Source organism: Hyperolius riggenbachi, chromosome 6 (assembly GCF_040937935.1).
Source record: "Hyperolius riggenbachi isolate aHypRig1 chromosome 6, aHypRig1.pri, whole genome shotgun sequence".
Classification (NCBI taxonomy): Eukaryota; Metazoa; Chordata; class Amphibia; order Anura; family Hyperoliidae; genus Hyperolius; species Hyperolius riggenbachi.
Window position 1 is genome coordinate 334,186,436 of NC_090651.1, and position 124,681 is coordinate 334,311,116.

The 124,681-nt window shown below is 46.7% G+C and overlaps 1 protein-coding gene across 4 annotated transcripts; it reads right to left on the minus strand.

Annotated features, from left to right (window-relative positions):
- Nucleotides 1–5,138: 5,138 nt before the first annotated feature.
- On the minus strand, nt 5,139–85,227 carry LOC137522925 (cornifelin homolog B-like). 4 transcript variants are annotated; one of them, XM_068243080.1, is made up of 6 exons: nt 85,126–85,227; nt 64,151–64,260; nt 36,178–36,346; nt 25,456–25,614; nt 21,765–21,901; nt 5,139–5,316 (listed from the first exon to the last, which is right to left on the minus strand). In XM_068243080.1, the coding sequence occupies exons 3-6, from the start codon at nt 36,275–36,277 to the stop codon at nt 5,164–5,166; spliced, it is 549 nt and encodes a 182-aa protein (XP_068099181.1). In that variant the 5' UTR covers nt 36,278–36,346; nt 64,151–64,260; nt 85,126–85,227; the 3' UTR covers nt 5,139–5,163. The 4 variants fall into 4 exon arrangements, with proteins under 4 accessions (XP_068099181.1, XP_068099180.1, XP_068099179.1 ...); XM_068243079.1 differs by lacking the exons at nt 64,151–64,260; nt 85,126–85,227 and adding an exon at nt 38,014–38,125 and having other exon boundaries at nt 36,196–36,346; XM_068243078.1 differs by lacking the exons at nt 64,151–64,260; nt 85,126–85,227 and adding an exon at nt 38,014–38,125.
- Between the last annotated feature and the right edge of the window lie 39,454 nt (nt 85,228–124,681).

Below are 124,681 nucleotides of genomic sequence, written 5' to 3' on the forward strand. Positions count from 1 at the left end.
AGGGGAGGTTAGAGACAGGTCTGTAGCTGGTCATTGCATCTGGGTCCAGGGAGGGTTTTTTTGAGGAGAGGCCTGATGATTGCTTCCTTCAGTAAAGCAGGAAATATCTCTGATTTTAAGGAACAATCAAAATTTTTTAGGAATATCGGTACGAACAGGTCGGGGCAGTTCAACATGAACAGTGTTGGGCCAGGATCCAGGTCACAGGTAGTTAGGCGGACGTGAAGGAGGATGCTTGATGTGACTTCTTCATCAATTTCTTTGAAGTTTGACCAAGGTGTTACATTGTCTCTGCTAATGGTCTTCGGTGCTATATTAGGCTCAGATGCTGTAAGTTGGATGGCGGACCTTATAGCGGAGACTTTGTCTGTGAAGAAATGGGCAAATTGGTCACAGAGGTCCTTTGAAGACTCGATATTAAGTTTTTGACATGCCGGGTTGCAGAGTTTTTCCACTGTGCGGAACAGTTGGGCTGGTTTGTTAACTGCATTTGCAATCTCTTGTGATAGAAAGGATGATTTTTTTTCCCGTGATTACCTTTTGGTAGCTCTTCAAGTGGAGGATTAAGGCATGTTTGTCTTCTGGGGACTGATATTTGCGCCACAGTCTCAAGTTTTCAGCCTTGTCTTTTCAGCTCTTTTATAGCGTTATCAAACCACTGTGCATGATGGTGTGGAGTAAGATATTTGGTGCGCAGAGGAGCAATGGTCTCAAAGGTGGAGGACACACATTTGTTGTATTTAAACACCAGAGTATCAGAGTCCAAGCTGGAGTCAGTCAATTCATCAAAGCTAAGGTTATCTCGGATATGTTGAGGTGTTAGCCCTTTTAAGCGGCGATATTTTATTTGATTCTTGACCTGGTGTTTGACAGCTGGTATTGAGAGGGAGAAGTGTGTCCTTAATGCCCGGGGTCAAAGCCATCTTTTTCCCTGTTCTGGAGTTTTCCCCCTTTTTGAGGTGCGATATTTCTTCCTCGGAAGAATCTTCTTGGTGTTAGCTTTGTATGTTTGTCTGGGAACTTTTTTTCCATGGTCTCAGGGGCGTACCAATAGGGGGTGCAGAGGTAGCCACAGCATTGGAGCCCCGAAGGGCCCTCCCTCAACTACAGTATTAGCTCTCTATTGGTGCTGTGCTTGTAGTAATCACTTCTATAGATACTTTAAATAATGGTAATTAACAAACTGTTCCCCATCCCCTTCTTGCACCTCTGACGCTGTAGTTGTCATTGGCAGGTTTTGGTGTGCCATATCAATTGTTATGTATAGAGTGCTTAGGGGGCCCCATTGTAAAACTTGCATCGGGGCCCACAGCTCCTTAGCTACGCCACTGCATGGTCTGTATATCTAGACAGGATATTTCCTGTACTTTTCCAAAAAGCAAGTTCCCCTCGAATTCCATTGCGCATAACCGGTGGTGTTTCACATTTATACACTGGACTTAGGGCCTTTTTCCACTGCACACCTGAATAGCAAATCACTAGTGACTTTTAAATCGCTAGGGTAGTTATAAGAAGTATTTTCCACTATAGTGATTCAATTTGAAAATTGCAATCGCTTTATGGATCATTTTAAAAAGGACACATCCAAGCTACAAAAAAAAAAAAAAAAAAAAAAAAAAAAAAATCCCATACCTGGGACTTCCTCCAGCCCGTGGCAGCCGTCCTGTGCCCTCGCTGCAGCTCCCAGTCTTCTCCGCTGGCGCAGCCGACCTCGCCAGGTCGGGTTCCGGGTCGGCTTCTTCTGCGCTACACCACGCGGGTCACATGGTCTCTCTGAAGTCATCAGGACGGTACTGCGCAGGCACTGAACTAGTGCTCAGTACTGTCCTGATGACGTCGGAGGGACCACGTGACCCGCGCGGTGTAGCGCAGAAGTAGCCGACCCGGAACCAGACCTGCCGAGGTCAGCTGCGCCAGCAGAGAAGACCGGGAGCTTAGAGTCTGCAGCCTCCAGAAAACACATTTTCCAATGCTGTTAAGCATGAATGCCCCCTCTGAAACGCCGCATCCCCGCGGCTGAAATCTCAATGAATCCTCACGAAATTCTCTGGCAAAAATTAGGGGAGCGCTTCCTTGTAGAGGCAGAGCTTTGGACTGTAGCTCTGCCTCCATTCCAATCTGCGCTGATCTCCGCCTCTCCCCGCCCCTCTGTCTTCTTTCACTGAGAAGGGCGGGGGAGAGGCAGCGATCAGCGCAGATTGATTGGAATGGAGGCAGAGCTACGGCCCAAAGCTCTGCCTCCCTGGGCAGCAAAATCCACAACCTGGAAAGTCGTGGATTTTTGTCCCGAGGTTTTGGGTTGATTGAGTGTTCAGCCACAGAGATGCAGCATTTCCGAGGGGACATTCATGCTTAACAGCATTGTAAAATAAAAATAGTGTTTTCTGGAGGCTTCAGAGTCTCTGTAAGGCCCAATTCACACCAAAAACCGCAAAACGCCAGCAATTACCGCTAACTATTTGCGGGAGGGATTTTTCTGTGATTAATGTGCCAGCAAAACGCTCCATGTTGGGCATTTGTGGTAACTGCAAACGTGGCAGTGACAACACTGCCATAGGCTTACATGGGCTAGCGGTTTTTACAAACCGTGTGATTCCTGCTCAAGTGTGAATGGGCCCTAAGAGGGATAATACAATGCAAATGGGGAAAAAAAAAATTCCGCAATCACTGGCATTTGTGACTGCTAGTGGAAAAGGGCGCTAAATGCACATAATGTATATTAACACAGTAGCAGCCACGAGTGAAGTATCGCGGTAGCAGGCAGCGCAGATTGATAAATCAAGGCCCTAGAGACAAGTTGAGAAAATGTTGGGTCTTCAAAAAAAATAAATAGTCTCCCAGGCCCTTTTAGGACAATTTTTTTTAATCAAACGTATCCTTTAACACACCTGTGTCCTCAAAGGATAGATCAGAGTCTGAAATATTGACACAATGCTGCGTCAAGTTTTGGGTATTTGTCCCACTTTTCAATCTCTGAGTCATGGAAAGAGAATACTTCTGAAGGATTTTGAAATTACAAATCTTTCCTCTGGATTTTTTCTATAACTATTGCTCCCCTCCTGCCTGGCTGCTGCTCTTTTAGGCCTGGAACCCACTAGCAGTACATTACTAAGCTCTTGTGATTTGAAAAGCTCTTGCTAATATAATGCTATGGGTGTGATAACACGTGACGTGAGGAATGTGATTTTATAAGAATCCCCCATAGAATTGCATTAGCAAGAGCTTTACAAATCACAAGTGTGATTGCTAGTGGGTTCCAGGCCTTGAGCTGCTCCAGAAAGCTCAGATTTCTACACCTTCAGACCTATTTGTGCTGAAACCGGACCCAAAATACAGAGGAATCTAATCCACCACTACTATGTCCATCCAGGCATCATTATGGGGCTCTCCATTGGATTGCAACAGGCAAATCTCCCAGGGAGGATTCTCATTGGTCTACCACTCAGTGAACCAATGAGAATCCTCCCTGGGAGAGGGAGAATGCCTAGTGTGTAGGCAACACACTGACCTCACACCTTAGGCAGGTCTGTAGCTCTAGACCCGGAAGTCGGTGCCAACTTCTGCAGGTACACCACTCCTGCATTGAACTAAAAAAAAAAAAAAAAAAAAAAAAAAAAAAAAAGACGGCACACAGAAGGCTTCAAGTAAGCTGTATTAAGATCATACAGTTAGGGCCTTTTGCCACTAGCCTGCGATTTGCTTCTGATCGCAAAGTACATTAAACTAATAGAAACTGCAGCAGCAATTTCCATTAGTGCGATCTGATTGCGATGCGATTTTGGTCAAAGCGCAATCGTCGTCCTGCCGCATTTTGTATGCGATTGAGCTGGACTATAATGAGTATAGTAGCACAATCGCATGGTGGAAATTGAAACGCGATTGCGATCGGAATCGCGATCGCATTTCATAGTGGAAAAGAGCCCTTACAGATCAGCACACAACATGTTTCGGGCAACGTGAGGAAGGGTGTTGCCTGAAACATTTTGTGTCCTGATACTCTAACTGTATGATCTTAATACAGCTTACTTGAAGAAGCTGTCTGTGTGCAGTCTTCTATTTTGTTTGACTTAATGCCAATTGGTCTGTTGCAATGCAATCCAGTGGGTAGCCCCATAATGCTTTTGCTGTGGCCTGGCTGTATAGCAGACCTTGCACCCTGCAGCAGACCCAAGCGGTGGTGGTGGCAGCAGCAGAGGACCAGATGCACAACGGGGTGTATGAATACGGAGCAGTGCTTTTCAGCGCTGCTAGATTTGGGCGCAGACAGAGCCGCCATAGACTGTAATGGGAATCAGTCTATAGCGGCGCTCAGTGAGTAACGTCGGCTGAAGTTGCTTAAAAAAAATAAATAAATAAAAACAAAACCACAATAATTCGACCTGCAGCATTTGCTGGAAGCCGAATTATTTCATTCCCCCACTATCCATGGCGGCCTGCAGGGGGAATAGTAATTAATACGGCCGGGACTTGTGCAGAAGCAGGCTCAGCTATATACCGGCTGTATCCTGCGCCCAAGTCTACCGGCGCCGATTTCAAATGTACGCTGTGAATAATAGATGGACACTGACTATCATGTGCATCCGGTTCATTATAAATCCATGTGGATGCTACATTCACAGTAGTGCATAGCGATGTGGCATAATGGCCACTTTGTATTGCGGCTTGCCACACTATAATGCACCACCTATGCAACATTTAGAGTGCTTGTGGTGCTTTGGGCTACAACCACATGTGGCATTGTTAATTAAAAGTATGCTTCACTGTTAACAAGCGCACTTTGTGTTGACTATGCTTCACTGTATGTGACCATGTATGTTTTGTTCCTTCCATTTCAGACAGAAAAGGATTAAGATGAAATGGGGCCCTAGGCAAGATAGTGTTTGGTTTGCCCACCGCTGAGGGTCACCTGGCGTTTTAGTAAAAATTTGGTGAGGGCTAGCATCCACCAGGGCCCTAGGCAACTGCCTAGGATTGCCTTGTGGATGATCTGGCTCTGGTTTCAGGCAACAGCCACTGTCAACCTAGCCTTAGTCTCACTCCATAAGTTGGATACAGGTTCACTTTATTAAAGGTGGAAGATGGACAAACAAGACCAGGTGCATAAAGGTATAAATAAGCATTTATTATAAATATCTTAATACACGTAATAATAAAGTGAAGAGTCTATGTGTTCCACCTCCTTTGCTGTTGGTTCCAGAGGGGCGGGACAGGAAACCTGCAGTCATGCCATTGTCTTGCCTTTACCTCCCGCGCCATCTGGCAGAGGGCACATGTTGTACAGCAGCAGATGGCGCAATAGTCGTTCAGGAGACTACCCTGCAGAGAGACAGGAAGAATGTAAGAGGATACACATGGCTTTAACAGAGACCTCCAACCACAACTAGCCCCCCAATCAAAGAGGTGCAAAACATTACAAACTGACAAGTAGGTTGTATGCAGTTTGGAACTAAGCCAATCAAAATCAGTAAAGCCCGGTTCACATTAGCATTAGCTAACAGATGCGAATGGAGCCAATGTTAACCTTTGGATCCGTTCACTTTGGTCTGTTAGAACAGATCTGTTCCGCACGATCCATTAAACAGACGGCAAGTTTCCTCCTGCAGCAACTTTTACGGACTGCTGAGCCCAGCAGAACAGAAATGAAAGCTGAAGCGCTGCATTGGGGGCATTGAGAAAACAGAACGTATCTTCACACCGTTCTAGCCAGCAAAATCCACTTTGGTGATGGGGTCGGGGCGGAATTGTGTTGGTGTGGGGAAACGAACAGAAGCAGCTGAGCGGCAAACGGATCTGATCGCCCGGTAATCAGATCCATTTGCCACAAATTTCCAGTGCAAACCAGGCACAAGTGCATAAAATTGGCCCAGTTGCAAGCTGTACACAATTTACATGCCAGTCAGAATTTGCATCTCATTTCTATTTAGATGCCAATACATCCAACAATTTTGCGTCCCGATTTTTCAGCGTCACCCTGCACCCAAACTTCCCAGCACCTTAATTACATGCACATTTTTTTTTTTTTGGGGGGGGGGATCCTCCTAGGGAAGGGAGGCTGCATGGTTTGTTACACCCCTGGATGTGTGCTACCGATTGACTCTGCTGGGCTCAGTACCACTTTCCTGCCAAATAAAACGTGGGTCACTTCATCAGTGTATCATCTTCTCCACACCTAACCCTTACACCTCCCCCACCACCACCTAAGGGCATCCCATTCCTGACACCTTCCCTTAATCTTCTACCCATCATAAGCCCCTTGCCGATCCCAGACCCCAGTGTCTAACCTAGCCTCCCCCAACTTACCCCCTAAACCTCTTACAGGGCTCCTAACCAGTTTTCCTTTTGTCTTTTAGTTTCAAAAAAAAAAAAAAAAAACCTTTAGGGCCCATTCACACTAGAAGATCCTTTCTGAGCGTTATGCGATTGATAAGCTTTTTTTTTTTAAATCACTCCCATTCACTCATTAAAATCATGGTAAAAATCGTGAAAAAATTGCCATGATTTTGCGATAGTGTACGCGAAAATCTTGGTGATTTTTCCCCGCAATTTTAACGAATGTGAGCGATTTTAAAAAATGCTAATCAATTGCAAAATGCTCAGAGAAGCGCTTCTAGTGTGAATGGGCCCTCTGACATTTGTAAGTAGGGGGGAAAAAAAAAAAAAAAAAAAACTAAAACTGCCTGAATACCCACTCAGGGGTTGTAATATCCAGTAGTATCAACATATACGGTATAAACTAGGACATAGCAGAAAGAGGTCATCAAGGTTTGCTCATAGTTATCACACATAATTTCGAACATGGAATGAAACTATAGACAGAAGAAAGGCAGGGTCCGGGCACCAGATTTGTTGCAAATATTCCACAATTTATTTCATCCCACCAAACCGATACATATACAAGGCTGGTCTGACAGCTGTTTCGCAAGCGACGATGGAGAAACAGCTGTCAGACCAGCCTTGTATATGTATCGTTTTGTGGGATGAAATAAATTGTGGAATATTTGCAATGTGGCGCCTGGACCCTGCCTTTCTTCTGTCTACTGTTGCATACTGTATCCGGAGGCACAGTGAGTTGTCCACCTAGACCCCACCATAGGCTGCCAGTGTCTAGTGCTGATTACATTGATTTTTACCCTGCAACAATGGAATGAAACTAGGTTCAAGTAGCAGTTCGAATTTATGCAGTATGTGAGACCGTCCCGAACACTCAAGCCATGCAATTCATGGGGTGTTCCTTTTGTCTTCACTTGGCACCAAGCTCAACCAACCAGGAACAAGGTCTTGCAACTGGCTCCACCAAACATACGGTATTATGCACAGACCAGGGTCCCTCCCAGCCAGCTATATCAGCTTTACTATAACTGATCATCTGTGCCCACACTATTATTAAAGCATGCTACTATTTATTAAAGCATGCTACTTTTAAAGACTCCCTCTTGACAATGAACACCCTGGCTACAAGCATGGGCTGAGCTAGTTGGGGCACTGGTGCTAGACTACAACTGCTTGTACATGGCCTACTGACGGTCAACTTCTTTGAAGACGCCGCTCCGTGTGATGTCACACACATTGCTCCGTTGTCACTCCACAGAACAAGTCATCAAATTCATAGCCGACAGGTGTCTCTACAGGCCGGTCCAGCAATGTTGCCCAAGGGGAAATGGGTCCTGATCCCCAACATCAGTTATTAGGTGTGTACGCATCTTAACAGATCCTGGATCAGATGGAATTCAAAGTCCCGCAAATCATACCTGGGCCACGGTGAACCATAGTGAGGTTGATGTTCTAACCGTTTTAGAATTGCTCTCACTTAGGGGGCATTTGGCAATTTTTCAAACGCAGGCGATTTTTTAAATTGCCCACAAAACGCTTGTGCAATGAATCCCTATGAGAAGGTTTATATCAGCACGGTTCATGCACTGTGCGTTCAGCAAAGTGCTGCCTGGACCATTTTTTAGGCATTTTTTGCCTCAATGGAAGGTATTGGAAAACCGCAAACTCTCACAAAAATGCTTTGTGCAACAATTGCATTTGCGTTTAAGAATACATTGTATTTATTATTTTCCGGGTCAAAGAGTTCACTTCCTGACTTGTGTCAAGGAGTGAATTACAAAACCGCTCTGGAAAAGCACTTTTCTAAGCGCTTTACCAGAAAAGTGCAAAAAACCGCTTGCGTTTTCAGGTGTAAATTATAGGGAGTCTGTTTTGCATTTATTAACATGGGCTTAAATCCAAGGACTGAACTCTTGCATAGACCATTACAAGGGAGCAAACTGTGTTATCCAACTTTTATTCTATCAATTTCCTTACCTTTAACAATTGGACCAAAAAAAAAAAAAAAAAAAAAAATCTCATTATATAATTATTTGAATGAATAGATGGTAAAGGATAAACTGTCATGCAGAGGAAGAGCAAAAAGCAGCAGACAGCTCCAGCCAAACGGCAGATCCCATCAGCAGAGTAAGGACGCTCTTCTGAGTTGCTAAGACTCTAGTAGCTACTTGGATTCGAAATGTTAAACGGCTGTGACCGTGGGAGACGGGAATGGGGGGGGGGGGGGGGGTTGCTGCGGCTTGTGGGAAACGTGTCCCATTCACGTTGCTTTCCAGGACAAAAAAAAAACATGTCAGAAGGAGGAAGTGGAGGAAGGACGTAAATGCAACATGTGACGCGAATGGAACGCAACTGGGCAAGTTAACTCCCTGTCTCAGCTGTTTGAATCAGGAGTAGCTGCTCGAAAGAGCATCCCTGCAGCAGAGACCAGCTCCAGAACCAGCCAGACCTGCAGCAGAGCCCTCCAATGCAAGGACATCTCTGCTCTATTTATAGAAAGAAGGAAAAAAAAAACATTAACATGGGGATTTTACAAAGGAAACCTTGAAACCAGTGAAACAAAGAAGGCAAGCCATGATGCAGAGAAGTCCCACACAGCTGGCAGGGGGTCTGACACCTCAGAGAGAAGCTACTCTCCTGCTAATAAAAGCAATCAAAGAGCTCAAGGAAAGAAAAAAAAATTGCCTAAGTTCTTAAAAAACAAAACAAAAACAGAAGGTATTTTTGATTATTCACAGTTTGGAGTGAGCATATGAGGAGTCCCACAATGCATCACTGTTGAATATGCAAATCATCTCTTTGTTGTCCCTGATAGCTAAACACACCTCCAGAATCGCTGGAATGCAATGATTAAAAAAAAAAAAAAAAAAAAACACGGAGGGGTGGGGCGGCGGGTGTAGCTGGGGAGTTGAAGGCTCTGGGTCCTATTGAGCCTTTCTGTTCCCCTCACTGCCGCCCATTCAAAAGTTGTCACCCCTGCAAGAGCTTATTGGTCGAGTACCACTTGGAGTATCCTCTGAAAGCTTCAGGAGCCAGGGAGCTCCTGAAGACGGCTGCTCCGTACTGCGCATGCGTGAGCACGCCATTTGCACACTCCCGCACGTGCAGTACAGAGCCTCCCGTCTTCAAGCGCACTGGGGCTCCCGAAGCCTCCCGTGGCAGCAGATTTGAATGGGGGCGATAGCGATGGAACAAGGGGACTGAGAGGAACAGGGAGGCTTTATAGAACCCAGAACCTTCCTTCTCCATAGGCAAGTATCTGACTTTTAATTTCAGTTTACATTTGCTTTAATTTTGCAGACACACACTAATCCAACATGCATACAGACTAGCTTGAATGAAAGGGGGGAGTGGGGGGGAGAACAGAGAGCCCGATATGGTGTAGTATGTTAATGAGGTGATGTCTGATGCAAACACACACAATGGTTATACTCACAAGGACAGGTCGCCTCCAAGGCAACCACTGGATAAGCAGGCGGGGAGAATTGTAACCTGACCCCGCTCAGGGTTAAGAAGTCGCTCTCTGTAGGTAGAAGGAAATGGGGATACACCCCTCCATCAAGGGTGGACTAAACAATTATGTGGTATAACAACAGAGGCGCCAAGTAGAGTAAAATTAGTTAAAATTGTTAAAAAGGGGGAAGTGGGTGGACTCACCTCCCTTCTGAAAAAATGGCCAGACAACGGGCAGGTTACTTCAAGTTTAAAGTAACATTTATTATGAGCTCCAAAAGTGCAACGCGTTTCATGGGCAACAGTCCCGCTTCTTCAGGCAAACAATTTTTGGAGGGAGCAAAGTCGGGTAAAGAGCCAGATATAGCGCCTCTGTCAGAGCATTACATTAGCAAGAGATTGTAAGATCACAAGTGCTTAAAAGGCTCTTGCGGTGTGAGCCAGCACCGGTACAAAGGACCAAAAAAAAACAAAACACATAAGCCGACATTGCATTCCAGCAGTTCTGGAGGTGTTTGGCTTTCAGGGTCAACAAAGGGACGTTTTGCATATTTAGCAGGGATGCATTGTGGGACACCTCAAAGCACACCCCAACCTGAATAATCACAAACACCTGGTTTAAGAAGGCCCATTTCTGCTCTGCATAGCATTTTTGTAAGCTGGCTTTTGGGTCCTTTTTAGCCCCTTACGTTGGTCATAGACGGTACGTTTCTTCTTATCAATCGAGCCGCTGATGGCTCGATTGATAATCTGACAGGTCTGAGAACCGCGCGGATCGATTCCCCGCTCGATACCCCCGGGCGGACAATAGCGGAAATCAAGCGGAAGATAAGGAAGCGCCCGCGGGGATGAGCGGGAATCGATCCAGGCAGGCGCGGGGACGCATCGGGAGTCGAACCGGTGGCTAATCGAGCCGCCGGATCTAACCCGTCTATGCCCAGCATTACACACTCCTAGGAGTTCTGTGTCACCATAAAACTTGCTGGGCAATCTGTACCTCAAGGAAAGCAACTAACTCAAAACAATCCAGAGACAGTTTGCCGACTCTTCCTAGCCCTTGAACAAAAAGGCATATTCTACTATGTAGTCCTGGCATTCTGCAGTTTACCAGCAACTCAAATCAGCCATATTCTGTTGACATCAATAGTGGTCATGATCTTCATGCAGAGACAATCCCCAGAGAAGAAGAGTCTGCACCATGTCTGATGACATCCCACCCTTCACCAGACATCCCCAGAGAAAGCTTATCTATTCAGAAAGACACTTCTGCCTTTTCAAAGAGCAACTCAGAAACCTGATGAAAGAAGAGGCGAAATCACTCAAAAGCACAATAAACAAAACAAAAAATTCCACTCAGCCAAATGGCAACTCTATAAACAACCTCAGCTAGAGGTGGCACTGGCACCATAAAGCTGACCAGAGAAAACACCAACAGCTAATCAAAAGGAATTCTGTGTAACAAAGCTAAAATAACAGCGTCTCAAAATGCAACAAATCAGGTGGGAAAGCCCATCACACCACAAAGCTCAAAAGGTTCCAAATCCAACAACACCTCTACAAAAAGACTACAAAGAATCTTCAACACAGGCATCCGATTAGAGCAGGGGTTCTAATCTACACAATCTAAGCTCTCTACACGGGCCTTCCAAAAAAGGTCTTGCACCGCCTACAGCTGATACAGAATACTGCTGCCAGACTGCTAACCAACCAACCCCGTCACTGCCACATAGCGCCAGACCTGCACTCCCTTCACTGGCTACCTATAGAATGGAGGGTCCTATTCAAAGATCGGCCTACTGAGATTTAAATCCCTGAATAATCTGGGCCCTGGATACAAGAAAGATATGTTGCAGCTACGTAGCAATCCCCGCATTCTCAGATCCACAGGTTCTAATAATCTAGTCATACCCGGAGTCCACTTGGAATCTTTTGGTCCCAGAGCCTTCTGTCATGCTGCCCCTACGTTTTGGAACTCCTTACCTCAACAGATCAGGACAGCTCCATTCCTGGACGTGTTTAAATCCAGACTGAAAACCCACCTGTTCAGTTTGGCATTTGCAGAAATATAACTTGTGTGAATACTTCATCCAACTACCAATTACTGAATCTGAGAGAGCCTAAGCGCTTTGAGTCCTATGGGAGAAAAGCGCTATAGAAATGTTATTGTATTGTTCTCAAACTGGGTGCCGCGGCATGCATCCCCATCCTTTGTACAATGCCATCAGGTAATGCAACCAGCTGCATTACCTGCCAGTTAACCTTTAATCCCATTACTTACTGCAGTCCCCATGTGGGGAAATGTCTTTGTGGTCTACAGGGTTGACTCTTTATCCTTTTGTGCTTTCGGGGGGCTGCATAATGGGGGGGGGGGGGTCACTGACTAGTTAGAGGCGGATGCTGCCTAATAGGCATCACTAGCTACTTGGAGAGGGTGCTACTTATTAAGGGTCATAATGGTATTTTGGTAGTTTTTGCCGAGGGGTGCCTTGAAAAAATTTCAAAGCCATCAAGGGCGCCCTCACCCAAAAAAAGTTGAAGAACCGCTGGATTAGAGTGAGATCTGTCAGCTGCCCATACACCGCAGGCTGATTCCCAATCAATTTCATGTTGAAATAAAAAATTAAAACAAAAAATGCTGCAGGACCCGCGTTTGCGTAAAAAAAAATAAATCGGGGCGCATGCGCGGCGCTCACGAGGCAGGATGTGTCCTGTGTGAGCTCCGCTGACAGCCGGGAACAAAAGAGCCTTTACTTCAGCTAACACGGACACTTTGACCCCCGGATCATAGCCAAGCCTGCATGATATGACACAGAAGGGGAACCGAACAGCAAAAAGCAAGAGAACACGCTCAAAGGGAACTTTACCTCCTTCTACTCCCTCCCGGGCCTCTACGAGAAGCGCTCTCAAGATGGCGGATGACTCGGCCTCACGCACTAACTCCCCGCCCTCCACCAAAACGAAGCAATGCCAGACCGATGGCTCCCTAAGAACACCCCCACGGGATGCCCAGCAGTCCCCCTCCTGGGATAAGCAGGAGTTACTAGCTGATATAGGCAAGATGCTCAAATCGGAGCTAGCGGTAGCTGTGAAAGACATCTCAGCCCAATTGCATGAAGTCGGCCAAAGGGTGGGAGTCCTCAAGAACCGCATGGACTCGGCGGCAGACGCACTAACCGACGACAAGAGGCGTATCACACAACTTGAATCCCGGGTAGAGGCCGCAGAATCTCGGCTCGAGGAATACGAAAACCGGGCCAGGCGATCAAACCTGCGTATTCGCGGCCTCCCCGAAACTTTTGAAGCACTTAAAGAGGTGGCTACCAACCTGTTCTCAGCACTGCTCCTGCAAGTGGATCCGGAGATGTGGCGGTTTGATCGCATACACCGAGCCCTGGGTAAACCAAAAACCCCAAATACTCCGCGAGACGTCATTTTAAAACTGCACTATGGAGAAATGAAAGAACAAATTATGACGGCAGCCAGGGATCTTGAGGACTTACCTGGAGTTCCATCTTCCGTCCACATCTACGCGGATCTATCCCCGGTCACCTTGCAAAAGAGAAGGCTACTCAGACCGATAACCCTCTCACTCACCCGCGAAAGAGTACGCTACAGGTGGAACTTTCCATTCGCCTTGAACTTCACCCTGGGGAACCACTTTCACTCTATCAAGTCCCTGGAGGAGGGTAAGTCCGTTCTTGAAGAGGCCGGCATCCGAATTGAGGTACCCGAAGCCCCCCACAACCACAGCGAGGCCCCAGACCCCGTAGAGAATGGTCAGAAGTACCTCGTCGCTCCTCCAGCCCACGATCTGATTAGCTTTCCCATTATCTCTTAATGTTATGCCTGTATTACGGATTACGGATTTCTCCCATATCATCCCTGTGATTAACTTTGCCTGGGTTCCTGGGTCTCGCCCTGGCGGCCTACTGCCGGCCCCGCTTTATGCCATATTAAGTATGCAATTCCTCACGAACTTGGAGCTCTAAATCATGCGGCCCAAGACTTTTCCGCAAAACTTCTTTGAAACCTCTCTCCAAAGGCATACTTATGTGACACTGACTTTGACCGTTGTAAGAAGGCCTGCATGGCCGCTCCTTCCCACTACAATCCTGGAGGTTGACGCTGGCCGCACGCTCATTGCTCCTCAATGCCGAAGGTGACTTTCATTGCGAGAGATGGTTTGGGGGCACCGGGGCATGCCCGGGCCCGGGGGGCGGCGGGGGTCGGGGGGACGGGCCCCGCTTACGGGCGGGGTGTGTCCCCCCATCGCCGCCGCACCCTTTGGGCCCCTGGGCCCGGGCCTGCTCCGGGGGGCTCTGGGCTGGACTACGGGGTGCCATGCTACCACCCTGGGGAGAGAACCGCACCCTATGCTTTAATGTGCTTTTTTCTTCTCTTTATTTTCTATTTTTTTATTTTTTATTTTATTGTTCTCTCTGTGTGTTATCTAAAATGCTGTTCAATGTTTAGAAAAATCAGTTATATGGGGGTCAATGGGCCCCAAAAGTTTATGTTATCTAGGGCTCTGTTCCTGGCTGGCAGGCTATGCTGTCCCTCTGAAGAGGCCTTAAGGAGGATTATGTACCTCCTCTGGCTTTACTTCCTGTCACTAAGTGACATCCTAGTGCAGCATGTTCTTTTACAGGCTGCCCTAGAACCTTCATACTTTCGATTCCAGGGTAACCTCTTATGCTTTACTCCAAACAGGGTTAATTGTTATAACTTACAAATGGTCTCATATCTTCACCAATAGCTTAGTATCGCTCTCTTATCACATCAATGGTACTAACAATCTTATCACATAATGTTAGGGGTTTTAACGTCCCGCAGAAGAGGAAGAAAGCGTTTTTAGACTATCAAAAACATAAACCTGACATCATTTGTTTGCAGGAGACTCACTTCTCAACTTCCTCCTTCCCACAATTCCTATCTCGCCACTATTCAAAATATTACCTATCAAATGCCCAAACTAAACGTCGAGGTGTGGCTGTCCTGATCCACAACTCCCTCCCACTCGAAATTCTAGATGCAACTATAGACAGTGACGGTAGATACATTATCTTAAAAGCTTCTCTTCAAGGACAACAAATATACATTATCAATAGCTATTCCCCTCCAGAACTAGCCTTCAAAACTTTCCAATTAATTTTTAATAAAATCGACCTGTCCTTTGGTTCACGAATAGTTTGGTGCGGAGACTTTAATCTAACTCTGAACGATTCTCTCGACAAGTCCAACAAATCCCCTGACAAACTCTCGAAATCACAGAGAGCCTCCCTGAACTCATCTCTTCATACAGCCTCTCTCGCTGATTCGTGGAGAGAACTCTATGCTAGTAAACGAAGCTATACTTATTTCTCCCCACCACACGGTTCCTACTCTAAGATAGACCATTTCATTGTCTCAACTACCCTAATCAGAGCCCTTCTATTTCTCAGACATATCCCCTCCGCTTGGTCTGACCATGACATTCTAATCCTTGGGCTTGACGTGAATTCCTCCCTGAAACTCCAACGCACTTGGAGACTGGATGAATCCCTTCTACTAGACCCTACAATTGTAGCAGATATTAATGAAAAAATGCAATACTATTTCTCTGAAAATGACTCAGAGGAAGTATCCCCTCTCACATGCTGGCTAGCCCACAAAGCTGTAACCAGAGGCCATTTAATCTCTGCAGCTAAAAGAAGGCACCGCAAAAATACCGAATCTCAAGCTAACCTGGAGCACAGGATCCATAGACTTATACTGGTAAACCAACAGTCCCCCAGCAGATACCTATCAACTTACGGCTTCAACTAGACATCATCCTGTCCAGACACGTAGAGAAAGCCCTTACCTGGACCAAAGCACGCTGTTACAAATACATAAATAAGCCGGATGCCTGGTTAGCCAGAAAACTAAGGCAACAGGAAAAAATTAACACTATCCATAAGATTCAATTAAGCAATGGACAAATTACTAGTGACCCTGTCAAAATCTACCAAGCATTCCATTCCTTTTACTCCAAACTGTATAATCAGCCCGACAGTGATAAGTCATTAGAAACTACAAAATATTTACGACAAAGTGCCCTCCCTAGACTAACCACAACAGCCATTAAATCCCTCAACGCTAAAATCTCTGAGGAGGAAGTCCTCAAAACTATCAAATCCCTCAAGAAGGGGAAAGCCCCAGGACCGGACGGCTACACCTCGACCTATTATAAAAAATTTAAGGATCTACTAGTACCTCCGCTGACTAAAACACTGAACTTCTTAGCTAAATCACCCCTCAAGCCCCCAGGGTTATGACCTAGGCAAGTTGCAGCCCAAATTTAGCATGTTTGCTGATGATATCCTAATGACAATCCAGAATCCCTCCACAACCATCCCAAATTTATTACAAGCTCTCAAGAAATTTGAGGAGATCTCAGGTCTAAAAGTCAATGTAGACAAGACAGAAATGATCTCATGTAATATACCCCACTCTGAGATCACACAAATCGCTTCCTCCTTTAAATTCCAGCATCACCCACATTTCCTTAGATATCTGGGTGTTAACATATGCAATTCTAATGCTAAGCTTTATGAGTGGAACTATGCACGGGTCATACCTGGTCTGCTTAGGGACCTTGACATCTGGCACACATATAAACTCTCCTGGACAGGGCGTATAGCAGCGGTCAAAATGACCCTCCTTCCCAAGCTAACCTATTATTTTAGAGTACTTCCCATTCCTCTCATGCCAAGAGATATACTTTTACTTCAAAAAAAGATCTTCACTTTTATCTGGAATCACAAAAAGCCCCGCATCCCTAAGTCATGTATGCATTTACATAAAACTGATGGTGGTCTGTCTGTCCCTCACCTTAAAAAATAATTTTATTGCCTCTCAACTAGCTCAACTACCTTTAATTTATGGAGGGGATCAGATGCCTGCTTGGGTTGAAATCGAGAACGAAATGATACATCCATATTCCTGGAAAGGTTCTCTATAGGCCTCAAATTCTGGCCACAAAAAAAATTGAGGAACATCTTCCCACTAACACTAACATACCATACCCTTCTCATATGGAGCAAAGCTCGTTACCTCATCAAGCTACAAACACCATGCCCTCCACTCCTCTCTATCCTACATAACCCTGACTTTCCTAGTGGAACTAATTCACAGGCTTTTTCCTGGTGGTCATCGCACCACATCCAGACTTTACAAGACTTCCTGATTGGGGGAAGAATACCCACCAGCGGGCAGCTGATCTCCAAATACAATATCCCATCCTCAGAACATTTCAGGCTCTACCAGATATTACATTACATGCGTACTTTATTAACCAATACGCTAGATAACCCCTTTACACACTTTGAAGTCACATGTAGATCTAACCCCTTTCAAAAAGGTGTAATTTCCCTACTTTACTCACTTCAAAACCAACCTAACCGGGGGGTAAAACCTTCTTACATTCTAAGATGGGAATCTGACTTGGAGTTTGAACTGAGTAACGAGGAATGGGAGGAATCTTTTACGACCCTAGCTAAGGGTAGCCTCCATAGCACTCATATAGAGGTCTCGCTAAGGGTCCTCCATAGGACATACTTTACCCCCCTTCGCCTCCACCAAATTGACTCTAGCAACTCGAGGGCCTGCTTCAGAGGCTGTACCGCTGATGGCTCTATGTCACATATATTCTGGACGTGCCCTAAAGTTAATAGAATCTGGTCTAAAACTAACTCCCTCCTTACAAGGGTGTTTGGCAGACCTATCACTAAGGACTCCCGAACTCTCTTACTAGGGCACAAACCCCCACATATGACCCAACCGGAACATAGACTTACGCAACATATTGCAAATGCTACAAAGGTCCATATTGCTGCATCCTGGAGGACCCCCCTCTTATCTTTTCAGACCATCATGAAAAACATCGAATCAACTATGATCTCTGAACGGATCAATGCCAGAATAGACGATAAACTAGATAACTTTGAAAACACCTGGCAACCATGGTTAACCTTTAGGGGCATAAACACCTAGATTCTTCCCAAATAACTAACCATATTTCGCTACTCACGGGACTCCTCACCCCTACAATCTGAACGACCCATTGTTACTGCTGTCAGTTAACCATAAATCAGTATGAGACCAAATTGTTACTCAACCCTAACTGTTTTACATTATCTATACATAGCTTAGGAATAAACCCAAACACAAGAACCCTGGAATCAGTACCGTATGCTAATGTAACCATATATTATAGTGTTAATTACTCCATATCTTGCTATGGAGTTTATTTCAGCTGTTGATATGTTATCTGTTTTATTTGTTTCTGGTTTAAGCTTATCCACTAGGACCTGTGTGTCCTATAAGGTGTTATGATTATGCAAATGATACCTGTTTTAACTTGCGCTAAATAAAGAGATTTTTGACACCTAAAAAAAAATAAATCACATCGCTCTGGTGTGAACAAGCCCAAAGACAGACATTAGCAAAGCAGTTTTTGACACACTAGCGTTTTTAAACGGTTATTCTCAGGATCTCTGCTCAGGCTTTTTTAAATTGCTAACGTTTTTAAAAGCGCTCTAAAAGGGCTTGTGTAATGAAATCCAATGTGAGTGTTTTCTTTCCAATCGTGCATCCTGCACTATTTTCTGAGAGTTTGGTTCTCTTTAAAGCAATTTTGCTTTGAAAAAAATGCAGAGGTGGATCTTCGGGGGGCAGATAGGACACGGACGGGTTCTCTGTCTAATGACATGGCTCTGTGTTCCCCAACTGCCGCTCATCGGCCCCACCGCTGCGCTTTAGCCCCCCCCCCCCCTCCCCGAGTTTAGCGACAAGATTTGTTGCTAGCCCATATTGCATAATCAGGTGTTTTGTACAATTTGCCTTATATGACTGTTCTATGTTGTATAACCTTGTTACGTCTGTCATCCTTGTATCATTGTATATATTTATTGTCCAGCGCTGCATAATATGTTGGCGCTTTATAAATACAACAAACAACAACAACTCTGAGGCAAAATACAGAGGATTTCCCAGGTTTAAAACGCCCACCAGGGTCGTTCCTGCAGGATTTCCTGAGTACACAGTATCTCAGCGCAGCATCATGACCCAGAGGTCATGAAAGCGCGCCATTGCGGCCCACGAGAGCAGCGTTTTTTGCGGCTACCTGATCCACTCAGCCCCGCGGATCAGGTAGCCCATTTTGTTTTTCTTTTTTTGAGCCCACCTCGGGGGGGGGGGGGGGGGAGGGGGGGGGGGGTAATTACAAAATAAACGCATATAGAGGGGAAAAAAATGCTTAGCGGTTGCGATTTGTAGTGTGAACTGAGCCCAAGAAAAGACTAAAAACCCACCTCTTTTCCGAAGCCTTTGATAGTGCAGAACACATGGTCACAGCGTGTTGAGTCCCCAGGCAGGCTGGATCCACGCTATAAGCGCTTTTGTGAGCACTTGCGTTTGATTAGCGCTTGTAGAGAGAGAGCAAGAGGGGGGGGGGGGGAGGGGGGAGCCATGATCGCCTACATTTTTAATTTTTAATATTTTTTAACAAGCGCTAATCAAACGTAGGCACTCACAAAAGCGCTTATAGTGTGGATCCAGCCATAGAGTGAGGAAGACTATTAAGGCTGATGAAATTGATGCTGGGGCAAGGTGGAGAGAGGGACTTACTAGGGGTCAGGTGGGAGAGGCGTGCGAGTGAGCACTATTGGAGGTACTTGACACTACTATACAACCCATGGCTCATCACCTGTTTGTCTGGGGTGGGGCCTTTCTGGAGCAGGCATCTGACACATCTTCCTCCTCTCCCTGCTGCTCTGGCCAAGGCTGTGGAGGGGGCAGAGAAAAGCATCAAGCTGCCCACAGGAATGTTCCTGTGAGGGATGTAACTAAGCGTTGCGATGACAGACATGCGATTTGGGGGCATAGTAATATATGTGGGCAGAGTCATGTGACCAGCACAGAGGCACTTGGGACAGAAGAAAATGCAGAGAGCATAGGCCTGGTATGGGTCCCTACAAGAGCACAGGCCCAACCACCATTGCTACCACTGCTCCTCTGGGTTGCGTTTTACACCCAGTTCAAAAAGGTTCCCCATCCTCCCCTGCATCAGCGAGTAGTTGGGTAGCTAGGTAAACTGGGGTGCATAGTGAAGCTGTGCTGTGGTGTAGGCAGTTAGAGGGTGCACCAGAGGGAGCAGTACTGTGTTTCAGGAATGGGCATCCCCAAGTTTCTGAAGAGTAGAATTAGAATGAATTTCTTAAACTGAGCTACCCATCTGCTTCTCTACAACACTGCAATTGAAGGAGCCAACTCTTTTCACTCTTAAAGAGAAACTCTGACCAAGAATTGAACTTTATCCCAATCAGTAGCTGATGCCCCCTTTTCCATGAGAAATCTATTCCTTTGCACAAACAGATCAGGGGGCGCTGTATGGCTGATGTGGTGAAACCCCTCCCACAAGAAACTGAGGACTGTGGTACTCCTGGCAGTTTCCTGTCTGAACTCTGTTGCATTGTGGGAAATAGCTGTTTACAGCTGTTTCCATCTGCCAAAAAAAGAATGCAGCAGCTACATCACCTGCCAACAGTAAAAAGGTCTCCATGTAATAAATGTCAGAATATAAATCAGGGATTTAAAAGATTTTACAATGGGCAAACACTGACTAAATCATTTATACATAACTGTTGCAAAAATGAAGCACTTTTTATTACATTATTTTCACTGGAGTTCCTCTAAGTTCTTAAAGAGAAACTCCGACCAAAAATTGAACTTTATCCCAATCAGTAGCTGATACCCCCTTTTACATGAGAAATCTATTCCTTTTCAAAAACAGACCATCAGGGGGGCACTGTATGACTGATATTGTGGTGGAACCCCTCCCACAAGTAAAGTTCGAACTTTTGGCAGTTTCCTGTCTGTGAACCTTGTTGCATTGTGAGAAATAGCTGTTTACAGCTGTTTCCAACTGCCAAAAACTACATCACCTGCCAACAGTAAAATATTTACTGGAGTTCCTCTTTAACTGAACAAGAAACAGTTACAGGAGAATTCCATGACAGGCCATTGGATTGAGCAATAAAAAAAAAAAAAAAAAAAAAAAAAAAAAAAACCTTCAGCCACACAGCAGAGTCCCTGATCTGGAGTATCAGAGGACGGGTAGGTTAGTACCGTAGTTGGCTTCCACACACCTCAGGGCAGGGGCTGCGTGTCCCTGTAGTTAAGCCCCTGGTAGAATGGCTTTTTTGTTTGTTTTTTAATATCACATCCCTCGAGTGGGAATCACACCCATATCATCCACAAGGCAATTCTAGGCAGCTGGATGCTACCCCCCGAATCTAACTAAAAAAGCCAGGTGACCATCAGCAGTGGACAAAAACTGCTATCTTGCCTAGGGCTCCATTTGATTTTAATCCTTTTCTGTCCATAGCATTACTTAAGCAGGAGCATTTCAAATCACAAATGCTTCGAAAAGCACTGCTAGAGGGTCACAGGTAACACAGATTTCTGACAATCAAGAAGGCAGCTTTTCTGGGGATGAAATGCACTCATGTCAAGACACATCTTAGGGCCCGTTTCCACTATTGCGGTGCGGAATCGCCGCATATCTCCGCTGACAAAAATCGCATGCGGATGTGATTCAGCATGCGTTTTTTGCCGTGATTTCGCATAGGCAGGGTATATGCGATTTTAACAATGTCACTGCCTGTGTTAATTTACATTACTTTCAATGCGAAATCGCACGCGAAAACGCATGCGATTTCCTTATTAAATACATTGCCTGCGACTCGCCTGCATTCCACACGCAGGCGAATTCTGCAGGGTCTACCGTGCAGAAAAATCCTGCACAGAAAAACGCACATGAAAACTGACAAGTGGAAACAGTCCCATCCACTTGTATTGCTTATGCAAATCCGCATGCGTTGTCTGCATGCGGATTCGCGCTAGTGGAAACAGGCCCTTACATGGCATACATTTTATTGGTCCTTTTGAGGTTGGCTCACCGGTATTCTGTAGCGCTCTCTAACTCCTGTCCGCAATGCAAACATGGCGCCGGGCAGCAAACCGAGGCAGCATAGCTCACCAAACAGAGCAGACACGTAGCAGGGTAACAAACAGGGGCACACACAACCAATCAAACCTGAGGGGAAAGAAAAGACGCAAGTTCTGCTAAGAAAACCAAAGATTCACAGATATATACAGGCAAGATTTGTACAGTAAACCAACTTTCGTTAAACAGGAGATTGCATATCACATTCATACTCAAGCTATTTAAAATTTGTAATTCCAAATTTCCTTTCCTGCCCGTTTTTGAGACCCACTGAGTGCTTCCCAGAAACCATGGTGACAGGTCACTGCTTGTGCCCACCACTGGAAGCCATGTTGACTACTTGTGCACATCAATAGAAACCATGGCGACAGGCCACTGGTTGTGCACACTAAAGGAAGGAAAATAAATAGGGCAGCCTCAATATTCCTCTTAGTTCAGCAGTACTTTAATCACGCTTTCTAAACAAGTGGCAAGCTATCCTTTTGCCTACTCCTATCCTTTGGGCAGGCCTAGGGATAAACTGCTTATTGCTCAAGAGCTTACATTTCTCTCAGGTGTACAAGAAAACCCCCCCTCCCAGCTGTGATAGTTGATTCCTTGCTCCTCCTCTCCCAGTTTCAAATTACTTGTACCAACAAGTGTCCCCATTCTTGGACTACAGGTTGTAAGAAAACTGTCCCAAGAACTATATCCTTTGGGTTGAGGCTTGTCGTGTTACCTCAATAACCAGGCTCGGGGTGGAAAAAAGAAGCCAGGAGCAGTTATCCCAGAGCCTGACTTTTTCCCCCCTGCTTTTAAACCCTAAAAATCTAGAAATAATCATATCACCAGGGCAGGGGAGGACTGGGACCTTTTGGCCTGGAGGGAAAACACAAACTAGAGGCCATTTTCAGGGCAGCCCAGACATCACACACGTGCTATATGCCAGTAGTCATGTGGGAAATACAGCAAGAACACTCAGATAGGGTGACAGGTAAAGTATAAATGCACTGGCACCAGGGGGCATGTAATACATTTTGAGTTACAACGGCCAGGGTTTCCATTGCAGTCATCGTTCCTCTACCAGCAGCCCATCAGGAGTCTAGGGACTGTCAAAAAGTTAGGGATGGTCGTAGTCAGCCAACTTCGCTACGCTGGAACTACGCGTAGTTCTACGCAATTAAGCTTCGCAAACTACAGCTACAAAACCAGAAACTTCGCTACGTTTGCATTTCGTAGACTACGCGTTAAAATATGGAAGCTTCGCGTAGTGCAAAGCGTAATTTATGCGGACACTTATGCCGAAAAATTTCCGCAATAATCCGCTAACTATGTGCATAGGTGAACTAATATATGCGCACATTCCACCTCCCGATGTGGAATTGTATACGTATAGAAAGGCAATGATATTTCTGCGCATGCATCTGTATAGACGCAGTTACCGCACGCGTAGTTGACTTCGCAATACATACGCCAACTATGCGTAGCGGGCGAAGCTTCGCATAGCGGCACTACAACTACGCGAAAATACGTATGCAAAGTTTTTAAACTTTGTCTATGAACTACGTTGCGTAGTTGTGGACTACGACGCGTAGATTCGCACTGGCGTAGTTCACGAGCAACCCTGTCGAAAGCTTTTCAACCTAGGCAATACCTTATGTAGCTGTGCACATGCAGTCATTTTAACAATGGTGAGAGACCATACAGATTTTTTCCCATGAACCCTGCAGGCAAGCCTCTGTTCTGCATCAAGCTGTGTATATTTACCAGCTTGCCCACCCTCTAATTGCTCAGTAATTGGGGGTTTATTTCCCTCAGCCTGCCTAGTGGTTCACCTTATACAAAAATATGAATGCACCAGGCAATGTACCAGCCCTAAATCAATAAATGAGAGGCGGGGGAGGGGGGGGGGGCAGTCCTCCCATGCACCAGGTAGGTTAATGACTTTACTGATGCCATAATTGCCCAGTTTTTATAGTCTCTGCACCTCGTCTGGAACTTCATTATTAACCATTGCTGGTCAGACATTTAACAACTACATGTTGTATGGCAGCTTCAAGAAAGAGTATATCAAGTATTCAGGAGGTCTCATCCGCCATGATTTAGGATTGCTGTACATTACAGCTCCACAGGAAGTCCTAAATCTATTGTAGAGGTGGCCTCACCAGGACACATGTCATTCTAAAGTGATAGATTCTATAGATAGATACTGGGAGTGATCTTTGCCCACCAACAGAGAGAGTTCTGTTGGTGGGCAGAAAAGGAGGGGGGGGGGGGGGGAAATAAAAATCACTTGTGTGCTGACTTGTATGGCCCTGCAGCGAGCCCATAAAAGGAGTCAGGGAAAATGTAATAAAATAAGTGCTACTTACCGGGGTCTTCCTCCAGCCCCAAGCTCCCAGCATGTCCCTCGCGGCAGCTCTTCCCGCAGCTCCGTCCCGGTCCCCGGCGATGACGTCAGGGCGACCTCCAGGTCAGCCTGTACTGCGCCTGTGCGAGCGGCGCTGTCAATCACCGCCACGTGGGTCAGAGCGGACTGCGCAGTAGTTCTGCACCTGCGCAGTCCGCCCTGACGTCTTCGCCGGGGACCGGGACGGAGCTGCAGGGAGAGCTTTGGGCTGGAGGAAGCCCCCAGTAAGTAGCACTTTATTTTATTACATTTTCCCTGATGACTCTTTTAAGGTTGCAGTGGCCTAATTAGTGAAAAATGGCCTGGTCTTTAGGGGTGGGGGTAAAGCCTGTGGTCCTGAAGAGGTTAAAGTCAGCTGAGGAAGCCAACAGCCACCGCCTCAGCCGATAATTGGGCGTGTGTACGACAACCGCAGACGAGTGACCATTGCTTGGCGGATCAACTCAGCCGAGCAAAACAAAACAGTTTCTTTGTGCACAGCAGTCACCCCGCCCACTGCATCACACCACATCTGCACTTCCCGGTTAGCCCTCTGCCTCCCTGCATAGCGACAGAGCACGGCTGTACTGCATGGCCCAGCAATGCCACCCGAGAGCAGTGATGAGTGAAAATGCCGATATTCTTTTTGCATTGATTTTCACGAAAATGTAAAATTCGACTTTTGAGCAAAAAAATGCTTTAAAATAATTTTTTCTAATAAGTTTGTGATTTTTTTTAAATTAATTTTCACGCTAAAAAGATTTTTTTGACTCTCCGTGGTAAAAAAGTTTTTTCCGCAAAAGGTTTGCCTCAGAAAGAAAAATTTGTTCTTTGACCATATTGTGAACATACAATGTATTTTTGCGAATATTTTCTCTAAATCAAAAATTAGTATTTTTGATGTGAAAAAAGGACTTTGGCGAAGATCCGCAAGCAACACTGCCCAAGAGAACGGGTCCCGATACCCGACATCAGCCAGCCCGGGTGTCTTATGAGAATGAGGGCTGCAGCGTCAGAGGACAGAATGGCAATTTTAACTGCCCAGATTCCTCCCCCATACTTGGCTTTGACCCAGTTTAGGACATTGTTAAAAACAGGCCCCATAGAGGGTTAACTTTTGCAGCTGGCAGGAGCGTAACTACCATGTATGGGGACCCCCTCCCTGCAAAAATATTGCATGAGGCCCCTCAAGTCCAAGCGCCCTGACCCTCCCCTCCCTCCAAGGGACCAGACAGGCAGCGGGTAAACAAACAGCCCTGCCACCCCCTTTACTTACACATCGGCAGGTCTTCAAAGCACTGGCAGAGGCCGCTGCTCCATGAAATGGGGCCACAGGCCATAGGCCCTCCTCTGGGTCCCATAGCCATCGGGTCATGGGAGCCTCCCTGCATATTCAGCACAATGGAAGTGTGTGGCTGTGGCTGTGTAACAATCGCTAGAAGAGAAAGAAGAAAAAAAAACAAAATAAAAAAATGGCAATACACTGTCCTATAAGCTATATGAGGCGTTTCGTGTCAGCCTGAGTTGTCCCCTGAAGCAGGTGGAAGTTATTGCTTGAAAATGATTTGCATAGCTTGTCTCACTACTGGTTTTGTTGAGTAATTTTTTTATCTTCATGGGAAGCTGAAGTCAGTGAATTCACTTCCTGTCAACTGCACCAGCCAGGCACTTGCCATGAGTGTTAGAGAAGCAGAGAAAACTCTGATCCATAAGATCACAGTCACACTACTGGCTGGCATTCACATCACTTCACTTGGTCTGCACTAGGAATGGCAGAACTGTACACCTCACAAACCGTACGTGCCGTTTGCATCCACCCGCCCTATACTTTCCCATAGGGTCATTTTTTTTTTACCCTCCACCCTGAATTCAGGTGGGACAGGAGGACGGCCAATCGGACCTGACCATCCCGTTCCCCACTGGGACACTCTGCATTCCCCCATAAAAGGCTCGCGCCCATTGGCCATTTTTACAGTCTGCTGTAGTCAGTGTAGGGGACAAAAGCTGCTGCTGATACAGGGAGAGTGTTAGAGAGACGCATACCTCCCAACTTTTTGAGATGAGAAAGAGGGACACTTAAGCCACACCCCTGATCACGCCCCATCACACCCCTAGTCACGCATATCAAAGATTTCATGAGAAAAATAGGTTTTATAATTCAAACCCCGCTGGTCCTTTTTATCCTGGTTCATTTTCCTTCATATATTACTAATTTTAAAATGTTCATATGAATTTAAAGGATGGGAATAAAGTTTACAATCAAACATTTTTTTAGTAGAGAGAGATAGATAGATATTTACATAGAAAGAGGGACAAAGTCCTGAAAGAGGGACAAATGAGGAGGAAATAGAGACAGAGGGAAAGGGCTCCCAAAGAGGGACTGCCCCTCCAAAAGAGGGACAGTTGGGGCTAGTGTTGGGCGAACATCTAGATGTTCGGGTTCGGGCCGAACAGGCCGAACATGGCCGCGATGTTCGGGTGTTCGACCCGAACTCCGAACATAATGGAAGTCAATGGGGACCCGAACTTTTGTGCTTTGTAAAGCCTCCTTACATGCTACATACCCCAAATTTACAGGGTATGTGCACCTTGGGAGTGGGTACAAGAGGAAAATTTTTTTTAGCAAAAAGAGGTTATAGTTTTTGAGAAAATCGATTTTAAAGTTTCAAAGGGAAAACTGTCTTTTAAATGCGGGAAATGTCTGTTTTCTTTGCACAGGTAACATGCTTTTTGTCGGCATGCAGTCATAAATGTAATACATATAAGAGGTTCCAGGAAAAAGGACCGGTAACGCTAACCCAGCAGCAGCACACGTGATGGAACAGGAGGAGGGTGGCGCAGGAGGAGAAGGCCACGCTTTGTGAGACACAACAACCCAGGCCTTGCATGAGGACAAGAAGCGTGCGGATAGCATGCTTTGTACCGCCATGCAGTCATAAATGTAATAAAGATAAGTGGTTCAATAAACAGGGACCACGCGGCAACGCTAACCCAGCAGCAGCAGACGTGATGGAACAGGAGGAGGCGCAGGAGGAGAAGGCCACGCTTTGTGAGACACAACAACCCAGGCCTTGCATGAGGACAAGAAGGGGCGGATAGCATGCTTTGTACCGCCATGCAGTCATAAATGTAATAAAGATAAGTGGTTCAATAAACAGGGACCACGCGGCAACGCTAACCCAGCAGCAGCAGACGTGATGGAACAGGAGGAGGCGCAGGAGGAGAAGGCCACGCTTTGTGAGACACAACAACCCAGGCCTTGCATGAGGACAAGAAGCGTGCGGATAGCATGCTTTGTACCGCCATGCAGTCATAAATTTAATAAAGATAAGTGGTTCAATAAACAGGGACCACGCGGCAACGCTAACCCAGCAGCAGCAGACGTGATGGAACAGGAGGAGGCGCAGGAGGAGAAGGCCACGCTTTGTGAGACACAACAACCCAGGCCTTGCATGAGGTACCGCCATGCAGTCATAAATGTAATAAAGATAAGTGGTTCAATAAACAGGGACCGGCAACGCTAACCCAGCAGCAGCAGCAGCACACGTGATGGAACAGGAGCAGGCGCAGGAGGAGAAGGCCACGCTTTGTGAGACACAACAACCCAGGCCTTGCATGAGGACAAAAAGCGTGCGGATATAGCAGCAATGCTTTTTGCCGCCATGCAGTCATAAATGTAATACAGATGAGAGGTTCAATAAACAGGGACCGGTAACGCTACACCATCCCAGATGTTCATTGGTCATGTTACTTGGTTGGGGTCCTGGAGTGTTGCGTAGTCGTTTCCAATCCAGGATTGATTCATTTTAATTTGAGTCAGACGGTCTGCATTTTCTGTGGAGAGGCGGATACGCCGATCTGTGACGATGCCTCCGGCAGCACTGAAACAGCGTTCCGACATAACGCTGGCTGCCGGGCAAGCCAGCACCTCTATTGCGTACATTGCCAGTTCGTGCCAGGTGTCTAGCTTCGATACCCAATAGTTGAAGGGTGCAGATGGATTGTTCGACACAGCTACGTCATCTGACATGTAGTCCTTGACCATCTTCTCCAGGCGATCGGTGTTGGAGGTGGATCTGCACGCTTCCTGTTCAGTGGGCTGCTGCTGCATGGGTGTCAGAAAATTTTCCCACTCCAAGGACACTGCCGATACCGTTCCCTTTTGGGCACTAGCTGCAGCTTGCGTTGTTTGCTGCCCTCCTGGTCGTCCTGGGTTTGCGGAAGTCAGTCTGTCGGCGTACAACTGGCTAGAGGAGGGGGAGGATGTCAATCTCCTCTCTAAAGTCTCCACAAGGGCCTGCTGGTATTCTTCCATTTTGACCTGTCTGACTATTTCTTCAAGCAGTTTTGGAACATTGTGTTTGTACCGTGGATCCAGAAGGGTATAAACCCAGTAATTGGTGTTGTCCAGAATGCGCACAATGCGTGGGTCGCGTTCAATGCAGTCTAGCATGAATTGAGCCATGTGTGCAAGAGTCCTACCAGAATCCTCATCATCCTCTTGTGAGCGTTGTGATAGTTGTTGTGATGCATCATAGTCGTCACCTTCCTCCTGGTCTGCTTCTGCTGACCATTCGCGCTGAATTGTGGAAGTCCAACGTGCACCGCTCTGGCCCTCGTCAGTGGTGGCATGAAATTCCTGCTCCAACTCCAGCTGTTCCTCCTCCTCCTCTTCGTCATAGCTGCTGGGGCCAGCGTTCCCTGAGGCGGATGGCCTGATGTTGATACCATCACGCTGATCGTTTTCTCCTTCAGATTCCCCCAGTTGCATCATGACAGCTGTTTCCTTGATTTTCAACATTGACCTCTTCAGTAAACACAGCAGTGGTATGGTAATGCTGACTGAAGAGTTGTCACTGCTCACAAGCAACGTGGATTGCTCAAAATTTTGGAGGACTTGGCAGAGGTCCAACATGTTGGCCCAATCGGATCCACAGAAGCTTGGCAGCTGGCCGGATGCGCCTTGGTACTGCGCCGTCATGTACTGGACCACTGCACTCTTCTGCTCACAAAAGCGTGCTAGCATGTGCAGCGTAGAATTCCAGCGCGTAGGGACATCACACAGCAAGCGACGGTGGGGGAGATTGAAGCGCTCCTGCATCTTGGCGAGTGCCCCCGAAGCAGTACTGGAATTTCTACAATGTTTGGCCACTCGACGCACCTTCAACAGAAGATCGGCCACGCCTGGGTTTGTCCTCAGGAACCGCTGAACTACTAGGTTCATCACGTGCGCCAGGCAAGGGATGTGTGTCAGCTTAGCCAACCTTAAAGCGCGAATGAGATTACTCCCATTATCACACACAACCATGCCCGGTTTCAAGTCCAGCGGTGCCAGCCACAAATCCGTCTGTTCCTTTATTCCCTTCCAAATTTCCTCCCCTGTGTGCTGCTTATCCCCAAGGCAGATCAGCTTCAGCAACGCTTGCTGACGCATGCCAACAGCTGTGCTGCACTGCTTCCACGATCCTACTGCTGCTGGGTTAGCGTTTCCGGATGAGGTACAGCTTTGAGATGCGTTGGAGGAGAAGGAGTCAGAGAGGTAGGTGCTGCTGTTGTTATCCAGTGGGAGGGACGGCGGTGCAGCTGTTTGCGGCGTGGGCAACACCCGCGCCGTAGCAGGTGAGGAATCGCTGCCAGGCTCCACAAGGTTCACCCAGTGCGCGGTAAGGGAGATGTATCGACCCTGGCCGAACGCACTCGTCCAAGTGTCAGTGGTGAGGTGAACCTTGCAGGCAACGGCATTCTTCAAGCTTCGGGTTATTTTGCTGACCACGTGCTCATGCAACTCAGGCACTGCAGAGCGCGCAAAGTGGTAGCGGCTGGGAACCACGTAACGTGGGATGGCCACTGACATCATGCCCTTGAAGCTGTTTGTCTCCACCACTCGATATGGCAGCATTTCGCAGACCAGAAGCTTGGCTATGCTGGCTGTTACTGCCACGGCCCGGGGGTCATTTGCTGGCAATTTCCTCTTGCGCTCAAACATCTCCGACACAGACAACTGAACCGTAGCGCTGCACACGGAAGGGCTGTTGGTTGTTGTGTTTGATGAACACTGGGAGACCTCAAGAGCACTACTCCGGAAAGTGACAGTGTCAGCGTCGTCTGATGTTTGTGAATGTTGTGAACCACGCAATTGCTGGGCTACTGCTGCTGCTGAGGCGGGTCTGGTGGTGAGTCTGGTGAACCCAAGGGAGGCAGTGTTGCTGGTACCCTGTCCTGCCGCGTTTGCCCACAGAGTGGGATGTTTGGATAGCATGTGGCGGCTCATGCTGGTGGTGGAGAGGTTGTTAATACTTTTCCCCCTGCTCAGGCGAGTCTTGCACACCTTGCAAATCGCCATGGTAACATACTCAGTGCAGTCTTCAAAGAAAGCCCAGACTTTGGAGCACCTGCCTCCTTGCTGGCGATTTCTGTTTCCTCCTCTTTTGCCTCTCACTCTAACTTCCACGCTTGTGGTGCCTGAAATTGCGCGCCGCCTACCTTGTGGCACAAGGCGAACTCGTGCAGCAGTGGGTTCTTCAACAGACTCATCTGTGCTGCTGCTACGACGGCGATGTTCTCGTTCACAAATAAAATCTGGGTCTCTGTCCACATTGTCCATACCCTCCTCTTCCATCTCCTCAAACTCGTCATATGTCATTGTGGGGGGCCGCCGCCGTGGAGTAGAGCTCCCCAGAACAACCTCTGCGCAGCTCACTCCAACGTCGTCTTCCAGATCTTGTCGGCCGACCTCCTGCAATTGCAACCCCTCCTGCTCAACTTGCTCTGGGATTTGGGTTTCCGAGTCCTCCTCGGACTCGCCTTGTATTTCAGTGCGCGGTGCATTTCCCACAGTTAATGGTTGTGAATCCGGGCACAACATTTCTGGCTGTTCCTCCATTGACCTTTCATAGGTGGAAGTTTGTTGGGCTGGGAATAGCTCCTGCGAATACCCCATTGTGTCCTGAGGTAATTCATAGGACTGGTTATCTGGCAGTTGTGTGCGTGGTGTCGCTGCCGGTTGTGTCAGCTTTGTGCCCACTGGCTCCTTGTAACTGGCTGAGGACTCGGACCTCGTGCGTGATGTGCTGGTGCTGCTTAACCCACTGCTGGACGCTTGAGAGGTCATCCAAGTAATTATCTGGTCCTGTTCTTTTGGATTTGTGAGGGTTGTTGTCCTGGACAACATGGGCGGTATTGAGTGGGTTTTCTTGGGTGCTCCCCTGTGGCCTGTACGTGAACCGTCAGGGGAAACACCTCTTCCCTTGCCCCTTCCTCTTTCACCGGATTTCTTCCTCATTTCACTTATCCTTACAGTACACGCTGACTGGCAGCAGTACAGTGGCAGTACAGAAATGCTATACAGTACCACTATTCCCAGCAGCGACACAGAGCACAATGCTATACAGTGGCGGGTGAGCGGTGTACTACTGTTCCCAGGCCCAGCAGACACAGAGTGGAAGTAAACACAATGCTATATAGTCTGGCTGAGCGGTGTACACAGAGTGGCAGTACACACAATGCTATATAGTCTGGCTAAGCCGTGTACACAGAGTGTCATTAAACACAATGCTATATATAGCGTGGCTGAGCGAGGTGCACAGTGGCAGTACACACAATGCTTTATAGTCAGGCTGAGCCGTGTACACAGAGTGTCAGTAAACAACGGTATATAGTCTGGCTGAGCGGTGTACACAGAGTGGCAGTAAGCACAATGCTATATATAGCGTGGCTGAGCGAGGTGCACAGTGGCAGTACACACAATGCTATATATAGCGTGGCTGAGCGAGGTGCACAGTGGCAGTACACACAATGCTATATATAGCGTGGCTGAGCGAGGTGCACAGTGGCAGTACACACAATGCTATATTAGTCAGGCTAGCCTAAGCCGTGTACACAGAGTGTCAGAAAACACAATGCTATATATATAGCGTGGCTGAGCGAGGTGCACAGTGGCAGTACACACAATGCTATATATAGCGTGGCTGAGCGAGGTGCACAGTGGCAGTACACACAATGCTATATATAGCGTGGCTGAGCGAGGTGCACAGTGGCAGTACACACAATGCTATATATAGCGTGGCTGAGCGAGGTGCACAGTGGCAGTACACACAATGCTATATATAGCGTGGCTGAGCGAGGTGCACAGTGGCAGTACACACAATGCTATATATAGCGTGGCTGAGCGAGGTGCACAGTGGCAGTACACACAATGCTATATATAGCGTGGCTGAGCGAGGTGCACAGTGGCAGTACACACAATGCTATATATAGCGTGGCTGAGCGAGGTGCACAGTGGCAGTACACACAATGCTATATATAGCGTGGCTGAGCGAGGTGCACAGTGGCAGTACACACAATGCTATATATAGCGTGGCTGAGCGAGGTGCACAGTGGCAGTACACACAATGCTATATATAGCGTGGCTGAGCGAGGTGCACAGTGGCAGTACACACAATGCTATATATAGCGTGGCTGAGCGAGGTGCACAGTGGCAGTACACACAATGCTATATATAGCGTGGCTGAGCGAGGTGCACAGTGGCAGTACACACAATGCTATATATAGCGTGGCTGAGCGAGGTGCACAGTGGCAGTACACACAATGCTATATATAGCGTGGCTGAGCGAGGTGCACAGTGGCAGTACACACAATGCTATATATAGCGTGGCTGAGCGAGGTGCACAGTGGCAGTACACACAATGCTATATATAGCGTGGCTGAGCGAGGTGCACAGTGGCAGTACACACAATGCTATATTAGTCAGGCTAGCCTAAGCCGTGTACACAGAGTGTCAGAAAACACAATGCTATATATATATAGCGTGGCTGAGCGAGGTGCACAGTGGCAGTACACACAATGCTATATATAGCGTGGCTGAGCGAGGTGCACAGTGGCAGTACACACAATGCTATATATAGCGTGGCTGAGCGAGGTGCACAGTGGCAGTACACACAATGCTATATTAGTCAGGCTAGCCTAAGCCGTGTACACAGAGTGTCAGAAAACACAATGCTATATATATAGCGTGGCTGAGCGAGGTGCACAGTGGCAGTACACACAATGCTATATATAGCGTGGCTGAACGAGGTGCACAGTGGCAGTACACACAATGCTATATATAGCGTGGCTGAGCGAGGTGCACAGTGGCAGTACACACAATGCTATATATAGCGTGGCTGAGCGAGGTGCACAGTGGCAGTACACACAATGCTATATTAGTCAGACTAGCCTAAGCCGTGTACACAGAGTGTCAGAAAACACAATGCTATATATATATATAGCGTGGCTGAGCGAGGTACACAGTGGCAGTAAACAATGCTATATATATAGTGTGGCTGAGCGAGCGGTGTACTACTGTTCCCAGCAGCGACACACAATGACTGGGGGGGGACCCTGGCTAGCGTGGCTGGAGAGCGAACTACCCTGCCTGCCTACCCAAAGCTAAACCCACAGACAAATGGCGGAGATATGACGTGGTTCGGGTATTTATTTACCCGAACCACGTGACCGTTCGGCCAATCAGAGCGCGTTCGGGCCCGAACCACGTGACCCGTTCGGCCAATCACAGCGCTAGCCGAACGTTCGGGGAACGTTCGGCCATGCGCTCTTAGTTCGGCCATGTGGCCGAACGGTTTGGCCGAACACCGTCAGGTGTTCGGCCGAACTCGAACATCACCCGAACAGGGTGATGTTCTGCAGAACCCGAACAGTGGCGAACACTGTTCGCCCAACACTAGTTGGGGCTATGCACTCCGCACCCTCCCATAAAAAGGCCAGCTCCCATCGGCCATTTAAGAGTCTTCCATAGTCAGTGTAGGGAGAAGTGCTGCTGCTGATACAGGGAGAGTGTTAGGGAGGCTGTATTGCCTCTATTGTGCTGTGTAGCTGCTCTGCTACTCCTGGTGCACCAGATAGGGAACTTCCAAAGTCCTTCTCAGGACTCTGGCTGTACATTGTGCTGCTGTGTAGTTGCTGCTACTTAGGTGGTGTGATCCTTGTAGTGAAATGTTTTTGCACTGACATTGACCTTGCTGTGCCGTACTGACATTTTTTTGCATTGCGGCCGGTGTGTGTTGGAGCAGCACAACACCTGTATACACTTACACAGTGTAGTGGGTGGGTGGCTGCATCACTGTACTAGCCTGCTGCCACTGCATAAGCATTTGAATCTCCAGGTGCAGGAACACATTCTTCCCCCAAGCAGTTCTGCTGAACTCCAGCCCCCACCCGACATATCCACCCACACGCCTCAGATCTCTTATTCAGCATAACTCCCAGCCGCCCACTCTGATCCTCATAGCACCGCCACTGGGAGGTGCACCCCACACCCTGGCCTGTAATTTCTCTAAATGGTTGAACATATAGGTTTCACATGCTTGTCTCAAATGTATATTTCATGTAAGTGTCATATGTACTAAGGTATATCTATAAATGTCTGCCATAATTACTTTTGCCCATGCCAGGTGAGCCACAAACAATGCTGAGCACAACATCTGTCATATTTGGCCACTTCCTGTTTCGCCGTCACCGCCCAACAGGCATGGGAACCATGCCTCCTATGCTGCTATTGCGGCCTCCCGGAAGTGGTCGCTGGCAAGGACGGGAGGATCTCCGAGACACGGCGAGGGCACCGATCGGCTGCAGGGGGCTGAGGGAAGCCCCAGGTGAGTAAAAGTCTTTTTTTTTTTTTGCGAGACTTAAGGTTACCTTTAATCACGTCTGGAGTTTGTAAAATAGATCAAATGCAGAAGTTGTTACCCTTGTTTGGCCCATTTCCAAGCTTCACAGATTTACATAAAAAATTAGCATAGACTTTGGATCAGCTCTGAATTGTTGATGGCAGTTACAGTAGATCAACGAGATATTCCTTTATCCAGGTGGTCAGCTACTACATTTGAAGAATCCTGAATTAAGCTGCACATAGATTGCAACAAAAATAGGAATCAAGTTGGGAAGAGGATCATGTCATTTATGGATCACCTCTGCTGCCAACGTGTACCTACAACCATGGCCTAGGTGCAACTATCATGTATGGGGCCCCCTTATAGCCCCCCTCCCCAAGGGACCAGGCAGCCAATAAACATTCCCGCCCCCAGAGATGGCCTTATGCGGGGCCTGGGGCGAGTGTCATATGCAGGTCCTAGAGACAACACACGCACACACTGTTTAGGTTAGATTAGATAGGTGCCCCGCAGTATAGATTAGATAGGTAGGTGCCCCGCAGTACATGTTAGATGGGAAGAGCGGGCATAGTTGTTAAAAACTCATGTTTCTTTCTCTGATGCTCACAGCTTCCATCTCTTTCCTGTCCCAGCATCTGTATATTGGTAACAGCGCCCCCTGGGATGACGTGACAGCATGTCACCACAGAGGGCGCTTTTACCAATACACAGATGCCGGCAAAGGAAAGAGAATGAAGCTGTGAGCATCGGAGGAAGGAACGTGAATTTTTAACTACTTTGCCCGCTCTACACACCGCTGCAGAGAGTGCGGGGCCTCTTCAGGCGCGGGCCTTGGGCGATTGCCCCACTTGCCACCCCCAAAGGCCGGTTCTGCCGCCCCCCATGCAGAATAGCGTGTGTAAGATTACATGCTTCCAGTTCTGTGGGTATCCTCCATGCTTCACAACTCTCTCTCTGCTGCCACTCACCAGCTCCCTATCACATGACCAATGCAAGTCATGTGATCAGGAGCTTGGCGAAGGGCAGAAGAGAGTGCTACTGCTTTAATGTATGGAGATTCACAGCTCTGGAAGCAGTTAAATATAACGCACTCTGTTCTACTCTGCATGTCGATGGGAGGAGGAGGGCCCCCCCTGCTATCACAGAGGTTGCAGGGGCCATTGTTACGCCCATGCCTAGCAGCTATTCACTTTCCATGCTTCAAAAGCCCGTTCCTTCGGATTACCTATATATATATATCATCCACAGATCAGTAGTAAATTTACTATACACACAAACAAAATAAATTGTTGGAATGCAGGACACAGAAAGGCGGACACACATCCACCTACCAGAGGATGATGCTTTACCGTGCATGCCAGCAACTGGCGTCATTGCTATGGGTATGGGCACAGCCATTGGCACTTGCATAGGTACCGTGGCTGGCACCATGTGGATTGGTGTAGTAGGAGGCACATGTATCACCGGTAACTGCAGGTTGTTCTTCTCTTCACTACCCACCTGGCAGAGAGGAAAAAAATGTAAAAAGCAGAAATGTTTTGATGAATTTCTCCATAACTGAAAGAAGCCATCATTCCAAGTGTGATGTGAAACACACAGCATGTAGAAACATGCTTGACTGCAACTGGAAACGCGTGCCCCCTCTCCCCATGTTCACACCCCTCCCCCTTGCCTTCCTTCACAGCCTAAGTGCCCATTTCCACTTGTGCGGTGGGAATCGCCACGGAAAAAATTTGCACGTGGTTGTATGCGAATTTTCATGCAAATTCGCATACAATTTCACATGGATGACTATGTATGCGAATTTAACCATGGCAGTGCCTGTGTGCTTTTCCCATTGTTTCTATGCGAACGCGTATGCAAATTCACATACCAAAACCACATACGAATTTCCTATTAAATACATTGTATGCGATTCGCATAGCGGTATGTGAATTCTGATGACTTTGCCATGCAGATTGTTACTGCAAAGAAACCGCTCAGAAATCCTGACAGTGGAAACAGTCCCATTCACTTGTATTGCCCATGCGAATTCTACCCAAGTCCGTTCAGCAGACCTTAATGGAACAGACCATAAAGGATTTGAACAGATACTATGTTAATCAATAGGATCCGTTCACATTGCTCCGTTCAAACGTCTCCACTATACAGGCTGCAAGTTTGGGTCTGCAGTTATTTTTGCGGACCAATGGGGCGCATCACAGTGACTGCCCGCTAATAGAACAAGAGGAGCACGGATGGAACAGATGTCTTTAAAAACTGATCCGTTGCACAGATCAGGTTTTCCATCCGTGCTAGTGTGAACCAGGCCAGAGGGCTCAGCATGCAGAGGTCATAGACAAGCATGGCCATCATGACCTTCACACCCAAACAAGTGTAGCCACAAAAACAGCTGATCTGGACGATAGACCCGTGTATCGGAGGAAGGGAAGGTTAGTAGCTGGGGGCCCCCACAACAATCGCACGGGCTACTCTTCTATAGTTAGGCCCCTGCAGGTTTCTTTTTTTAGTCCATGTTCACAGTGGGGCGCTGCGCTGACACATTCACAGCCACACTGGAACACGCAATGCAACACCGTCCTAGGCTATGTTCACAGTGCAGCCTAACAGCATGCCGCTTCCCAACACACAAGGGTGTATTCAGCCAGTTGGTTGAATACATGCAGGGGTGACAGAGGTGGAACAAGGGGACCAGAAAGCGTACGAGAGGTATTGGCACAGGAGACTTGGGCGCAGGTCACAGCCGGTATATGGCTGATCCTGCTGCTGCACAAGTTCCCCGCGGCGTTAGATACTATTCCCCCTCCAGGCCACCATGGATGGTGGGGAATGAAACAATTCGGCTTCCAGCAATTGCTGGAAGCCAAAATATTGAGTTTTAAAAGTAACTTCAGCTCAGTCTTCTGACGGCGCCGGAGCTACTCCCTGTGCCTGCTATAGCCGTAATTCCTATTATGGCCTCTGGCTGCACCCAAATCTCCTGCACTGGATTCACAGTGTTCAGCCAGAAAGGCTCTATAGAATCTAGAACCTCCCCTCCATAGGGGAGTATGTGATTTTATTTATTTTTAATTTCACTTCAGTTTTACTTTAAGGAACAGCACCTTTCTACTGTTCTCACTTCCTTCATATGCTACTCAAACATGAAAAGTGCATAAAATACTTACAACCATTATTGCTTACAGAGTCCTTCCCAAGCCAGAAACTGATCTCCAGCAGTTACACCCCCAGAGCTTGTAGCTGGATTACAACTTGCAAGTTTCTTCTGCTCTATAATGAGCCTCAACTCCTCTGGGATCAATCAAAACTTTGCATGCGACTAATCAGGTATGGAAGGCTAATAATGAATACCTGACAGCTGATTAATGGATCAGTTAGGCCTCTTTTCCATGAACTGTTCAGCTGTGTGCTCAGCAAGCAGTTACCAGGCAGCGACAAGCAGTTACCAGGCAGCGACAAGCAGTTACCAGGCAGCGACAAGCAGTTACCAGGCAGTGGTGAGCAGTTACCAGGCAGCGATAAGCAGTTACCAGGCAGGAACAAGCAGTTCCCAGGCAGCGGCAAGCAGTTACCAGGCAGCGACAAGCAGTTACCAGGCAGCGACAAGCAGTTACCAGGCAGCGACGAGCAGTTACCAGGCAGCGGTGAGCAGTTACAGACAATCATCTGCAGATCAGATCCACCAGGATGGATTTTCAGATCTGCAGATGATTGCCAGATATGCAGATGAAGTCTGTTAAACCAAGTGTGTATGATGATCTGCAGATCTCATAGACTATGAATGCATTTTGCAGGAATGGATATTTTGCAGGAATGGATATTTTGCAGGAACAGATCTTTTGCAGATAATGATCTTTTGAATGTCTACAGCATCTTTGTGTGCAGCATCTTGCAAAGATTTTATCTGATGGGGAGTGCAGCCCCATAGAATAGACTGTGTAGAGTATGGCTCTCATACTACATGGAATGGGGTAAAATTGGTCTGTGATCTTGCCTTTTCCAAAGACTTTTATCTCAAGTGTGTATGCAGCAATAGTCTATGAGATCTGCAGATCATCATACACACCTTGTTTAACAGACTTCATCTGCAGATCTGAAAATCCATCCTGGTGGATCTGATTTGCAGATGATCTACAGATGATTGCCTGTTAAACAAGGTGTGTATGATGATCTGCAGATCTCATAGACTATGAATGCATTTTGAAGGAATGGATCTATTGCAGGAAGAGATCTTTTGCAGATAATGATCTTTTGAATGTGTACGGGCATCTGTGTGTGCAGCATCTTGGAAAGATTTTATCTGATGGGGAGTGCAGCTCCATAGAATAGACTGTGTAGAGTATGGCTCTCATACTACATGGAATGGGATAAAATTGGTCTGTGATCTTGCCTTTTCCAAAGACTTTTATCTCAAGTGTGTATGCAGCATAAAGGATGATCAATGAGATGCAAATATGAGTATATGCAAAGTTTTATGCAAATATATGCAGTTTGAAAACGCAGGTTTACATTGATTGGTCCATTTTGAAGCTGCAAATATTTGCATAAACTGGGAAATATTTGCATGTCATTGATCATCCCCAGCCACAGCAGGCCTGCCCTGTACAGAATACATCCTTTGCATTTTGCAGCATGATTTTGCATTGCGTGAAATCGCCTGCAATTCCCCAAGTGTGACCCCGCCTCAGGCAATGGTATGCAATCTCCATGCAGGATTACACCAAATGCAAGGGCTGGTGCACACCAGAGCGGTTCTGAAGCAGTTTTTAAAACGCTTGCAGCGGGAAACCGCTTGGCTAATGAAAGTGAATGGGCCGGTGCACACCAGAGCGGCTCGTTTTTTCCCACAAACACAAACTCCTATCCTGGAGCATTTTTTAGATTTCTGAGGCGTTTCTGCCTCAATGTTAAAGTATAGGAAAGTGGAAAACCACTCTGAAAAACACTAGATCAGAGCGGTTTTCCAGGAGTTTTTGTTACAGAAGCTATTCAGTAACAGATTTACTGTAACAATATTTGAAATGTGCTGAGGGAAATCCTGCTGAGGTAAAACTCAACTGGTCCATTTTCAAGCTGCATAAATGTTCACAAAATTTGCATAATTCTGCATCAACAGTTATGTGCGTCTCATCCCTTAGGCCTCTTTTCCATGGACTGTTGAACTGTGTGCTCAGCAAGCAGTTGGCAGGCAGCAGTGAGCAGCTACCAGTCAGAAATAACCAGTTGCCAGGCAGCAGTTGTGAGAGTCTGAGAGGCTTTTCACTGCCTATCAACAGTCTGTGGAAAAGAGGCCTTACTGTTACATCTGGTGTGATCACTAGTGACAGTCCATGGCCTCAATTCACCAGAGGTTACCAACCTATTTATCTCATGGGAGGTAATTTACCTCCTGTGATATCTCCAAATAGCAATTCTGGAGAAGTATAGGGGAAAATATCGACAGAGAGAAATGCAAGAGATAAATGTGAGATAAGTATGAGATAAATAAGTGATAGTTAGTAGTTAGTTTTTCTCCAAATCACAATTCACCAGGGAAGAAAGGGGGTGTGGCCATTCGTTATTTTTTCATCTCTTTATCCCCTGAATGAACCTGGAGATATCGTGGTTTTCACACAGCAGCTGCTGCTGTGGAAGATGGAGCCTTTTGAGCTTACTCTGTTAGGCCTGGTGCACACCAAAACCCGCTAGCAGATCCGCAAAATGCTAGCAGATTTTGGAACGCTTTTTCTTATTTTTCTGTAGCGTTTCAGCTAGCATTTTGCGGTTTTGTGAAGCGTTTTTGGTGTAGTAGATTTCATGTATTGTTACAGTAAAGCTGTTACTGAACAGCTTCTGTAACAAAAACGCCTGCAAAACCGCTCTGAACTGCCGTTTTTCAGAGCGGTTTGCGTTTGCGTTTTTCCTATACTTAACATTGAGGCAGAAACGCATCCGCAATCCAAAATCTGCAGCAGCCCGGGAGTATGCGTTTCTGCAAAACGCCTCCCGCTCTGGTGTGAACCACCCCATTGAGATACATTGACCAAGCGGATCCGCAGCCGCAAGAGGCTGCAGAAACGCTGAAAAAGCCGCTCGGTGTGCCCCAGCCCTTACAGCTTATTCTGTACATATTTCAGGCACCAGCGAGCAGCCCATTTACAATATTAAAGGATACCACAGCCCACAGGCTGTGGTAAAATAAATGCAGCATGTGTAGGGGAAAAAAAAGGACATACTCACCGCTCCCCTCGCTCCCAGCCGCCGGGTCCCGCTCGTCTGCTACAGCTCCCGGTACCGGCCGACTCATCTGACCCCTGACCCGGACATACTGCACTGCGCATGCGCAGTATGTCCAATCATCTTCCCTTCTGCCGTCGCATCATGACGGCAGAAGATCGGACACTCCCCCGCCTCCTTCCTGCCCAGCGTGTGCGCTCCACTAATAAAGCTAGCGTGACATGCTAGCTGGAGTCACGCTGGGAGCGGCGATTTGGAGAGAGAGTGGAGGGGGAGTGAGTTGGGATGGACGGGAAGCGGGCACTTATTATGAAAGTGCCCGCTTCCCGTCCATCCCAACTCACTCCCCCTCCACTCTCTCTCCAAATCGCCGCTCCCAGCGTGACTCCAGCTAGCATGTCACGCTAGCTTTATTAGTGGAGCGCACACGCTGGGCAGGAAGGAGGCGGGGGAGTGTCCGATCTTCTGCCGTCATGATGCGACGGCAGAAGGGAAGATGATTGGACATACTGCGCATGCGCAGTGCAGTATGTCCGGGTCAGGGGTCAGATGAGTCGGCCGGTACCGGGAGCTGTAGCAGACGAGCGGGACCCGGCGGCTGGGAGCGAGGGGAGCGGTGAGTATGTCCTTTTTTTTCCCCTACACATGCTGCATTTATTTTACCACAGCCTGTGGGCTGTGGTATCCTTTAAGCAATATTAAGCATTTACAATATTAAGCGGATGGGCAAAACGAAGGAGGAATTTAGATACATTTTTCATCGGGAGGGAGTGTGAAAATGTATCCAAATACCTCCTCCGTTTCACCCATCCACTTAATATTGTAAATGCTTAATATTGCTTAATATGCTTAATATGCAGAACGAAGGGAGGGATTTGTAATGGAAGGAGAGGGTCAAAAGACAGGGAGGCAAACCGCTCTATTATCGCACCATTATCGCCTGCTACCGAACACTTCTCTCTCTATCCTCTCACAGTGGTGAATTGCAAACAAAGTGTTAAAATACCGCATGAGATAAGATACTAACCTTTTATCTCTTACTAACTCTCCTGTGGTGAATTGAGGCCATACAGTTTTTTTTATAACATAGCATCATTCTCTAATATTTGCCGTTTCTCCACTACTCAGCATTCTAAATGATTTTTACAGAACAGGCAGTGAACTTTTGACCTGTCCCTAACTGTTCTCTGCAGAAGAAAAAGCCTGACAGCTGAGATAATAAACTTCATATAACAGAGCTCTCTGCGACTTTGAAAGTCGTGGAGCTGAATAGCTGGTTTTGCATAGATAACAACTGGAGTTTCTTAGCTCTTCCTGTACTGGAAATAATATTAGACTTATGTCTCTGTGCCTAATGTTTTATTTCTTAGCTGTACTACACATACAAATCATTATATCATAATTTTTTTTTGTCTCTTTAATGTAAGGTGAGCCACCAACAAATTTAACGGTTAATAGCAAAGCTCCCTTACATACTAGAAACACAACAATTTGGAGTGGATGTGGACAGAAACAGTGGGAACAAGAGGAAAAAAAATCAAAAAGACCTCATAGTTTTTGAGAAAATCGATTTTATTGTTTCAAGGGAAAAAAGTATATATTTAAATGCGGTAAATGACAGATAATGAAGCAAACCTAACGCTTGTGTAAATTTACATATATCAAAAGAAAGAGCAATGAATTTCCTGACGGGGTTTCCAGGGGGTCCGTACACAGTGCATACGCCACAACGCTTTGGCCAGGGATCGCTATACAACCATAATATGGCTGTATAAAGATCCCTGTCATCTTTTCCTATTTTTTTTTTTACTTTTTTTAATGTTGAGGGTGGGAATTTTTTTTTTAAACCACGTGAGGTCCCCCTACCAAGCATTTTTAATACCTTGTCCCCATGCAGGCTGGGATAGCCAGAATGCGGAGCCCTGGCTGAGTTGGGCTTCACACCCTGAGCTATACCACACTGCATGGTCCATGGTATGAGGTGGGGCTTCAGTGGAGAGGGGCGGCAAAGCCTTCCCCTCCCCCCGGAGCCCTCGTCCAATCCATGGACAAGGGGCTCTTCCCCACCTCTGGTGCTCCAGGAGGAGGTGAGGGTCTCTGACTCATGGTCCATGGTGGCATCTGGGAGTCCACTTTAAGAAGGGAACCCCCAGATGCCCACTCCCCTCCCAGGAGAAATGAGTATAGGGATACAAAGTACCCCTTACCCATTTCCATGAAGGGTTAAATTAAATAAAAACACAACAAGTAAAGTCTTTTATTTATCTTAATTAACCAAAAATACTTATCTGTGCCTTTATTTAAAAAAAATGTTCCCACGCCAGTTTACTCAGAAATGTCCCACGCCAATATCCTCTATCTTGCGATCTTGTTAGATTGATTGACGATCTCTGTGCACCCGACGCCACACACTGCCACACAGCTTTGCTATGCTACATTATCTGTCATTTACCGCATTTAAATGTACACTTTTTTTTTCCTTTGAAACTTTGAAAATGATTTTCTCAAAAACTTTAAGGTATTTTTGAAAAAAATAAAATTTCTCTTGTACCCACTGTCCCTGTCCACATCACCTCCAAATTTGTTTTCTTCTAGCATGTAAGGGGGTTTGCTATTAACCGTTAAAAGTCAGCAGCTGTTCACCCGCGGCGTCCCTCATGGCGTGTCGGCTGGTACTCGTTCGTGCACGCAGTCTGTTGTTTCACCGCCATCTAGCGTTCCTGCAGCCGAGCTCCGTCCTCCACGCATCCGCGGCGCGACTGAATGGTCGTGCATGAGACCAGGATGACTTTACAGACTCAGGAGGCGGGTGCATAGGTGTCAGCAGTGAGGTCATCAGCCACACCTCCCGGGAGGCTGCTCGCTGGAATCATCTGCACAGTATATAAGGCCAGGAGCTTCAGTTGCTCACTGGCCTTGATACTAATCAGTTCGCTGGTTCTTGGCCCTAGTTAGCTTCCTTAGAGCTACATTATATATTGTGGTATACACCATATATATGTACTCCAGTTAGTCTGTTTTGGATTATTATTGATAGCTGTAATTTGTAATTTCTTTGTAATATCCTCCTGATATTATTGAAGTATATTGTGTGATTATCTGTGTACCAACTTCTTGCCTGCCTTCTGACCTTGCTCTTGTCTTATCCTTGTACGATAGCCATCTGACTCCTTTTATTGGCTCGGCCTGACTTTGACAACGTTATTGGGATATCCCTGCAAACTGACAGTCATCTGATACCCGTTACTGACCCTGCTGTTTACCTACTACAATTACGCCTAACGATTTTGTACCTCGACTTGATACTTGTGCACAAGTACCGACTGGTCTAGACCTCATTCTGTATTGTATTATCTGTACCTGTTAAGCCTGCAGCTTCTAAAAACCTGGGGAATCCAGCCGATGTTCAGACCTCCACATCCAATCGCTCATCCCAAATCCTGCAAGATTACTAATGACTGGCGTAAACCTAACATCAAGTGAGGTGGGTGCTCTACTGCTTACTATTTTTTTTTTCATTTTCATATATTCTTATCCTTGGACCTCCATGCATGAACTGTCGAGTTCTCTCCCCCAACTACTTTTGGGGGTCTGTTACTCCTTCCCCCCCACGTATGATGAGGACATCTCATACCTACGCTCAACTAGAGTGTCTCACTGTTTTGTTCTATATTCTGTATCTGCCTCTCCTTAACCAATATACCACCTATTACTTGAATCTCTATCAAGCTAGACCAGGCATGGGCAAACTTGGCCCTCCAGCTGTTAAGGAACTACAAGTCCCACAATGCATTGCAGGAGTCTGACAGCCACAGTCATGACTCCTGCAATCAGGCAAATGCATTGTGGGACTTGTAGTTCCATAACAGCTGGAGGGCCGAGTTTGCCCATGCCTGGTCTAGACCTTACAGTGCTTCTAATCATCAGAACCTAATCCTACTAATTACTCTTCTCATCACGACCAAACATGATGCTTAAATCATTGTGTATCAATGCCCAAGGTCTTACTATTCCATACAAACATTGTGCTCTATGGAAAGAAGTACAGTAACAAGGGAAAAAGTTGATGTACTATTTATACAGGAAACCCATTTCTGCGAGAGAAAAGCCCCCCTTTGTCACCATGCTGCATACCCAACTCAAATCATCTGTAACTATGCCAAGAAACAAAGAGGAGTCCTCATCGTCTTTCGCTCATCTCTAGCAGTAAACATCTTGGATACGGTCAAAGAGAAGCAAGGACGCTACATCATAGTAACCTGCGTTCTTAAAGGGACTCAGAGCTGAACTAATTAAAAAGTTTTATACATACCTGGGGCTTCTTCCAGACCCATCCGCCTGGATCACTCGCACACCACCGTCCTCCGCTGCCCGCAGCTTCGGGAACCGGGTCCCGTCACTTCCGTCAGCTGGAGCCACTCTGACATAAAAGAGTACTGCGCTGATTGTGTATCTGTCCAGCAGTCACTGGAGAGTATGGAGTACTGGGGAAAAAACACAAAGACAACGGGAGCCCAAATGGTGCAGTATGTCATAAAAAGATGAAAATTTGAAAGTGGGGGGGGGGGGGGGGGGTTCGACAAAGGAATACTCACAAAGGTGGGTTGCACAAGGGGCAATCGACCACTTTAGGCAGGTGGAGTATCTTAACCTGACTCCACTCAGGTATACCAGCAGTCCTGGAGGCGGTCGCTCTCTTGGAAAAATCCCATACACTGTAGACCTATGAGGTGGTGGAATTCCACCTATCAAGCCACGCCCCAAACGCGGCTTGATAGACAGAGCGGTACTTTATTTGGCCTGAGGAAGTGGGCTGGATCCCACGAAACGCGTTGCCAGTGCTTAATTACTATTAAAATTATTTTTCTAAAGTGATTTGTCGTCTATGAGGTAAGCCACCACTTCTTTTTGAATTTTATTGTTTTTAAAGTGTTTTATATACCTATTGGGCACCTCTTCACCTCCTGTAGTCACTGGAGAGATACATAGAGGGCTCACTTCTCCTGCGTAGACTTGCTCTGCCTGACGTAAGTAATGGGACCCGGTTCCGTAAGCTGCGGGCAGTGGAGCACGGCGGGCGTGGGAGCGATCCAGGCGGATGGGTCTGGAGTAAGCCCCAGGTATGTATAAAACTTTTTCATTATTTCAGCTCTGGTACACTTTAATAACGCCACATTTACCTTAGTCAACCTCTACGCCCCTAATAAATACCAGAAATCATTACTTAAATGATTTAAATCCCTCCTTATAAATGTACACCACCTCAAGAAAAGCGCCCTCATCATAGGAGGAGACTTTCGTGCCTGCCCATCAGAATTTCTAGATACCTCACATAAGAACATTAAAAAGTCCAACATTATTCAACCCCTTCTGTTCGAAGAGGACCTGCGTGAAGATCATTACATGGCAATGAAAAAAACGTTTCTTTTACCAGGATTGTCTATTTCCTCGCTGATCGCTACACTCTCCAATCTGTCACCAAAGCAAGCATTGGTCTTATAACATGGTCTGACCAAGCCCTTATGTTTATCCGTATCTCCTTAGACTCTCTGTCTCCAGATAGACCATTATGGTGACTAAATCATTTTCTGCTTATGTCTCCTACCACTCTGGGTCAAATATGCAATACCTTACAGCAGTGGTGCCCAACCTTTTTTGGCCCGAGGGCCGAACTTTAAATCAAGAAAAATCTCGAGGGCCGGAACACATGCATACAAATTTTTGATGTAAAACTTTAAACGTTTTTCTAGTAACAGTTAACATGGTGTTGGAAATGGAAAGAAAACGACAATATAAGAATTGTTGTACTCACCATTTGATGCAAATTTTCTTAATGAGAAGTTTGCGGCTGTTTTTCAGAAACCAATTTCTGGATATTTGGCTCCAAATTTGTAACATTTATTCTTAACACAGAATGAAGATGATCATCTGTGATGCGAGAACGTGAGCCAGTTTCTGTGTGGGGCTGCCCGCTCTGTGTGGGGCTGAGGGGGCTGTCTGCTCTGTGTGGGGCTGAGGAGGCTGCCCTGTCTGTGTGGGGCTAAGGAGGCTGCCCTGTCTGTGTGGGGCTGAGGAGGCTGCCCTGTCTGTGTGGGGCTGAGTGGGCTGCCCTGTCTGTGTGGGGCTGAGGAGGCTGCCCTGTCTGTGTGGGGCTGAGGAGGCTGCCCTGTCTGTGTGGGGCTGAGGGGGCTGCCCTGTCTGTGTGGGGCTGAGGGGGCTGCCCTGTCTGTGTGGGGCTGAGAGGGCTGCCCTGTCTGTGTGGGGCTGAGGGGGCTGCCCTGTCTGTGTGGGGCTGAGGGGGCTGCCCTGTCTGTGTGGGGCTGAGGGGGCTGCCCTGTCTGTGTGGGGCTGAGGGGGCTGCCCTGTCTGTGTGGGGCTGAGGGGGCTGCCCTGTCTGTGTGGGGCTGAGTGGGCTGCCCGCTCTGTGTGGGGCTGAGGAGGCTGCCCTGTCTGTGTGGGGCTGAGGGGGCTGCCCTGTCTGTGTGGGGCTGAGGAGGCTGCCCTGTCTGTGTGGGGCTGAGGAGGCTGCCCTGTCTGTGTGGGGCTGAGTGGGCTGCTCTGTCTGTGTGGGGCTGAGTGGGCTGCCCTGTCTGTGTGGGGCTGAGGAGGCTGACCTGTCTGTGTGGGGCTGAGTGGGCTGCCCTGTCTGTGTGGGGCTGAGGGGGCTGCCCTGTCTGTGTGGGGCTGAGGAGGCTGCCCTGTCTGTGTGGGGCTGAGGAGGCTGCCCTGTCTGTGTGGGGCTGAGTGGGCTGCTCTGTCTGTGTGGGGCTGAGTGGGCTGCCCTGTCTGTGTGGGGCTGAGGAGGCTGACCTGTCTGTGTGGGGCTGAGTGGGCTGCCCTGTCTGTGTGGGGCTGAGGAGGCTGCCCTGTCTGTGTGGGGCTGAGGAGGCTGCCCTGTCTGTGTGGGGCTGAGGGGGCTGCCCTGTCTGTGTGGGGCTGAGAGGGCTGCCCTGTCTGTGTGGGGCTGAGGGGGCTGTCCTGTCTGTGTGGGGCTGAGGGGGCTGCCCTGTCTGTGTGGGGCTGAGGGGGCTGCCCTGTCTGTGTGGGGCTGAGGGGGCTGCCCTGTCTGTGTGGGGCTGAGGGGGCTGCCCTGTCTGTGTGGGGCTGAGGGGGCTGCCCTGTCTGTGTGGGGCTGAGTGGGCTGCCCTGTCTGTGTGGGGCTGAGTGGGCTGCCCGCTCTGTGTGGGGCTGAGGAGGCTGCCCTGTCTGTGTGGGGCTGAGGGGGCTGCCCTGTCTGTGTGGGGCTGAGGGGGCTGCCCTGTCTGTGTGGGGCTGAGGGGGCTGCCCTGTCTGTGTGGGGCTGAGGGGGCTGCCCTGTCTGTGTGGGGCTGAGGGGGCTGCCCTGTCTGTGTGGGGCTGAGGGGGCTGCCCTGTCTGTGTGGGGCTGAGGGGGCTGCCCTGTCTGTGTGGGGCTGAGGGGGCTGCCCTGTCTGTGTGGGGCTGAAGAGGCTGCCCGAGGAGGAGAGGATTGGGTGGTATTGCGTAGTAAAGTATCGGCGTAGTCCCGCGCATACTTGAGAATGTGCTGGTATTCAGCCCCGGGTAGCGCTGGGATAGTTAGAAAGCCTCGCTCATTGGTTAGTGCAGGAACCTTCCTCCAATAGGAATCAGCCTAATTCCTATTAGAGGAAGGTTCCTGCACTAACCAATGAGCGAGGCTTTCTAACTATCCCAGCGCTACCCGGGGCTGAATACCAGCGTGTATGTGCGGGACTATGCCGATACTTTTCTACGCAATACCACCCGATCCTCTACCCCTCCGCGGGAAGCCTCCTCAGTCTCCCCAGCCTCCCCCTCCGCAGGACACCGCCACGCGGGCCACAGAAACTGGCCTCGCGGGCCACAAATGGCCTGCGGGCCGTAGGTTGGGCACAACTGCCTTACAGGAATACGTTACAATTAATGAGAGAGATCGGGCTGATGTTGGTAAAGCTACTATTTGGTCAGCTCATGAAGCTGTAATAAGAGGCACATACATAAAACTAAGTTAATTCCAAAAGAAACAGAAAAGTGCTAAATGTAATACCCTCTTAGATAAAATAAAAACCTTAAAGATGCTACATAAAAACCGAACTCCTCCACCCAACTCAAAAACGAACTCTTCTCACTTCGTCAGGAACTGAAAACCCATTTATGCTCAGACTATGAATACCGTCTTAAACGATATAAACTAACCTATTACTCCCAAAATAATAGAGCTAGCAAATTTTTAGCGAGACTTCGCAAACACAACAAGCTAAGCAAAGAATTGCCAGCCTGATGCATCCGCACATTAAGACAAATCTCTCTTAGGGCTAGAACCCACAAGGGCGTTTTTAGTCGCATTTAGGGAGCGATTGAAAGCACTAACGTTTTTCCAAAACGCTAAGCTAATGTGATTCTATGTGTTTAATTCCACAGGAGCGTTTGCGCTTCCCAAAATCGCAAACGCAGGACATGCAGCATTTTCGGAGCGTTTGCGCTTCAATATAAAGTATACAAGCGCTGTGTAAACGCTGTGAAATCGCTATGCATAGCGCTTTTTTTGCGTTTTTATAGTGCGGAAACTACCCAGAAGGCTTAGTTATTCCCACAATTCTCACAGCCAAGTTTCCTGTTGATGTCTTGCTGGCTCAACGGAAGTGTCACAGAGCTGCAGGCTGTGTGTAGAGAGCATTACATGCCACAATGCCAAGGAAGAAGTGGTTTTCCACCGAGGATGTCATATCTAAAGTGTAGCCGCATGATGTTTTGTATACCAAGACAAACAAAGACCACAAACTGGACCAGCTAGCTAACCAAATATGGTCCAACATTACCAAAGAACTGTTTGAGGAGGCTGGTTTTACTTGGAATAATCTTTCACCCAAGCTTCAGGATACTAAAAGTGAGTACCTTTTTTGTTAGTAGATAGATCAAACTGTGTATATGTATGTATATATGTATATATATATATCCTACTAATATAATAAATGGGAAAGTTCGGATGTTTGGATGTTTGGATATTTGGATGTTTGGATGTTTGTTACTCGATCACGCAAAAATGGCTGAACGGATTTGAATGAAATTTTGCACACACATAGTACATTACCTGGAATAAAGTATAGGATACTTTTTATTCCCATAACCAAAAAGGGGGTGGAGAAAAATACACATTTCACTGTAAAATGTAAACTGCAGCCATTCTTACACTGTTAATGGCAGGGTTCTCAAACTTTGCACAGTTGGTCATTGGGTGACTGGGATTAATATTCAGGAAAGTGGGTGGAGCCTACAAAAGCCAATCAGAATTCACCTATTGATTTTCAAGGGGAATATTTACTTTGCTGCCATTCTTGGACTGCTAATGGCACAAGCCTCAAACCTGGTACAGTTGATCATTGGGTGACTGGGGTTCAATTTCAGAAAGGGGTGGAGCCACAAACAGCCAATTAGATTTGCTTAATTCCAGTGCAAATTATTGATGCCAAATACTGCAAATCTCACAAACTTGGTAATTGAGTAATTTATTAATTGGGTGTTAGGGTTAGAAAAGTGGGCACAGCCAACACCAGCCAAATACATAAACGGGCAACGTGGGTTCATAAGTGGGCGGAGACAAATACAAAATTTTACTGGGAAAATGTAAACAGCAGCCATTCTTACACTGTTAACGGTAGGGTTCTCAAACTTTGCAGAGTTGGTTACTGGGTGACTGGGATTAATATTCAGAAAAGTGGCCGGAGCCTACAAAAGCCAATCAAAAATCACCTATTGATTTTTCAGGGGAATATTTTATTGCTGCCATTCTTGCACTGTTAATGGCACAAGTCTCAAACCTGGTACAGCTGATTATTGGGTGACGGGTTTAAATTTATAAAAGGGGGTGGAGCCACACACAGCCAATCTGATTTTTTTTCATTTTAATGCAGGCTATTGATGCAAAAAAAGACCACAAAGCTCACAAACTTAGTCATTAAGTAATTGATTAATTGTGTGTTAGAGTTAGGAAAAGTGGACACAGCCAACACCAGCCAAATACATAATCTGGCAATGCCGGGTCATTAGTAGGCGCAGACAAATACAAATTTCACTGAGAAAATGTAAACTGCATCAATTCTTACACTGTTAATGGTAGGGTTCTCAAACTTTGCACAATTGGCCACTGGGTGACAGGGATTAATAATCAGAAAAGTGGGTGGAGCCTACAAAAGCCAATCAAAATTCACCTATTGATTTTCAAGGGGAATATGTAATTGCTATCATTCTTGCACTGTTAATGGCACAAGTTAAGGGCTCTGCCTCTGACACAGGAGACCAGGGTTCGAATCTCGGCTCTGCCTGTTCAGTAAGCCAGCACTAATTCAGTAGGAGACCTTTGGCAAGTCTCCCTTACACTGCTACTGCCAATAGAGCGCGCCCTAGTGGCTGCTGCTCTGCTCTGGCGCTTTGAGTCCGCAAGGAGAAAAGCGCAATATAAATGTTATTTGTCTTGTCTTGTCTTGTCTTGTCACAAGCCTTAAACCTGGTACAGTTGATAATTGCGTGACTGAGGTTCAAATTCAGAAAAAGGGGGTAAAGCCACAAACAGCCAATCAGATTTGTTTAATCTCAATGCAAATTATTGATGCCAAAGACCGCAACGCTCACAAACTTGGTCATTGGGTAATTGTGTGTTAGGGTTAGAAAAAGTAGGCGGAGCCAACACCAGCCAAATACATACCTGAACAATGTCAGGAAATCAGTGGGTGGATAAAAGTACAAATTTTATTGTGAAAATGTAAACTGCAGCCATTCTTACACTGTTAATGGTAGGGTTCTCAAACTTTGCACAGTTGGTCACTGGGTGACTGGGATTCATATTCAGAAAAGTGGGTGGAGCCTACAAAAGCCAATCAAAATTCACCTATTGATTTTTAAGGGGAATATTTAATTGCTGCCATTCTTGCACTGTTAATGGTACAAGCCTCTTGCACTGTCAATCCCCTGTACCTGTTACAGTTAGCCATTGGGTGATTGGGGTTCAAATTCAATCCAATCAGATTTCTTTTATTTCAATGCAAATTATTGATGTCAAAGACCGCAAAGCTCACAAACGTGGTCATTAAGTAATTGAGTAATTGTGTGTTAGGGTTAGGAAAAGTGGGCGGAGCCAACACCAGCCAAATACATACCCGGGCAACACCGGGTGTCCAGCTAGTATATATATATATATATATATATATATATATATATATATATATATATATATATATATATATATATATATATATATATATATATATATATATATATATATATATATATACACACAGGATCTTCTCAAAAAATTAGCATATTGTGATAAAGTTCATTATTTTCTGTAATGTACTGATAAACATTAGACTTTCGTATATTTTGGATTCATTACACTACAACTGAAGTAGTTCAAGCCTTTTATTGTTTTAATATTGATGATTTTGGGATACAGCTCATGAAAACTCAAAATTCCTATCTCAAAAAATAAGCATATTTCATCCGACCAATAAAAGAAAAGTGTTTTTAAAACAAAAAAAGTCAACCTTCAAATAATTATGTTCAGTTATGCACTCAATACTTGGTCGGGAATCCTTTTGCAGAAATGACTGTTTCAGTGCGGTGTGGCATGGAGGCAATCAGCCTGTGGCACTGCTCAGGTGTTATGGAGGCCCAGGATGCTTCGATAGCAGCCTTAAGCTCATCCAGAGTGTTGGGTCTTGCGTCTCTCAACTTTGGAGATGAAGATTTCATTTTTCAGCACGACCTGGCACCTGCTCACAGTGCCAAAAGCACTGGTAAATGGTTTACTGACCATGCTATTACTGTGCTTAATTGGCCTGCCAACTCTCCTGACCTGAACCCCATAGAGAATCTGTGGGATATTGTGAACAGAGAGTTGAGAGACGCAAGACCCAACACTCTGGATGAGCTTAAGGCCGCTATCGAAGCATCCTGAGCCTCCATAATACCTGAGCAGTGCCACAGGCTGATTGCCTCCATGCCACGCCGCATTGAAGCAGTCATTTCTGCAAAAGGATTCCTGACCAAGTATTGAGTGCACAACTGACCATAATTATTTGAAGGTTGACTTTTTTTGTTTTAAAAACACTTTTCTTTTATTGGTCGGATGAAATATGCTAATTTTTTGAGATAAGAATTTTGAGTTTTCATGAGCTGTATGCCAAAATCATCAATATTAAAACAATAAAAGGCTTGAACTACTTCAGTTGTGTGTAATGAATCTAAAATATATGAAAGTCTAATGTTTATCAGTACATTACAGAAAATAATGAACTTTATCACAATATGCTAATTTTTTGAGAAGATCCTGTGTGTATATATATATATATATATATATATATATATATATATATATATATATATATATATATATATATATATATATATATACAGAGAGAGAGAGACATACATACATACATACATTACATACATACATACATACATACATACATACATGCAATCGATTGATGATGTTTCATTGTCTGAAACCCTGGAGGATGTATATAGTATGTAACATCATACATCGATACTGCTTGTGACATACATGTTTCCATGTCTGCATATGTCCAGAACAAACCAAAAGGCTGTGTAACGTAGTAAAAAAAAGTTTAATAACAAACAATGAAATTAATATTAAGCGACAAAATTATAATGTTTGCACACAGCTCTCAGGCGAATTTAAATATAAAGTTAGCTGTTCACGGAGGGTGGTAGCAGATATTGTGCCTCTTCTAGTGGATGCTGTTAGTGCTTCCAGTGGAGGTGGTGGCACATCTTCATCCACATTGATGCCCTCTTTGTCCCTGACGAAGTTATGTAGGACACATGCAGCCTTGACAATTGTTACAGCATTTGCAGTGTCCATCATCATGCTGGTGTGGAAGATACGCCACTTATTAGCCATTATGCCAAAGGCACACTCCACCACTTTTCTTGCCTTACTCAGGCGAACATTAAAAACAGTCCTTTCAGGGTTCAAAGTGCGCTGTGGGAAAGGCCTCATCATGTGGTTAGACAGGGCAAAAGCCTCATCGCCAATGAAGACCAGTGGCCTATCTGGTCCATTTGTGTGTGGCCAGGGCCGAGGAGGAGGGAGATTGATGTTGCCTTCTTGTAATTTTACACCAAAACGGCTGTGCTGGAATATACCGGAGTCACTGCTGCTTCCTTGCGCACCCACATCCACATAGCTGAATCGGTAGTTGGCATCAGCTACTGCTAGCAGCACAATCGAGAAGTATTTCTTGTAATTAAAATACTTACTGCCAGTATTTGGAGGCATCACAATTCGGATGTGTTTGCCATCCACAGCACCCACACAATTAGGGAAATTGGTTTTCACCCAAAAGTCCTGACAAATCTTTTCCCAATCAGCCATATCAGGGAACTTCAGAAATTCCGGTTGCAAATTCTCCCAAATTATGCTGCATGTGTCCAAAACAATTTGTCGAATAGTTGTCCTTCCAAAACGAAACTGATAGTGTAATGACACATATGTATGGCCAGTAGCAAGAAACCTGTGAAAACAAAACATATAATAATAGTGTGTGTGTTTCTTTGCCCCTAGTACAACAAGTGAAAACAAGATGGAAGTCCATTAAGGACAACTTTAGAAGGGAGCTCCTAGAAGAAAAGAAAGAGAGCAGAAGTGGTTCCGCTGCATCAAATCGAACAAAATACAGCTACACTAATGAACTTGCATTCTTAAGACCAACTATGGATTTGGAGGAGTAAGTAACCTATCGTTTGTGTACAATAGTAGTCGCCTACATTAGCTATCTCTATATCCCAACACACACATATCTGAACACATGTAATGTTGACATTTCAAATCCTTATCTAACTTTGTCCTTCCATAGGGCACAAGATAACATTCCTGCAGAACCTGTGGTCCGAATAGAGGATGATGATGCAGAAGAAGGACTTGATAATAGTACTTTATCGTTATTAAGCACATCTGACACACCCAGTGATGACACGTCGAATACTAGTAGTGTTCATGTATTGTCTCCGGTGCAGCCAACTACCTCCACAACCAAAACTACAACTACGAAAGTAACTGCAAGAGGAAGGCGCCAAGGTGTCAGAGGGAGATCACAAACTTCTTTTGAAAGTGGTGTGTTAAATTCGATGCAAGAAGCTGTAGGTGTCTTACATCATGTTAGCTGTGACCACTACAATTTTGCTGTAAGTCTGGTTCCATATATGAAAAAAGTACCAGAGGAGCGAATTTTAGATCTAAGACAGGCTATCATTAATCTAGTAAAAAAGCCATTAAAAATACACCATCTAGTTCGGTAGAACAATTACAAAGCTCATCCTCATCTTCAACACCATCACCATCACCTCCAGTGTCCAATCCACCATATCATAGACAGCAACCTTATTCCAATTTACATTACCACCACAGCTATTATCAGCATGAGAATGAGTATGGGTACCCCAATTATCCATGTAGACCACCAAGCAATATGGGCTATGTGCACCCTTACCAAGGCCAAACTAGTAATATGGAGCAAATACAAGATCAAGTGTTCTATACAGATATTGGTCAGACAAGGCCTCAGCAACCAAGTGAGAATGCTGCAGCCAAGCCAACCTCTTTTCTGGAAATGATGAGACGAGAGGACAATTAGTTATCTGGAATGATTGCTAACAAATCGCTAGATAGTTCTCCATTTATGTTGCATGTGTCGGGCGCAAATACTACACCCATAGGTTTATTTCAGTTCATATGAAAGCCGAAATCTAACATTACTGAACAAATTTACTCTAACAATGCGTGCACAATTTCAAACATAGGTCCTGTACAAATTCTGTTGACAAAAGATTTGTCATGTATGTGTATGTCCCCTTACATACTTATGGTTTCACTACATTAACATGATATTATATTTTATATAATATATATGCAGCCTTTCTGTTATTACTCGTCACTGTACTAAATGGTTAACATCTGTACTGTATCGGATAGAAGCACACAAATCCCCCCACCAGCAAGTACAGAAATGGTGCCATAATCACCATGAGGTCATTGGCACAATCACTAAAATATTACTACCCACCTTTTACTGGCGACACAACTCGACAGAATCTGCTTGTTCAGCCACAAACTTGATTTTACTGCAATGTCTGTCAGGCCTAGATAATTATGTAGTGCTTATTTTTGAGCTACTCAAGATGTGCATTGCAACATTACACTGTGAACTTGGCCACGGTCCTGGAACCCCTTCAGGAAAATTAATCCTTGAACTGCCGGTGCTACGCCTCACTCAGGTCACCCACCTGAGGGTAGAATCATGCAAACAGTGAAGAGGCGGCACACAAAAGGCTTGCTATTTAAAGCATATATTGATGCAGCAACACTACATGTTACGAACCATCACGGTTCTTCATCAGGTGTAAAAAGACCTGATGAAGAACCGTGATGGTTCGTAACATGTAGTGTTGCTCCATCAATATATGCTTTAAATAGCAAGCCTTTTGTGTGCCGCCTCTTCACTGTTTGCATTGCAACATTAGTATGCTGGGTCATGGCCTGATTTATGTGTTTCTTCCGATACACTACATCTGTTACATCTGGAGCCACACTCTTTACACATCTGCCCCCCCCCCCCCTGGGCCTGTCTATCAGTGCATCTAGTGTCAAAAAAACAACTGCTACTCCTTTAGCCCATCTGTACAGTACTCAATTATTTGGCTGCAGTAGTGTCTCATCTACAAATATAGATGTGGAGTTGTGCACACATTCTTAGAGTAGTCATGGGAAGTATTACAAAGATAATTGTTTAGAGTACATTAGTTAACTATCGTTTGTTTAACATTATAGGATGCATATGTTAGTGTCAAAAATAGTTACCTCAAAGTAAGCAGTAAGCGCTCAGTAGGAGAAATAGATTTGCGCATCTGGGTGTCCTGGTGCCGCAAACTATCTCTCAATTTGGCCAGAAGGAAGTCAAAGCTAGAATAGCAACAAAAATATACATTATGTTCAAGAAACTATTGCATATTTGTTTACATCACCAAAAACACTCTATATTACTACTGTAGGATTCTGTCTGAAATATGTGGGTGAAAGCACTTTATGTGAATTGTAATTCTCATAGTTGGCCAAAAAACACAATGTGGGCTGTACTACCATGACATAAAACATCCTTGTTCTAATTTTGACACATACACAACCCTATTTTGTTGACCAGTTAAAAATTAAAAAAAAAAACATTGATGTTCCTAGGGGGAGTCATGTTTGTGGGATTGCTAACCTTTACATTTCCATAATAAAAACAATCCTAACATCTTGGTGTGCTTCATTTTGTGTGTGTATGTTCTCCATAATTTGGAGATATATTGATGACATTTATTTAGTAAATTTTAAACATAACTCTGAGGTTACACATATTATGTAGTACTTTTACACATACTACAGTGTTAGACATTTGAACGCATTTATACTTAAATCATGTTGATGATGGCCATCACTATCAAATCACAACAAATAACAACTTAACACATGGTAAACATACAAATAAGGGTATATAATTGTAACATAAACAGCCTTCTTACCTGGAAATGGACATCCTGGTATATCCAAAAAACTTCTCAGCATCTGCACGCAGGTCATTGTAGAGAGTTCTAAACTGGCCCTTTCTCTCCCTTTCCTGAAGCATGGGGTGCACCCAGTACCTATGTGCCGTTCTCCTGCGTCTGGCCACCAAAGCAGCTCCAGTCATCAGGATGGTCAAAGCACATACCTCCATGATGAAGCAACACAAAACACACAACCAATCTCTCTCTCTCTCTCTGTCTCTCTCTCTCTATATATATATATCTGTCTCTCTCTCTCTCTGTCTCTCTCTCTCTCTCTCTCTCTCTCTCTCTGTGTCTCTCTCTGTCTGTCTGTCTCTCTCTCTCTCTCTATCTATCTGTCTCTCTCTCTGTCTCTCTCTCTCTCTGTCACTCTCTCTCTCTCTCTCTCTCTCTGTCTCTCTCTCTCTGTCTCTCTCTGTCTCTCTCTGTCTCTGTCTCAAATTACTCCTCTACAAAACCCACACAGGATGTTGGGTCAATCTACTTTTTATAGACCACATGATGCCATTAGCACAATCAGGTGTGTATAGCTATTAACATCATCAATGATCAGCTGATAGTGCCTTAATTGTTGGCTCAACAGTCAAATTTTGAAAGAACCAATGAAAATGGAAAACGCTGGCACAAAAACGCTAATCGCTAACGCTTAGAAAACGCTACTCATTTCTAAAAAACGCTCACAAAACGCCGGAAAACGCGTCATTAATCGCTACAAAAACGCGCATACAAAACGCTAGCGTTGGCGATTAGCGATTGCGCTTTACAGTGGGTTCCAGGCCTAAGGGCTGGTTCACACTTGGCGCTTTTCCAACTCTTTGCTAAGCGCTTTGCTGATCCAGTTGATTTATAATAGCCATTTTAAACTAGAACCTCAACTTGCACTTCTACACGTCTTCTCATGGGGGGTTTTCAGAGTATTCTTTATTTTTAACTATTTGACATTCCTGGACGTGAAACTCACGTCCAGGAAGCCATGTGCGCTCCTGCGCGGTCCCGCGGCCGATCGCGCGCGTGCACGCGCTCTCCCGGCCCGCGGTTTGGTAGCCAGCGAACCAGTGAATCGGGCAACGGTGCCCGATCACTGATTCCTCTCCCCCGCAGAAAAAGCGACAGCTTCTCTCGGAAGCCTAGCTTTTTCTGCTTCCTATTTCCCCTACATCGCTCTAAGCGTACTTGTTACGCTTAGAGTGACGTCACTGTAAACAAACTCATAGCTGCCATCTTGTGGCCAAAAAGTAAACTACAGCTAAATGTTAAATAAAAATAAAAATACACATATTTACTAAAACAAATACAATTTAAATCCCACCCTCCCCAAAATACCCACATAAAATGTTTAATTGAAAAAAAAACAAAAAAACATTACAATTAAAAAAAAAAAAAAAAAACAAATATTTACCTAAGGGTCTAAACTTTTTAAATATCTATGTAAAGATGAAATATTTCAATTTTTTTTTAAATTATAAGCTTGTAAATAGTGATGAATGCAAAACGGAAAAAATGCACTTTTATTTCCAAATAAAATATTGTCGCCATACATTATGATAGGGACATAATTTAAACGGTGTAATAACCGGGACAAATGGGCATATACAATACGTGAGTTTTAATTATGGAGGCATGTTTTATTTTAAAACTATAATTGCCGAAAAGTGAGAAATAATGATTTTTTGCAGTTTTTTTCTTATTCTTCCTTTTAAAATGCATTTACAGTAAAGTGGCTCTTAGTAAAATGTACCCCCCAAAGAAAGTCTAATTGGTGGCGGAAAAAACAAGATATAGATCAGTTCATTGTGATAAGTAGTAATAAAGTTATAGGCTAATGAATGGGAGGTGAACATAGCTCGGATGCATAAAGTGAAAAACGACTGAATGCGAACTGGTTAAAAGCACTTAGTGAATAGCAGTTGCTCCGTCCAACTGCCAAAGATGTGTACAGTGAGCAGGGAGGCTGGCCAGCATCAGTGTATAAATCTTTTTCAGGGAACGTCTTTATAAAGAATAAAGGCCATGCTGAGAATCCCCATGAAGAGATGGACTAGCCCAAAACCTGTCTGTAATGCCAGATTTCTACTACCTACTGTAAGTGCCAGCAACATAGGAGAGAAGTGATCTATGGCTAATTTTACTCAGGTAAGAAACATACTTCTTATTTGTATGTGTTTTACATTTTAAGATTTTTGTGGCAGTTCATCTTTAAACGGGCAAGAACAAAATCATGGTTCCACATTCTAGGCCAATTATTTTTTATCTATTTGTTCACATATAACATAAAATCTGATGGAAAGTGCCGGAAAGTCCCATCTGCTTCCACCACGCCCCTCTGGTGATGTCATAATAGCAGCCTGTATACTTCTGGTGATGTCAGGGAAGTGATGTCATAATGGCAGCCTGTGTATATAAGCAGGCGCATTGCACTCAGAGGCTCACTTTTGTCTCCATTTGAAGACAATTGCTTTTGCTCTCGAGCGATTTACTCATTAGTGAGATTCTCATTAGTGAATTATGTTGCGCTGCTGTAAAAGGCGACGCAAACTGAACCTCAGGCTTGAGGTTCAACAGCCCACAGCACAGACTGCGAATGCTGCCCCAGAGCCCACACCACCAGCTACTAGGAGCAGAGCCCACGCAGCTGTGCGTTCCATCAGGGCTTTCTTGGGCAGACTTTTCTGCTGCTGTAGACCTGCCCCTTCCACCGGGCATTCTGCAGGAGCAGTGAAATATCTGGTATCGGATGATTTCGGTCATGTGGAGGAGGGAGTAGCTGGGGAGCCAGCGCCGGAATATCAGATATCGGTTATTTCACCTTATGTGGTGGAAGCAGAAGTAGCTGGTAAGTACTACATCATTATATGTTATTACGCATCCCAAATATATAGGTTAATATTGAGGAATCTATAGCAATGATTGTACAGCAGGCAGAACAATAATGAAAGCTGATTTTAAATTTTCTCATTGACTTTAATAAGAAAATGTAATAAGCTGTCTTTCTCACAGTATTGAAGCCAGACTCCCCAAACTTGACGCGGCCAGTCATTGGGTGACTGGGGTTAAAATTCAGGAAAGTGGGTGGCGCCTAAAACAGTTTACCAAATTTTAGCCATTCATTTTAAATAGGAAATTTTAAACTGAAGCCATTCTTAGACTGCTAATGGTAGGGTCCTCATATGACACAGTCGGTCATAGGGTGACTGAGCTCACAATTGGACAAAATCAGATTGGACCAATCAAATTGCCCAATTGGTCTAATGGTGGCCACTAATGATCCAATCTTTTTCATCCAGTCTGAACATTTCTGTGTGATATAAGGGACTGCCTGAAGTATCCATTCAATATATTCACACTCAGTTTACCCTTCTACTACATAGATTTGGTAAGATTGGACAAAAAAGATTGGATCATTAGTGGCCACCATTAAGGTGACTAGTCCAGTCTGATTGGTCCAATTGTGCAATGTGATTGGTCTGATCTGATTGGACTAATTGTGTAATTTGATTGGTCCAACAGTGCAATTTGATTAGTTCAATCTGATTGGTGCAATCATGCAATGTGGTTGGTTTAAATTGATTGGTCTAACCTTGCAATGTGATTGGTCCAATCTGACTGGTCATATCATGCAGTCCCATTGGTCCAATCTTATTAGCACAATCATGCAGTTTGATTAGTATAATCTTAAGGTCTCTATTTTAGCAACAGATGCGCTTTTTCAACACACTTTTTATGATCACAATGTACAGAAAACTGCACAGTGTGTGGCGAAAATTGATGTGGAACCATTCTTTGGTTGATTGGACAAGAAAATGTAATTTTTGATCTGAAAGTTGGATTTTATGATCACATCTGAAGAGAGAAAAAAGCCTTACTGAACAATCAATAATTAACTTCCAATTACTTGTGGTCATAAAATGCGTTAAAAGATGGCATCTGATAAAAAAAAAATGGCAGTTAGACTTAGCAACTGCCATTAAGGAAATGCTTTTGGAAAATAAATATCACCCTGCGAATCCCACATGAGGACTAGTTCAAAAGCTGTCGGTTCTGGCAGATTTTACCTGCTTTATTTTTTTTGCTTTAGTGGTCCTTCAATTTGGGTTCTACATGTACAAAATCATGGTTCCACATTCTAGGCCAATTATTTTTTTATCTGTTTGTTCACATATAACATACAATCTGATGCAAAATGCCGGAAAGTCCCATCTTTGAAAGTGTGTACCCGGCTTTAGTGAATTGAAAGCAATGTAGAGGTCAAAAAGAACCTTATCATGGAGTGTAAAGAAGGGTTAAATCACTTAGGTTATCACCTCCATTCTGATGAGGCCGCCACCAATCTTAAGATGCCTATTACTTTTGACACACTTTGTATGATCAGATTGTAAAGAAATCTGTGCAGTTTGTGGTGAAAATTGATGTGGAACAATTGTTTGGTTGATTGGAACAGAATATGCAATCGATCTGAAAAATGGATTTTACGATTGTATCTGAAGAGAGAAAATGCCCTTATTGAACAATCGATTATTAACTTTCAAATACTTGTGGTAATATAACTATGTAACTATTCAAATAGCTATGTAACTATTTGAAAGACATCCACAGCTACAATTACTAGGTAATGCCCAATAATGTTGATCCAAGGATTTTATCTGATTGGCATCTGCAGTCGGGAAGTAATTTTTTCCCTTTGGGGCTAATTGGACCATGCCTTGTAAGGTTTTTTTTTACCTTCCTCTGGATCAACAGGGATATGTGAGGGAGTAGGCTGGTGTTGTACTTTGTTCTCTGGTTGAACTCGATGGACGTATGTCTTTTTTCAACCTAAATAACTATGTAACTATCAAACGATTGCATCAGATGATATAATTGTACCGTTACAAACACTGAATGACCAAGTTTGTGATCTTTGAGGTCCTTTGCATAAATAATTTGTATTTTCCCAGTAAAATGAAACAAATCTGATTGGCTGTCTGTGGCTCCGCACCCTTTTCTGAATTTAAACCCCAGTGACCCAATGGCTAGCTGTACCAGGTTTGAGGCTTGTGCCATTAACAGTGCAAGAATGGCATCAATTTTAATAGTCCCCTTAACAGGTGAATTTTCATTGGCTTTTTTAGGCTCCACCCACTTTTCTGAATATTAATCCTAGTCACCCAGTGACCAACTGTACAAAGTTTGAGAACCCTGTCAGTGAAGAAGGGCTACAGTTTACATTTTCCCAAGGAAATCTGTGTTGACTCCACCCACTTTTTGTAATCTTGACACACAGTTACTCAATGACCAAGTTTGTGAACTTTCGGGTTCCTGGCATCAAAATTGTGTGAATAGAAGCAGTTTTTCCAGCAAAGAAATTTGATTGGCTGTTTTTGGCTCCACCCCTTCAGTGAATTTGAACCCCAGTCACTTAAAGGGGTACTATGGAGAAAAATGTTAACATTTAAAATATGTGCAAACATATACAAATAAGAAGTATGTTTTTTCCAGAGTAAAATGAGCAATAAATTACTTTTCTCCACTAGTACTGCCATTTACAGTGACTGTACCAGATTTGAGGCACCTGCTATTAACAGTGTAAGAAAGGCAGCAATTTAAATATTCCCATTGAATTTTGATTGGCTATTGTAGGCTGCATCCATTTTTCTGAATATTAATTCCAGTCACCCAGTGACCAACTGTGCAAAGTTTGAGAACCCTGCCATTAACAGTGTAAGAATGGCTGCAGTTTATATTTTGCTAGTGAAATTAGTTTTGGCTCTGCCCACTTGTAACCTTGACACACAGTCACTCAATGACCAAGTCTGTGAGCTTTCAGGTTCCTGGTATCAAAAATGTGTGAAAGTAAGCAGTTTATTCACCAAGGAAATCTGATTGGCTGAGTGTACCAAGTATGAAAAACCTGTGATTAACAGTGTAACAATGGCTGCTGTTTACATTTTCCAATTTAAAATGGATGGCTGAAATGTGATTGGCTGTTTTATGCTCCACCTACCTTTTCTGAATTTTTAACCTCGGTCACCAAATGACCAACTGTGCCAAGTGTGGGGACTCTGTCTTGATTTCTGTGAGCAAGGCAGCCTTGTACATTTTTTCCATTTACATTAATGGATGAAATCTGATTTGTAGCTCTGCCCAGGTGTGCAGGGGGGACGCGAGACCCCCAGGAAATATAATCCCAGGTAGTAAGGGCTCTGTCTACTAAGTTTTGTTCAAATCGGACAAAGCTTTTTCGAGTGATCACGGCACATATATACATACACACATACATATGAATATATATATATATATATATATATATATATATATATATATATATATATATATATATATATATATATATATATATATATATATAGTCCAGCGCTGCATAATATGTTGCATTTTGCTGCTTGTACAAAGTCATGATTCTAGGCTAATCATTTTTTTTTATCTTTGTGTTCACAGGTGATTCTGGTCATGTGGTGGAGGTAGTAGCTGGGGATCCAGCGCCAGGATACCAGTTGTCGGACGCTTCACCTCGTGTGGATGTGGAGGAGCAGGAAGTAGCTGATGTTTCTGGTTATGTGGTGGAGGAAGTAGCTGGGGCTCCAGCGCCAGGAAATCAGCTGTCTGATGCTTCTCCTCATCTGGATGTGGAGGAGAAGGAAGAAGCTGGTAAGTACTAGATCATTATTGGTTATTACACATCTCAACTATATAGGTTAATACTGAGGAATCTATAGCAATGAGTGTACAGTAGGCACACCAATAATGAGTGCTGACTCGTTGCTATTATCAAGGCGCATTACATAATGTTTCTACACTTTCCAATGCAACAATAGTTGTTCCCTTTGCTCCCCACACCCCAGATAGTGTTGTTTCCCAGGGCCCTGAGCCAGCTGATTGCCCCTCCCAAGGTATCCCCTCCTAGCTAATAGTGGTTCTCCAGGGCCCTGGAGCGCACCGAGAGTGAGGTGGCGGCCTAGGTGAGTTAAAGGACAACTGTAGGGAGAGGTATATGAAGGCTGCCATATTTATTTCCTTTTAGCCATACCAGTTGCCTGGCTGTCCTTCTGATCTCTGTCTCTAATACTTTTAGCCATAGACCCTGAACAAGCATGCAGCAGATAAGGTGTTTCTGACATTATTGTCAGATCTGACAAGATTACCTGCATGCTTGTTTCTGGTGTGTGATTTAGACACTACTGCAGCCATATATACCAGCAGGGCTGCCAGGCAACTGGTATTGTTTAAAAGGAAATAACTATTGCAGTCTCCATATCCCGCTCCCTACAGTTGTTCTTTAACCCCCGCTAACAGGTTAACCTTGTTATTAAAGGGAACCTTAACTGAGAGGGATATAAATATTTCCTTTTAAACAATACCAGTTGCCTGGCAGTCCTGCTGATCTCTGACTGCAGTAGTGGCTGAATTACAGACCTGAAACAAGCATGCAGCTAATCCAGTCTGACTTCAGTCAGAGCACCTGATCTGCATGCTTGTTCAGGGGCTGTGGCTGAAAGTATTAGAGACACAGGGTCAGCAGGAGAGTCAGGCAACTAGTATTATTTTAAAAGGAAAAATCCATGTTCTTCTCAGTTTAGGTTCCCTTTAAGGGGAAATAACCTGTGGTAGGGAAGTGGTTTTAATGTGTTCTACATGTACAAAGCCATGATTCTAGGCTAATCATTTTTTTTATCTTTGTGTTCACAGATGTTTCTGTTCATGTGGTGGAGGAAGTAGCTGGGGATCCAGCGCCAGGAAATCAGTTGTCGGATATCTCCTCTGATGTTGGCGAAGCGGAAGAAGCTGGTAAGTACTACATCATGATATGTTACTAGACCTTAGGCCCGTTACAATAATGGGCGCTAGGCCTCTGTTGCTACACCCTTCAAAAAAACCCTCCCGCCCCTTGTCACCACCGCTGCCACGGCATCTGCCGCAGTTCAGCATGCAACACGTGTGCATACGCCTGCCCTGTCCTCCTGTACTGCCCAACATCCACCCGTGTGCCACACATGCACGCTGGCCAAAACGCATGGTACACAGGGACAGAGGAGGATGCAGGGACACAGGGGTTTTATGATACTGTATGTTATTATGCATACCAAATATATAGGTTAATATTGAGGAATCTATAGCAATAAGTGTACAGCAGGCAAAGCAATAATGAGCAGAGATGGGTATAAGTATTCGCCAGGCGATTTATTTGCTGCGAAGATTGCATATACGCATTCGTCTTCTGGAGAATACATAGTGGATTCGACTTGCCCCCTATACATCATCATTGAGCTAAACTTTGACCCCTTACCTCACAGTCAGCAGACACATGGTAGCCAATCAGTTCACACCCCCTCCTGGACCGCCATCCCCTATAAAAATGCCAGGACGACAGCCATCTTAGACTCTTTCTGTGGCTGCAGTGTTAGTGAGAGCATGGGCAGCATGTAGCTGACAGGGATAGAGTTAGGTAGGCCTGAGTTCTGTGTCCTCTCAATGCAGATTTTTGCTGCCACCACATTGTCCTGAACAGCTAAGCCCTTCTTAGGGCTGATACATTGTATTTCTAGCTATTGTATTGCTCTTCTGTGGCCAGTGCACAAGTTAGCTGTTGGAAACAGGTTTGCTGGTCCTAGTAGTGCACCTACCATAACCCAATAATCCTTCACACCACTACTGGCATCTAGTATCCACTGGCCCCTGTGTAAAACCTCAGTGCTGTGGGAGACAGGTCTGCTGGTCCTAGTAGTGCCCCGAGCATAACCCATTAAACCTTCACACCACTACTGGGATCTAATATCTACTACTGTCCCCTGTATAAGGCCTTAGTGCAGAATCAGTGTTTTTTTTGGTCACTTAACTGTCATTAAACTACCTCAGCCTGATCATAGAGGCTTGAAAACCACGATTGTCTTCATCCCACAATTGTGCGCACAAGCACAGAGGCCACTACACACCACTACACAAAAATTGCCACCAAGAGGACTAACCTTTATGTAGTGATGCGAAAGGTGGAATTTCGTCTGTCAGTGTGAACTGGGCATAACCCTTACACTACCTTATCGCTGTGTACACACGCCGTTTGTTTTAAAGCTTTTTATGCCACAAATTAAGGAATTTAATGTGATTTCTGTCCTGTAGCAATTAAAGCACAACTGTGCGCCAACTCTGTAATTTTTGTTGGGACTTTTGCCATGGATCCCCCTCCGGCATGCCCCCATCCCGGTGTTAGGCCCCTTGAAACAACTGCTCCATCCCATTTGTGGCCTGTGGTAAAGATGAATCCGGCACCATCCGGCATATGTGCCAATAAAAGAGCATATATACTTACGTTGATGGTGCCGGATTCATCTTTACCACTTGACTAGTGAGCCTATGTGCAGCAGGCTCAACCATGGCACATCACTGTTTCATCTGAGGAAGTGCTCCACTACCACTACTACGAATCACATTTGTGGCCTGAAACTTTGTAGGTTTTAAAATTCTCCTGCTCATTGAAGTCTATAGAGATTCGCCGGATTCGCATATTGTCAAATTTTTTCTTAAATTTGCAAACCTAAAAATTGATATTCAGCCCATCACTAAATGGGCTTGATTCACTAAACCATGATAACTGATATCACGGTCGAGCTAACGTTTTGCACGCGTTGCAACGCGCGTAACGTTTTGCGCACGCTAATGCGAATTTTCACACGCAAAACACAAATTTTCTCATGAAAACGGCTGTGTTTAAACCGTGATATCAGTTATTACGGTTTAGTTAATCAAGCCCAATGATTGCTAATTTGTTGATATTATTAAGACACATTACACAATGTTACTACACTTTCCAATGCAGCTATAGTTGTTCCCTTTGCTCCCCACACCCCAGATAGTGTTGTCCCCCAGGCCCATGAGCCAGCTGATTGCCCCTCCCTAGGTATCCCCTCCAAGCTATTAGTGGTTCTCCAGGGCCATGTAATGATGCAGAATTCTCGTGGCAGCAGTGCACTCACCTGTCCAGCCACCAGGCACCCTCCTGTGTCCTTCTGTCACCATCCCCTAACATTGGAGCCTGTTCTCTCTGACCTGGCAGCATGCTATGTGAGTATGTACATGCTGCCGGGTCACATAGGACAGGCGCCGGTGTTCAGGGATGGAGACGGCAGAACATAGGAAGGGGACGTGTCGGCTGGAAAGGTGAGTGTGCTCCACTGTGGGTACTGCATCAATACAGGACCCAGAGGGAGCGGGCACTATTATCTTTGGGATAGACCTGGAAGGGGACATCAGCCTGTTCTAGGGCCCTGAGAAATTGCCTTGTTTGCCCCTCTGGAAGCACTGGCCGTGTGCTCAGTATAGCGTGTTATTTCCTTGAGACACTTGCAATTTGATTGGTCCACTCTGATTGGTCTAATTGTCCAATGTGTTTGGTCCTATCTGATTGGTTTAATCATGCAATATGATTGGTCCAATCATGCAATGTGATTAGTCCAATCGATTTCACTAAAAAGTAATTATCCTGGAGTGTGTGGGGATGTAAGCAATGGCTAACCCACCTAGTCCGGCACCTCACTTCTTATGCGCTCCATGTCGCTCTCCATCTTCTGACACTTCCGCCTTTACAGCGGGACTTCCAGTTTAGAAGATGAAAGTGTCAGAAGATGAAGAGTGGCATGGAGCGCACCGAGAATGAGGCAGCGGCCTAGGTGACTTCACCCAGCTAAAAGGTTAAGGCCTAAAGGCCACTAGAAAGCGTGAACCGCTATCGCAATCCATTAGAATTTGTGATCGCAATTTGCTAGCGTTTCTGGGAGCGATTTCCCTGCTCCTATACAATTAATTAAAATGGAAACGTTCCCAAAATGCTGCATGTCCTGCCATTGCGATAGTGGAATCTGTGCCATCCATTTACATTGGTAGAGCATTTAGGGAAATCGCTAGTGATTGAAAGCGATCCCTAAACGCTCAAAAAAACGCTCTAGTGGGTTCCAGGCCTGACCTTGTTGTTAATGGGAAATGACCTGTGGTAGGGAAGTGGTTTTAATCTGTTCTACATGTACAAAGTTATGATTCTAGGCTAATCATTTTTTTTATCTATGTGTTCACAGATGATTCCGGTCATGTGGTGGAGGTAGTAGCTGGAGCTCCAGCGCCGGGATATCAGCTATATGATGCTTCACCTCGTGTGGATGTGAAGGAGGAAGAAGCTGGTAAGTACTACATCATTTTATGCTAATACGCATCCCAAACATATAGGCATACCTCCTAACTTTTTGGTATGAGAAAGAGGGACACTTAAGCCACTCCCCTGATAATGCCCCTTTCACACCCCTAGTCCCTCATACCATAAAGATTTCATAAGAAAAATATGTTGTTTTATAATTCAAGCCACACTGGTCCTTTCTATGCTGGTTCATTTTCCTTCATATTAACATTTTAAAATTACAGGTAGTCCTCGGTTAACAAACGAGATAGGGACTGCCCGCTCATTCTTAACCTGAATCTGTCCTTAAGTCGGGACAGCCACTTTTGCCCCCGTTTAAAAGGCAGAATATGGGCAGCGGAAGGTCCTCTCGGTCCCTCCACTGTTCCCCGGCGGCTTCTGGCTTCACATGCGGCGCATAATGACGTAATCAGGAAGAGCCCCTTAGTGGTGGCGGGCGTGACATCATGCGACGGGGCGGAGCTATGGTCACGGCGTTCGTATTGGCGGGTCGTTCGTAAGTCGGGCGTTCGTAACCCGGGGACTACCTGTAGTAATATATCAAATTAAAGGATGGGAATAAAGTTTAAAAGTCAAACACGTTTTTTAGTAGAGAAGTATATATAGATACATAGAAAGAGCAACACAGACCTGAAAGAGGGAAAAATGAGGAGGAAAGAGGGACAGGGCTCCCAAAGAGGGACTGTCCCTCTAAAAGAGGAACAGTTGGGAGCTATGATATAGGTTAATATTCTGAAAATCTATGGCAATGAGTGTACAGCAGGCAGAACAATAATGAGTGCTGACTTTAATTGCTGTTGCTTTAATTTTGGGCATAGGCCTATGAGGCTCATCTGCCTGCTCTGGGGCCCTGGACAATTGACCAGTTTGCCCCTCTGGATCGCTGGCCCATTGCTCAGTATAGAGTGTTATTTTCTTGAGACAAGTATTTCCCAACTGAATTGAGCACAGCCTGCTCTTATTGGTTGTAGTGCAGGGGCCAGGTGAAGGTCCTACACTGTAAATCTTTCAAAAGGGGTTCATCATGTCATAATAACTTCCACGCCAGCCTCTGTGTGTCTGTGTGTGCTTTGCACACGCCTCATGGACTTTGATGCAGAAAATTTGACATTTATTTGGGATACCCAAAAGTGGGCGGAGCTAAAAACCCAGCCAGTAAAAATGTAGCTATTTTCTACACTCTTTTCCTCCTACAGTTTTAGAAGGATAGTTGTGAAACTTTGCACATCTTTGGCCTTTAGCGGTTTAGGTTTACTTGCACTTTTATTTAGTGGTTCCACCCTCCAGGCCCCTGGGCCAGCCCACCAAAGACCCCACTTTGTCCCATAGATTTTAATTGGAGAATTTCAAATCTGCCGCCACCTGTGCAGCCCAAAAGTTTATTGGTCCACTGTGCAATGTGGTTAGTCCAATCGTGCAATGTAATTGGTCCAATCATGCAATTTGGTTGGTCCAATTTGATATATCCAGTTGTGAAAATTGATTGGTCCACTCTGATTGGTCCAATAGTGCAAAATGAGTGGTCCTATCTGATTGGTCTGATTATGTAATGTGATTGGTCCCATCTGATTGGTCCAATAATGCAATGTGCCTGGTCCAATCTGATTGGTCCAATTGTGCAATGTTATTAGTCCAATCTGGCCCTATAATGCAATTTGATTGGTCCAAACTGATTGATCCAATTTTGCAATTTGATTGGTTCTATCTGATTGGTCTAATTGTGCTATGCAGACTTGCTCAAATCTGAATTCGGGAGATACCCGGATAGTTGCTATCCGGATATAGCAAGCCTGGTGCTATGTGACTGGTCAAATTGCGCAATGTGATGAGCCCAATCAGGCAGTATGATTGGTCCAATTGATTTCACACAATAAAATAACTGTCCCGGAGTGAGTGTGGCAGTGTAAGCAAGGGCTAACTCACCTATCCTGCCACCTCCCTTCTGATGTTCTTCACCTCGCTCTCCATCCTCTGACACTTCCTTTACAGAAGGACTTCCAGTTTAGAAGGTGGAAGTGCCGGAAGATGAAGAGCGGCATGGTGAGCTTTAGAATGGAGGTGGCGGCCTAGGTAAGTTAACCCTGGGTAACACAGCCCGCGCCCCAGTGCACTATGGGACAATATCACCCATCCTTAGTAATGAGTATTTGTGAAATGATTGTTCCATACTAGAGATGGTAAATTCATCCTATGTCTTCCTTTTTCTATAGGAGAGATCATAGACAATATGTGAATGCTCTGATGATATGATAGATTTGTAGGACTTTTGATTGGCAAGTCACGGTCACATTAATCACATCTCACTTCTGCTTCTTTTGCATAATAAAAAGTGATACAGGATCAATAGGATCCTTATTAGCGGATCAAAAGGTTCCTGCACTGTGATCACATGACCAGCCCATCACATTTCTCCATAATCTCTCCTTTAGGGGAAATTCTAGGGTAGAAGGTTCACTATTTCACAGAGGTCACATGCGGGAGAATGCTGGCTGACATATAGAGGAGTAGAGATAAGTGTGAGAAGGTCCCGGCAGGAAAGATGTGGATGAGCACAAGCAGATCTCTTACTACCTATTAATCTCAGCGAGACATCTGCCAGTGTAAGGCTACTTTTACAACCATGTATTTGCTTTGATCATGTATAAGCTTTGGCTTATGGGAAATCTCAGTAGAAGATGATATTAATGCGATTTCTCTTTCTTTTCCAAGGCCCGAGTGGAATCCAGACCATCAGGATGCCACTCACTGTGGACAGCTTCAAGTTCCATCAATTACTTGGAGAGGGATCATTTGGCAAGGTAAGTAATTTGACAGATTTCCCTGGGGGGAGGGGGATGTCAGACCAGATATGGCTTTAGAAAGCCATCTTTATTGGTCTCAGTGGAACTAGATATAGACAGGCAGCCCCTGGCCTGCAGCATTGTTGTATTGTGACAGTCCATCTTATCTATCTGTTACTAAGTTTTCTCCTCTGACATTTCCAGGTTTACTTTGCTTCCCATCCAGCCAGTGACCAACAACTGGCCATCAAAATGGTCAAAAAGAAAAACCCCAAACTCATCTTCAGGGAATGTCAAGTCTTGAAGACCCTTAGGAAGGGTCCCTTCATCACCCAGCTATTTGGTACATTCCAGTCAGAGGTAAGTATTATTCCGTTCTACTATCAGCTTTCTCATCAGATCCTGTACCCATGCATCCCTTCCATTCCCCAAGAGCTTATAGAGATAAATGTATAAAGACAGCACTCTGTGAAACAGATGATTATCCAGCATAAATGCCCAGCTGGCTCTTACATACCTGTCATGAGGTGTGCCAGCTTTGCACATGCCCTCCTTGTGTAGTAGGAGACCCCTTTACCCTGGTGCTGCAATGGTATAACCAAGTCCAGATTTATACTTTTTCCAGTGCTAGACCAGCTTTCTTATAGCCCCTCTATGATCAGCAGCCCCTCTCTTTCTTGTACAGCCACCTAAGACGGCATCTTCCCTCTTCCACTTGTTGCTGCCCACATGCAGCCTCCTTATTCTATTTGCAGCCTCCTCTACCATATGCAGAAAACTCTCTTCCATGTCCAGCCATGCCACCTCGGGCAGGACCCACCCAAGGCCCGGGCCTATGTGGCCTTTACAGAAATCTGAGGAATTCCAAAAGCTCCGCACACTCCGTCAGCTCAAACAAAGCTGTTTATTAAATTAATTAGGTGCCAAATGTCCATTCAATAAACCAACGTGATGTTTCGGGGCCACAGCAGGTCCCCTTTATGAAGGAATATACAGCACTACAATCAAACGGTTACCATTCTGTACATGCCTTGATAAAGGGGACCCGCTGTGGCCCCGAAAACTAGTGTTGGGCGAACATCTAGATGTTCGGGTTCGGGCCGAACAGGCCGAACATGGCCGCGATGTTCGGGTGTTCGACCCGAACTCCGAACATAATGGAAGTCAATGGGGACCCGAACTTTTGTGCTTTGTAAAGCCTCCTTATATGCTACATACCCCAAATTTACAGGGTATGTGCACCTTGGGAGTGGGTACAAGAGGAAAAAAAAATTTAGCAAAAAGAGCTTATAGTTTTTGAGAAAATCGATTTTAAAGTTTCAAAGGGAAAACTGTCTTTTAAATGCGGGAAATGTCTGTTTTCTTTGCACAGGTAACATGCTTTTTGTCGGCATGCAGTCATAAATGTAATACATATAAGAGGTTCCAGGAAAAGGGACCGGTAATGCTAACCCAGCAGCAGCACACGTGATGGAACAGGAGGAGGGTGGCGCAGGAGGAGAAGGCCACGCTTTGAGACACAACAACCCAGGCCTTGCATGAGGACAAGAAGCGTGCGGATAGCATGCTTTGTACCACCATGCAGTCATAAATGTAATAAAGATAAGTGGTTCAATAAACAGGGACCACGCGGCAACGCTAACCCAGCAGCAGCACACGTGATGGAACAGGAGGAGGCGCAGGAGGAGAAGGCCACGCTTTGTGAGACACAACAACCCAGGCCTTGCATGAGGACAAAAAGCGTGCGGATAGCATGCTTTGTACCGCCATGTAGTCATAAATGTAATAAAGATAAGAGGTTCAATAAACAGGGACCACGCGGCAACGCTAACCCAGCAGCAGCAGCAGCAGCAGCACACGTGATGGAACAGGAGGAGGCGCAGGAGGAGAAGGCCACGCTTTGTGAGACACAACAACCCAGGCCTTGCATGAGGACAAAAAGCGTGCGGATAGCATGCTTTGTACCGCCATGTAGTCATAAATGTAATAAAGATAAGAGGTTCAATAAACAGTGACCACGCGGCAACGGTAACCCAGCAGCAGCAGCAGCACACGTGATGGAACAGGAGGAGGCGCAGGAGGAGAAGGCCACGCTTTGTGAGACACAACAACCCAGGCCTTGCATGAGGACAAAAAGCGTGCGGATAGCATGCTTTGTACCGCCATGTAGTCATAAATGTAATAAAGATAAGAGGTTCAATAAACAGGGACCACGCGGCAACGGTAACCCAGCAGCAGCAGCAGCAGCAGCAGCACACGTGATGGAACAGGAGGAGGCGCAGGAGGAGAAGGCCACGCTTTGTGAGACACAACAACCCAGGCCTTGCATGAGGACAAAAAGCGTGCGGATAGCATGCTTTGTACCGCCATGTAGTCATAAATGTAATAAAGATAAGAGGTTCAATAAACAGGGACCACGCGGCAACGGTAACCCAGCAGCAGCAGCAGCAGCACACGTGATGGAACAGGAGGAGGCGCAGGAGGAGAAGGCCACGCTTTGTGAGACACAACAACCCAGGCCTTGCATGAGGACAAAAAGCGTGCGGATAGCATGCTTTGTACCGCCATGTAGTCATAAATGTAATAAAGATAAGAGGTTCAATAAACAGGGACCACGCGGCAACGGTAACCCAGCAGCAGCAGCAGCACACGTGATGGAACAGGAGGAGGCGCAGGAGGAGAAGGCCACGCTTTGTGAGACACAACAACCCAGGCCTTGCATGAGGACAAAAAGCGTGCGGATATAGCAGCAATGCTTTTTGCCGCCATGCAGTCATAAATGTAATACAGATGAGAGGTTCAATAAACAGGGACCGGAAACGCTAAACCATCCCAGATGTTCATCGGTCATGTTACTTGGTTGGGGTCCAGGAGTGTTGCGTAGTCGTTTCCAATCCAGGATTGATTCATTTTAATTTGAGTCAGACGGTCTGCATTTTCTGTGGAGAGGCGGATACGCCGATCTGTGATGATGCCTCCGGCAGCACTGAAACAGCGTTCCGACATAACGCTGGCTGCCGGGCAAGCCAGCACCTCTATTGCGTACATTGCCAGTTCGTGCCAGGTGTCTAGCTTCATGCCCGGTTTCAGGTCCAGCGGTGCCAGCCACAAATCCGTCTGTTCCTTTATTCCCCTCCAAATTTCCTCCCCTGTGTGCTGCTTATCCCCAAGGCAGATCAGCTTCAGCAACGCTTGCTGACGCATGCCAACAGCTGTGCTGCACTGCTTCCACGATCCTACTGCTGCTGGTGCTGGGTTAGCATTTCCGGATGAGGTACAGCTTTGAGATGCGTTGGAGGAGAAGGAGTCAGAGAGGTAGGTGCTGCTGTTGTTATCCAGCTGTTTGCGGCGTGGGCAACACCCGCGCCGTAGCAGGTGAGGAATCGCTGCCAGGCTCCACAAGGTTCACCCAGTGCGCGGTAAGGGAGATGTATCGACCCTGGCCGAACGCACTCGTCCAGGTGTCAGTGGTGAGGTGAACCTTGCAGGCAACGGCATTCTTCAAGCTTCGGGTTATTTAGCTGACCACGTGCTCATGCAACTCAGGCACTGCAGAGCGCGCAAAGTGGTAGCGGCTGGGAACCACGTAACGTGGGATGGCCACTGACATCATGCCCTTGAAGCTGTTTGTCTCCACCACTCGATATGGCAGCATTTCGCAGGCCAGAAGCTTGGCTATGCTGGCTGGCTGTTACTGCCACGGCCCGGGGGTCATTTGCTGGCAATTTCCTCTTGTGCTCAAACATCTCAGAAACAGACAACTCAACCGTAGCGCTGCACACCGAAGGGCTGTTGGTTGTTGTGTTTGATGAACACTGGGAGACCTCAAGAGCACTAGTCCGGAAAGTGACAGTGTCAGCATCGTCTGATGTTTGTGAATGTTGTGAACCACGCAATGGCTGGGCTACTGCTGCTGCTGAGGCGGGTCTGGTGGTGAGTCTGGTGAACCCAAGGGAGGCAGTGTTGCTGGTGGTACCCTGTCCTGCCGCGTTTGCCCACAGAGTGGGATGTTTGGATAGAATGTGGCGGCTCATGCTGGTGGTGGAGAGGTTGTTAATACTTTTCCCCCTGCTCAGGCGGGTCTTGCACACCTTGCAAATCGCCATGGTAACATCCTCAGTGCAGTCTTCAAAGAAAGCCCAGACTTTAACTGGCTGAGGACTCGGACCTCGTGCGTGATGTGCTGGTGCTGCTTAACCCACTGCTGGACGCTTGAGAGGTCATCCAAGTAATTATCTGGTCCTGTTCTTTTGGATCTGTGAGGGTTGTTGTCCTGGACAACATGGGCAGTATTGAGTGGGTTTTCTTGGGTGCTCCCCTGTGGCCTGTACGTGAACCGTCAGGGGAAACACCTCTTCCCTTGCCCCTCCCTCTTTCACCGGATTTCTTCCTCATTTCACTTATCCTTAAAGTACACGCTGACTGGCAGCAGTACAGTGGCAGTACAGAAATGCTATACAGTGGTGGGTGAGCGGTGTACCACTATTGTCAGCAGTGACACAGAGCACAATGCTATACAGTGGCGGGTGAGCGGTGTACTACTGTTCCCAGCAGACACAGAGTGGAAGTAAACACAATGCTATATAGTGTGGCTGAGCCGTGTACACAGAGTGGCATTAAACACAATGCTATATAGTCTGCTATATAGTCACCCCGAACAGGGTGATGTTCTGCAGAACCCGAACAGTGGCAAACACTGTTCGCCCAACACTACTGGGAGGGAACGCAGATTTTAGTACCTAAACACACGATACAACATGTTTTCCGGGGTCGGACTCTGAGGCACATACAGATGGTCCCGATCATCATCCTCATCATACAACTCTTCTCCTGAGTCTGACCCACCCACCACCTCTGCCACCCCAACATCCCCAGACACAGACCCCTCATCGTCCTCAACATTAACTTGGGATGCTGGCCTGAGCCAGACCTCCTCCTCCACATCAGGCCCCATCATCTCCTCAATGGCAGCCCTCATTAATCGCTCTGGCGACGGACTGATGGACACAACGTTCTCCTCCGGGGAGGGCTGCTGCTGACCACTGGCTGCTGGGGTGGATGTTATAGCTTGCGTGGGGCGTTGGCTGTTGCTGTTGTTGGGAGTGCTGCTCACAGCGGAGGTCTCTGGGGAACTCATGTTGAGCTCATATAGTGGTTGACGGTGAGTGGAGTATTACTGATCCCAGCAATATACACACTGACTGGCAGAGTACGCAATGCTATATAGTGTGGCTGAGCGGTGTACACAGAGTGGCAGTAAACACAATGCTATATAGTCTGGCTGAGCGAGCGGTGTACTACTGTTCCCAGCAGAATCAGAGTGGCAGTAAACAATGGTATATAGTCTGGCTGAGCGGTGTACATAGAGTGTCAGTAAACAATGGTATATAGTCTGGCTGAGCGAGCGGTGTACTACTGTTCCCAGCAGAATCAGAGTGGCAGTAAACAATGGTATATAGTCTGGCTGAGCGGTGTACACAGAGTGTCAGTAAACAATGGTATATAGTCTGGCTGAGCGGTGTACACACAATGCTATATAGTCTGCTATATAGTGTCAGTAAACAATGGTATATAGTCTGGCTGAGCGGTGTACACAGAGTGTCAGTAAACAATGGTATATAGTCTGGCTGAGCGAGCGGTGTACTACTGTTCCCAGCAGAATCAGAGTGGCAGTAAACAATGGTATATAGTCTGGCTGAGCGGTGTACACAGAGTGTCAGTAAACAATGGTATATAGTCTGGCTGAGCGGTGTACACACAATGCTATATAGTCTGCTATATAGTGTCAGTAAACAATGGTATATAGTCTGGCTGAGCGAGCGGTGTACTACTGTTCCCAGCAGAATCAGAGTGGCAGTAAACAATGGTATATAGTCTGGCTGAGCGGTGTACACAGAGTGTCAGTAAACAATGGTATATAGTGTGGCTGAGTGGTGTACACAGAGTGTCAGTAAACAATGGTATATAGTCTGGCTGAGCGGTGTACACAGAGTGTCAGTAAACAATGGTATATAGTCTGGCTGAGCGAGCGGTGTACTACTGTTCCCAGCAGAATCAGAGTGGCAGTAAACAATGGTATATAGTCTGGCTGAGCGGTGTACACAGAGTGTCAGTAAACAATGGTATATAGTGTGGCTGAGTGGTGTACACAGAGTGTCAGTAAACAATGGTATATAGTCTGGCTGAGCGGTGTACACAGAGTGGCAGTAAACACAATGCTATATACTCTGGCTGAGCGAGCGGTGTACTACTGTTCCCAGCAGACACAGAACAGTAAACAGAATGCTATATAGTGTGGCTGAGCGAGCGGTGTACCACTATTCCCAGCAGACACAGAACAGTGAACAGAATGCTATATAGTGTGGCTGAGCGAGCGGTGTACCACTATTCCCAGCAGACACAGAACAGTAAACAGAATGCTATATAGTGTGGCTGAGCGAGCGGTGTACCACTATTCCAAGCAGACACAGAACAGTGAACAGAATGCTATATAGTGTGGCTGAGCGAGCGGTGTACCACTATTCCCAGCAGACACAGAGTGGCAGTAAACAGAATGCTATATAGTGTGGCTGAGCGAGGTACACAGAGTGGCAGTAAACAGAATGCTATATAGTGTGGCTGAGCGAGCGGTGTACCACTATTCCCAGCAGACACAGAACAGTGAACAGAATGCTATATAGTGTGGCTGAGCGAGCGGTGTACCACTATTCCCAGCAGACACAGAACAGTGAACAGAATGCTATATAGTGTGGATGAGCGAGCGGTGTACCACTATTCCCAGCAGACACAGAACAGTAAACAGAATGCTATATAGTGTGGCTGAGCGAGCGGTGTACCACTATTCCCAGCAGACACAGAACAGTGAACAGAATGCTATATAGTGTGGCTGAGCGAGCGGTGTACCACTATTCCCAGCAGACACAGAACAGTGAACAGAATGCTATATAGTGTGGCTGAGCGAGCGGTGTACTACTGTTCCCAGCAGACACAGAACAGTACACAGAATGCTATATAGTGTGGCTGAACGAGCGGTGTACTACTGTTCCCAGCAGACACAGAACAGTACACAGAATGCTATATAGTGTGGCTGAACGAGCGGTGTACCACTATTCCAAGCAGACACAGAACAGTGAACAGAATGCTATATAGTGTGGCTGAGCGAGCGGTGTACCACTATTCCCAGCAGACACAGAGTGGCAGTAAACAGAATGCTATATAGTGTGGCTGAGCGAGGTACACAGAGTGGCAGTAAACAGAATGCTATATAGTGTGGCTGTGCAAGCGGTGTACTACTATTCCCAGCAGACACAGAGTGGCAGTAAACAGAATGCTATATAGTGTGGCTGAGCGAGGTACACAGAGTGGCAGTAAACAGAATGCTGAGCGAGCGGTGTACTACTATTCCCAGCAGCGACACACAATGACTGGGGGGGACCCTGGCTAGCGTGGCTGGAGCGCGAACTACCCTGCCTGCCTACCCAAAGCTAAACCCACAGACAAATGGCGGAGATATGACGTGGTTCGGGTATTTATTTACCCGAACCACGTGACAGTTCGGCCAATCAGAGCGCGTTCGGGTCCGAACCACGTGACCCGTTCGGCCAATCACAGCGCTAGCCGAACGTTCGGGGAACGTTCGGCCATGCGCTCTTAGTTCGGCCATATGGCCGAACGGTTTGGCCGAGCACCGTCAGGTGTTCGGCCGAACTCGAACATCACCCGAACAGGGTGATGTTCTGCAGAACCCGAACAGTGGCGAACACTGTTCGCCCAACACTACCGAAAACCTCCTGTCAGTTCATTTGGAACCTGATGGTTAATAAACAGCTTTATTTGTGCTGACTGAGTGTGCGGACCTTTTGAAATTTCTTGGACTTTGGCTACGGTCTTACACCTCACAATCCCGCATGGTTTGCATCTCCTCGTATAAATTTGCTTTACAGAAATCTGGACTTGGTTATAATTTTTTATAAGATGGCGCCGTAAGAGGGTTGCCTGGCACACAGGGCTCCGGCCTTTCTACTCTTTTATCCCCTTTCCCCCCCAACAGCACCATCTCCTTTTCACGGGATGGTTCCCCCTGCCTCTGGGGATCCAGGGATGCAGTGCTGGGCTTCCTGGACATCCAGGGCGCACTGTGAATCAGCGCTGCAGGAGCTGAATCAGCTGAACCCTGGCTACGGGATGGTCTTAGAGTCAGCTGCAGAACCGGATCAGCTGAGCAAGATCAACGCAGAGGTACACGCAGAGGGACCAACGAAAAGCCCGCAGCAGCACCTCCTCAGCTCCAGCATCAAGGACAGAGTCGACCATCCGCTACACCAGGCACCCAGCGCAAGCACGGGACGCCAGAGCAAACACCGCTCATTGCAACCATGCGGTCGCACCACATGCCTGCCAGGACGCAAACTGGGGATGTCGGAGACTCGCTTGGGGAACATCACTGAACCAGCTGAGCGGCCGCCACCCACGTGGTGGCCCAGGAACCTCACTGCCTCAATCTGGCCACCCACGTGCCCGGATCTCCGCATCGGAACTCCGTTGCCACTGCTGCCGTGTAGGTAAGACTCCACCTGAGCACACGCAGGCCACCACTCCCCCCTGTCCAGGCTGCAGCCACATTAGGATGATTACTGCATGTGTAATGCTTTTGCCATGAGGCTCTCAGATGCCTTCAGCCCTCACTGCTGCCAATACATCACTGCTGCCAAAAACATCACTGCTGCCCTGGCGAGTTCGAGATCCCTCAGGGAGCCAGACCACCATCTCTGCCCCCTGGAATCCAGGCCCTCCACCGCTGAACTTACTGGGACCCTCCTGGCCCCTTGGTTGCTAGGCCCTGCTCCACCTGCATCTCACGCTGACACACTGTCCTACTACTAAGTTGTCGCTGGACCGGCAGTCGCGGATCCACCACAGCTGCAAGCCAGCCAAAAAGAACACAAACTGACCACAACCGCAATCCCAAGGGGTCAAACTCTTACTTTTGCTATCTTTTTCAATTTTTCTATCTTCTTTTCTCCCTTTCTTCTACTCTCTCTCTTTCTCTCTCACTATTGCTTTGCTTGCTCGTATATGCATTGTACCACTTTTGCATCACTACTCTTTGCTTCGCTTGCTTGTATATGCATTGTACCACTGTTGCATCACTGTACGTTATCTGTATGCTGTATGTTTTAGTGTGCATCTGTGTACTATTGCTACTGTACCACCACCGACCCTGTTGTGCCAAGACCAATTCCGGGTACAACTCATGTTGTACTGGGCGAAATAAATCTGATTCTGATAATAATTGCACATGTGACACCTGCTCAGACATATTATTCGGTGCAGTGCTGCATCTCACCACTAGAGGGAGAAGTCTCCATCAAGATTTGCTGACAGACAACGTTGTCAATGTTTGTATGAATTGTTGAACTCAATGTAAAATTACAACTATTAAGCTGTTTTTCGAAAAATTTTAAGGAAATCACCTCTGCTCCATTCCTTTATGTGCTGGTGCTGCCTTTGTTATAACCCCTCAGAAAGAAAAAATAGCCGTATAATATGCTTAACCTGTCTTCTGTTCTGCCATTTTTTTACAGGATTACCTCTACATTGCCATGGAGTACCTGAGCGGGGGAGAACTGATGCAACTGCTAGAAACTGCTGACAAGCCCTTTGACATCACAACTCTGAGGTAAGATTACTCCGCTATTTTATAAAGCTAACAACTGCCCCTCTGGGGGGTTAATAAAAGCCCCTGTAGACCATGGGGGCCCACCTCCCTATCCCCAATATGCAGAGCAGTGCAGGGAGCAGAGTATGTTACCTGTTCTTGTGCCATTAAGCTCCCCTCCTCACATCAGCTGTGCAGTATGCTGCATACCTGTCACATGACATGTTAGAGGAGCCAGTAGCCATGTGGGGGTGTGCAGCACAGAGCCCACCCACTGTGGAGAGGATATCAGAGCAACATGGCGCTGCAAGCTGGCAGCATACACATCTTCCTGCACTGCTCTGCATACTAGTGTGTGTATGTGTGTGTGTGTGTGTGTGTGGGGGGTAAATTACCCTTATTAGAAAAGGTTGTGGTAAAATGCTTTATTTACATCACGTCACTGTGGGGAAGTCATTTTACACACACTGAAATTTGTATTAGATCTTTTTAGAATGAGTCAGGCTGGGTGCACACATAGCATAACATGAAAAGGCTGCATTTTATGTCATGTTTTCATTTTAAGTTGTGTGCATTTTTTGTGCGTTTTAATGCGTTTGCGGCTTGCATGTACAAAACGCATATGAGATTTGTATGCATTTTTTATGCATTTTAATATTTCCATTTACAGGATGCAAATTACTAAGAAGACAACAGGAAGCGGAAATACATCAGATATCTTTATTTAAAAAAAAAAAAACATAAAAAAAAGCATCAAAAACGCATACAAAACGTAATACATTGCGTTTCCATTCACTTTCATTATGTGCGTTTTTGATGCGTTCATGCATAATATGCAACAAAACTAGCGATTTTAAAAACGCTAAAGTGCAAACGCACACCCATGCAATGTTTTATGCGGCCCATGGAGTAACATTGGTGCATAAAACGCAGCGGTTTGCGCAAGGCTAGCGTTTTTGCTATGTGTGCACCTAGCCACATGGATACATCTTTCTGCTTTATTTGTGTATTGAACATGTGGTGCTAATAATTATTTTATTTCTCTTCCATCAGACTATTTGCTGCACAGATGGTCATCGGCATGGAGTACATCCACTCCAAGGGTATAATCCACCGAGACATCAAGCCGGAAAACATCCTTCTGGACGGAGTCGGGAATATTAAGATCGCTGACTTCGGCCTGGCAGCACAAAATGTGTTTGAGGACGACACGATTGAAGGATGTTGCAGGACCTTGTTCTATATGGCCCCGGAGGTGTTCCTAGAGATGGACTACGGCCACACCGTAGATTACTTCTCTATGGGAGTCATGCTTTTTGAGATGGCATGCAACAAACACCCATTCATCGAAGATTATTATGATGATGAAGTTGAAATTCAATACTCCATTTGTTACAATTCACCAGATTACCCAGGGCAGATGGACCCCACGCTGAAAGACTTCCTAGAGAAGCTCCTGTGCAAAGACCAGGACGAGTGTAAAGATCTGGTGAATAACCTGAGGGAAGAGCCACTCTTCATCCCCATAGACTGGAAAGCTGTGGAGTCCGGAGAGGCGCGGCCCCCATTCCATGTGGAACCACCACAGGAAAAACCGAGCGAGACTGTGCTTAATATCACAAATTCTGAGGCGCAGAAATCCCGCCGGATAGAAGCTGAGCAGCACACTGCTGTGATTACGGCATGCTTGTGATTTCCGACGATCGCAAACGTGCTGCATGTAGCATTTTCCTAGTGATTGTGTTGTGATTCTCATTCACTCAAATGAGAATCACAAAATGTATTTACCAAAAAATTGCAGAATACTGCAATGCAAAATCGCAATCGGTAAGCAGGCTAGGAAGTTTACTAACAGCACCAAGCAAATCGATAGTGCAATAGATCTGTCTGTATAGCATGCAGGGATGTAGCAATAGGGGGTGCAGAGGTTGCAACCGCATCGCGGCCCTTGGGCCAGAGGGGCCCCAAGGGGCCCTCCCTCAACTGCAGTATTTGCCTTCTAATGGTCCTGTGCTCATAACAATCACTTCTATAGATACTTTTTATAGTGGTAATCATTAGCAAACTGTTCCCCATCCCCTTCTTGCACCTCTGACACTGTAGTTGCCATTGGCAGGTTTTGGTGCGCCGTATCAACTGTTATGTATAGAGTGCTTGGGGGGCCCTAATGTAAAACTTGCATCGGGGCCCACAGCTCCTTAACTATGCCAGTGATAGCATGTGCCATTGATCTATTTTGGGGTGCCCTGGATGTCCCCCCCCCCTTTCCTGCAGAGTTGTACAGCAGGCTGCAGTACTCAGCTGTTCCGGCCGCTTGGTCCCCGGAGTCTGTAGACATCTTTTCTTGCAGGCCTCTCCCTCTAGTGTCAGAGAATGAATCAGACACTAGAAATCCTATAATTCTCAGATGCTAGGGGGAGAAGCCTGGAAGAGAAGATGTTTCCGGACTTGGAGAGTGGACGCTGGAGATTGGAGAGTAATGCTGCCTGCTGCGCTACTCTGCCGTGGTGGGTCTGGGGAGACATCCGGAGCTACTCTGCTGATCCTTTGTGCCTGAGCACCCACATCTCTGCACCACGCACCAATCCAGTATTAATGCGTATGCATGACAGGGAATTGCATAGGACTTTTTAATAAATGACTTGCATTTGGACTGTGCTTGGGGAATGTTGTTCATGTATGCTTCACTGTCCACCTGGATCTCTTTGTAGCTGTGAGCACGTCCTGGAGAGCTGGTTTTGGATCCATGTCTCACACGCTGGAGCAGTGAGCGCACATTCTGTTTGCTGTAGTACCAAAGACAAGGCAGGCACAAGATGGATAAAAAGACACCTCTTTACTTGTGATTCTTCAAAAGACCCTATTCCATATACTGTGAACACATTCAGGTATATCGCAAAGCATGCTGACATGGAGTGGTGCTGTGCGGTGCAAGCCTCCACTCATACCTCCCAACTTTTTGAGATGAGAAAGAGGGACATTTAAGCCACACCCCTGCCACACCCCTGATCACGCCCCCATCACACCCCTAGTCACGCATACCATAAATATTTTAATAGAAAAATATTTTGTTTTATAATCAAACCACACTGGTCCTTTCTATCCTGGTTCATTTTCCTTCATGTTAACATTTTAAAATTAGTAATATATCAATTTAAAGGATGGGAATAAAGGTTAGAGTCAATCAAACGCATTTTTTTAGTAGAGAAAAATATATATTTACATAGAAAGAGGGACAAAGTCCTGAAAGAGGGACAAATGAGGAGGAAAGAGGGACAGAGGGACAGGGCTCCCAAAGAGGGACTGTCCCTCCGAAAGAGGGACAGTTGGGAGCTATGTGCACTATACTTGCATGCCTTAGATGTGGATTGGCGGTGTGTAAGGATGGCATCTACTTAGTCCGTGCCAGGGGCGGAGAAACCTTACAGCCATTTCGTCCAAGGGAGTGAAGTGCTCACTTGCTGTGTTATTATTATTATTTATATAGCGCCAACATATTCCGCAGCGCTTTATAAAGCACAATAAGACCACAAGGGGAACATAGGTACAACCCAAAAAAAATGTACAGCAGAGTCTCAAGCCGCACAAATATTGCAACAAAAACAGTAAACATTAGGAGGATGACCCTACCCTTGCAAGCTTACAATCTAAAGGGTTGTGGGGGACACACTAGGTGGGGGGGGGGATAGGATAGATGAGGCAGTGAGCCTTTGCCTCTGATTACATTGTGAACAGTAAGTAAATAGGGGCTATAAAATGTTATAAGCTTGTCTGAAAAGGTGTGTTTTAAGAGTGCATTTGAAGATGTCCAGGTTTGGAGCGTGACGAATAGGCTGCGGAAGAGAGTTGCAGATGAGGGCCCCCATACCAGTGTGTCATTGTATTCCAGTGTGGCGTGGGCTGGCGACTTCTGTCTTTTTTGGCGTATCCTCGCCTCCCTGCCCACTCCCAACGTGCTGTGCTTCAGGCCTCTGTCTCACGTGGTGGTTGCCAAGCAACAATGTGCAGCAAAACTTTCTTATCTTGGCCTGCATGTTGGTTTGCACCATTGCATCTTGTGGCCAAATAAGGGTATTGGCTTGGTATACAGAGAAGTGGGCTCCTTCGATTTACTATAAACTAAATCAAGGGATTGAGAAAGGAGGAGAGAGAGAGACCATGTGAGTCCAAAAATATCTGAACACCCTTCTTTCAAAGGGGGAACTATACAAATAAGGTAAATTGCGACAAGTCTAATATCTTTTTTAACCCATATGAGCAAACAAAAAAACAACAGTGAAGCACTTCACGCATTTTCTCTTTCAATTTATTTATTGTATTTATAAAGCGCCAGCATATTACGCAGCACTGGATATTGGTTAAGGTTACAGACAATATTTAGGGGTGACATACAGCAATAAGACAATACAGGAATACATGCAAACCAGATCATGCAGCACAGTATGAGTACAAGGTAATGCTTAATCAGTCACTGGATGGGAGCCTGGAGATTAGGCAAGTTGAGTTCACTTAAGAATTTACTCAGATCCATAGGAAGGGTGTACAGTAATGGAGGTACATGAACAGGTAGGAGACTAAAGAGGAGGACCCTGACGAAGGCTTACAATCTAGAGGGAGAGGTAGGGACACGAAAGATAGGGGACCAGAGTTCAGCTGCGGGTTTAGGATGAGTATAGGCAGAACAGTAGGGGGCCAAGGACCGAGCCTTGGGGGACTCCCTCCGAGAGGTGGTTGGGGGTGGATGAGGACTCATTGAAGGAGGTCGTGAAGGCGCGGTTGGAGAGGTAAGATGAAAGCCAGGCCATGGAGAAGTCATTAATGCCCATGGACTGGAGAGACTGGAGGTCCACTGTGTCAAAAGCTACTGAAAAGTCAAGCAGCAGGAGAATGGATTAACTAATTACCTAATATTGTAACTAATTAACTAATTACATTAGCTTCTGTGATAAACGTGCATGTTTTCACACATACAGACACACATGGTGTGCAGAAAACGAATACAGAAAAATGCACACAAAAAACTGATTTATCTCTCTGTATCTGTTTTTAACTGAAGAATGCGCACTGCACTACTGGGATACACCAAGGTGGATGGAGCTAAAAACAGCCAATGTAGCTATTTTCTATTCTACTAGCTATGAAGCTAAATTCACCAAACTTGGGTCACATATTTATGGGGTCAACCTGAAAAATGTGGTCACATTTTAGGGATCTAAAACAGTGGGCGGAGCCAAAAACTGCCAGTCAGATTTCACTCATTGACTTCACTGACAACATTTAAAAAACGATCTTTCTCAAAGTATTAATGCCAGAGTATCCAAACTTGGCACGGTCGGTCATTGGGTATCACGCTGGTGCATGACGAGAAAACGTACAGATAAATACACGGTGATTGTACAATAAGTATACCAGTCTGGTCAGAACTTGTGCACAAGTTTTATAAAGTCGAGGTACAAAATCGTTTAGCAAAATCAGCGTCAAATTCGAGCAGCGTCATACACGTGTATCAGAGGTCAGTCAGTTTGTAGGGATATCCCAGAGGCGAAGTCTAAGTCAGGCAGAGTCAGTAACAGGAAACAGATGGCTATCGTACAGAAGGATGAGGCTAAAGTGAAGTCTGGAACTAGCAAAAGGTCGGTACACGATAAATCAACAATCAAGAATATATGTGAAAAATAACAAATGACTGACTAACTGGAGTACATATATATTGTGAATCTACACCAGGGGTGCCCACACTTTTTCGGTTCGCGAGCTACTTTAAAATTCGTCGAGGCCAGGAGATCTACAGATGTTTCAAATGCACCCATCCCCCCCCCCCCCCCCCCGGGAAATGTAGTTAGGTATAGGTCCTTTCAGTATAGGTTAGCCGGGTATAGGTCCCTTCAGTATAGGTTAGCTGGGTATAGGTCCCTTCAGTATAAGTTAGCTGGGTATAGGTCCCTTCAGTATAGGTTAGCTGGGTATAGGTACCTTCAGTATAAGTTAGCTGGGTATAGGTCCCTTCAGTATAGGTTAGCTGGGTATAGGTCCCTTCAGTATAGGTTAGCCGGGTATAGGTCCCTTCAGTATAGGTTAGCTGGGTATAGGTCCCTTCAGTATAAGTTAGCTGGGTATAGGTCCCTTCAGTATAGGTTAGCTGGATATAGGTCCCTTCAGTATAAGTTAGCTGGGTATAGGTCCCTTCAGTATAGGTTAGCTGGGTATAGGTCCCTTCAGTATAGGTTAGCTGGGTATAGGTCCCTTCAGTATAAGTTAGCTGGGTATAGGTCCCTTCAGTATAGGTTAGCTGGGTATAGGTCCCTTCAGTATAGGTTAGCTGGGTATAGGTCCCTTCAGTATAGGTTAGCAGGGTATAGGTCCCTTCAGTATAGGTTAGCTGGCTATTGGTCCCTTCAGTATAGGTTAGCCGGGTATAGGTCCCTTCAGTATAGGTTACGTGGGTATAGGGCCGGTGTCTTCCCCGGGTGTCTTCCCGCGGTGGCGTCCAGGTCTTCACTCCCTCAGCCGCAGCTGAGGGAGGCTCCGGTGGGCAGCGTGAGTGGTGTCGGTACTCGGAAGTTTTCCGCCTCTCCTCCCGATTGGCTGTGCGCCTCTCCTCCCGATTGGCTGCGCGCCTCTCCAGCCCTTATTGGCTGTGCTCCTCTCCTCCCCTGATTGGCTGTGCGCCTCTCCTCCCCTGATTGGCTGCGCGCCTCTCCTCCCCTGATTGGCTGCGTGCCTCTCCTCCCCTCCCCTGATTGGCCAAGCTCTCTCCTCCAGATAGGCTTTACAATCAGCGGCCAGCAGCAGAAACTGCATTATACAGCTGCTGGCTGCTAAATTCAATGGGACGCGGCCAAGAGGCCGCGATCTACCGATCAGGCGGTCGCGATCTACCGGTAGATCGCGATCGACCTATTGGGCACCCCTGGTCTACACAATATATTAATGTAGCTCAGAGAGGCTCTCTAGCTAGACCTGAAACCAGTGAACTGATTAGTATCAAGGCCAGCGAGCAAGTGCAGCTCCTGGCCTTATATACAAAGGTCCCCGATCGTAGCCACTCCCATTTGGTGAGGTCCTTCATGACCTCATCTGCTGATCCTCCTCCTGAGCCTATAAGGCTCTGCAGAGTTCGCGTGTGCGCGATGCGACCTTCGGGTTGCATGCGAGCCGTAAGACACCGCCGAAGGGATGCTGGGGATGCCGCTCCGAAGTTCCCTGCGCGGCGGTCCCGCCACTTGCCCGGACCACTCCGGAGACGCCGCGGGACCTGCCGCTGGAAGGTAAGATCGCTACATTACCCCCCCACCCCTTAGAAGTGGTCTCCGAACACTCATTACTGCAACATTATTAATTTTTTCCTCAATGGGGTAAGGACCAATGTATCTAGGTCCCAATTTATGAGACGGTTGACGCCGAGGAATATTTTGAGTGAAAACCCATACCAAGTCCCCAGGACAAAACTCAAATTCAGTTAATCGTTTCTTATCAGCATATGTTTTTTCTGCGATCTACAGCCTGTTGTAAGCTAGCCTGTACTTGTGACCACACTCGCTCTACCTGAGCCCCCCAATCCTCCAAGTCCAGGAAAGGAGATGACGAGGATCTAAAACAGGTAAAGCGAGGAATCTGACCAGATACAATAAAAAATTGAGACATTTTGTTAGAAGCACTGAATAAATTGTTAAATGCAAATTCTGTAAAGGGTAGAAACTCCAGCCAAGATTCTTGACAGCCAGGCACAAAGCACCTCAGATATTGCTCCAGTGTCTGATTGGTCCTTTCAGTTTGACCATTGGTTTCAGGGTGGAACCCTGATGAAAACGACAGCTTGAACCCCAATAAAGAACTACAAGCACGCCAGAATTTGGAGACAAACTGTACCCCTCGGTCAGATACAATATTTTCTGGTATTCCATGTAATCTGAAGACATTACTGATAAATAATTTTGCCAACTCTTTGGCAGATGGTAAGCCAGTCAAAGGAATGAAGTGTGCCATCTTGCTAAATCGATCGATAACTACCCATATAACCTTCTTTCCCCCTGACGGAGGTAGATCCACAATAAAATCCATGGCTATGTGAGTCCAAGGCTTAGAAGGTACAGGGAGAGGCACCAGATAACCTCAGGGGGCAGCCCGAGAAGCCTTACTTCTGGCACAGGTGGCACAAGCTGCCACAAAAGCTTTACAATCTTTCACCAATGATGGCCACCATACATGGCGAGACAAAAGCTCCATGGTCTTTGTCTCACCCGGGTGTCCAGCTAACTTAGATGCATGGAATAACAGTAGAGTCTGAAGATGGAGGTGCAAAGGTACATAGTACACACCAGAGGGTTTACTAGCTGGACTTTCTACCTGGAAAGGTTGCAACTCGACACTCAAATCTGGAAACTCTTGAGTGTCGAGCGCTGCCAACACACATCGGGATGGGAAAACGGTTTCTAGAGACACTGGTGGATACACTTCTGTTTCAAAGCTTCTGGATAGAGCGTCAGCTTTCACGTTTTTTGACCCTGGTTTATATGTCAGTATGAAATTGAAACAAGAAAAGAACATTGCCCAGCGTGCCTGCCTGGGATTGAGTCTTTTAGCCTTTTCCACATACTCTAAGTTTTTATGATCAGGGTATACAGTGACAGGGCGTTCAGCTCCTTCCAGCCAGTGTCTCCCTTCCTCAAACGCCATTTTCACCGCAAGTAATTCCCTATTGCCAATATCATAGTTGCGTTCTGCTGGTGAGAATTTTTTTGAAAAGAACGCACACGGGTGGAGACGCTCAGGTTTACCAGAAAACTGTGATAAAACTGCCCTGACTCCAACCTCAGAGGCATCCACCTCAATCAAAAATGGCAAAGATATGTCAGGGTGAGTAAGAATTGGCGCAGAACAGAATGCTGATTTGCGGTCAGAAAATGCTTTACAAGCTTGTGGAGACCAATGAACAGGATCTGCTTCCTTTTTTGTCAGATCAGTAATAGGGGCTACAAGAGTCGAGAAACCCCTAATAAATTTGCGATAATAGTTGGCGAAACCCAAGAACCTTTGAATTGCTTTTAGTCCCTTGGGTTGCGGCCATTCTAATACTGCGGATAGTTTGTGTTGGTCCATAGAAAGACCGGCATCAGAAATTATATAACCCAGAAAAGGCACTTGACTGACCTCAAACAGACATTTTTCCAGTTTCGCATACAAAGAATTTTCTCTCAAAATCTGTAGTACACGTTTCACATGACTATGGTGCTCAGTCAGATTACTGGAGTAAATCAAAATGTCATCTAAATAGACAACCACAAATTTTCCTAATACATCTCTGAATAGATCATTAACAAAGTCCTGGAAGACGGCAGGGGCATTACAAAGACCAAATGGCATTACTAGGTATTCATAATGCCCGTCTTGTGTGTTAAAGGCCGTCTCCCATTCGTCACCTTGTCGTATTCTTATCAGGTTGTATGCTCCCTTCAAGTCCAGCTTGGTGAAGATTTTTGCTCCCGAAACTTGAGCAAAAAGATCATCAATCAGGGACAAGGGGTAACAGTTCTTCACAGTTATTTTGTTCAACCCTCGATAGTCAATGCAAGGGTGCAAACCCCGTCTTTTTTTTCTACAAAGAAAAATCCTGCCCCTGCTGGAGAGGTGGAAGATCGAATGAAACCTTTCTCCAGGTTTTCTTTAACCACTTTGTCCTCCTTGACGTATAAAAACGTCAAGGAGGACAGGCGCGCCTCTGCGCGCTCCCGCAGCCGATCGCGCACGAGCACGCGCACTCCCGGCCGAGGATTCGGTAGCCCAGGAATCAATGTATCGGGCTATGGTGCCCGATCACTGATTCCTCTCCCCCGCTGAAAAAGCGACAGCTTCTCTCGGAAGCTACGCTTTTTCTGAGACTATGTCCCTCTAAGCCAGCAGTGGCGAACCTATGGCACGCGTGCCGATCCCCGGCACGCGTAGCCTAATCTGCTGGGACGCCACCGCTGCTTATGAACTGGCCGCAGCGTCTACTAGACGCCGCCGCACCAGTTCATATCCCGCAGCCCCGCAGTCTCCCGGGAGGCAGACCAGGGCTACGGCAAGATGGCTGCTGAAGCCCTGTACTGGAGACTATTTGTGTCTCCAGTACAGGGCTTCGGGCGCCATCTTCCCGTAGCCCTGCACTCTGCCTGTCAGCGGCAGCGCGGGAGACTGCAGGAGGAACGTCCGGGGGAGATGCGCGCCAGAGCCCAGCCGAGAGAGAAGACTTCTGTCAGGTGAGTACATTACTTTTTTTTTTCAGGTAAAATGCGGCCCACTGTGTTATTTTCTGGTAAAATGTTTTGTCACATTGTGTTTATGTCCTGTGACATGCTGCCCACTGTGTTTGTTTTCTGGTGAAATGTGGCCCACTGCGTTTGTTTTCTGGTGGAATGCTGCCCACTGCATTTGTTTTCTGCTGAAAAGCTGCCCACTGTGTTTGTTTTCTGGTGAAATGTGGCCCACTGTGTTTGTTTTCTGGTGAAATGCTGCCCACTGTGTTTGTTTTCTGGTGAAATGTGGCCCACTGTGTTTGTTTTCTGGTGAAATGCTGCCCGCTGCGTTTGTTTTCTGGTGAAATGTTGCCCGCTGCGTTTGTTTTCTGGTGAAATGTGGCCCACTGCGTTTGTTTTCTGGTGAAATGTGGCCCACTGTGTTTGTTTTCTGGTGAAATGTGGCCCACTGTGTTTGTTTTCTGGTGAAATGTGGCCCACTGTGTTTGTTTTCTGGTGAAATGCTGCCCGCTGCGTTTGTTTTCTGGTGAAATGTTGCCCGCTGCGTTTGTTTTCTGGTGAAATGTGGCCCACTGCGTTTGTTTTCTGGTGAAATGTGGCCCACTGTGTTTGTTTTCTGGTGAAATGTGGCCCACTGCGTTTGTTTGCTGGTGAAATGTGGCCCACTGCGTTTGTTTGCTGGTGAAATGTGGCCCACTGCGTTTGTTTGCTGGTGAAATGTGGCCCACTGCGTTTGTTTGCTGGTGAAATGCTACCCTCTGCGTTTGTTTGCTGGTGAAATGTGGCCCACTGCGTTTGTTTGCTGGTGAAATGCTACCCTCTGCGTTTGTTTTCTGGTGAAATGTGTCCCACTGCATTTGTTTGCTGGTGAAATGTGGCCCACTGTTTGTTTTCTAGTGAAATGCTGCCCGCTGTTTGTTTTCTGGCGAAATGCTGCCCACTGCGTTTATTTTCTGGTGCAATGTGGCCCACTGCGTTTGTTTTCTGGTGCAATGTGGCCCACATTGCATTATTTTCTGCTGAAATGTTGCACACATTGCGTTTATTTTCTGGTGTCTGGGGTAACTTGCTGCATTTATTATTAAGGGCTCATTCACACTACAGAACGTATGCACGAATGCGATTTCATGCATGCGCTGCCAACGCACAGTGATCGCACGGAATGCACGTTGTGGTGCGCTAAAGCGTGGACGTCGGCAGCTGCACCCATCGGGGAAACATATGCGTTGTGCGTTAAAATGTTCCCAGATGCGTTACAACGTAACGCATGGGAACGCACACCTGTAGTGTGAATGGTAACATGGAAGTCTATTGACTTTCATGTTACCATATGAATCTTACATTATGTGCGTTGCGCCAACACTGACAGAGCAGCAAATAGTGTGAATGAGCCCTTAATGGTCATAGTTGGCTATATTTGCTGCTTTGGGGTTACGGCGGGTATAAATAGCATCATAGTTTCTGCACACCCATGAAGCCAATCCTCGTTTCACCACATCATGGCGGAAAACACTGCTTTCTTATGCCTCGCTGTTACATCATTATGTTAGCTCCGCCCATACAATATCATGGCCACGCCCATTTTTCGGCGACGTCATGTACACAAACTCGAGGTTGCCATCTTGTGGCCAAAGAGTAAAACTACATCTAAAAGTAAAAAAAAATTACATTACACACACTTTTCCCTAAATAAAACACTATTTACTTCCCTACCTCCCAAAAATACCCACATAAAATGTTTAATAAAAAAAAACATTACAATTAAAAAAACAACACATAAATATTTACCTAAGCGTTTAAACTATTTAAATATCTATGTAAAGATGAAATATTTCTATATATTTTTTTTTATAAGCTTGTAAATAGTGATGGATGCAAAATGGGAAAAATGCTCTTTTATTTCCAAATAAAATATTGTCGCGATACATTGTGATAGGGACATAATTTAAACGGTGAAATAACCGTGACAAATCGGCAATTACAATACGTGGGTTTTAATTATGGAGGCATGTATTATTTTAAAACTATAATGGCGGAAAACTGAGAAATATTGAATTGTTTCCGTTTTTTTCTTATTCTTACTGTCAAAATGCATTTACAGTAAGGTAGCTCTTAGCAAAATGTACCCCCCAAAGAAAGCCTAATTGGTGGCGGAAAAAACAAGATATAGATCAGTTCATTGTGATAAGTAGTGATAAAGTTATAGGCGAATGAATGGGAGGTGAACATTGCTAGGATGCATAAAGTGAAAACGACTGAGAGCTTAAGTGGTTAATATACAGTATACCAAAGGAGATTTGCCTATATACACTAAGGCCTCTTTCACAGTGGGACGTTAAAGTCACACGTTATAAAAAATTATAACGCAGACTAACGCACAGCAATACAAAGTCTGTGCGACATTCACAGTGCACACGTTGTGTTGTGTGTAACGTGTAGCAATATTTAAAAAAGTGCTGCATGCTGTGCGTTTAGCAATACATTTGCTGCGTTATGTGTGTTGCACATGCTCAGTAAGTTTTTTTTTTAAATGTAACGCATGCGCCGTTTTCGTTCCATCAGTATGTGACGAAAATGGCGCACCAAGAGACACATAACGCAGTGCAAAATAACGTCCAATGTCATAACCTACATGCACTGCGTTAGGGGCACGTTGTGCGACTTTAACGTCGCATCAAACGCAACGTCCCTCTGTGAAAGAGGCCTAAAGGGGAATCTTGCACATGGAGCATGAATGGGGGGGGGGGGGGGGGGGGGAGGGCACCAAAATCTGGTTACGCTCAGAACGCTGTGAAACCTAACGCCGGCCCTGGGCAGCAGTTACCAGGCAGCAGCAAGTAGTTGTGAGAGTTTGAGAGGCATTTCACTGCCTATCAACTGTCCATGGAAAAGAAGCCCACATTTTCTGACTTGCAAGAATGCAGCTGGGAACTGGTCTGATTCAAACCAGCAGCAGCTGCATGTGATTATTTCAGTTTCATGCTGCATACACATTAACAAAAATATTAGCATTAGGCTGGAGAATTGTGCCGTTCATTAACCACCTGTATCTCACAACCAGCAGAGATGAGCCCAACATTTATCATATGCAAATTCTGGTCTAACTGGAACTGTATTTGCATCAGTGAAACTGGAACTGTGCCAGCAGGTTTGGGAACTAATGAGGCTGCTGGTTAATGAAACTTAATTTCCCAAATCTGATTAGCCTCAGGCAAAATTCTTGCTCTGTTTTAGTGTTATCGGATTCCAGTAAAACCTGAATTTGCGTATCTGATGAATTATGAGGTCAGCATGGAAAACAAGTCAGGATCTTATGAATAATAATAATTCCAGTATTTGTATAGCACTTTTCTCCTGTGCTTGCGAGGCAGCCACTAGAGTGCACTCGGTAGCAGTGTTAGGCCCCTTTCTGACGGGCGGCTGAACTGTGCGTTTGCCGAGCAGTTCAGCCTCCCGTCTTCCGCCCACCAGTGCAATTCGGGTGCAATTTAAATGCCGCCGAGTAGCAGCGGTTGTAACACCACGAGTGTCAAGCGTTGGCATGCGGTGGTGTTACTGGACAGCGGAGGAAAGCAACATATTGAGCCTGAGTGCGGCAGCGGCAGCATCTTGCCTGGTGCGGAATAGGTATAAATCCGGCCTTTAGGTATGTTTCCATCTCTGCGTTGTATTGGATCACACATGGGGCACTCTGTGAGGACTTGTTCACACTAAGGGCATTTTCGGTATTTAAGCGCCGGCGATTTTCAAAATCGCCCTAAAAGCACTTGTGCAATGATTCCCTATGAGAGTATTCACCTCTGAGTTGTTCGATTACGATCCGCTCACCAAATCGCTGCCTGTACCATTTTTGGGGCGATTTGCCTTAATGGAAGGTATAGGGAAATTGCAAAACTCTTGAAAAAGCGCTTTGTATAGTAATTTCCCCAGCACTTTTAAGAATAAATACATTGTATCTATTTTATTCATGGGTCAAAGAGTTCACTTCCTGACTTTCATCAGGAAGTGAAAAAACAAATCGCTCTGCAAAAGCGCTTAGAAAAGCAATGTACAAAAAATCGCAATGCGCAGGTAAGCACCGGCAGGCACTAAATATAATCGCGCACAAAATCGCAAACCGCTGGCGTCAGAGATTGTGATTTTAGATGTGCACAAGGCCTGAGAGGGGCAGCAAAGCCTCCTCCTCTCCTATAGAGTGCTTGTCCATATCATAGACTTCCCCACCTCCTGTGCCCAGGAGGAAGGAGGGGTAGGTCTTGGGAAGGCCTATGTTGGAATCTGGGAGCCCCCTTTAAACGGAAGTGTCTCAGGTACCAAACTTACCTGGGGCTTCCTTAAGCCCCCTTAATGCTGCTCGTCCCTCGCCATTTCCCCGGATGGCTCCGGTCCCCGGCAGTTAAGCCTGAAAGCCTGGCCGAGTCGTGCTTCATTGTGCATGCAAGACTGTCCAGGAGCGCTCCCCCATTGTGCTTCCGCAGCTGGGAGCATTCTGCGCCTGCACAGTAGTATTACGCAAGCGCAGAATCTCCCAGCCTCAGAAGAGCAAAGGGGAAAGTGCACCTGGTCAATCTGCACATGCGCGATGAAGCACGACTCAGCCAGGCTTTCAGGCTGAATTGCCGGGGACTGGAGCCAGATGGCGAGGGACGAGCGGCCTTAAGGAAGACTCAGGTAAGTATGGTACCTGAGATGCTTCTCGTCTCAGGTACACTTTAATAAGGAGACCCCCAGATGTTCAGTCCTTTCCAGGTAAATGTAGGTATAGAGGGTCACTTTTGATCGGGTGTTATGCTGGGAATACACGGTACGTTTCTGAGCCATTAAGTTGGCTAGATTGATAATTTCCGACATGTCCCATCACCCACCCGATCGATTCCTCCCGCGATACCGCAGGCGGGACAATGGAAAAAGATAAGGAACACAAGCAGAAGATAAGAGAATCGCCCGTGGTATCGAACGGGGAATCGATCGGGTGGCCACGGAAACATACCGTGTATTCCCAGCGTTAAAGTGGATCTGAACTCTTGCACAGGACAGAAGGAAAACAGAGAAATGCACCCTGTATGTGTTTAGATTTTAGCTTTTCTAATTTCCCCTCATCTGTGTCTAATCACAAGTTGTAATTTGATCTCTCCCCTGTTTCAGCTAACCGCCATGGCAGATAAGCTCATTTAAAAGCACAGAATGCTAACAATATGTCTGCTTCCATGAAAGCAGGAAGTAGACACACTGCAGATTTATTGCAGTATTTGTATCAGCTGTGACAAAGAAATCTTTTTCTTTAAAGGTTATTATGCTGTTGAGTATCTTTTAGAGCAGAGAGGACATTCAGGTCCGCTTTAAGAATACAATAATAAGCTTCATTGGGGAAAAAATACTTTCTTTCTCTTTTTTTTATTTGTCATTTCTTTCTTTTTTTTTTTTTTATTGTAGCTCATGCATACATGTTAGAATGTGCACCTTTTTTCATTGGCAGGGTACGGCTCTGCCGTGTTGTTTTGCTGTTCTCCGACCTTAGGAAATGATCCCCACTTTCGGAGCATCTGCCGTGTATAATCCAGAACGGCGGCATTCTCTCCTGTGCCGTGAAAGCGCAGTACTGCTATCAGGCCTGCAGGCGCTACTGTTACAAGCCGTAAAATAGACAGCTTTGTAATAGAGAGCGAAGCAGCAGATGGAATAGGATTGTAAAACCTTTATAGCTTATCTGGAAGGGTTATTGGTGTAGCGCCAACTTATGCAATTCTCTGTTTAATCATCACCACTCCCTACTTTTATAGGACCGTGCAATTAAATGTTCATATCCAGTCTCTGCTCTGATAGTTCACAGAGATAAGGCATGCTGGGAGGGTGTCTGCCTTCACACCTGTTGGAATTGCATATTGGCGGTCACGTATTCCTGTGGGCATCCCCGCAATAAATGATTGTTCCTACATTGTGATTATTCCCCACATCCTGCACTATTTTTTCGCATATGAATCACTCTCAAAGCATTACAGCGGCAAAACGTACATAGTGCAATTTTTTTAGGTGTTTTGTAAAAAAATAAAAATAAAAATAAGAGTTTCACTTACCTGGGGCTTCTACCAGCCCCCTGCAGCCGACCTGTGCCCACGCAGGCACTCACCGATGCTCCGGTCCCACGCTGCAGCTCACCCTGGCCACGCGTCTCCTCGTTCATGTATTGCGCAGGCGCAGTAGAGATTTTCTCATACTGCGCCTGCAAAGAGCGCTCCTGGCTACAGTAACGCATACTAGGATACGCGTGGTCAGGGCGCAATGGAGGTCAACTTACAAGTAGATCTCCATTACGAGAAAAAAAGGAGCCGTGACGGGGAACTGAGGATTGGTCCACGACGGTGAGGGCACAGGTCGGCTGCAAGGGGCTGGCAGAAGCCCCAGGTAAGTGAAACACTTATTTTTTCAGCACTTTACAGTTCAGCTTTAAATGTAAATTCCTCCTGATGATGTGTTTCCTGTTCCTGTATCCTGTCTTCTGGCTGTCGATGAAAAAACAGATACGTCAAAACTGCAGGGAGGAAAAAAAAATCAGTTAACATACTGGTGAAATGAATAAAATCTGCACAAACACATCTATCTATATATATAATAGAGTAAGTGCCTCAACCTTCAAGCAAGAAGAAGAAGTACTTTGCATGAGAAAATGTATGCGTGCTCAAACACCAAGTTTAAGGCCTCTTTTCCACGGACTGTTGAGCTGTGTGCTCAGCAAGCAGTTACCAGAGAGCAGTGAGCAGTTACCAGGCAGCAAAGCAACAAGCAGTTACCAGGCAGCAACAAGCAGATACCAGGCAGCAACAAGCAGTTACCAGGCAGCAGTGAGCAGTTGTGAGAGTTTGAGAGGCATTTCACTGCCTATCAACAGTCCATGGAAAAGAGGCCTTACCCTAGCAAGTCTGGCTTTGCAAATCTGGCCTAATTGGCTATTCATGAGGCAATGCTCATGCAAATGCATGCACAAACCAATACCACAAAGCAGTCACCCTGCTACATTAGCGCTATCCAGGAGTGCCAAGGGGAGGATTCCTAATGCCCCCTTTTTATACAACCGGGAACCACAGCGGCACGCCGGAAGGGGAGGCTGTGTGGCGCAGACGACCCCTCCAAGTGTGGCCAGCGCCGGGGAGAGCCGTCCGCACCCACCTCCCAATATTAAAAACAGGCACTTACCTTAACGTCCATTGCGTTCTGCTACATGCGCATTAACTTGGGGGCACCACATGAGAAAGGAGAGAAGCATGGGTTACCCCGAGCTTTAGAGCTCAGGGCTGGCTCACACACAGCACTCCAGAGGCGGGGGGAAGGACAGGCGCAGACAACTCACTCCAGGGTTCACACCACCGAGCAAGCCATCCACCACCTGCCTCCAAAGGATGCAAACTGCACAAAATGCTTTCCATGAGAAAATGAATGCACATGTAGCAGAACGCAATGGACGTTAAGGTAAGTGCCTGTTTTTAATATTAGGAGGTGGGTGCGGACGGCTCTCCCCGGTGCTGGCCACACTTGGGGGGGGGTTGCCTGCGCTACCCAGCCTCCCCCTCCGGGGTGCCGCTGTAGTTCCCAGGCAGCGAGAGAGCCTGGGACCCGCGGTCCCCCCCGGTTGTATAAAAAGGGAGCATTGGGAATCCTCCCCGTGGCGCTCCTGGATAGTGCTAATATAGCATGAACTAATTCCCGCAGGGCCACCGAGTTGCGGTATTGGTTTTTTGACCCTGCATAGTTTGGCATGCGAAAGCAAATGCATATTTGCATGAGCATTGCCTCATGAATAGAGATGTGGCGAACGGTTCCCGAATCGTTCGCCGGCGAACATCTCCAAATCCCTGGGGCTCTTACTACTTCCGGGTCGCACTGACCCGGAGTAGTACGCCTGCGCTGCCCGGCGGAGCACGTCCTAGATCGCACTCCTGTTGCCGGGCACTTTCTGCGCATAAATGACGTCACGCTCATGCGCAGAGAGTGCCCGGCAACAGGAGCGTGATCTAGGACGCGCTCAGCCGGGCAGCGCAGGCGTACTACTCCGGGTTAGTGCGACCCGGAAGTAGTAAGAGCTCCAGAGATGTTCGCCGGGCGAACAGTTCGCCACATCTCTACTCATGAATAGCCAGTTAGGCCAGATTTGGAAAGCCAGACTTGCTAGGGTTAAACTTGGTATTTGAGCACGCATTATTTTTCTCATGGAAAGCATTTATTGCAGTTGTATCCTTTGGAGGCAGGTGGTGGATGGCTTGCTCTGGTGGTGTGAGCCCTGGAGTGAGTTGTCTGCGCCTGTCCTTCACATCCCCCCCCCCCGCCCACCTCTGGAGTGTTGTATGTATGTGAGCCGGCCCTGAGCTCTAAAGCTTGGGGTGACCCATGCTTCACTCCTTTCTAATGTCGTGCCCCCAAGTTACTGTGCATGTAGCAGAATGCAATGGACGTTAAGGTAAGTGCCTGTTTTTAATATTGGGAGGTGGGTGCGGACGGCTCTCCCCGGCGCTGACCACACTTGGGAGGGGGGGGGGGGGGCGGCTGCGCCACCTAGCCTCCCCTTCCGGGGTGCCGCTGTGGTTCCCAGGCAGTGAGAGAGCCTGGGACCCCGCGGTCCCCCCGGTTGTATGGGGGCATTGGGAAGCCTCCCCGTGGCGCTCTAGTATAGTGATAATGTAGCATGAACTAATTCCCGCAGGGCGATCGCTTTGCGGTATTGGTTTTTGGACCCTGCATAGTTTGGCATGCGAAAGCAAATGCATATTTGCATGAGCATTTCCTCATGAATAGCCAATTAGGCCGGATTTGCAAAGCCAGACTTGCTAGGGTTAAACTGTTTAAAGGTTTAAAGGTGTTAAGCATGCATACATTTTCTCATGGAAAGCCTATTTCTTCTTCTTGCTTCAAGGTTGAGGCACGTACTCTATTAGATAGATAGAAGATGCGGCGTATGCTACGACGCGGGTTGGCTAGTTTGTAATAAACCACATGTATCTTCTCAGATGTTGGGGTTCAGGCTTGGGGCTGGATAACACTTGTTAAAATTGTAGATGTTTTGCCACAAGGCAAAAACGCAATTAATGCTTTCCTTTGCGCCTGTTGCGTTTTCAGGAAACAGGAAATGTATGTACAGCGGTTGCTGTGTCACTTTGCATCTTTTAGGGCTGGGACCCACTAGGGCATTTTTGGCAGCGTTTTGGGTTCGCCAACAATCACCGGCAATTCCCAAAAACGCTTTACCAACGTATTTGACTGGGACTGACTGCGTTTAGGGGTAATCACAATTGCAGGACATACAGCATTTTAAGTGCTGAATGCGAAGTATAGAAGCGAAAAGCGATTTTGCAGGGATTTGGGGGGCCGGGTGATTAGAATTTTAAATAAACGTTATTATACTCACCAGGTTTCCGATGACCGATGTGGTGAAGATTTTTTGCAACTTTATAATATTTTGCAACCGGTTGCAATAATTTATACTTATAGCTATCAGAAAGTGCATTCTAACCATTGATTTCAATGTATTTGTATCAGAAAATGCAACCAACCTAACCCTATCCTCACACAGAACCCTCCTCTACTGGGCAACTAATAACCCCCCCTGGAGGAGAGAAGTAATTCCCCCCCCCCCTTCCGACCTTGGTGGGCAACTAATAACCCCCCTGTAGCAAACTAAACAACGGCAGTTGCAAATAATAACAGCCGGGAAATGTGAAAGAAGGCGGGGCATGCTTCCATCCTTAGCCCCGGCCCTTAAAGAGGTCACCGGCGCTTCTCTGATTGGTCCAAGAGAAGCACCTACTGTATGACCTCTTCCTTTAGGGGGCAGGGCTACAGATGGAAGCTGGACATTCAGACACCTAGTAAGTGTAATAAAGTTTATTTAAAAAACAAAAACCTGAATTGCAATTTGGAAGTGCTGTACCGTTTACTGTACAGCGCTTCTAATTTCCAGGAAATGCGAGCGATACCAACCTAGGGATCAATGCACACAGCGCTGCAGCAATTCCTAGCGGGTCTCAGCCCTTAGGCCACATTCACAATGCGACGTGGTGTTTCCCTATATAGCAGGAACGCAATGAAATGAAATTGTTGTACCGCATGTTACAAACGCCTTGCGACGCAGACAGTAAAACATACAGTCAATGAAAAGTATGCTTCGCTGTACCTGTTAACGCGTGCAACTAGCGGTAACGCACTGCATGCACTGCATTACAATACCTCAACCCATTATACCGCAATGCCTTCTGCCGCACTGTGACCATGGCATAGGTGGTGCATTGCAGTGCTGCATTACAAAGCGGCCATGACACAGCACAGTACCGCAGCGCACCACCGGGCTAACATCAAAATTGTGAACCTGCTGTTATAAAGACGAGATAAGTGAAGAATTCATCAAGCATGCAAATCTCCCTCCCTAAGCGCTCGTTCACACTATGGGCTCGATTCACAAAGCGGTGCTAACCCAGTTAGAGACTTTAGGCGTGATAACCATTGCACCACGCTGGTGAAAAGCCAGTTTAGGCGTGATAAGTTTAGGTGTGATAAGTTTAGGTGTGATAAGTTTAGGCATGCTAAGTTTAGATAAGTGTAGATAGCGTGCAAAGTCCCGCACGCAAAGCAGCGCCATTAAACTCTATGCAAAGTGCACCAGACTTTGCTAGCGCAAAACTTTTGTGCACTGCGGTGCTAACGCAGTTGGTGCTTAAACTTATCATGCCTAAACTTATCACACCTAAACTTATCACACCTAAACTTATCATGCCTAAACTGAGTTTAGGTGTGATAAAGGGCTTTTCAACAGCGTGCTAACTGTTAGTACCGCTTTGTGAATCAGGCCCTATGTTTTTTTAAAGCACTGGCGATTTTAGAAATCGCCCCCAAAAGCACTTGTGCAATAATTTCCTATGACGGTGTTCACATGTGCATGTTTTGATTTACTAAAATCGCAAACGCGCTACATGTGCCATTTTCTGAGAGCTTTGGTTCAATGGAAGGTATAGGAAAAATCGCAAAGCGCTTGAAAAGGCGCTTTGTATAGCGATTTCCTGAGTGCTTCTTTGAATAAATACATTGTATTTATTCATTTCTGGGTGAGAGAGTTCACTTCCTGACTGACATCAGGAAGTGAAAAAAAACATCGCTGAGCAAAAGCGCATAGAAAAGCGCTTTTCTAAGCACAAAGTGCAGGGAAAAGCTCTTTTAGAAAACTCCCAATAAATCGCTCAGCGCTTGCGATAGCGCTTGCGATAGCGCTGGCGATTTATAATGTGAACATAGCCTAAGGACCTTGCCCTTGCCAAAGCCGAAGGTAAATACTCCATCCTGCTCCTCCTGAACCTCTCCTCGGCATTTGACACTGTCGACCACTCCCTTCTCCTCCACTCCTTGCAGTCAATGGGCATTCAGGACCTAGACTTAGCCTGAATCTCCTCCTACTTCTCCAACCTGCTCCTTCCCAACATTTTTTAATTGCTCCTCATCTACTCCAACACCCCTCTCAGTTGGTGTTCCTCAAGGTTCTGTCTTCGGACCACTACTGTTCTCATTCTATACTGCCTCAATTGGCAAAATCATCTCCTCCATGGGCTTCAACTACCACCTGTATATCAATGACACCCAGATACACCTCCACACCCCAGATCTCTCCTCCTCTACTATGGACAAAGTCTCCGAGTGCCTCACATCCATTTCCTCCTGGATGGTTGCCAGGTACTTGAAGCTTAATTTGGACAAGACTGAGCTTCTAATATTCCCACCCCGCACTGCTGCAGACCTCCCAGATCTGCACATCACTATCGAAAAGACTACCATCTGCCCTACCTCCCAAGCAGGGCCGGCCCGCTCATGAGGCGGGGTGAAACTTTTGCCTCAGGCGGCAAATTTCCAGGGGCGGCACCCGCCCGTCCGTGGGTGCGGGGAGCTGGCCCGCCGAGCTGGAGGGGTAGCTTGCAGGACGGGGGTATTGGGCCAGCGGCGGGGAGGGGGGTCGGACCCCCCCCTCCCTCGCCTGGGTCCCCCGTCCTCCGCTCCCCTCCAGCCTAAATAGAAGCAGCCGTATGTGTAAGAGGCACGAGCGGGGAGACACTCACCTCCTCCTCGCTCCAGCGTGCGTTCCACTGACATCACTTCCTGCAGGACGCTGCAGGAAGTGACGTCAGTGGAGCGCACGCTGGGAAGAGATGAGTGTCCTCCCCGCCCGTGCCTCTTACACATACGGCTGCTTCTATTTAGGCTGGAGGGGAGCGGAGGACGGGGGACCCAGGCGAGGGAGGGGGGGTCCGACCCCCCTCCCCGCCGCTGGCCCAATACCCCCGTCCTGCCAGCTACCCCTCCAGCTCGGCGGCCCCCCAGAGCGGTCCCCCCCCTAGGGGGGGGGGAGGGGCGGCGGTGGCCCTGCTCCCAAGCCCACTGTCTAGGTGTTACCCTGGACTCTGAACTTTCCTTTACATCCCACATCCGTATTGCTCGATCAAGCAAATTCCACCTCTGCAACATCTCCAAGATCAGCTCCTACCTGTCCCCTGACACCACTAAACTCCTCATCCACGCCCTTGTCATCTCCCGCCTAGACTACTGCAATTTTCTTTTGTCTGGCCTCCCCTCTAACCGTATTGCCCCACTTCAATCAGTAATGAATGCGGCAGCCAGACTGATACATGCTTCTCATCGCATCGGCTCTACGACTCCGCTTTGTAAAGCCCTACACTGGCTCCCCATCAGCTTTAGGATCAATTTAAAAATCCTGTGCTTGGCCTACAAATCAGTGCACAAGACCTGCCCGACCTACATCTCTGATATGGTCCACAGGCACATATGAGCCCGCCCCCTCCGATCCACCAATGACCTGCGCCTAGTCGCACCACGCATATCTCATTGCATGCACGATTGCAGGACTTCACTAGGGCTGCTCCCACTCTCTGGAACTCGCTCCCACCAGCCATCAGACCCGCCCCCCCTTTAATACCTTCAAAACAATATCTAAAGACTCACCTTTTCATGCTCGCATACCCCCCTATACCAGCACCACAATACATTTTGTTAGATACCCTCTCAACAGGTGCACCTATTGTCTCCACTCCCACCCTTTAGATTGTAAGCCTCTGGCAGGGCCCTCCTCCCTGTTTCCAGCTTGATTATGCAATCTTACTGTCAATCACCCCTTTTGTGGACTAGAACAATCTCTATTTTGACCTATGACACTGTACTGTTATCAAGTCATTTGAATGATCTTGTTTTGTTGTGATGCAGTAGGAGAACAGAGGCGCCAGCAGGATAAAAGTGGATAAAAACGTTAAAATTTGCTGGGAGGAAGGGGTGGACTTACCTCCATAAAGCAGACACGAAAGACTGTCTGAATAGTAGTCACATTTATTAATTAGTACCCCAAAACAGTGCAACGCGTTTCGCAGGCCCAGCCCGCTTCATCAAGCAATAAACATGGGGACAAGACAGAATTTCAGCAATAGCCAGTGTAGCGCCTCACTTTTATCCTGCTGGCGCCTCTGTTCTCCTACTGCTATACCGTGTCCACCCCTGGTGGAGGGGTGATCTACCCCCTTTCGCATCTACAGAGAGCGACTTCTTATCCCTGAGTGAGGACTGGTCTAATCTCCTCACCTGCCTATACAGTGGTTGCCTTTGTGGTAACCCACGTTTGTGAGTATAATTTTCTCACGATAACCTTTACTTCATTTATGCTTAACATACTACACTATATTGGGCTCTCGGTTTCTCTACACTTTGTTTTGTTGTGAGTTTCCTGTATGTCCTACCTTGTATGTTAACCCATTTATCTATTGTGCAGCGCTGCGTAATATGTTGGCGCTTTATAATTACAATAATTAATAATAATAATAAGGAAGTGGGTAGGGTGGCTAGTACATGAAACCTGCTAGTCAATTAGTTGGCACTGGCAGCTGTGTTAATTAACTAGCTGCCAGCTGATTGATCTGCAGTTAGTGATTTTTAGCAGGGCTGTGGAGTCAGTACAAAAATAATCAGACTACAACTCCGACTCCTCAGTTTATGAAACCACTGACTCTGACTCCAGGCACCCAAAATAGGTCTGTCTCCTCGACTCCGACTCCTTAGTCTAATACTTACCAAGGCTGTGGATTTGGTACAAAAGTCACCCGACTCTGACTCCTCAGTTTACGAAACCACCAACTCCAACTCCAAAATTGCTCCGACTCCTCAACTCCGACTCCACTGCCCTGATTTTTAATGTTGTGCACTACGAGTACGTAGCTACTAGTAATTGAAATTTAAATTACACAGTGCTACCCATGGCGGGGGGAGGTTAACTTAGCCACCTTAGCCGATGGACTCCACTCACATTCCACGTCACTCGTATGCTTCCTCCTGCAACCCAGGGCAGCAGCGGCGACCCCCGACAAGGCTGGCATGTAGCCGTGAGCCACGTGCACCCTGGCCACGCTCCCGCTATCGGGAGTGTTCTGCGCATGCACAGTATGTAGAAATCGCTACTGCAAATGCGCAGAAAACTCCCAGCAGTCAGGGTGCGCGTGGTTCAGGGTCAAGCATGTGCAGTAGCCACTGACTTGGGGCAGCAGGCCAGCTTTGCAGGGGGTCACCGCTGCTGGCCGGAGGGAATCAGGAGGACGTCGTGGGCACAGTATTGAGTTCAGGAGTCTAGAAGAAGCCCCAGGTAAATTAAAAATCTTTTTTTTACTTAAGTTTTACTTTAATTTCAGCAGGCACATTTCAGAATTTCCCCCCCCAAAAAGTGTCAGAAAGCCCAGGTTACCCAGCTCTGGCCAATGGCCATCAAGGTAATGCTGTGCATAGATGGGTCGTTTTTCCCTTATCAATCGAGCTGCTGATGGCTCGATTGATAATTTCCGACAGGTCCGATGACCCGCCGGTTAGATTCCCCGCTCGATCCCCGCGGGCGGACAATAGCGGTGAATCGAGCGGAAGATAAGGAGCGCCCGCAGGGACGAGCGGGGATCGATACAGGCGCCGGCGGGGACGAGCGGGTATGCGCCAGGGTCGAGCCAGTGGCTCGATCCGGCGCTTAATCTATGCCCAGCATAAGATGACAAAATGTGTACAATTCTATATCATTCGGAAATGTTGGACGTTGTAGAGATAGGCTGAAAGTTTCAATCAGATTTGCATACTATACGGTTCTATTCTCCCTATCAGAGCTTATCAGTCCCAGGTGAATGTGGCCTATTACACTATCATCAGTGCTGTGAAGTGGGTCAGTAAACAGAGATAACAGGCATTGAGCTGCCAACACAGTACTCTACTGATCAGAAGTGATTTGTTACAGCTCTTGAGATAAGGACACTTTTTATTGACTTTTTGGCACCTGTCAGTGATATTTTCCCTTATGTTTCCACATTTATACCTTTCCCATTTCTCAATAACTTCTCGCAATACCTCATAACATTGTAGAAATAATTAACTTGGTTATTGATTGGTTAATTATTTCTACATTCTTCTGAAACCTTGCAACAAGATATTGGCGGTTTAACTTTATGTTTTGTTAGCTAGACATAGTTACATTCTATCAGGGATGGCTGGGAGTTCTGGTTCACCATGAGCTTGCTGGGTAATCTGTAAATCTAGGAGGAACTAGGAAGGTGTATACAATTGTATTGATGGTGTATGATAAACTAGTCTTAGGTGTAGATTGTGGAGACTCCAGATTCTTGATCCAAAAGATAAATTTATTTTACAATAATAGGTGTATGAATAATCTTTTTTTTTTTAATCAAGTAGTGTTACTTTCAGCTTTATTTATGCTTGGGATTGGGGGGGGGGGGCACACACTGTTGCCTAATACTGCTATTTGGGGGCACCTGGTTACTTTAGATTTGTACGCAAAAAAGTAAGGATGACCAGCACTTGCCAATTCTTAAAAAGCAGAATATTTATTCACAAAAAAGAGTGAATAAAAATAGCCATGACATCCGGACTCCCAGATTGTAAGCTTTCACTTGACAAAGAGCGGTTTATCCGTTCGAAACGGCGACAGTCCGTTGTGACTAGAATTGGGCTGCAATGGAGGCGTAACCTATTCTGGAGGAAGTCCTCATGCCATTGTATGCAGCTAAGAGCTTTACTTACTACCAAGAGCTATAGTTACATCTGGGAGTCCGGATGTCATGGCTATTTTTATTCACTCTGTTTTGTGAATAAATATTCTGCTTTTTAAGAATTGGCAAGTGCTGGTTATCTTTACCTTTATGCTTGCATCAAGTCTGTATCAGCCACACAGGCTAGACCTGGCACAGCCGTTGAAGCAAGATAGGTGTGCTGTTCAAGAAGTACGAAATTTAGATTTGTACGCGAGAGGAACATGACTACTTTATTCTTACATCTGAAGGCACCTGGCTATATATGGATGCACATGGCTACTTGGCAAGGCCATGGCTCTGCCTGTAGGCCATATGCTGGTTCTGGAAGACCCCAGTTCCAGGCCTTGTGAGGGTTTAATTTTGTTTTTTACTTTCTTATCTAAAGAGTGCAACTGACCTGCAAAAAGAGGGCCCGCAGGCCAGCGATGTGTTCTGCTGCTATGTAAGGGGAGGAGGGTCAATGGAGGGGCGCACATTGGAGTTGGCCTAAGTGAGAGAGAACACAATGCCCTCAGCTATTTCTGGATCAACCACTGAGGCACTGAAGCCACTGTGCACATGTTAGATTCTCGAGCAAGAACGGTAAAACCTGCATACAAAGCTATATTCTCAGAAAGCCTAATCCAGTGATGGCTAACCTTGGCACTGCAGCTGTGGTTGAACTACAAATCCCATGAGGCATTGCAATACTCTTGACAGCTCTAAGCATTACTCAGGGAGGCAGAGGCATGATGGGATTTGTAGTTTAGTCACATCTGGAGTGCCATGGTTAGCCATCACTGGCCTAATCAATGGCATGCAACAGAAAAAAACACGAAAAAAAAACACAGGGAGCAAAATCTAGTGTAGAAGTCTTGAGAAGAACTGGAGAAGGTTGAGAGCCTCCATATACAGCACCTCTCGCTTCAGTTAGTGACATGACTGTGTACTCTGTAAAGTACTTTGGAATATATCAGTGCTTTATAAATCCACTCATTTTATGGAATGAATAATAGCCCGAACATTTTGACTGCTTTGAACTAAATAGATATATTTTAATAATTTTAAACGGTTGTGCACGATTCTTCTGTTTGACCGTATACATATTGGTGATTGTGTACAGTATATACTGATCTGAGATTGGAGCTGCCCTTTAATTTCTTTCAGCTAAAGGCTGCCCAATTTAAATTTGCAAATCGTCACAAAATGTACAGTAATGTCAGGGGTGCAGCTTGGCCCAGGTGAAACAAGCAGCCACTTGGGACCTCACTGATAACATAACAGGGGCCTCCCATACTGCCAAAGCCACCCTATCTGTGACTAGTATGGCTATCGCTGTCTCCCTGTCACACACACAGCCATCAGATCAGCAGTAATGGGAACAGAGGGTAGAGCGCTGCAGTAACCACTGCAGATGTGGAAGTGAGGTAATCGCTCATTTCCTTGAAGTGTGCCGTACGGACGGTTACTGTGCGCTGCTCTCCTCTCTTCCGATTCCTACTGATCTGTAGGTCTGTGAGGGATGGTGAGGCACAGGGGCGTAGCAATAGGGGGTGCAGAGGTTGCGACTGGGGCCCTTGGACCAGAGGGTCCCTCCCTCAACCGCAGTATTAGCTCTTTATTGGTCCTGTGCTGGTAATAATCATTTCTATAGATGCTTTGAATAGTAATCAATAAACTGTTCCCCATCCCCTTCTTACACCTCTGACACTGTGATCGTCCTTGGCAGGTTTTGGTGCACCGTATCAATTGTTATGTATAAAGTGCTTGAGGGGAAGGGAGCAATGTAAAACTTGCACTGTGGCCTGTAGCTCCTTAGCTACGCCACTGGGGAGGCAGCAGGAAGCTACATATTCCCACTGACACCAATGCCCTATATGTTGTGGGAGAAACCTCTTGCTACCTATACTGGTGGTCAATATCTATACTAGGGAGACACCTTGGCTACTTAAAGAGAACCAGAGACGAAGCACCCTCATATATTTTATTACATTTATCAATGGGAACATGACAGTAAACACCTACCATGCTTTTAGTTTTATTCTTCTCTGCCTAATCTGTCTGTTATCAGCTGTGATAAGAATCCCCGACTGAGCATTCAGTCTAGGTTTGACCTGGAATCATTACAGCTGAGTCAGTCTTCTGTGGAGTCTTTTCAAGCCCAAGCCTGCCCCCCTTATGGCTCAGCTTTCCTGCTTTGCATACTTAGAGCTCTGATGACATGGGAGGGGCTGCTGCTGCTGAGAAAGAAGCTCTGAAAACAGACAAGTGTATTTGTATGCACTGTGCAGCCAGTCATCTACTGTATGCAGTTTAATTTCTATGAGAGACACCTCCTACAGGCAGCCACACAGCATGCCAGAATAATAAAGTTGAAAGCACACAGATGAAAGGCTGCAGCAGCCCTGCTTGTCTATAGTCTCAAAGAGGCTAGACAGCCCATCCAGAACAGCTTATAACCTGGAAGCAGAAGGGATATGAGCCGGCGGCCATATTGGATTTTTCCTGGAGCAATAATGGATAAAAAACACTCAAAAAGGCACACCAGAGTGGCAAAATTATCAGGTAGAGCATTTATTCTTTACAAGCTATCAACTGATATGTTTATTTTGTGTGAATCGTTCATCTCTGGTTCCCTTTAAAATGGGTGTAGCCCCCTTTACTGGGGATTGCACGTTTGGCTACCTACTTACAGTGGAGGGCTACATTTTTTTTGAGGGAGGAAGCTACCAATTATTAGGAGAAGGGGGCCTCTGACTTGTGGGGTGGGCCACAAAAACCTTTGCAGCACCGTTGAGTAAGGCCCCTTTCACACGGGCAGCTGTCAGTTGCTCTCCTGCCCTGGCTGGGCGCTTGTTAGGTACCGGCGCTGTTCAGGCACCCCACCCCCCACACTCAGACCTGATATTTTGCGGTCCTCTGCTGCCCAGTACCAACATTGTGTGTCAACGTTTGACACGAGTGGAGTTACAACCACCGCAATTTGGCTGCGATAAATGGGCAACCGAATTGCACTGGGAGACTGAATTGCTATGCAAACACGCAGTTCAGCCGCCCTTCTGAAAGAGGCCTAACTTAGTCAGAAGTAAAATGGCAACACCCCTCAAGAATTGTATACAAAAATCAAGGATTCTTGAATTACCGGTACATATACAATATCATTTCTGGCTCATGAGGCAAATTAATTCCCAAGGGAAAAAATGTAAACCCCGTGACTCAGTAGTTATTGTTCAAACCCATTCCGATTCTTAAAAATAAATACTTGAGGAATTAGCTGTACTAGATCGCACACGCTCGGATAGACCCCTCCTAAACTTGCGTATTACTGGTGTATTCTGCAGAGAATAGTATAGGATAATCTCCTGCAAGTGTGATCATGACAAGACCTTCCGCTCCGATTGTTTGTATGACCTGCATTGTGGAACCAGCTTGGCTTTTCTAGCAAACGTCTATTGCAGATAAAGCTTTTGCAGGAGATATCTGAACACTCCTTCCATATTGCATGACCCTACATGCGCAAGTGACATGGGTGTGCACATGCCTTAGCTGTGTGAGTGAGAACCGGGCAAGAGACGAAAACAATTTGTTAGTCACCACCACTATTGAGAGCATGCACAGAAGCTGATGGGCCCTAGATGTGACCTGTGGCCCACGTATGGTCAAAACCATCTCATACTCTATTGCTACACAGTGCCCTTGCTTAGGAGCCCTCTATGCAGTGGCGTACCTAGGGAATTTGACACACAGTACTGGGTATTTACCCACCGGAAAAAAAGGAGTGTGGAGTGCTGAGCGGGGCCACAGAGATAATGCAACGTATAGTAAGCCTGGAATAGATGCCCGCAGTATAGGTAGCCTGGAATAGTTACCCACAGTATAGGTAGCCTGGAATAGTTACCCACAGTATAGGTAGCCTGGAATAGTTACCCACAGTATAGGTAGCCTGGAATAGTTACCCACAGTATAGGTAGCCTGGAATAGTTAACCCCAGTATAGGTAGCCTGGAATAGTTGCCCCCAGTATAGGTAGCCTGGAATAGTTACCCACAGTATAGGTAGCCTGTAATAGATGCCCCCAGTATAGGTAACCTGGAATAGTTGCCTCCAGCATAGCTAGCCTGGAATAGATCCCCCCAGTATAGCTAGCCTGGAATAGTTGCCCCCAGTATAGCTAGCCTGGAATAGTTGCCTGCAGTATAGCTAGCCTGGAATAGTTGCCCCCAGTATAGCTAGCCTGTAATAGATGCCCCCAGTATAGGTAGCCTGTAATAGTTGCCCCCAGTATAGGTAACCTGGAATAGTTGCCTCCAGCATAGGTAGCCTGGAATAGTTGCCCCCAGTATAGCTAGCCTGTAATAGATGCCCCCAGTATAGGTAACCTGGAATAGTTGCCTCCAGCATAGGTAGCCTGGAATAGTTGCCCCCAGTATAGCTAGCCTGGAATAGTTGCCCCCAGTATAGCTAGCTTGGAATAGATGCCCCCAGTATAGGTAACCTGGAATAGTTGCCCCCAGTATAGCTAGCCTGGAATAGTTTCCCCCAGTATAGCTAGCCTGGAATAGTTGCCTTCAGTAGAAGTAGCCTGGAATAGTTGCCTGCAGTATAGGTAACCTGGAATAGTTGCCCTCAGTATAGGTAGTCTGGAATAGTTGCACCCAGCATAAGTAACCTGGAATAGTTGCCGGCAGTATAGGTAGTCTGGAATAGTTGCCGGCCGTAGAGGTAGCCTGGAATAGTGGCCGGCCGTAGAGGTAGCCTGGAATATTTGCCGGCCGTAGAGGTAGTCTGGAATAGTTGCCGGCCGTAGAGGTAGTCTGGAATAGTTGCCGGTCGTAGAGGTAGCTGGGAATAGTTGCTGGCCGTAGAGGTAGCCAGGAATAGTTGCCTGCAGCATCAGAGTAAAGTGCAGCTGGAAGACATGCTTCTCTTACCTGTTCACTGGAGTCCAGGCCTGGCACCACTTCCTGCCTCACATGATTACACGCGTGCAGGAAGCGATGCCAGCACTAGGGGGAGAGCTTAGTGATGACAGGAACACTGACATTACTGGACTCCAAGGAGCAGGAAAGGTATCGGCAAGGGGGTAGCGCGGGGGGTGCACAGTGGCCGCTGGCCGGGACACTTAGGCTGCAGGGGGCCGGTTGTTACCCCCTTGCATGCTGACACCCGTGGCGGGCCGCTCCTTGCGCTACCCCTTGAGAACACCACAGGGGTTCTTAAAGAATATCCGAGGAAGAGAAATAAAAGTTAGCTTTACTTACCTGGGGCTTCTTCAAGCCCCTAGTGCAGGGGTAGGGAACCTATGGCTCGGGAGCCAGATGTGGCTCTTTTGATGGCTACATCTGGCTCACAGACAAATCAGTAGGGGTTGATTCACTAAGCTACACTGCTCAAGCAGCGCAGCTTAGTGTGGCAGCGCAAGTAACATTTTCAAAGTAGTTCACTCTACTGCTGTAGCTACTAGCATGCACTACTAACTTACTCGTGCTACCCCAAAACTAACAGCTGCTCCAAATGTCCCTCTCTGGACCCTGTCAGGTCCAGTGACTTTGTAGGATGAGATTCTCACACTTTGACTTGACAGGCAGCCTATTGGGCCAAAGTGCTACAAAGTGGTGAATCAACCCCCAAGTCAGATAACTAATTTTACAAGCTGTTAGTCGGTATTTCACCTGCCTGGCTTTCGGGGAAATTGATGATGTTGATTAAACCCAAAAGAAGCAGAAGACGTGTCTAAAGTTGAAGAGAAATCGAGAGCCCAATATGGTGTAGTATGTCAAAATTGATTGGATAAGTGAAACAGTGAGATGGTAATACTCACAAACACGGGTTACCACCTAGGTAACCACTCATTAGGCAGGTGAGGAGATTAGACCTGTCCTCACTCAGGATTAAGAAGTCGCTCTCTGTAGATAGGAAGAAAGGGTGTAGATCACCCCTCCACCTGGGGTGGACTCAAATATATTGGTAGGTGAACAGAGGCGCCAGAAGGATAAAAGTACATACATTTTTAAAAAAAATTGCTGGGAGGAAGTGGTGGACTCGCCTCCGTTAAAGCAGACACCAAGTAATGTAAATATATAGATATACACATTTATTGAAAATACCCCAAAGATGCAACGCGTTTCGTGGGCACAGCCCACTTCTTCAGGCAATAAGCAGGGGATAAACAACAGCAATTTAGTTATAGCAAGCAGAGTTCCTGACCCCTTCCCTAGTGGTTACGTGTGTCCCTCGCCGCAGCTCTGGTCTACTGGGTCCCGCTGGCAGCCTCTGCAGTATCGCCATCTTCGCATACGCCCGCCCACATCACCGAGAGCGTACATCAAGGGTCGGCGATACTACAGACGGCTGCCAGCGGGACTCGGGAGAAGACCAGAGCTGCGGTGAGCCTTTCATCATCAATACTAAAAAATTGCAACTGCAAGCTTTGGAGACAGATCAAGTCTCCATCAGGCAAAACATTCCTCATGCAGGACGTTGTTCATACATGATTCTGTGTTGTAGAGTTTTGGGCTTCTTACAAATAATTCAGTGAGATTCTGTACCTGTTCATGTAAGGCCCGGTTCACATTAGCGGCTGCTATCCGGAATCGCCGTGCCGGAGCCGTGCCGGAGCCGGACCGCATGCGGACCGGACGAAACGGACGCACGGCATAGCAATGAAAGTCTATGCGACCGTTCACATGCGTCCGTTTCGTCCGGACCGGAGCCGGACCGGATCCGGACTCCGGCGTCCTTTCCAACATGCGCTATTTTTTGGTCCGGCTGGTCCGGCTGACGTATCCGGACCGGAGCCGGAATGTTGCATCCGGCCAATGGAAACCAATGAGAACCGGAGAGCGCACAACACACTGGCTATAAAAACCGGATGTTGTACCACACTTCCTATGCAGACTCTATGGTATGGTGGCCATTTTGGATGGGGACCACATGGCACCAGCGTTCACAGAGTGGAGCAGCAGTGACTTCATGCTGGAGCTCTTTGGCAGCAATATGGAGCAGGATCTGTCTGATAGCGAGGGGGTGAGGCCCTACACATCAGAAGACCTCATCCTACAGGTGCAGCAGGTACCAGCCCTGTGGGACAAGGGGGATGCGGACCACAGCAACATCAAAAAATGCAGATGCCTGTGGAAAAAAATTGCCAAGCTGTATGTGGAGGACTTTGAGAACTTGAGCAAGAGACAGCAAGGCACAGAGGGTATGTTGACTAGAAGTTTTTTTGGGGGGGCTTGTGGTTTAAGCTTGTGATGTATTCAACTTTTGCTATGGATTTGTGTCACCCACGTGTTGCCCACCCACCTGTTCCCCACCCACCTGTACCCCACCTGTGCTGTATCCCACCCACCTGTGCTGTATCCCACCCACCTGTGCTGTATCCCACCCACCTGTGATGTATCCCACCCACCTGTGCTGTATCCCACCCACCTCTACCCCACCTGTGATGTATCCCACCTGTGATGTATCCCACCCACCTGTACCCCACCTGTGCTGTATCACACCCACCTGTACCCCACCTGTGATGTATCCCACCCACCTCTACCCCACCTGTGATGTATCCCACCCACCTCTACCCCACCTGTGATGTATCCCACCCACCAGTACCCCACCTGTGATGTATCCCACCCACCAGTACCCCACCTGTGATGTATCCCACCCACCAGTACCCCACCTGTGATGTATCCCACCCACCAGTACCCCACCTGTGATGTATCCCACCCACCTCTACCCCACCTGTGATGTATCCCACCCACCTGTGATGTATCCCACCCACCTCTACCCCACCTGTGATGTATCCCACCCACCTGTACCCCACCTGTGCTGTATCACACCCACCTGTACCCCACCTGTGATGTATCCCACCCACCTCTACCCCACCTGTGATGTATCACACCCACCTGTACCCCACCTGTGATGTATCCCACCCACCTCTACCCCACCTGTGATGTATCCCACCCACCTCTACCCCACCTGTGATGTATCCCACCCACCAGTACCCCACCTGTGATGTATCCCACCCACCTCTACCCCACCTGTGATGTATCCCACCCACCTGTACCCCACCTGTGCTGTATCCCACCCACCTGTGATGTATCACACCCACCTGTACCCCACCTGTGATGTATCCCACCTGTGATGTATCCCACCTGTGATGTATCCCACCCACCAGTACCCCACCTGTGATGTATCCCACCTGTGATGTATCCCACCTGTGATGTATCCCACCCACCTGTGCTGTATCCCACCCACCTGGGCTGTATCCCACCCACCTGTGATGTATCCCACCCACCTGTGATGTATCCCACCCACCTGTGCTGTATCCCACCCACCTCTACCCCACCTGTGATGTATCCCACCTGTGATGTATCCCACCCACCTGTACCCCACCTGTGATGTATCCCACCCACCTGTGATGTATCCCACCCACCAGTACCCCACCTGTGATGTATCCCACCCACCTCTACCCCACCTGTGATGTATCCCACCCACCTGTACCCCACCTGTGCTGTATCCCACCCACCTGTGCTGTATCCCACCCACCTGTGCTGTATCCCACCCACCTGTGCTGTATCCCACCCACCTGTGATGTATCCCACCCACCTGCGATGTACCCCACCTGTGCACATATAACATACACAATGACCAATTATTATACATCAATTTATTGTAAAAAATTAATACATTTAAATTCACTCAAACTTGAAACTCCAAAATAAACACATTTCAACAAAACATATTAAAAACCAAACATTCACCCTCGTCCAGGTGGTGTGGTAAAATAAAGTCTCAGTTGGTCCCTGTTCCGCAGTGACACTACCCTTGGCCTGGTTGCATACCTCCGCAGGGGCATTAGTGGAAGCACATTCGGGGGTTCCGGAGTCTCTCTTTCCTCCTGCCGCACAAAGTTGTGGAGGATGCATGCTGCCTTCACCACGACAACTGCGTTGCCCGGTTTCAGCAGCATGGGCGTGTGGAACACCCTCCACTTTGACACCAGGATCCCAAATGTGCACTCCACCATTCTCCTTGCACGGCTCAACCGAGCATTGAAGTGTAGCTGGCTGGCATCAAGTCCCCTGTCTGGGTACGGACGCATTACATGGTCGGACAGGGCGAAGGCCTCGTCCCCCACAAACACATAGGGGTAGGCCGGTGCCCTTGTCCCAGGCCAGGGTCTGTCACGGGGGAGACGCAGTCTGCCTTCCTCCATCAGCCGGCAAAGGGTCGTACGCTGGAAAATTCCAGAGTCATTGGAACTACCGTACTACCCCACGTCCACGTACACAAACTTGTAATCCGCATCTGCCACTGCCATTAGAACAATGCTGAAGTATTTTTTATAGTTGAAATAATGGCTGCCACTCCCCACGGGTTTCTGAATCCGGATGTGTTTCCCATCCAGTGCGCCAACACAATTAGGAAACTTGCACTCGGTCCAGAAGCCCTGGGCGATCTCCTCCCATTTCGTGGTGTCCGGCACAGGCATGTATCTGGCCCTCAGTCGCGTCCAAAGGATCCTCGAAGTCCTCACGACGATGCCTGCCACCGTGCTCTTCCCAATACGAAATGTGACATGTAGCGATGTATATGTTTGTCCAGTTGCGATGTACCTACAAGAGAAATAATCGAAATCAAATTTTCATGTCGTTACAGGAGAAAGGTACAAGACAAGGTGGCGGAATATACGGGATGCATATGTGAAATGGCTACGGAAGAAAAAACTTGCCGAACGAAGTGGCAGTGGCGGGGGAAGGCGACAAAAAGACTACCAATTTGCCAAGCAATTGTCTTTCATCAATGCAAGCCTGGAACCTAGACTGTAAGTACCACTACTGTGGGCAGGAACTGAGAGCTCATTTACCATGACTTCGGCCATGTATTGCTATGGCCTCAATTCCCATGGCTAGCGAACTTTTCTCACAAGCTTTATCAAATGTTGGGTAGAAACGGGTGATAAAGTGATTGCTAGTGTTTGCTAGCTCTGTGAATTGACGCCACATGCTGTTTGGCACACCAATAAATATTTTTTTTATCTACAGGACTGAAGACAATTTGGAGCAAGAGGAACCGACCCAGGAGGCACGGTTCAGCAGTGAGGAGAGCTTGGTGGATGATGACGTCGCCGATGTAACCTATTGCCCCGAGGCGAGGAGTAGGAGAAGGGAGTCCTTAATCACAACTCCGTCCTTTGATGATGACTTGGCAGAAGAGAGCTTGGATGTTGAGGTTGCAGGACCGAGTGTGGAAGAAGCTGAACCTCCACAATCGACCGCTATGGAAGCTCCAGGGGAACAAGAACAAAGTGAGGAGCACCGAGAGACTGCATCACAACCAGCGCGCAGGGCAACCCCGACACAGGCCAGAGGACGGGAAGATGCTGCCACACCACCAGTGAGGACCACCACACCAGTGAGGCGTCGAGGTACCCTCCCCCCAACAAGGAGAGAGACAGAGTCCGAGATGTCCGGGGCTGTCTCCGGACTTCTCGGGATTCTTCAGAGCCACCAAACTCTCATAACCCGGCAGTTGCAAGATGAGGACAGGGGCCATATCATGGAGCAGTACAAGTCCCACATCACTACACTGCAATGTGAGCTCGACGCTGTACATGGGCACTACAGGGACGAGCTTAAAATGATGCATGAGATGCACAGAGGAGAAATCGACCAACTGCGTTCGCAGCATCATCAGTCGGTGGGCCAGCTGCAGAACATGATGCAGCAAATGCATCAACAAAGCAAGGAACTACTGAAATTGCAGGCACACCCGTGTTTTCACACTGTGATGTCTCTAATACCATATCTAGAAAAGGTGCCTTCACAAAACCTGATGGCGTGCCATTCCAATTTGCTGGAGGTGATTAAACAGCACATGGACACGCCATTATTGCAACCACCAATTTTTAGACCCCCACAACCAACAGCGGTGCCCACCTGGCAATCATCACAGATGTACACCGGCTACAGAGGCAGTCAATATGGGCCACCGCTGTCAGGGTCCAGCTCATCCACGACCAGCACCCAAGAGAGTCCAGATTTCCAGGCAGCAACTCCCACCTTTTCTAGTAGTGGTGCCGATACAATTTGAAAAAAAAAGTCAAATTGTTCCTGGACATGCTCCTCTGAATACCTCCGATCCTCGGAGGAAGGATACCATCACAGGGCTTTTTAACTTTTGGTTTAGCTGGACTTGAACTTTAGGGCCTGGTGTCCCCGAAAGACACTACCTGGGTCACAACCTTGTGCCTGTTGCACAGCACCTGTAGTCCTGCACCTGTGCCTTTGATTCCTCTTGTTCCTTACTTTGTTGATCCTAATCACTTGCACAAGACCCTTGGAGCCATGGGTGAAGGACACCTTCACTGGTCGGTGAGAGGCCTAGCCTTTTCACTGCCCTGTGTCCTTCATCCATGGCTCAGAGGGTCCTGTGCCAGTCCTTAGGTTTTAGAAGCACTAATAATTTAGGGCCTGGTGTCCCCGAAAGACACTACCTGGGTCACAACCTTGTGCCTGTTGCACAGCACCTGTAGTCCTGCACCTGTGCCTTTGATTCCTCTTGTTCCTTACTTTGTTGATCCTAATCACTTGCACAAGACCCTTGGAGCCATGGGTGAAGGACACCTTCACTGGTCGGTGAGAGGCCTAGCCTTTTCACTGCCCTGTGTCCTTCATCCATGGCTCAGAGGGTCATGTGCCAGTGGTTAGGTTTTTGAAGCACTTCAACTTTAGGGCCTAGTGTCCCCGAAAGACACTACCTGGGTCACAACCTTGTGCCTGTTGCACTGCACCTGTAGTCATGCACCTCTGCCATCGGTTCCTCTTGCTCCTCACTTTGTTCTTGTTCCTAACCACTTGCACAAGACCCTTGGAGCCATGGATGAAGGACACCTTGACTGGTCGGTGAGAGGCCTAGCCTTTTCACTGCCCTGTGTCCTTCATCCATGGCTCAGAGGGTCATGTGCCAGTGGTTAGGTTTTTGAAGCACTTCAACTTTAGGGCCTAGTGTCCCCGAAAGACACTACCTGGGTCACAACCTTGTGCCTGTTGCACTGCACCTGTAGTCATGCACCTCTGCCATCGGTTCCTCTTGCTCCTCACTTTGTTCTTGTTCCTAACCACTTGCACAAGACCCTTGGAGCCATGGATGAAGGACACCTTGACTGGTCGGTGAGAGGCCTAGCCTTTTCACTGCCCTGTGTCCTTCATCCATGGCTCAGAGGGTCCTGTGCCAGTGGTTAGGTTTTTGAAGCACTTCAATTTTAGGGCCTGGTGTCCCCGAAAGACACTACCTGGGTCACAACCTTGTGCCTGTTGCACTGCACCTGTAGTCATGCACCTCTGCCATCGGTTCCTCTTGCTCCTCACTTTGTTCTTGTTCCTAACCACTTGCACAAGACCCTTGGAGCCATGGATGAAGGACACCTTGACTGGTCGGTGAGAGGCCTAGCCTTTTCACTGCCCTGTGTCCTTCATCCATGGCTCAGAGGGTCATGTGCCAGTGGTTAGGTTTTTGAAGCACTTCAACTTTAGGGCCTAGTGTCCCCGAAAGACACTACCTGGGTCACAACCTTGTGCCTGTTGCACTGCACCTGTAGTCATGCACCTCTGCCATCGGTTCCTCTTGCTCCTCACTTTGTTCTTGTTCCTAACCACTTGCACAAGACCCTTGGAGCCATGGATGAAGGACACCTTGACTGGTCGGTGAGAGGCCTAGCCTTTTCACTGCCCTGTGTCCTTCATCCATGGCTCAGAGGGTCATGTGCCAGTGGTTAGGTTTTTGAAGCACTTCAACTTTAGGGCCTAGTGTCCCCGAAAGACACTACCTGGGTCACAACCTTGTGCCTGTTGCACTGCACCTGTAGTCATGCACCTCTGCCATCGGTTCCTCTTGCTCCTCACTTTGTTCTTGTTCCTAACCACTTGCACAAGACCCTTGGAGCCATGGATGAAGGACACCTTGACTGGTCGGTGAGAGGCCTAGCCTTTTCACTGCCCTGTGTCCTTCATCCATGGCTCAGAGGGTCATGTGCCAGTGGTTAGGTTTTTGAAGCACTTCAACTTTAGGGCCTAGTGTCCCCGAAAGACACTACCTGGGTCACAACCTTGTGCCTGTTGCACTGCACCTGTAGTCATGCACCTCTGCCATCGGTTCCTCTTGCTCCTCACTTTGTTCTTGTTCCTAACCACTTGCACAAGACCCTTGGAGCCATGGATGAAGGACACCTTGACTGGTCGGTGAGAGGCCTAGCCTTTTCACTGCCCTGTGTCCTTCATCCATGGCTCAGAGGGTCATGTGCCAGTGGTTAGGTTTTTGAAGCACTTCAACTTTAGGGCCTAGTGTCCCCGAAAGACACTACCTGGGTCACAACCTTGTGCCTGTTGCACTGCACCTGTAGTCATGCACCTCTGCCATCGGTTCCTCTTGCTCCTCACTTTGTTCTTGTTCCTAACCACTTGCACAAGACCCTTGGAGCCATGGATGAAGGACACCTTGACTGGTCGGTGAGAGGCCTAGCCTTTTCACTGCCCTGTGTCCTTCATCCATGGCTCAGAGGGTCCTGTGCCAGTGGTTAGGTTTTTGAAGCACTTCAACTTTAGGGCCTGGTGTCCCCGAAAGACACTACCTGGGTCACAACCTTGTGCCTGTTGCACTGCACCTGTAGTCATGCACCTCTGCCATCGGTTCCTCTTGCTCCTCACTTTGTTCTTGTTCCTAACCACTTGCACAAGACCCTTGGAGCCATGGATGAAGGACACCTTGACTGGTCGGTGAGAGGCCTAGCCTTTTCACTGCCCTGTGTCCTTCATCCATGGCTCTGAGGGTCCTGTGCCAGTGGTTAGGTTTTTGAAGCACTTCAACTTTAGGGCCTGGTGTCCCCGAAAGACACTACCTGGGTCACAACCTTGTGCCTGTTGCACTGCACCTGTAGTCATGCACCTCTGCCATCGGTTCCTCTTGCTCCTCACTTTGTTCTTGTTCCTAACCACTTGCACAAGACCCTTGGAGCCATGGATGAAGGACACCTTGACTGGTCGGTGAGAGGCCTAGCCTTTTCACTGCCCTGTGTCCTTCATCCATGGCTCAGAGGGTCATGTGCCAGTGGTTAGGTTTTTGAAGCACTTCAATTTTAGGGCCTGGTGTCCCCGAAAGACACTTGGGCAGCTATGCCCTACAACTCTTCCAGCACAAAGTTGGTGGTTGGTGTTCCTTAAAACTGACCGGGCTATACCATAGATATGTTAATTTTTTGTCTTCCATGTTGGAAGAATGTTTCCATGTTGGAAAGTGGTTGTTTTTGCAATAAAAAAATTTGTTTTTACATACCTCAGTGTGATGAGTAGTTGTTCTTGTGGTGTGACTGCTCTCCTGAACGTGGTATCCTTCTTCCTAAGGTCATCCTTCACCATCTCCAAAAGGGTATCAAACCTGTCAGGAGATGTAAAGGAAGAAGCTGTAAAGTATGTTGTGGGACAAGGTGTTGGGTGGAGGATGGGGGAGGTGTGTTTACAGAGGTTTGGGAGTGTTGTGGAGGGTGGGGGTGTAGTGTATAGCTAGGTATACAGGGGTGTGGGGGTCAGGGTGGTGTGTTTAGCTAGGTATACAGGGATGAGGTGTTGTGGGGGTGAGGGTGGGGTGTTTAGGAATGGTGGGGGTTGGTGTATTTAGGCCTATACACTTACAGGGGAATAGACATCCGAGTGTAGCTGTAGAACTTCTGTGGGTGTCGTCTGAGGTCCCGGTAGAGGGCCTGGAACTCTCCCTTCCTCTGCCTCCTGGCTAGTAGAGGGTGCACCCACCATCTCCTGCGAGGAGCACGCCTTCTCCCCACATAGTAGTAGGTAAACAACAGGAAGGAGAGAATTCCCAGGTAATAAGCGTAAAAAATGACTGGATCCATGGTCCCAACTGCTGTCTCTGTATCCAAGGATGGTCTCCACACGTCCAGCTGTCTCCAACAATGACCCCAGAGCTTCTGCTGACCTCCCAGAACCCCAGGTATTTATACAGGTTGTTATCTCTTTAAGAATCCGGATCCGGACCGCAACCGTGTTCATACCGCACGGAAACCGTATGCAACCGGACCGGATCCGGACAGGAACCGTACGGTTCAGGTCCGATCCGGATCCGGTGCGGTCCGGACATCCGGTGCGGTTTTTGCAAAACCGCAAGTGTGAACGGGGCCTAGAGCCAGATGTCTGTAACCCAGCCCCGTATCTGCATACGTCACACGGCCAGATGTCTGTATTTACCCTATAGTGTTTCAAATTACTGACATTAATTTCATGCATATTTTGTGGATGACAAAGTGTGTCTGAATCCCATTAACTGCAGAACTTGTATAACTTAGACATGTCAAAAGCTGAGCAATAAGAGAGCAACCCTGCTTCATATTTCAGGTGCGCTGATCATAACATAACTGCTCCAACAGCCTCTGGTGGGTTCAGAACCTTGTTACTGTATACTGTATGTTGTACTGCATGTCACTATGTATACATTATTATTTTTTATGTATAAATCCTAGCCAGGGCACTATCTGCAAGGAGTTTGTATGTTCTCTTAATGTCTGTGTGGGTTTCCTCCGGGCACTCCGGTTTCCTCCCACATCCCCAAAACATACAGATAAGTTAATTGACTTCCCCTAAATTGGCCGTAGACTGCAATATATACACTACACAATACATACGACTATGGTGGGGATTAGATTGTCCCTCTGAGGGACAGTTAAGTGACAATATACTCTGTACAGTGCTGCGGAAGATGTCAGCGCTATATAAATAGTAAATAATAATATTGCACAGGACTGTACAGTGTGTGTGTGTATAGTATATATATATATAAAACCTGAATACATATATGACACAGTAGAAGATCCAGCCCAGTGATGCTTAGATAGGGAAGATGACACTATGACAGATTGGTGACTGCAGGGAGGATGGGCAGGTGAGTTTGAGTTTGTTTTTTTATTGGGCTACTTTGCAGTCGGCACTGCAGGTTGGTGAGCGCATTGCATGTTTATGTTGGCAAGTGGTTTTCACGGTGACCGGAGTGCGTTCACATTGGCGCAGTGTTGTGGTGGTGGAAAGCTGTTTGGAATCTAAATGCCATTACACTAGGATACTGTTTTTGCTTGGTCTTTCTGAGCAGCATATATGAGACGTAGACTGCACTGTCTGAAGGCTGACAGAAAGGGTCCTTCCACACGGACAACTAACAGGCGGTGGATTTACCGTCTGTAAGCTTCACTCCTGCACTGGTGATTGTAAGCGATCGGTCCCGGCACTACAGGCCCCCCCGCCCCCCCATAAAGTCCTATCTGAGCGCAGCCGTGCTCAGACCCGACATTTCGTGGTCCACCGCTGCTGGGTAACACCCCATGTGTCGGCGCTCGACACACATGGTGTTACTACCGCTGCAATTAAATTGCACCCGAACTCCACTGGCAGGCAGCAGATGGGACGCTGAACTGGCCGGCAGATGCGCAGTTCAGCCGCCCGTCTGAAAGAGGCCTAAAGCCTCGTACACACGCCAATGGGGCCCTGGTGCAAAAGTAACTCGAGGGGCCCCTTGATGCCCCCCTTCTAACCAAATCACACCCAGGGCCCCTGAGCCAGCTGCCAAGCCCTCACATAATATCATTAGGTTAGGTGTCTGTCATACGTCCCCTAAAAAAGCATTTTTGGGATTCCCATTATTCACCTCCTCCTTTTTCTATACAAAGTAAACACACAGCATTCCCACTCTAATGGGCCATCATAGCTGGAGGGGAAGAGGGGCACCTTGGGGGCTCCAAACAGGCGTACGTACAAAAAGGGCGCCTGGACAAAAAGGGCGCGGGGTGTAAACTCTAAATAATAATTAATCATTAATAGGGTTTATAAATATAGTGTGCTATATTTCGTTTACAAATAATGTTTAACAAAATTATAAATCATTAAATAATGTCTATGAAATCGGAAATTGTGAAAACGTTAATCTTCCCTGTTTCAAAAGTTAAACTTATAATTACGTTTATAAAAAAACCAATAATATATGTTTAATTGTTATAATTGTATATTATTGTGAATAACCGTCATTTATGGTTTGTTCTTATAATAAAATCTGAA

Bases quoted from the DNA above. Each gene is read 5' to 3' on its own strand.
- LOC137522925 (XM_068243078.1), bottom strand. The intron at 25,615-36,177 runs GTAGGTGGATGT...TTTCTCTTCTAG, and splicing joins CGGTAAAGCATCATCCTCTG to CGATTGTTACACAGCCACAG. The intron at 5,317-21,764 runs GTGAGCCAACCT...GTCTCTCTGCAG, and splicing joins GAGAGCGCTACAGAATACCG to GGTAGTCTCCTGAACGACTA.